Source organism: Mixophyes fleayi, chromosome 5 (genome assembly GCF_038048845.1).
Source record: "Mixophyes fleayi isolate aMixFle1 chromosome 5, aMixFle1.hap1, whole genome shotgun sequence".
Classification (NCBI taxonomy): Eukaryota; Metazoa; Chordata; class Amphibia; order Anura; family Limnodynastidae; genus Mixophyes; species Mixophyes fleayi.
The window spans coordinates 218,156,045-218,300,223 of NC_134406.1; the positions used below are offsets into that span (position 1 = coordinate 218,156,045).

General features: G+C 40.1%; 1 protein-coding gene across 1 annotated transcript; it reads right to left on the bottom strand.

The window, feature by feature from the left end:
• Positions 1-16,837: 16,837 nt before the first annotated feature.
• On the bottom strand, positions 16,838-95,656 carry KLHL14 (kelch like family member 14). The gene is made up of 9 exons (XM_075211360.1): positions 95,134-95,656; positions 91,792-92,713; positions 80,777-80,898; positions 36,071-36,160; positions 31,751-31,829; positions 30,100-30,290; positions 26,552-26,710; positions 25,471-25,628; positions 16,838-18,405 (listed from the first exon to the last, which is right to left on the bottom strand). Exons 2-9 carry the CDS (start codon positions 92,679-92,681, stop codon positions 18,265-18,267), a joined length of 1,830 nt encoding a protein of 609 aa, XP_075067461.1. The 5' UTR covers positions 92,682-92,713; positions 95,134-95,656; the 3' UTR covers positions 16,838-18,264.
• Between the last annotated feature and the right edge of the window lie 48,523 nt (positions 95,657-144,179).

Here is a 144,179-nt window from a genome sequence, read left to right on the forward strand (position 1 = left end):
TTTTTCATATTCCAGCTTTCAGCCAATGAAAAGTGCTCTGGTGATGACTCCCACAAATTGCCAGGGCACAGACTTGTGCAGTATGAATGGGGTCAACCCGGGAAATTCCCGGGTCCGAGGTGCAGTATGAATGGTGTTTCTGAGCTGGGACGCTCCGAGACCCTGCAAAAACCTGGCTTCAAAAACCCGGGATATTGCAGGGGCGGCAGTATGAAAGTGGTATTAGTGATACAGTGAATGTGAAATAATAAACTCAGTTTTTGTAATCTCAGAGCAATTAACTACTTTAGATTTTATCAGTTGTTTAACAAGCTTGAAACACAAATGTTTGCCCAGGTGGCCCTATTTGGCAACACTCCCGTTCCCAGGGAGAATATGTGTATGCTACATACCCAGGCTTCTGCAGAAAAGAGACGTTAGAACATTACTGACTAGAGTATGTTTAATATACAATATAAAAGGAGACAAGCCTTTTCCCATTTTTGGCTCCTTAATTGAAAACTCATATTACAAAGCTCCTTGAGTAACATAATCTTCTCAAGTGACATAAACATACAGACAGGCTAAATTAAATCCATCCCAATCAATAGCAATGTAAAATTGAGTTGCTTGATGAACTTAATGAATAATAATGTGTTATATAAAATTAATTATCTATTATTTGAAATGTTGTTCTTCCCCTCAGTCAAGTACAATGAAAATATCATTTTCTCAATCCCAGTAGCTCACAGCTATTCTCAGAAGAAAACCAAATACATTTAATTAAAGGTTTTCTGACAAAAAGGTTTCTATTTATACCATCCCTTTATTACCTGAAGCAGATATCATACTTCTCTGACTGATGTCGTCCCTGGCACTTATTTCTGAAAGAGGTGGGAAGGGTGAGAAAGGGGAAGGTGACATTTAATCTCTGGCTACCCCTAGAGAGGCTAGAATAGTTTCAACCGTTTCAAAATTCAATACATTTTTGCTGGTTCTAGGACCTTGAACAAGTTCACAATTTCATTCTGGATTTTTGGTTCAATTTCAGTTCGTGGCTAGAAATGTAAATTTATGGTTGGAAATTTGAGGGTGCAGTAAAAACAGAATATGTTACAGTAAACAATAAAATGTTGCCTGTTCGGTCTTAAATGGCTACATTTTATAGTGTATTTCATTTTTTGTATTCAACCAGCCAACATTTAACGAGCACAGCATTTAAGTTCACATGAAAATCCTTTAAAAATACTATATAATGTAGCCATTTAAGCTTGATCAAGCTCGAACTGGCTGGAATATGGTGAAATATATTTGCCTTTCTCGGAATTAGCTCAGTTTGTTTAATCCGTTTAAAGTTGGTGGATTTATTGCAATTTTTCGGGCTTCAGACCTAATTTGTTGAAGCAGTTCAAGAACCACTTTGGATAAATTACTTGAATGTACATTTTGGATCCATATTTCTTGCAAATATCAACCATAGTTACTTCTAGCACTAAAACAGTCTCCGAGGATACTCTTTTGCAGGACAGGTGCATCCAACGTCACGTGTGAAATATTGGATGGGTAAAGAGTATTAGATGGCATAACAACAGGAGATACATGTTTAAATATAATGTCAATGTAAACATTATAGAAAATATCAACAGATACAAACTACTGACTTCAGTGCATATCAGTAAACGATGTCTATAGGTGCAAAAAATGTTCCTTGGACAAATCTTTCTAAATCGCAAGGTAAATCACAGACAGGAGATTGCCAGGTTCAACACATTTATATACTGATTAACCATTCACCTATTTTTACCTATATTGATCATTACTTATAAGCAAATTATTTAAATTCCCACCTCTACACATTGTGATCCATGGCTGTTTGTGAAAGGAAAGAAACCCTTTTATTTTTTGGTCTCAGCCTCTTGTAAGTGTGTTCAATGCTTTGTGCAGTGGGGAATGACTAAGACAGCAATTCCAGAAGTTAGCAGAGTTCACTTTGCAATTCATGTAAGCTTTATTAAGCAAAGTATGGCATATTCATTCAACCAGGGAGGAGGGGATTAATCCTGCATAAGTAATTTTAAAACAAGTTCTTTCTCTCCCATTTCTGTAAACTATTTGAGTTTCCATTTTCAGGATTACTGAGATTTCCGTCAGTCAGATTTTAATTTTATTTTCATCTGCAATGGCTTATGCATAAGGGTCCAAAGCCGTGCATGGAAGCGCCTTGTGAAAAATGTAATTGGTGTGGAACAGTGACATACACAGAATACATCTGACAAGGTCCAAGAAATGAGTTTTGGTTCCACAGTTCAGCATCTCAGCTGGAGATTAGCAGAATCTTTATTGCAGATACAAAGTATGGAGTATTAGTAGAAGAAATATAACCTTGGCATCAATCAGGAACAATGACACTGTTAGTATCTGCAGTGTATAAGTGATTTTAGAACTCACAGCAAAACTTAAAAATTAGCTTCACTAGCAGATTTAATGACAATTTAGGATTTGAAGGACTTAAAAGGCATGATTGGGGAATACATGAAAGGATAAGTATATTTTATATATGAAATTAGGTTAATGTAATTTAAAAAATTGCAGTGTAAAGGCTGATTTGTGACTCCATGTGCCTATTCTTTAGAGATGGGTGAGCTTGATTCCCCAAGAACCAAACCCGCTCGAACTTCCGGAATCTGAGCCGGCTCGGTACTCTCCCACCTATTCGGATTCCACAACCCGGCAAAACGTCATTGTGACGTCATCGGATCTCGCTGGTTTTGGAATGTATAAATACCGCCCTCCACCGCAATCTAGCGTCAGTTCACAGAGAGACATCGAAGGGGTAGCAGGGTTCTTACCAGTCTCCAGTGCAGTTAGGCAGCGTTATTAATAAAAGTGAAAGAGAAGTGTTGGCAGTGTTCTTCCAAGTCTTCAGTCACATTGTACTGTGCCAGGGCTCACCCAGAAATAAGAGAATGAGAATGTAATAGGCTGACATTGTTGTTCACAGAGCTCACAGATAATCAGAAGGGTTAACAACAGTGTTCTTGTCACTTTTCAGTCTTAGTGTCATTGCCTACACAGAAGCAAAAGGGAAAGGAGGGATATAATAGAGACTTTGAAATATATAATTATGAAGGTTTTTTTTAACAAGGTACAGAAGAGTAACATTCTTCAAAGGAAGAAAAGTACTAGAACACAATGATATTATGTACTGAGGGAAGTAGATTCAGAGGAAATTGAAGAAAAAAATAGCTAGCTTCCTTCTCTCTTCATCCCAGCACCTGCAATCTACAGTCACCATTCTCATCCTTATCAGTGTGTACATCATTATTGTTCACACAATATTAATTATTCCATGCTGTAAGACTATATTACAGAAGTCTCTGTACTTTGATGTAATTGGCAGCAAAGGACTTTCTCATGGAATTTGTAGTACATATTAAGCCAAAGCTGTCACGGTTTTGGGGCAATTCTTTTAGACCAGAGCAGATGTTAAAATGTTGTGCCAACTCAGGTATCACGTGGATGGCCTTTCGCTGTTCCTCCATCCACTTAAGCATACAAAGGGTGGAATTCCACGTTGTTACCACCTCTTGCTTCAGTTGGTGACAGGGCAAATTGTATTATTGTGGTAGCAGCTGCAATCTCCTACATGCTGTTGGAGAATGGCGGTAATGTCCAGAAATTTTTCCAGCCACAGACAGCATCTCCTGCACGTCCCTGTCATCATCCTCATCAGCAGCAGCTAATTATATAGCGCCAGTAATTGCGCTGCGCTGTACAGAGCAGATGAGAACTAAGCAGAAACCATTATAAGTTATGTTACTTATGTAGAAAGTTATAAGATATAGTTATAAGTTATATTAGCTCATATCAGTTCCTTCCCCCATTTAACTTGCCTTGATTGCAGGTGTTTTTTAATTTACCAAGGAAATTGTGTTTCTTTACATTTTGTTTTCCCTCACTTTAAAAACACTATCTTTAACATAGGCTTTAGCAGATGACGTACAGGCATTCCTATCATCGGGACTGGTGCCAAAATGTAAATAAAAAACTTGTACCTTTTTAAAGAAAAAAAACCTCTCTAAAAAGGTGAACGTTTACTGTAGAAAAACATAAAATTGCCAACATGCCATTCTACCCAAAATATTACCAGGCATACCAGCATCAGGTAGCTCCCTTCTCTTAGCTAGATTTCAACACCTGCAATCTACAGTGTCATCATTTCCACCCTCATCATGGTGTACATCTTCCTCAAACAATACTAATTCATCCCCGCTGGAATCCACTATCACAAAAGTCTGTGTATTTTGATGTAATTGCCGATAATGACCTTCCTCATGGAATTTGTAGTTCATTTTATGGCAGAGCTGTCACAATTTTTGGGCAATTCTTTTAGAGCAGAGCAAAATGTTGTGCTGACTCATCTGCATCACCACTAGGTGCCTTGGGAAAGTTAAGTTTTTTCCGACAAGCAGTTGCCCAAGAAACTGAAGGAGTAGACGTCATTATAAGATGTTGATAGCTCTTGGATCCTGGTGAAGCGAATTAAGTACTTAATCTACAATTACAATATAGTTAGCAGATTTACTTTGTTTTATTTCATCTGTAAAATTTCTCTAGCTCTAGCTGCTTCTCAAAAAGTATAATTAAAGCAATCACTTGACTCAAGCTAACCATGTCTGCACACTCTTCACAGGTGACTACTTCGCTGGACTAAAGTACATTCCACTCAAATGCTAGTCTTCTTGCAGCTGCTGTATTCTCCTACATGCTGTTGCAGAATCCCAAAAATGACCCAAAATTTTTAGGGACACAAACTGCATCTCCTGCTTGTCATTGTCATTTTTTAAAAATTCTGTAACACCAAGTTGATTTCGTGAGCAAAACAGGAAATGTGATGGAATTCCCCCCCCCCCCCCGCTGTAATGCTCTAACAATATTGGCGTCGTCATCAGAGATCACGTATCCTCAGGAGAGTCCAAGCAGGATTAGCCATGTTGCAATGACATTCCTTACTTTTTGTAACAGATTGTCAGCTGTATGCCTCTTACTGAAGCCGCTGATACACAGAGTAGCCTACTTCAGAAAAATGTGAAGTACTTGGGTACATGCTGCTGCTGTTCCTGCTGGTGAAGGCGAATGACCAACCCAGTGGGCTGTCACAGTCATATAATCTTTAGTTTGCCCAGTTCCGCTTGTCCCCATATCAGTGGGTAGAAATGCATTTTGTAGCCCAATAATTACATTTTTATGAATCTTCTGGTAAAGGTGAGGAATAGCTTTTCTAGTAAAATAGTGTTGTGATGGAATTTGGTAATAAGGACAGAAGACCTCAATTAACTGTCTAAACCCAGCTGCATTAATAGTGGACATTGGACCCAGATCTAATACTAGCATAGTCCCCATGGTGTTTGTGATCCGCTTTGCGACTGGGTGACAGCTTTCTTACTTTCTTCCTCTAGCAAATGATTTTTTTAACAGTCAATTGTTGTAAACTACTAGTAGTCTTCATCTGGGTTGTAGATTAACCCCCAGCAGCAGCAGCGTGACTAACGCTCAATAATTCTTCAGAGGAATCATGGTTAGTGGAAGAGTCATCTAGAATTAGGAACTTGGATGCAGGACTAACTCCCATCACTTCTGAAGATATTGATGATGAAGGTGTTGGGGTGTAGCTTGCAGGTGCTGGAATCTAGATGAGAGAAGGGAGGTAAGTAATGCTGGACTGCTTGTTATTTTTTTAACATACGTTTCTGATTTTCTCAACAGCTTTCCATGAACTCGCTTCAAATGGTGTAACATGGATGCGGATCCTAGATGGTTAAGGTCCCTACCTCTACTGAATGTGGCTTTCAAAACGCTATAAATGGCTAGACAACTGTTGTCAGGATTTTTGCTCTTATGCCCAGACATGACAATGGCCTTTCTCTTATCACTGGCAAGAACTGCTGCAATCTTTGTTTGAAAGTGTATGAAAATAACACACTGTGAGGTTGTCAAAATTGAATGGAAATTAATGGAAATTAGTGTTAGTGAGGTTAATAATAATGTAGGTACAAAATAATATCTAAATGAGGTTATTTTAGGCCAAAAAATGGAATTTTTAAAAAAAATTGCAAAACAAAACCAAACAAAACCAAAACACGCAAGGGCGGTTTTGCCAAAACCAAAACACGAAGGTAATCCAGATCCAAAGCCAAAACCAAAACCAAAACACGGGGGTCAGTGAGCATCTCTACTATTTTAGCACAAATGAATCCGCTTCTAGAGGGAATCAGAGGGATTTATGGGCCAAGATGGGGACAACTGTGAGGGTGGAAAAGTTAGCATCTTGTGAAGGGAGCAGCTGGGCATAGCTCTCACAACAAGATATTGTGAGACAAGATTATTTAAATGAGATCAAGGGGTGGAGAAGATAACTTCAATAGGACATTTCCTACATACAAGGGGAGGCACAGTTTTTTTTTACCCCACAAAAGGGTTTAATTTTACAGATACCCAGGTTGCCAAGTAAGTTGGAGACATCATATATGTTCCATTGGATGTCTTATACGACTTCCAGGTGCACTTCTACTGCGATTTAATAGAACATTCAAACACTCAAAAGGGACAATTAATAAGACATTAATGAGGCTAAACTTAGCAGTATTTAATAAACTTTAATTAATGAAAATGGTGGTCCAAAAGGGACATTTTTACAGTTTTCATCTCTCATATTTCTAGTCAAACCCACAATCCTGCAAAACTAGGCACAGATTGATTTTTAGAGGAAGTTATACACATTGAGATGTGGGAGTGTAACTATAAATGCATTAAGTGGACAATTAGGTGCATTTGGGCAAATAGAAATGTTCTGTACTTTTGGACTTGGCAATGTAAGCCCTCCCTCTAGAGTGTAAACTCTCCCTCTAGAGTGTAAGCTCTCCCTCTAGAATGTAAGCTCCCTTCTACAGTGTAAGCCCCCACCTCTAGAGTGTCAGCTCTCCCTCTAGAGTGTAAGCCCCTTTCTAGTGTGTAAGATCTCCTATAGAATATAAGCTCCCTTCTAGAGTGTAATCTCTCCCTCTAGAATGTAAGCTTCCTAATAGAATGTAAGTCCTTCCTCTAGAGTGTAAGCTCTCCCTCTAGAGTGTAATCATCATTCTAGAGTATAAGCCCCCCTCTATAATGTAAGTTCCCTTCTAGAGTGTAAGCTCTCCCTCTAGAATGTAAGCTCCCTTCTAGAGTGTAAGCTCTCCCTCTAGAATGTAAGCTCCCTTCTAGAGTGTAAGCCCTCCCTCTAGAATGTAAGTCCTTCCTCTAGAGGGTAAACTCTCCCTCTAGAGTGTAATCATCCTTCTAGAGTATAAGCCCTACTTCTATAATGTAAGTTCCCTTCTAAAGTGTAAGCTCTCCCTCTAGAATGTAAGCTCCCTTCTAGAGTGTAAGCCATCCCTCTAGTGTGCAAGCTCTCCCTCTAGAGTGTAAGTTCCCTTCTAGAGTGTAAGATCTCCCTCTAGAATGTAAGCTCCCTTCTAGAGTGTAATCCCTCCCTCTAGAGTGTAAGCTTGCTTCTATAATGTAAGCCCCCCTCTAGAGTGTAAGCTCTCCCTCTAGAGTATAATCTTCCTTCTAGAGTGTAAGCCCTCCCTCTAGAATGTAAGTCCTTCCTCTAGAGTGTAAACTCTCCCTCTAGAGTGTAATCATCCTTCTAGAGTATAAGCCCTACTTCTATAATGTAAGCTCCCTTCTAAAGTGTAAGCTCTCCTTCTAGAATGTAAGCTCCCTTCTAGAGTGTAAGCCATCCCTCTAGTGTGCAAGCTCTCCCTCTAGAGTGTAAGTTTCCTTCTAGAGTGTAAGATCTCCCTCTAGAATGTAAACTCCCTTCTAGAGTGTAATCCCTCCCTCTAGAGTGTAAGGTTGCTTCTATAATGTAAGTCCCCCCCCTCTAGAGTGTAAGCCCTCCCTCTAGAGTATAATCTTTCTTCTAGAGTGTAATCCCTCCCTCTAGAGTGTAAGCTTGCTTCTATAACGTAAGCCCCCCCTCTAGAGTGTAAGCCCTCCCTCTAGAGTATAATCTTCCTTCTAGAGTGTAAGTCCTTCCTCTAGAGTGTAAGCTCTCCATCTAGAGTATAATCATCCTTCTAGAGTGTAAGCCCTCCCTCTAGAGTGTAAGCTGTCCCTCTACTGTGTAAGCCCTTCCTCTGGAATGTTAGCTCTCAAGGGAAGAGTCCTCTCAACCTTATGTCTCAGGTTCATCCACTGTCTGTCTACCTTGTATATTCCTTGTCAGGTCTTTGCTTATGTTTATTTCAGTATTATGCTATTTGTTTGTGCACACATACTAAATTTGTCTATTATTGTTCAAGTATCACTCGTACTTTTATTGTACCTGTCGTTGTGTAACTGCCTTCCTATCTTTGTTATTATGTTTAGTGTATTCATGCTTCTATTCATGCTTATTGTACTCATACATGTCATATATGTCTGATGATTATGTAGGATGATTGTCCGGCACTAATGAAACTGTGTTATCCTTTAAATACAATGATGATGATGAAACAATGATTTTGAAGCATGTGAATCTGTTATTTCAGTGCTTACACAAATGGAACTGTAGGTAAAAGTCAACTTATATCTCCTTAAAGCAATGCACAATAATGAAAGATTAATTTCAGAATTTCACACAGTTTGGTATCAGTCTAGACGTCAGATCCAAAAGGTTTGAAATCTTCTGCCTAAACAAATACTGTAAAATTAAAGTTATGCAGTGAAGTGGATAAATGAAAATAGTTGCGCAGAATAAAGGTGCTGCAACCCATGACAGCCAGATGTTTGCTTTCATTTTTTAAATTGTAATATAAATTATGACAGAATAGCATTGGCTGCTATGAGTTACTGCACTTCTATTTGCACTCCACTAAATTTCATTAACGTCCCAAAATAAAATTAGTATATGTGCATCCAAGAAAAGGTTGTGGTGAATTAGAAACATATCAATTATTGATGTTTATCGTCAATAATACTTTTATTTAATCAATATTTTATTTTGCAAGACAGTGTAATACAAGTGATTAATCAGTTTGATTACAATAATAAAAACAAAGTTATAACAAAATTATATAGCATAAATTATGTATGTATAACATAAATTAGCTGTTATATAACTCAGGGACCTTTTTTTTTTTTTTTTTTTACTTGTCCTACTTTTTGTTACAGCATTAGAAATATAAAGACGTATGTGTTTAGTTTATATTATACACCAAGATCACTGGTGGACAACGTGGTATTTTTCAGGGAATTTATAAATGGCACTGGGTCTCACAAATGTGGCGCACATTACCTATATGGGGAGTGATGGACTAACCTGCTACATAGACTGTGTAAATGGACTATGATCAGTTGCTGACATCACAGGAAAGAGAAAAATAAAGGAAATCACTCTATTCAGGTAGGCTGCATATGACCTATTTGATAGACAGATACCTGTGCCGTTCTGTTACCCACCACATGCCAGGTGGGGTAAACAAAGCATTAGAAATTACAGGTATATAGTGTATTCTGACATCTCTGAGAGATTGTAAAATATGTGCCTTTTGCATGGTATTTAAAGCTTTCTACAACCCTTCAAAGCCTTGAATGCCTTCAGATATGTACGTCTATTTGTAAGTTAAGGTGAAAGCAAAATCTCAATTTTGTAATTCCGGTTAATAACACTGTTCAAAATTGCAAGTGCTGTGCTATTCTCTGCCCCTCCAATTATTTTGAGCAAAACGACAGCTTCTACAAAAGACACCCTCCTGCCACACAAATCGGTCCATGTTTCTCGTATCTCATCTCTTTTAAGTATGTTAAACTCCTGCAGGATTTGTCAAGGGCTTATTTTGTCCTGATTTTGCTTTTTTTTTTCCACGTTAGGAGCTATGTATCAGTATTTACCATGTGTTTTCGTTTTTCTCTACCGATTCACCCAACTTACGTTTTGCCTCTTCCATTACTTTTTACTTAAACCCGTTATATTAACTCACCTGCTCTCTATTACCTGTTTTGCCTTATTTACTCTGTTACTGCTGTGAGTAAATGATACACCTAATCCGTGCCATATGGCATCACACACGAATCTTGCAGTTTTTTTTGCATTGCTCAATCACAAATGATCCCTCAAGGTATGTATACTCTGGGTGAAAAGCCAATGAAAAACAAAAAAACCAACACCTCAAAAAAAGTCATGTCACTACTTCGTATTTGCTGTTTATTTTAAAAAGTCACTGGTTTGAGTAAAAGGAAAATTTGGTGGAGAGATTAATAAAATGATGTTGAAAATAATGAGAATGTTTAAGTTCAACAACCCTTGAGTGTACATCCCACCAGACTCTTCAGCTCATTTTATTATGTAGATGTTGCAGTGTTGTCAGCCCTGATGAGTGGGACATGAATCATTTATCCACACTACTAGAAACTATGCAAAAGTACAATAAAGTTTGGTTAAGGTGTACCATATGATGGTACATGCCCAACAGTCACTGACAGATGACATACAGGTATACTTAGCCCAGTTACTGATGTACAGTCATGTTTGAAATATCTGCATTATTGTTGTATTCAGTGCAACCCTCATTTTATACCAGGATCCAGGAGTCAAGTTTTTCTATGTTAACTTATACACTTTACAAATTTTAGTTTGTATTTCCCAGTGAACCTGTTACAAATATAATTATATACACACTATCCTTTACAATGCTCTATTACAATTATAGAACAATTCAGTCTCTAGATTTAATAAAATCATTAGCCATTTTGTTATTTTCATGGCGGGACCGGTCACTCTTGTCCTTAACCGATGGTTCCATTGATGCTTTAATTAGCTCTGTCAATAAGTCATTACTAAATAACTGTAGTACAAATGTTATGCAATAAATGACACTGTATTAATGTACCTCAGATTAGATTGTTACACCTTTCACTTTGCTCACTCTGTGGAACAAGCAGAACTGTATTCAATATTCTCCTGAATGTGGACCCTATCAGACTTTAATAATAAATCTCCTGATATATGCCTTAGATCACCAGGGTCGCTGATGCCTGTAACAGTCCCCGGCGCTCTTCTCTATGCTCTAACCCAGGGTTTCCCAAACCCAGTCCTAACAGTGCAGGTTTTCTGGAACACATGTGACATAATTAGGACCACCTGTGGATCTGTTACAATGTGTCAGTCAGTAATGAATACACCTGTGCTCCAGCAAGGAGATATGGGAAACTTGCACTGTTAGGGAGCCCTAAAACCTGCACTGTTAGGGAGCCCTGAGGACTGGGTTTGGGAAACCCTGCTTTAACCAATAATCTATTTCAACCAGGCCAAGTGGGGGTCAGTGTGCATCCCATGAATGTCCCACTTATGCAAACGTTGAATACCCAGTAAGTATAACTTTTTTTTTTTATTTGACCTCATTCAACACCACCTAGTTTTTTTTTTTACTTTTTGGTGGAGTTATCCTGAAGTTCTGCCTGCTCTATTCCAATATCCCATTGACTGAAGGTAATTCACTGTCAGTGGTTTATAATAAAAGCATTTATGTTATCTTGTGGTGTTTTCCCTGTACTCTGATAATCACTGCTTAACCGCACTTTAAACTGCTTACTTAATAAAATACATCTATTAACATGTTATGTTAGCTGTACGCCAGATCCAGCATCCAAGTCTATTGTTATAATCTCTCCACAGAAATACTGCAGGTTTACTCTGCCCCTAGGAATTATGGGTAGAGAGGAATTGTACAAAGCGCATATTTTGACAGTAAGAAGAAAAGAGAAAAACACAGAAAGATTAATTCTTACATAAAGTTTTATTTAAAGTTTTCTTCCTACAAGCAAGCTTAATTTATACATTCTGATATTGTACAAAATTTACATCCTTTTTATGATTTGTTCAATAACACCGCTTTCCTTGGTCATGCCTTCTTGAAAGATAGAAAGCTTTAAATTACCATGGTAAAAAAGGAACCGTTCAAAGGACAACAAATAGCCTTTTAAAGTTAGAATTCAGAAGATTGCACATTTCATTAGACAAGTCAGGTGACAGCTGCCGTAAATTGTTCCAAAACAAGTCTTCCAACAATTTTAATACTAAGCAGGGATGCCTCATTTTGTGCCGGAGTAAATTGCTTTCACAGTTTTATTCCAATGGAAAAAAAAAAAATAATCTATCTTGCCCAATGTCTTATTTTACAAGGAAATTGGAGTCCTTGAGATAAAAAAGTAATTTTTCCCTATCACCACTTAATACAAAAACAACATAGATTGCACTTAACATTAACTTTAAAAGGAGTATTTAAAACACACCAAATATCCAGACCTTCTTTATTAATCTTAAGGGGCTGTTATTGCTATGCAGCCTCGTTAGCAGTAATGTGGGTACATGAAAGTAATTATTTGCAAATATTATAATGTGCTCAAACCAGCTAATAACATCAATTGCTAAAATTACTTGGTCAGTGATTTTATACTTAGGCGTCATTTAGTATTAGAACACATTTTTCACCAGTTAAACAGTGGGCTTCACTCTTTATATGCACAGTGGCTAAGTGGTTAGCACTACTGCCTTACAGCATGAGTTCAATTCCCGACCATGACCTTATCTGTGAGGAGTTTGTATGTTCTCCCCGTGTTTGTGTGGGTTTCCTCCAGGTGCTCCAGTTTCCTCCCATACTCCAAAAACATACTGGTAGGTTAATTGGCTGCTAACAAATTGACCCTAGTCTGTGTGTGTGTCTGTCTGTGGTTGTGTGTTAGGGAATTTAGACTGTAAGCCCCAATGGGGCAGGGACTGATGTGAGTTCTCTGTACAGCTCTGCGGAATTAGTGGCGCTATATAAATAAATGATGATGATGATAGACTGGAGTATGTACTTCCACTAGTGCTGGTGAAGAAAATCAAGATACCATCTAGAATCCTGTAAGCCCAACAGAAATATAATGCAATTATTTGGTGCCTGTAATTTACAAGCCAGGATGAAATGTTTGTCAAATCATTGGAGCAGCTGCTAATAGACATTTGGTTTGATTCATTAAGGAAAGTAAAGCAAAAAAAAAGGAGTAACTTTGCACCTGGACAAAACCATGCTGCATTGGAAGGGAAGGGGGGTAAATTTAAAATGTGATGGCAGATTTATAGTTGGGGTAAGGCATGTCCTAGGTCAACTTTAATTTTCAGTGTAAAATTAAAGCTATGAAGTATTTGTGTGCTACATGAAAAAGCAGCCAGTATTTAGCGTATGTGCAAAATAATAAACTAATCTGCACCCCTTGCATTGTAACATGGTTTATCCAGGAAAAAACTTACTACTTATTTGCTTTTCTTGCATTACTTTCCCTAATGAATCAGGCCTATTAACTTGTATCATAAAGGCAACCATGTTATATAAAAAGCTATAACTGGAACACAAAGAACAGGAAAATATTTTCTATTTAAGTCAAAAGATTTTCTGTGGTCTTCGCTTCTCAATATTATGACTCCTTTTCTTTAGTGGATTTAGTATAGTATGAAAGATATGGGAAAATAAAGTGAGCATGTGCATGCCATCTATTAAACCATCTAATGTTACCAGTGGGTCCTGTAACACTATAATACTGACTATTGATAAATATGTTACTGTTTTATAAATTATTAATGCTAACAGTATTTATATCACCTTTTAAGCAAATAATCTGCAAAAAAGTCCACAACTACTTTTTGAGTGTAGGTCACTGTTTATATTCTCGTTGGTATTATTAACATGTTTAACATATTTCTTGTTCATTATTGGTGTAAAATAAACTCTGTAAATGTGTGTTATAATTATCCATACCCTTTGCTGTAAAAATGTATTCAACAAACTGTAAAAAAAAATTAAGTCCACCAAAAATGTAATACATAGGTAGAGTTTATTATTGTAAGATAAAACCCTGTACTATTCTTATCTCTGGTGCATTATTCACACGATCTGCCAGATCTGAGATTCCTCCAGTGGTCCCCACATTGACTTCTTGTACACACACTGACCTCTTGTACACACATTGACCTCTTGTACACACACTGACCTCTTGTACACACATTGACCTCTTGTGCACACAGAGACCTCTTGTGCACAAAGTGACCTCTTGTACACACACTGACCTCTTGTACACACACTGACCTCTTGTACACACAGTGATCTCTTGTACACACATTGACCTCTTGTACACACATTGACCTCTTGTACACACATTGACCTCTTGTGCACACAGTGACCTCTTGCACACACACTGACCTCTTGTACACACAGTGATCTCTTGTACACACATTGACCTCTTTTGCACACAGTGACCTCTTGTGCACACATTGACCTCTTGTGCACACATTGACCTCTTGTGCACACAGTGACCTCTTGTACACACACTGACCTCTTTTGCACACATTGACCTCTTGTGCACACATTAACCTCTTGTGCACACATTGACCTCTTGTGCACACAGTGACCTCTTGTACACACATTGACCTCTTGTACACACAGTGACCGCTTGTACACACACACACACACACACACACACACACACACACTGACCTCTTGTGCACACACTGACCTCTTGTGCACACATTGACCTCTTGTGCACACACTGACCTCTTGTGCACACAGTGACCTCTTGTGCACACATTGACCTCTTGTCCACACAGTGACCTCTTGTGCACACAGTACCCTCTTGCGCACACAGTGACCTCTTGCGCACACATTGACCTCTTGCACACACAGTGACCTCTTGCACACACAGTGACCTCTTGTATACACAGTGACCTCTTGTATACACAGTGACCTCTTGTACACACACTGACCTCTTGCACACAGTGACCTCTTGCACACACTGACCTCTTGCACACACTGACCTATTGCACACATTGACCTCTTGTACACACATTGACCTCTTGTACACACATTGACCTCTTGTGCACACAGTGACCTCTTGTATACACAGTGACCTCTTGTACACACACTGACCTCTTGTGCACACAGTGACCTCTTGCACACAGTGACCTCTTGCACACACTGACCTCTTGCACACACTGACCTATTGCACACATTGACCTCTTGTACACACATTGACCTCTTGTACACACATTGACCTCTTGTGCACACAGTGACCTCTTGTACACTAGTCCTCGCCTGATTCAGATAGGTAGTTGTTATCGATGCCCCTGAATATCATTCACAGGGACTGGCACATACGCAGAAGGATGGCATCCTGAACACAGCTACCTGTCTGAATTAGGTGTCTACAGGAGATCAGAGTAGGACAATTGGAGGCTTCATGGACCCAGCAGATCGGGAGAATGACACACAAAGTAAAGTACTGTATTTACAAACTGAATACAATGTAAAAACACATGGGTGTCATTCCAAAATCAACTATGTGTAAAATTGAATGTAAAGTAGATATCACAAAATATGATCAATGAGCATGTTTACTTTACTTGCACACTAAGGTTTTATATATAATAGATTGCAAATTATAATTGTATCTCAGAATAGGACTCTCTAGATTAGCATCATCAGTAAAATGAGTGTAAATGTTTTAGTGTGGAAAAATGACCAGTAACATTGTAATCTCAGGGGTATATTTACTAAACTGTGGATTTGAAAAAGTGGAGATGTTGCCTATAGCAACCAATCAGATTCCATCTTTCATTTATTTAGTGCATTCTACAAAATAATAGCTAGAATTTAATTGGTTGCTATGGGCAACATCTCCACTTTTTCAAACCCGCAGTTTAGTAAATATACCCCTAAATATTTTGAGTGGGCAATATAAAAGCAAAAATGTACTATTGAATGTACAATAATGAGACAGATGTAGACTGCTCACATCCCTTTAAAAAGAAGTTTCCACACATAAATGATTGGTTGATCTTGCATTGAACCTGTGTCCTTAAGATAATTCATGATCAGATCCTCTCAGCACACAAAGGAGTGAAATGAACATAGAGGTTGATTCAGTAGAACGCACAGCTGACATTCAGATTGCATCCTGATGTTGAACCTATTAATACTTCATGGTTGTCTGCCTATTAAATTATATTTTTACTTCAACCTGTAAAATGTGTGTGCATGTAGAACCCTGTAGGCAAAACTGATTACAGTCTATAATTGTAAAAGGAAGGACCCTTTGCACTTTTATGCACATAATAAACTGCAGTACATCAAGAACAGATGCCCATAGATCACTGTCTTAGATGAAAGTTAGAGGGAATTCAGTAAGTTAGAAAGTGAACAAGGGATTATATACAGTAAAATATGACAATAATTGGTGATAGGCACCATGGTTCCTATTTGCCAACAAGACGTGGGATTAGTATAGTAGTTACACTTTCAGTATTTTATATACCTGCATTGTGGACAACCCATGTTTTCTAGATCGCTAGCATTTCCATACATTGTACAATGTCTCTACAGGATTTGTAAAACATTTAATAACATGATATCATTTTGTTCAAAATTTTACTAAAAATACTGTAATTTCCTTATCTGTTTTTTGTCACTTAGATTGCAAGCTCCTAGAGTCAGAAACCTCTCAAGTCCTTGTTTCATTATATGTTCATTGTTTATCATGATTGTACAGCACTCTGAAATATCCAAGTAAATAATACTCATGTGGTTTTGCCATGAATATCAATGTATGCAATGTAGCTTTCCATTACTAATTTTATGTATCACAATTGCATCTGTATGACAAAGCATTTTACCAAGGCCCGGCAACTCTAATACAAGAAGAATGGTGCATATAGCACAGGACAGGGCCAACTCAGACCCGGATGCTGAGTTACCAGCAAAACAAGAAAAGGAGCAAATTTGCTCCTTCACAAAATCATGTTGCATTGGAGGGGGAGATAAATTTTAAATTGGGGGACAGATTTAAAGTTGGGATAGGGCATGGCCTACATCAACTTTAAATTTCAGTGTAAAATTAAAGCTATCAAGTACGTGTGTGCTACATAAAGCCAGTATTTTCATTGCCTGCAAAACAATAAATTAAGTTGCACCCCTTGCATTGTAACATAGTTTGTTCAGGAGCAAAATTACTACTATGTTTTGCTTTGCTCCTAACTAAGCATCAGAGGACTGTTCTTACATAGGGCACATTTTCATGTGTGAGGCCTTTAATTACATTCCTTGGTTTGTGCCTACAAATGTACCTCTGCTATTTCCCATTTCTTCATCAATGAAAACAGTAACACTTATTTTTTTGGTTTAAAAATATGAGCTGACACTCAATCATAACATATATCCCAATATTTAAAAAATAAAATTGTGACAAGACAAACCTTGCCCCCCACTAGTGCTGTCAAACCATGCCCCGAATTGTCCAAAACCACACCCCACATTCCAGTTAAGCCGCAACCCCTTTTCTGACAGGCCGTATTTTCTCCACCATCTTTCTAGACCCCTGTAACAGGCTGGTTTCAAATTCTAAACAAACAAATAATTGATAATTAAACAAATGGATAATTTCAAAGTATTTAGAATTGGCCATATTTTGTTGTAACAATGAACTACGTGACAGTGTCTTGCATTTAAAAGACCAAATAAAGATATTCAGAAAATAACTCATGTAAAAATTGATTTACATGCAAACATTTTGTTATTTCCAGTCTATAGGTGCTTATAATTGTCAAATGCCTGTATGATTATAGTCACTCTTATTGCATCGAGATGTCAGTATTCTCTCTCTGAAATTTTAGTACATATGGACAATTTTTCTTTGCTGTCTCTCCAAGCAAAATTGTAAAAAGGGAACTGATATAGGCTTGTCTGAAGAGGACAAGCCAAACACCCCCTGTAGATTTTGTTACATTGTTAATATTCTCTTTATACTTAGTAGTGTACTGATTGTTTACTAGTGGTCATCTTTCCACAACAGGACAGATACAACATTGTACTACTTAAATAAACACCTGCAGGGTAATAACATACATATAAGTATGTGGCTGAAATTGGCACACAATGGATAATTGTACCCTCCCAGGCAAGAAAGCACCAGGTGTCTTTATGTAGAATTATATTACACTAGTGCAACAAATAATTGTGCCCATTGCTCTATTATTAATCTCCCTGTTTTTTAAATTACTAGTTAATTAAGTAGGTTAATTAAGTAAGTTTGCTGGGATTATGGTAAGTTCTAGCATTGATAAATGTTTAAGATGTTTTTCATTTGTCTCCTGCTTGTACAACCTTTTAAAGCACAAAATTAATTCCCAAACCATACAGTGTCTGCAATGTTACAATGTTCTCCGCTGTGCAGCCGCTATTTGTTGTACGGCACACAGGTTGGTAGTATGACAGTGGCACAGGCTGGACCAGCAAGCGGCTCAGCAACGTCTCCCTCCAGTTCTGTCCAGCTGGCTTTATCAGGACTGTAGCAAATAGTTGATGACTTGTAAGCTCCCTAAAATATAAAATACATCATTAAAAGGTGCTATGTTCGCTCTATCACTGTTATTATGTTATCATATAAAAAAAAGTCTTTAAAGTGTATCCATACCCAACGTACAATAGAGGCATACATTTTGGTGTGTACTAAGAGGTAGTCATTTTCCTCAGGCATGAAGCAGAAATTGGGGGAATAGGGGTGCGATCGGCCGTGGGGGGGCGCGTGGACAGCAACAGGCAGCCAATCGCTAGGCTGCCTGTTCCTGTATGGGCTCCCACGGTGCTGTTCGGCAGACAGTTAGTCTGACTTCACTTCCTGTCTGCCTGATTTTAGGAGAGACACCGGCCAGAACAACTGAAGATAAGTGAGGGGAGGCTGCCAATACTATAGGATACTAAGGGGGGCTGCCAATACTATGCTATACTAAGAGGGGGCTGCCTATACTATACTATAGGAAGGTGGGGGGACTGCCTGTATACTATAGGAAGGTGGGGGGGACTGCCTATATACTATAGGAAGGTGGGGTGACTGCCTATATACTATACTATAGGAAGCTGGGGGGGGATGCTTATATACTATACTATAGGAAGGTGGGGGAGACTGCCTATATACTATACTATAGGAAGGTGTAGGGACTGCCTATATACTATACTATAGGAAGGTGTAGGGACTGCCTATATACTATACTATAGGAAGGTGTGGGGACTGCCTATATACTATACTATAGGAAGGAGTAGGGACTTCCTAAAGGAAGGTGGGGGGCTAACTAAACTATAGGAAAGTGGGGAGCTGCCTATAATAAACTATAGGGAATGTGAAGGATGGGGGGGCTACTATAATTTGTGAAGGAAAGGGGGGGGTATGTTGCTATAATGTGTGATATGAGGGAACGGAGGGACCTGTCTTAATAACACATCGGTGGAAGGTAGGCTATTAATTTAATGGTGGCGTTTAGGTGGGGGGCTAATTTTTTAATGTTTGCTATTTTATTTGTGGGGTGATGGTGGGGCAATTTTTAATTAATCTATTTGTGGGCTATTTCATTAAATAGTGGGGCCTATTAAATTAAGATGGGGTGGCTGGAACTTTAATTTAAAGCTAGTGTGATATGGGGCTATTTATTGAATGTGGGGCTGAGTTTGGGGAGGAGAATTATTTATTAAATGTGAATATGAATTATTTAATGCAGGGGATGGTTGTGGGAAATGGTAATATTAAACGTAAATGCTATAAATTTTTTTGCTGGGGTTGATTGGAGGGAAGTAGGTCTACTAATTAAATGTGTATACTATTAATTTATTGTCAGGGCTGGTTGGAGGAAAACAGATCTATTTATCAAATGTGAGTACTATTATTTTAATATCGGGGCTGGAGGGAGGCCTCATTATTTAATGTGGGTGCTATTGATTTAATGTGCTGGGGCTGGTTGGCATTTTCTAAATTTCATGTACCAATTATTTGTTCCAAATATGGCCTCCAGCATTCCAGGATCCAGACAAGTATTTATTATTATTATTAATTTTTTTTATTTATAAGGCGCCACTAGGTGTCCGTAGCGCCGTACAGGGACAAACGAAATTACAATACAAGGAGAGACAGCACAGTACAGTAAACAATAAGCACAGTAACTCAGTGAGCTCAAAGCACAGCAAGGGCGGGGGAGGGGAGAGAGGAAGGTCTTCGTACGACGGAGCCCAAGAGGGAGGGCACGGATAATAGGGAGACCCCCGGGGGGGAGAGGAGGGAGGGGACAGGGGGAAGAGGGTCCTCGAGGAGGACGACCAGGTAGCTGGAGAGCAGAGTTAACAGTGGTGAGACAGGAGGAGGGGTGACCCTGCTCAAAGGAGCGTACAATCTAAGGGGTAAGGTAGACAGACAGAGAGACATGGGGGAGAGAGGGAGGAATGGAGGATAGGGGAAGGGGAATGAGGGGAAGAGGCAGAAGAAAAGGAAGGTAATTAGGTGGGAGACTGGAAGGCTTTACGAAAAAGGTGGGTTTTTAAAGCCCGTTTGAAACTGGACAGATTGGGGGAAGTTCTGATGGAGGGAGGGAGCTTGTTCCAGTGGAGGGGGGCAGCGCGGGCGAAGTCTTGGATACGCGCATGGGAGGAGGTGATCAGGGGAGAAGAGAGGCGACGGTCATTGGCAGATCGGAGAGGGCGGGAAGGAGCATGAATAGAGAGGAGGGAGGAGATGTAGGGTGCAGTGGAGTTGGCGAGGGCCTTGTATGTAAGAGTGAGGAGCTTGAAGAGGATTCTGAAGGGGAAGGGGAGCCAGTGAAGGGATTGGTAGAGGGGGGAGACCGACGAGGAGCGGCGAGAAAGGAAGATGAGCCTAGCGGCTGTGTTAAGAACAGATCGAAGGGGAGCAAGATGAGATTGGGGGAGGCCAGTGAGGAGGAGGTTACAGTAGTCCAAGCGGGAAATGATCAGAGAGTGAATAAGACATTTGGTGGCATCTTGGGAGAGAAAGGGCCGGATGCGAGCGATGTTACGCAGCTGGAAGCGGCAGGATTTAGCAAGAGAGAGAATGTGGGGTCCAAAGGAGAGAGAGGAGTCGAGGGTGACACCAAGGCAGCGAAGTTGGGGGACAGGGGAGATAGAGGTGTTGTCGACAGTGATGGAGAGATCAGAAGGGGGCGGGGTGTGAGACGGAGGAAAGACTATGAGTTCAGTTTTGGCGAGGTTAAGTTTGAGGAATCGAGAGGACATCCAGGAGGAGATGGCAGAGAGGCAGGCGGACACCCTAGAGAGGAGGGAGGGAGAGAGATCAGGAGAGGAGAGGTAAAGTTGAGTGTCGTCGGCGTAGAGGTGGTAGCTAAGGCCGTAGGAGCTGATGAGTTCACCCAGGGAAGAGGTGTATAAAGAGAAGAGCAAGGGTCCCAGAACAGAGCCCTGAGGGACCCCGACTGGAAGGGTGGATGGGGGGGAGAGAGACCCAGAGGTGGTGACGGAGAAGGAACGGTCAGCAAGGTAAGAGGTGAACCAGGACAAGACTGAGCCGGAGAGGCCAAAGGACTGGAGGGTGTGGAGGAGGAGGGGGCGGTCGACAGTGTCGAAGGCTGCAGAGAGATCGAGGAGGATGAGAACGGAGAAGTGGCCCCTGGCTTTAGCAGAGAGGAGATCATTGGTGACTTTAGCCAGGGCAGTTTCAGTGGAGTGAAGGGGGCGGAAGCCAGACTGGAGAGGATCAAGGAGGGAATGCTCGGAAAGGTAGGAGGAGAGACGGCTGCAGACAAGCCTTTCAAAAATTTTGGAGGCAAAGGGGTGGGAGAGATATGGGGCGATAGTTGGAGGGAGAAGTGGGGTCAAGATTGGGTTTCTTAAGAATGGGGGATACGAGAGCATGTTTGAATGAGAAGGGGAAGATGCCGGTGGAGAGGGAAAGATTAAAGAGGTGGGCGAGGTGGGAGCAGGTGGTGGGGGACAGGGAGCGAAGAAGGTGGGAGGGAATGGGATCCAGGGGACAGGTAGAGGGGGGAGAGGATGAGATGAGAGAATGGACTTCCTCGCCCGTGGTGGGGCAGAAGGAGTAGAGGGGAAGGTGGTTAGGGGGGGAGGGCGGAGGAGAGGGGGGGGGGGCGAGAGAGAGGAGGAGGAGATTTCAAGTCGGATGGCCTCAATTATAGAGGAGAAAAAGGAGGCGAAGTCGGAGGCAGTCAGGGAGGAGGGGGTTGGATGAGGGGGTGGGGCCAGGAGAGTGCTGAAAGTGGCGAAGAGGCGGCGGGGGTTAGAGGAGTGGGACGAGATGAGGGATTTAAAGAAAGATTGTTTAGCGAGTGAGAGGGCAGAGCAGTAGGATGAAAGGATGAATTTAAAGTGAAGGAAGTCAGCCAGGGAGCGGGATTTTCTCCAGTGGCGTTCAGCGGTACGGGAGCATTTTTGGAGGAAGCGGGTGAATTTGGAGTGCCAGGGTTGGGGTTTGGAGCAGCGAGGGTGGACGGAGTGGGCTGGGGCGACCGCATCCAGAGCAGAGGTGAGGGTGAGATTGTAGAGGGAGACCGCCTTATTGGGGCAGGCCAGGGAGGAAAGGGGAGAAAGGAGGGTATCGAGAGAGGAGGACAGAGTGGACGGGTTAAGAGCGTCGAGGTTGCGTATGGACAGCGTAGGTTTGGGTAGGGGGAGGGGAGCAGGAGAAGAGGAGAGAGAGAAGGAGAGGAGATGGTGATCGGATAGAGGAAAGGGAGAGATGGAGAAGTCAGAGAGACTACATAGGTAGGAGAAGACAAGATCAAGGGAGTGACCAAGGCAGTGGGTGGGGGAGGAGGTCCATTGGGTAAGGCCTAGGGAGGAAGAGAGGGTGAGCAGTTTGCTGGAAGCAGGGTCGGTGGGGTTGTCCATGGGGAAGTTAAAGTCGCCGAGGATGATGGAGGGGAGGTCGGAGGAGAGGTGGTGAGGAAGCCAGGCAGCAAAGTTATCAAGGAAGAGGGAGGTGGGGTCAGGGGGGCGGTAGATGACAGTGACACGGAGATGGATGGGGTAGAAGAGGCGGATGGAGTGGGCTTCAAATGAGGAGAAGGAGAGGGAGGGTTCAGGGGGAATGACACGATAAGTACAGGTGGAGGATAGGAGGAAGTAGCAACTGATTTAAAGAAACCAGCAGCCACAGATGATGAATGTGACAAGAACAGACAGAAGAGAGGAGGACAGACTGCCAACTGTCCTGAATCTGATGGGGCAGTCCCGAATTTGGGTGACTGTCTCGCTTAGTCAGGATTTGGTCAGACAGCAAGGACAGTTGGGAGGTATGTCCTGCTTCACAGTGTACTGCTCGTGAAGGCAAAGCTGTGTGTATCTAACAGTATAGCACACAGTTTTGCCTGTATTTTTGTCTAAATAAGCAGGGTTGGATTGGCCATAGACCTTACCAGGAAGTTTCCCGGTAGGTACAGCAACAGGCAGCCCCCCCAGAGCCTTATTCTAGTTCTGGTGATACTTTAGTGGTTCTTACATTGATTCCATTGCCTCCTTCTACCTTGCACTGGTTCCATTCTCAGATCACTTTGTTGAACATATGACCAGCCCCCATTGCACTGACAATATCATTAATCCTGCCTCCTTCGCACTTTGTATATCACCAGCAAACACTTGTAATAGGTTTCCCCTTTACTTATGCCATTGTCTGTCAAACCTCCCTGCACTGTTATTCAAACCAATCCCCCAATCACTGGGCACATTTAGGGCTCATACACATTTGTTAAAAAAGAAGTGTTTTCTTGCAGATTCTATTTCACCTTTGTGATGATCGTACCTGGACAGCCATTTATTATAAAGATTATTATTAATGCATTTTCTAAACACACAGTACACATATTTATATATTGTATATAGAGAGAGATTTAACTGGTAGTTTGCATCTCTCAATGTCAGGGAAACAACAGTGCGTGAGGTGCTCATATGCTGTTCTGGCAGACTGATCAAATATTATTGTGCCAACATGTTTCTTAATAGTTAAACTTATTAAACATAGTCAGGTATGTTTCTATGAGGGAATTTCGGAAGGATGTGTTAGTAGTCAACTAAACAAGTTGGAACACAGAGGCATAAACCAGTCGCAGATAATGTAAAAGGATTCATATAATTTTATGACACAGAACTGGCAGCATTTTCCCTGCATTGCTTTAGAGATGATCCACTGTGTGTAAAGTCATCACATCTAGGTTTTCCTAAAAGTTACTACAACCAAATTCCAGTAGTTCTAAATTCTGCCTACTTTTGTGTTGGCCCCACCTACAGTTATTTTGGTCCCACCCACATGAGGCCACTTCAATAAATTTTTCCAGGGCCATTTTAAGTTCCCAATCTGCCCCTGGCAATAAGCATTTTGTCTTCCTGGTACATGCATATATTTCTGTGCCTCCAGCATATTCATCAAATCGTGAATGCTGAAAATATACATTTACATGCAAACCAATGTATTTCTTCAGAAGGAAAATATATAAATTAAGCTAGTGTGAAAATACATTTTCTAAATGTCATGATCATTGAATGAATTAAGGCTTCTACAGTTAATAAAGTGTACCTGTCATCTGCACACAAGGGGGCAGCCATGTTTAGTGACTGAACCAGTATCACCGAGAATGCAGCTAACCAGTTCTCTAGAAGCCTGTGACATCACAGAGCGCACATGTTTTCATGCCAGGGAAGTTGGGTGATTTTTTCATGTTAAAACGTTCTTACTGCAGAAGTTTTGCACACTTTGTGATAATGTGCTCACTGCATGAACTTGGTATTCTAGATAAAATGTTACCGAATCACATTATGTACTTATATTCTGCTTTCTACACAGAATGTGTGACATTTATACAATCACCTATGTAAATATTTACATAACTATGCTTGTGAATCGATATTCTCTAGATATTTTTTTTTAAAGTGGTTCCACAGAGAATGGCCTCCATACATACTGCTCCTCCATGCACATACTAGTTCACTTCAGGTAACATCATACTTGCCAACTTTTCCTCATTGGCTTCAGGGAGATTCCGGGAGAGGTGGGCGCCCCCTAAATGATTGTCACATTTTTGGCTAAGATGACACAATATTTGTTTCATTAATAACTAATCTATTGCGGGGGCGAGAACCAGGAGGTTGCCCTGCTCTCCCGGGAGCCCGGCAGGTCTCCCAGAAATGTGGGAGTCTCCTGGACATTCTGGGAGAGTAGGCAACTATGCGTTAAAGAAAAGCAGCTAATGAATCCCTAGAGAGTGAAATGTCTTTTACATTTCTGTCTCCATTACTGAAGTCATGTTGTCTTACCTGTCAGTCTTTGATTAAATCTTGGTCTCCATGAAAATGGCCACCTCCAAACACATCAATACATGGACACAGGACACAATTTCTGACCTGTGTCATTATGCCACAGATGGCGAAGCCAACCACGTCTTGTACTGTCTCAGCATCAGGGAGAATGCCAGACTCTTCAGTGAGTGAGGGAGATCACCCCTATTTCAGGGAGTCTCCCTGACATTCAGGGAGAGTTGGCAAGTATGGGTAACATATATTACCAATAAGGAAGTCACTGCAGCAGATGTTATCTACATTCTAATGCTAGGGATTCTCGCTCAGCTCAGATGCTTACCATGCTCCAGCTGTAGCCCCCAACCAAATAGAACCGATCATCTAGTACAGCGCATCCTGGGCCACTCCGTCCTTCCAGGATTGGTGTCTGTAGGATATTCCACTGGTCTCCTTTTGGGTCATAACACTCCACCAGCATGACATCCAGATGGGAGAAACCTAAACATTAACAGACCCTGATTGAAAGGTTCTTATGACAGATTAAGAAATTAGTATTTATTGCTGATGGATTTATTTTTGAGTCAATGTTGACGCAGTTTAGAACACTATGGAGTTTATTTATTGATATTAGGCGATACTGGCTGGCAGTGGTAAGAGGTGTCTTGCTCTAAGGGTCAGTCTATGCATGGGTGCCAGCTTGCCTTCTCATGCATGCACACTGAGGGCTAGATTTACTAAGCTGCGGGTTTGAAAAAGTGGGGATGTTGCCTATAGCAACCAATCAGATTCTAGCTGTCATTTTGTAGAAAGTACTAAACAAATGAAAGCTTGAGTCTGATTGGTTGCTATAGGCAACATCCCCACTTTTTCAAACCCGCAGTTTAGTAAATGTAGCCCTGGAACTGAAAGCCTAGACTTGGGAATCCAGCTTCAGAATCAGATACAATTAAAAAAAAAAAGTTCTTAAACAAAAATTGCAAATAATGGAAGAGAAAGAAAAAATTCTCCCATTTTTGCTGGAGCTAGGGCTTTTCACCTATTAACAAATAGACCACTTTGTTTGCTTGGTCATTAAATATGAAAGCAATGCACAATGCTTATATGCTTTCGTAACAAGTTCATGCATTTTGTTAACATATGAACTGAAAAGTAAAAATATTTTTTTTTCCACTTTACAGTTCCTAAATATTTCTTAAGACCTTCAACAATTTCAAACAGAGAAAACTCATTTAAAATCCCCCCATAACATTAAGAAGTAGCTTAAAATACTTCAACATGATAGTAGTGAAAATTGAGTGTAAAAGACACAGTAATATTCAAAACAAAAAGCAGCCAGGAGTTCTCCTGAGTGGTAGAATATACTGCTTCTTCATCCACAGTAAAACAGACACGCTATTATATATAAAATATGTTAAACTGACCTTTTAAATGGTTTCCGCCAATTGCATATAGACGATCATTCATTACCGCTAAGGCATGGATTGCTCTCTTAGTGTTCATATCTTGCTTCCGAGCCCAAACATCCATGACTGGATCATAGCAATACAACCACTGAACGTACTCGCCATTATGAACACCACCTGCGGATTGAATATTTCACCAATAATGATTTTACATCAATTTAATTGTCATACTATTATTAGACATCACAAATACTAGAACTTTTTTAAAACAGACTGCAAACACAAAAAAAAATCTATACTTTTTGCAAAACTGTAGATGTATAAGTTTCCAATGTATCTCAGTTCATAGATGAACGGGGCAAAATTGTGATTATTGTTAAATAGGCCAATATGAGTGTGATTCAATGACTAGTGATGTGTTGCAGAGCGCCTCGGGGATTGTGGTGTAGGGGCTCCATGGCTAAGCTACATCTCAGGTATTTCCTCACACCAAGGCTGCGATGTTGTAGTGATGTTCGGCGGTACAATGCTAGTAATTCAATTGCCCCTATATGTTTATTTGAATATTATGTGTTAAGGACATAAAAAGCCAGATTCATGCCATTATGCAGTTGTGGTTTTCCACATTCATTTCTGGATCTTGCCACTGAAAACATGTACTTGACAATGATTATTGTTGTAAAATTCTAACAGGAGTCTTATTTAGAAACAACTGAATCCACGTTGGCCATATGAAGAGATCTGTATTCGATGTAATGTGATTGAGTTGGGCCGTGGAGCTCCGCAGTATTAAGAGGAGGAGTACAGCAAATGTGACTGAGGGAAAAATGTAAATCTAGGCCTACTTATGACCACTGAACAATGGGGAATGGATTCTGACACTCCTTTCATTATTCCATGTGATTAAATAATAACTGCAGCACAACTAGATGTGGACACATCCACCTATATGTCTTTCATGAGCCATATTATTATTATTATCCTTTATTTATATGGTGCCACAAGGTTTCCGCAGCGCTGTACAAAATACAAACAGTAGACCATAGGGGTACAACAGTACAGAACACAATAAGTAAAACCAAGACTTCACCAGCTCCAAGCTTAGCTAGTACAGTGATGTTGGAGCAGAAATGATCTAGAGACAGAAGGGAAGAGGGCCCTGCTCGTAAGAGCTTACATACTAAAGGGAGGGGAAATAGCAGGCACAAGAGGAGTCAGTGGAGGGGATCAAGTACAAGAGAAGCGCGTACAGGAAAGAAGGAGGTGAGGAGAACAAGCAAGGAGAAGGTTAGCTGGATAGCTGCTAGGCTTTAAGGAACAGATGAGTTTTATGTGCACGTCTGAAGATGTTCAAATTAGGGGACAGACGGATGGAGTGAGGGAAGTCGTTCCAGTGGAGGGGAGCAGCACAAGGAGAAATGGCGTGGGATGAGGTGAACAGTGTGGAGGAAAACCTGACATACCCTCACTAGACGCAGAACTACCACACCGCAGGTGGTGGTGCTGATATGTAACCAGGAAGTGAGGAGGGCCCGACAATGCATGTTCCACTTCCTGAGGCACCCGCTCTGCTCTTCTGAGAGGGCCTCTTCTGAGCATGCATCAGTCTGGCGCAGTAAAGCCCTGTTTGGGGCTACACTGTCAATGTGCTAGAACTGTGCGTGATCAGAAGAGCAGAGTAGCCGCCTCACCTGAGTATGTGCTGGTCTGGTGTGTACGCAGTGAAGCCCCAGAGTTTTACTGTGCATGTGCCAGATATTGAGCTTAGATGAGGTCCAGGAGGTTGGAGAGTAGCTATAGGGCCCAGTGACATGCTGTTCCGCCCCTAATCCCCACTCTAAATAGAAGCTTTGAGACTCAATTATGGTGAGCAGATAGAGAGCAGCCACATTATTACACCAAATATAGACGCATAGCCTGCCAAGGCATGTTACCACCTGTCAAAATGGAGATGAAAGTAGTAATGGAGACCATATATATATATATAGATAGTTATGTAGAAGAGAAGCTTATTAGATGTAGAGAATGAAGACCCTTGCTCCCAATGGTCTTAATGATATGATGGAACTCAATAATGTTTGATTAATAGTCATAGGTCATGGAGTTCATATGATGACGCTTTGAATCTCTGTAGTTTTTGTATAGTACATACGTAATGTTTGTCATTTAAAATGCATATAGTCTTGTGTCATGCAAGAATATTTAGGCCTTTTAAGCTATACCTACAAATATTTTTGCTATATGATAATTATGTAAACGTATCTTTCCCATATTGTGACATACAGAATATATCCAGTTGTTATATGAGCAATTAACTCTGCCTTTGAACACATTTTGTTTTAAACATATATTAGTGTTAATGAGCGATACTTTCTCCCTCTTTATCGGAGATAGTCCTTTACATGATAAAAAATATAAATCGGTTATAAAATATAAAAAACAATAAAAAAAAATTAACCGCCGAGCTAAGGAGGTGGAGAAATGCGTCAGGGGGTACACATATGTTTTTACTGCCGTCATGAAAAAATTTGGAGCATCCATATTACGGTTCATAGCACGGACATTTGGCTACTCAGAAATTAACTGGATCCACTGGTGTTAATACTGCTGATAAAACGTGGGCTGCTTAATGAACACTGCAGCCGGGAAATATCCCTCCATGTCTAGGAGACGTTTATTCAGCTAAGTATATGTGGACTTCCAAGCAATATCTGCTAATCGGCACTTGAATATCATTACACCTGTATCTGTATGTATGTGCAATAACATCAAATATTTATTGAATAACTAACAGCATACATACTTAATTGCAACAAACATGTCAAGAATAGAAGTTTAAAGAGTTCTTTCAGTTACAAAAATCCTCAGGATCTTCAAAGACTAAATGAATATTGTGTTCCTTAAAGATTGAATTTTAAAAACTAACTCGTAATTATCTCTATTCAGGCGGAATCGTTTACATACAATATAAGAAGTATGAGATTTATATATGAATATAAGTTTTAACGATTGTATAATTATTATTATTATATTTGTTTTTAATAAATTGTTATATTTTGCATATCAGCGCTTTGATCGTTAATATATTATTTTTATGGTACATTGGTTTAGAGGGATTTCATTAGCACTATTAGATTAATTAGCATTATCTAAGTTTATTTGATAGTGTCTGATTGAATATATTCTTTTGCTACATTATCACACCTGTTTACGCATCAAATATAGAGCTTACAAAGATTTGAACCAACTGATACATTTGACAGTACACTCTGATGGTATCGCTAGATAATTGTGCTTTAAATTTCGACCCTGATTGTAATAAACTTTTCACATGTTTTTCGATTGGTCATTTAATCTTCATTAAGGTGCTAAATGACCTTATGGTAGTAATGGGAATCCTGGATGTCATTATTGTATGTAGTTGTGGCGGTCTAGGCCAATTTATCAATAAATTGATCATAACATTTTAATGTTTTATAAATCTATTCAAAATAATTGTAAAACAGTTCTCACAAGATCACTAGTAACTATATAAAAGAGGCAGAAACCCCTGGTACATTTCATACCTGATATGTATATCTTCCCATTGTGCACTGCTCCTGCGTGAGCTGCCAGCGGCTGTGGTAATGAGGACACATAGCACCACTCATTTGTCTCAAGGTTGTAGCATTCCACGCTTGACAAGTAACCGGTTTCATTTCTTCCCCCAATTACATACAGATGCTTTTCCAGTCGACAGGCATAAAAACTGGCCCTCCTGGAGAACATACATGAAACATACCAATAATCCTTGTATCTCACAGTAGAACCAAACATTTTGTATTTGTCCTTGCTGAACTGTAGAGTGAGTGAGCCCAGCTCACTAAATGCAACTTACTAGAGTCCTGAATTGGTTTTGCTGGCTTAGGGATAATTTGCTCTTTGGAAAGGATTAGCCAATGTGTAAAGCAAAAGATAAAGAGGGTATCTTAACAATTATAAATTATCTTGACATTCACTATCCTTATGGTCCTTCAAGGGTCATTGTTTCCAATTTACTAAAAGAAGCAGATCATCAAATTTTTTCTTCAATTACCTTTTTTCCTAGTTAAGTAGCAACGAACATAACTATAATATTTATCTTTGCATTTAATATCTATCAATTCATTAAATATCTATCTATCTATTCTATCTATGTATCCCAATCTAATATCTATCTATCTATCTATCTATCTACATATCATATCATATCAATCTATCTATCTATCTATCTATCTATCTATCTATCTATCTTATATATATGCATCTCATGTCTATCTATCTATTTATCTATCTACCTTTCTCATATAAAGCTATCTAATATCTATCATAATCTCATACCTATTAATCTCATATCTATCTGTCTGTCTGTCTATCTATCTTATATCAAGCTATCTAATATCTATCTATCTATCTATCTATCTTTTATATATGCATCTCATGTCTATCTATCTATCTATCTATCTATCTATCTATCTTTTATGTATGCATCTCATGTCTATCTATCTATCTATCTATCTATCTATCTATCTATCTATCTATCTATCTTTTATGTATGCATCTCATGTCTGTTTATCTATCTATCTATCTATCTATCTATCTATCTATCAGCCACAATGTGAATAATGTCATACCAATGTATATGAACGCTGTGACTTTATGCCATACCAATGTATATGAACGCTGTGCTTTATGCCATACCAATGTATATGAACGCTGTGACTTTATGCCATACCAATGTATATGAATGCTATGACTTTATGCCATACCAATGTATATGAACGCTGTGACTTTATGCCATACCAATGTATATGAATGCTATGACTTTATGCCATACCAATATATATGAACGCTGTGACTTTATGCCATACCAATGTATATGAACGCTGTGACTTTATGCCATACCAATGTATATGAATGCTATGACTTTATGCCATACCAATGTATATGAACGCTGTGACTTTATGTCATACCAATGTATATGAACACTGTGACTTTATGACATACCAATGTATATGAACACTGTGACTTTATGACATACCAATGTATATGAACGCTATGACTTTATGCTATACCAATGTATATGAATGCTATGACTTTATGCCATACCAATGTATATGAACGCTGTATGAAAAAAACCTTAAGGTTAATATAGTGAATTGCGTGTAAAACAGTAATAAATGTGAAGCAGACTTTTACCTTTCCTGCATCGGTGGGAGTTGTATCCAGCTGTTAAATCGCGGGTCATAGCGACTGACAAAATTTGTACTATGCTTTCCTGAAATAAGAGAAGAACATTATATGTAAATATTGATTATTTCATATCCACCCCATAGACATACAATATGGCAGACAAACTAAATATGTATCTCAGGAACAAATTAGGACCATTTATTTTCAATGTGGAGACAAATTGAAGTCTAGACATTTTCTTGTTAGAACCCACTAACCCTGTTTCTTAGAGTCCATTACATAGGATCTTGCTAACAGCACACCTTCATGTGTCAGTCACATGACATCACAGGGAATTACACATAGATGTATTTAAATACCTATTACCATGGGTGGAACAGTGCATCGCTGGGCCCCATAGCAAAACTTGACTAGGGGCCCGACAATGCCGATGTAGCCTCCTGGGCCACCTGCTCTTATCTGAAAAGGACAGAGAGAGCCTTCTGAGCATGTGTGGTCTAGTTGTTCAGATGACTACTCTACTCTGCTCTTTGTCCAGTAGAGAGGCGACCTCGGGTAGTGGTGTGGGGTCTAGGCCACCCTCACATCCAGGCCCCATAGAGGCTGCACCACCTGCACCCACAATAAGTTCCAACACAGGCTTTTACTATATTATATAATGTTTATGTGTCAATTTTTTTTTAGTTTTATTAGTACATTTCTATTTAAACCCTCTTTTGTCCCAGCAGAACCAATAGAATGTCACAATACTATCGGTATACATGGAAACTACAGATTCCTATGAACAATTAGCCAGTACAATGAGCAGGACAACCAACAATGCAGTTAATGGCAGACATTGGCAAATGTCCCTACTGCCGTGCTCTGAAACTACCTCTGATCTTTGTAGAAAATAGCAGAACTAAGCGTTTATCCACCTTCAGATTACTATGATTTATTGATTTGTACTGTTCTTGTCCATATGTAGCTTTTATGAAATATATCACTTTATCTTTTCTAGAAAATTATAAACAAATAAACCATAGCAAAACATTTGAGTTTTTAAGCAGCATACCCCATATATTTGTCATGTGTTTAATGTTTTCTATAAATATACTGAATCTTAGCATTCATGAACTGAAACCATTCATTTGAAAGAACATTGGGGTAAATTTATCAAGCTGCAAGATACCGGTGGGTTTGAAAAGTGTAGATGCTGCCTATAGCAACCAATCTGATTCTAGTTATCATTTATTTAGTACATTCTATAAAATGACAACTAGAATCTGATTGGTTGCTATAGGCAACATCTCCACTTTTCAAGGTCGTATCTTGATAAATTTACACAATTGAGTTAATGATATCAGTCATGCAGTCCCTTTGTTTAGTGATATGGAGATTAGAATGTTATGATCTTTATTCTCTATTACTTGTAGTTTGTAATAAGAAAGCAAAATTTACAATACATTTTCTAAAGACACACACGTATGTGATAGGCAACATGTATACTTTAATGTTGTAGCGGAGAGCATTGTGACAACGTACAATGATCTGTAGTAAATGTCCTACATATACATATATGACTAAAACACAAATACTCCTATGTCTGCTTTGTATGTACACTGTAATTTATTCCCATAAAGTCAGTTTATAGTGTTTTAAGTGTTCACATTTCCTTCTGCTTTTTTCTTTCTGAGTCAACACTTTTAAATATTAATGTATTTTGCACTTTGAGAATTACTCAGCCCAGCATTAGATGCACAGCAATTTAACATGGTCTGATAACTTTTTCATGTCTTTGGACGGATTTCATTTATTAAAGTAAGATTATTTAAATGTAATATCTTGGGCTGAGGTTTCCCTGTATTGCCATCATTTCAGATTATCCAAGAAGAATAGATGAATAAAATATAAGGTTTAACACTGATGCAACAATACATTAACCCTGAATAATGAGCATGAAGGATGAACATACTACATATGGAGCAAGATGAAATGGAAGGAGTGGCAAGAGGAAGCTCAGCTCAGCACCTGTCCAACCGATCTCTAACCCTACTGCACCAAGCTTACAGTATCCCTAAGGAAAGGGTGCACAGTTTACATGGGAGGTGAGGTTGGGGCACTGAGAGACAGGTATACCACAATACAAGAAACCCTAGGCCAAGTACGCTAGGGGCATGTTTGTGTAATTGCCAACAGATACAGACCTCCACATAGACCCATATATGACTGTCAAAGCCATATTAATTGTGTGTGTCTTTGTGTAATTTCCAACAGATACAGACTGACACATATACATCTGTTGGAAGACGTATCTATTGTGGATGCCTGTGGGGTGGACCCAGGCTGGTGCAAATGCACCCTGATTATGATGACAGTCGCTAGAACTAGCTAGCAGCTTCTGCTTGGCTGGCTGTCCATACACTTCTTTTTTCTTTGCTCGTGCTTATATTGCAGGACTGTCTATTTGTTTGTACACGTGAAGGAGAGTCATACCTGCTGTATTCGGGTGATGTAAAAAATAATGTATTCCAACCTAATAGCAAATGAACATTTCTCTATCAAAACAAATGTATAAAAAATTGGATGTGAAGTGTATGTGATGTATGCCTGGTGCATATGCTACTGGTGTAGACCTGCACTCATTGCCCAACTTTTCATAGGTACACAATCATTTTTTTAGTGAACGTATTTTACACCTGCGAATTTGGATGCAAATGTGTTCAAACTCAGCATGAGCCCCATAATGTTTAATATCAATGCTAACCTTCCTACTTGTGTGCTGGACATTTCAACCCACCTATATCAATTAAGACCCCTTCATTGTAATCAATTTTAACAGCCATGACTAAGAGGACATATCCTTAAAGACTTACTAAGGCAGTGTTGTCTAAGTATTACCATGAAGAGTGACGCATTTCTCTTGTAATTATATTTTTGGTGCTTGAATACTATTTTCAAAAATTATGTAACCCAACCGAGTCTATGGAGTTTTAAGGAAAGGGTCCCACAAGAAAGCTAAGGAGGGCTCCATCTTCTAACCTGTGGCTGCCACTTTCACAGCCCAGTACTAAGGTATTATTGTGGGCAATTATTTAAAATCTCTCTTCTGCTGTTATTTGTGTGTAAGCAAAGGTGAAAATAATCTATCTTCTGTTTTGGAAAGTGTTGTGCTTACAATTGTTTGTGCCCTATGTTGCTATAATTGTAGATTTTTACATTTTAACACAATAAACCTTCTCTGGTAGCTTACACCTACAAAATGTTTTGTTCTTAACGGATTTGACTTGGTGTTTGTCTTCTTGCAAAGGTGAAAATAATCTATCTTCTGTTTTGGAAAGTGTTGTGCTTACAATTGTTTGTGCCCTATGTTGCTATAATTGTAGATTTTTACATTTTAACACAATAAACCTTCTCTGGTAGCTTACACCTACAAAATGTTTTGTTCTTAACGGATTTGACTTGGTGTTTGTCTTCTTGCACCATCTTGTGACAATACCCTGTATCTGTGTGACTTACATCAGTCCATTGTGTGTCCACTAGTAGTGGTGAGATGAACTTGGGTATAGGACAGAAATGCCTTCACCTGCAGCCCAGCTTCTTCCTTGTTTATTGTGGATTTCTTTGTTATAGCTTGTAACACTTGTTGATATGTTATTACAGATAGGTGTATCTTGCTTTGATTAAATGTAATGTTTTAACTTATTACTAAGATTAAGGATAACGAGCGGCCCTTTTGAATATTACCATGTGGCCCCGAAGTATTTCAGATTGCCCATCACTTGCTTAGACACTATTTTTGGGGAATAATTATTTTACTTTTTATTTATGGTGACCAGCCAGTGATAAACTCTGCTTGATCAATACAGTGAAGTGCATTTATATACCACATCTCTCCTTTTGGTCCTGGCCACTATTATGCAATGTGGATAGCTGCCAATAATAGTTTATAGAGTCCTTTGTTATTTGTAGAGTGATTTTTATCCATGTGAAATACCATAAAGTTGAGTTTCGGTATTGGGAACTTGGAAGAATATGCTACAGTCAGTTTTATTTGACTTGAGACTGTGTGAAGTCACAAACCATAGTCAAAACTAATATAATAATACAAAATAATAATTAGGAGTTAGAATTACCATAACATATAGTTGGACTAAAAAACATATTTAAAGTAGTTTTATATTTTGCAAATCTATAACAATTATATTTGATTGACATTGTAATTGTCGATTGATACAATGGTCGATACAATTGTCTGATTATATATAAATATATATATATATATATATATATATATATATATATATATAAACATATATGTACAGCTTGATAAATTGACATTCTTACCATTAGGATTCCATTGGTCTTCTCCTCCCAACACAAACAAGAAGTTTTCTACTTCAACCACACAATGATGGGCGCTGTTGTATGGCATGACTGAAAAACAATAATACAGTTAAGCATACTAATAAAACCATTACACAAAATTACACAACATTGTCACATAAACTGCAGATGACAGACAGATCATTTTACTTCTTTTAATAAGCACAATAGCAAGGTGCCCCTGCTTACATCTATATTGGTTTTGCAGTCAAACAAAACACACACACACACACACACACACACACACATATATATATATATATATATATATATATATATATATATATATAATGACAAGTTAACCCGTGCATGATATTCATGCATTCTAGTCAAATCAAGCTACTTAAGGTCTTAAAAAGGTTCTTGTCATGCATTTGGGCCTAGCCCAGGCCTCCTCAGGGGAAGAGCGTTACTTCCCGATGCAAGCGCCCTTTTTAATGTGTGTTCATGAGGTAAAATTACCTCACGAAAATAAATTTGACCCCTCAACTCGTAAATTTAGCCTTTACTACCCCTCCCACGGGGGAAGGGGGGATGATGGAAGTTAACTGACTTCACTATTCTCATTTTTTTGTCAAATAGTGTCAGTATACCAAATTTCAGGTCAATTGGATGAGCCCTTTCTGAGAAAATAGTTTTTTCCACACACACAAACACTAACACACGCCGCTACACATGTGTGTTCATGAGGTAAAATTACCTCACGAAAATGAGTTTGAGCCCTCAACTAGTAAATTTAGCCTTTACTACCCCTCCCACGGGGGGAAGGGTGGATGATGGAAGTTAACTGACTTCACTATTCTAATTTTTTTGTCAAGTAATGTCAAGATACCAAATTTCAGGTCAATTGGATGAGCCCTTTCTGAGAAAATAGTTTTTTCCACACACACACACACTAACACACGCCGCTAAGCTTTTACTTTTATATATTAGATAATGCTAAGAATTTAGTAGGTCAGTGTATAATTCCGCCCAGCAGGTGGTGCTGCAGCTTTTTTTTTTTTTTTTCACACACAGACTAACACACGCCGCTAGGCTTTTATATTATAGATGTTGCTGTACTTCAATTAACATTATAATTTAAATACATTTGTACAGTCCAAATGTCAGGGTCTGAACACCACAACACAATATTTTTGCTGTCTGAAATGCACATGTTGTTTTTTTTTTTTTACCATATCAAAAGGCACGGAAAGGGACATTCATGAAAGGGGAGAAAAGAAGAGCTGGGGGTAAGTGTATTAAACTGCGGTTTTGTCAAATTGCTGGACATATTTAAAATGGCAATTTTATTAGAGGCGAAACTCACCTTGTTAGTAAAAAGGAGAGTAAACATGTGTGTGGTGTTCAAATATAACTACACTTTTCACTCCATTTTTCTTTACTCCACTTTGATAAATACCCCACAATGTATTTTATAGAACATCTTGTCTATTGAGGAACACTTTCTGACCATTATTTCTAATGGAACAGTAAGTATGTCCATTTAAAGGTAACAGTGTCACATTATTGTGGTGTTTGTATGTCCTCAATCAGTTGCACCTTAGTATTATAGTAAATGCAGCAAACAACAAAGACAAATATATACATTTATGTCTCCTTCACTTAGGCTGGGTACAAACTATGGGTTTTCAGCCGATTATCTGGCCAATCATACGATAAAGGAGCGTTCAGCCTAATATAGCATTAGTGTGTACACTGCAACGATGCGCGATTTATGTTCCAAACTTCCAAAATATCATTTCATTTTATTTTTAAACTGAACTAAAAATCTCGTTCAACAATGGAATGATGTCGTTCCAATACTGCAGTGTGTATGCACTCACGACCTGCAGTGTACAACGATCTCTATGGAGTGTGCAGAGTCATGATCTTTTCAGCCGATGGTTATGTCAGATGAAGAGCACGGATCTGAGGTAAAACGTGTTTAATGTGTACACATGAATCGGAATTTGCCAAAACCAAAACCAAAGCACAAATTTAATTCAGATCCAAAACCAAAACCGGGGGGGAGTCAGTGAACATCTCTAGTTATTAGATGTTTAAAATGTGTACTATATATATTCATCATTAATTTCTGTGACTAAGCCAGCCATATTTGTCATCAGTTTTATCACCAGGTAATCTAAGCTGTAGAGTATATGAAAAATGTTTAAAATAAAAAAACTAATATGAAGTACTTCACATATGAAATTATGGTTTAATAATATGACTTATGCATTTGGGATATACATGAAGTTATAGCCTAATTACATAACGCATGCTGTTCCATTAAATATTGTTCTCCTGTTACTAATTATTTAATATATAAATGTAAAATATTTTTATATTTATTATCAAGGTGATTGATATCACAATGACAGAATGTACATATTTTGTTTACACCTCAGTATTCCAAGCTCATTTTATATCCAGATTAATCATATGTGTTTGGTGCCCCACAACTAAAAGTTTAAGTACAATGATGATTTAGAATGAATGTGGAAGTAATCCTAAGGGGTGTTATGGCAATGTAGAGATTCAGTTTGCGGAGACAAAACTACAAGTGCATTCGGCAAATATAGTTATTAGAGATGCTTGAAAATTTCAAACCAGTTTAAAATTCAATTGAATTTCCACAGTTCAGCGATCGCGGCCGTGTTTGCGGTACAATCCGCTATGGACACCGTTTGTCGTCTGAAATTTGTGGCTCTCTTTGCTGTTTGCATTCAAGGTTTGCTCACATGTTCGTGTTTGAGGTTTACTGTTCGAGGCTAGTATTTTCCCTTTGTGTTTCTGCTAAAATTTGTTTCATTTTTAGTATTGTTTTATAAAATTGTTTAACACAATCAAAATATTATTTGTAGTTATTATGACGTATTTTAAATGTAAAAAAGAAATCAAAATTGCGAACACTACTTTGTTCGCAGTTGCCATTTGAGGTTAGCCCTGTGGGTTTGAGTTTCGCCGTTTACAATAAAAAACTTCAAATTTATTCAAATTTAACTCGATTATGTTTGAGCCAGTTCGACTTTCTTGATTTTTTTTAACTGGTTCTAAAATTCAAGAAGTTTACGAATTAATGAATTTTAGAACTGATTATCCAAACCAGTTTGAGAATCGAAACTAGACTGGTTAGAGCATCTCTAATAGTCCTGGTATTCCTTGGTGACTTTTAATATCCTTATTGGTATATTATTATTATTATTACTATTATTATTATTATTATTATTATTATTATTATTATTATTATTATTATTATCACTACTACTATTAGTACTATTATAACAATTTCACTATTTTAACAATTCCTCTGATCTGTGACACCATATATATAAACAATGATGACGATCTAAGTAGGTGATTAAATGATATCTCATTTCCCTATTCAGATGTTTTTCTTTACTAGTTTAAGGAACACAAAATTAAGTGAAAGTCTATTTTTCTAAACAAAGATAAGTAACTATACAGAGAGAAAGCTCAGTCCGTTGCTACAGTAAGTGTTCTTGTACGATCACACTTCCCTGAAACAAAGCCTATTCCCTCCCAGTTCTAGTTGTCATGGGAATCTTGTACATACTGATTTCATTTCAATTCTGCAAACTAATATATGCTTCAATTTATTTGGATTAGTTTAACCATCCTAGAAGAGTCACGTCCTGGGCTGTACGTCATACCTGTCTATAAATGTCATGTCCCATCCTCCGGAAAACATACAAATGTACTGCTATGGTATCATGTAAAGTGGTTGGAGCATTAGTCAGAAAATGATGTCCTTGCTCATCTCATCAAATGGACACCTTACATCTAGGTGAGGACAAAGAAGGAAACGATGTGCATGTTGAGGCTGGGAATTTATTGCTGGACACGGATCAACAGAGCACTTAGAAAACCAGTGCAGTGGGAAATCAATATGACACAGGGCCAGCTCTTTCTCTATAAACTTCTGCCAAAGAGGAAAAAAAGCCAGCAGAACTCACATGTGAATTTTTTCAGTTATACATCTCTCATTTCACGTGATTTACTATCTCCTTCTTGCAAAATGCAGCAGTGCAATATGGAATGTTTAATGATAATTTTTATCATTTTGATGCTACAGGCTTTCCAAACTTGGCTCGGGCTTTGGGGAGATTTGTCAAACTTTAACTCCCACACAGATCTTCTATTGTATATTATAGTTTTTATCATTTTGAACACAAGGGTCTTATCAATATAACATGAGGTTGTGTCTCATTAACTGACAATGCCTGATAAATATCCCTATTATTTCAGGGAGAGAATATCTACTGTATTATCTTTAAAGCTGTTATATATATTGCCTAAGGTGTTATATTCAAATCAGTTTTTGTAAGAGACTATCTATCCCACTGCTATTTTCAGATTATTATTTGGCATAATTATATACCTGTCTTGTTTGTTGTATTCTGTTACAGGGGCATATTCCTTTAGCCACGATGTTCCTTCGAACATCACAGCTGCGCACATTATCAGGTACACGGTACCTCGACATCGCAATGTTACATCGCCGCGGAGTGCCTTCACGACTGTTTGGGAGGCACTCCACACCTAATTGAAAATGCCCCATAGAGTTTAGAAAGATTAATGGGGTTTCCATCTTTAGATGAATTAATGTATTGGATAACATATGGCCTCTTGCATCTTTTACAAATACATTAATCTCTGCCTTACCTGTCGTGCCTTTTTACCATTAAGCAGAGTTATTTATTTCTGTTCCACTTGGATACAACACAGAGCTGCTCTCTAGATATTACAGGTTGCAATGCATAGAACTACAAAAATAATAAATTTTGCCTGATGCTATAAAGAATTAGCTGAAAAAAAAGTATTGTACGTAGTAAAAATTGCAGGATGTCACGTACAAGCCAACAAATTAAGGTCACTTGCAAAAAATCCATCCCCAGTCCCAGGTTATGGTCCCTCCTGTTGAGTAAAAGTGTGAGCAATCTATACTGATTGCAGCAGAAAATGGCAGGATTTATGGGAGAAGTGGTAGTGTTTTCATGGGAAGTGGGAGTGGTTGGCTGTGTTACGGAATGCCTTGAGTGAAATAGGGTGTATCTCACATGGATTGGGGAGGGGTTTATTTTATCTTGATCCTGAACGGTTAAATGGTGGGAAGTATGCAAACTGATAACCAACGCTACCACTAGTTGCCAAAAATTTCCTGTGACAATTCCAGGTTTTAAAAATGTGTCCCTGGAATTTTCTTGTCCCAGGAAATGTCCCTATTTTCCATGACTGACCAACTGCACAATACATTTTTATTCATGCTAGATGCAATTATTGCCATTTATTCTTATGATCTGACTTTATAATATTTATTGAAGTGGACTTTTTAAAATGCAAAAAATACCTTCTAAATACATTTAATACATTATGGGGATTGTAATGTTCCAAGGTCCACTGAGACTGAGAAGACGACCAAATGATATGTGTAGAGGCACCGGCGCTAGGCTGTTACTACTACTACAACTACTACTACTACTAACACTACTACTACTACTTAAACTACTATTACTACAACTATACTACTCATCTTTTCCTCCTACTCTTCTGCCTTCTACCTTGCTAAACAAACTTAATTCCCATCCCTCATCTCTTCCCTGTCCAACAAGTCCTGACACCTCTTCACTACAATTAATTCTCTATTATGTTCTCCTGCACTTCCTCCCCCCTTCGTCCATCACTACTCTTGACATTGCCACTTCAAAAATAAAATTGACTCTATCAACAATGATATCTGTTCTCGCCAGATTCACTCCTCCTGTTTCAGCTGTGCCCTCTTCCACTAAGATTGTAAGCTCTCTTATGAGCAGGGTCCTCCATACTCTTTGTTTCCATGTCTGCATTTATTTTGGCTGCCTTGTATGTCCCTGTTTTATGTATGTCCCTGTTTTCCCCACTGTACTGCGCTGCAGACACTGTGTTGCCTTACAATGTGTAATTAGTTCAATCAGGAAAGGAGGAGGAGACCAAAGAGCGTGCTTTCTCTCCTTCCTTTTTCGCAGGCTCCAGGTTATGTCTGCTGTGTATGTGCTATGTGAAAGTTAAGTAAGGGGTATTCTTATGGCAGATGTGGGGTGGTCTGATGGGCATCTGGTGAGGTCTGATGGTGTATAAAGGGCATGTGAAGTGGTCTGATGGGCATCTGGAGAGGTTTGATGACATGTGGAAGGTTTGATGCTATATAAGGCATGTAGTGAGGCTGATTGGTATGTATGGGGCATGTGGGAAGGCTGGTTGGCATGTATGGGGCATGTAGGGAGGGATGTGATACATCTGAACAATGACAATAAAACCGACACAGATGAAGATTTCCAACCCGGCTTTTACTCGGCTTCTATGAAATGTGACTAAAGAAAATGCATGTGCTTGAAATTGACGTCATTTACCATGGCGACATTGACATTTCCTGTTTATAAGCAGCAATCCCCAAACTCATTATCTACAAATCATCATCTTTCCTCCTGCCATTGTTGTTTATCCCTCCTAATAGTTCCCTCTTGTTTGACAACATAACTATCTCTCCTGTCACCCAAGCCTGCTGCCTTGGAGTCACCCTTGACTCTTTCTTCAGCTTTACCCCTCATATGCAGTCCCTCACCAAATCCTGCCACTTCCTCCTCCGTCACATCATGAAAATCCATCCCTTCCTCTCTCAGGAAGCAACCAAACCCCTGGTTCATTCAGTCATCATTTCTCATCTCGGGTATTGCAACCTCCTTCTCACTTGACTTCCTACCTCTCACTTTTCTGACCTTCTAGGCTTATCTTCCTTTCCCACCGCACCTCTTCCACTTCTCCTCTGTGTAAATCCCTTCATTGGCTCTCTATCCGTTTCAGAATTCAGTTCAAGCTCCTTACCATCACTTATAAAGCCCTTACTAACACCTTTCCCCCTTACATCTCTGACCTTGTCTCGAGGTACATGCCCACACGGCCACTCCGCTTTGCCTCTGACCTCTGTCTCAAATTACCTCTCATTGCCTCCGTCCATGCTCGCCTCCAAGACTTCTGCCATGCTTCCCCCAAACTTTGGAACACCCTACCCTGCCTCACTCATCTCATGCCCACCCTTCAATCCTTCAAACACTCAACACTCAACTTTTCAAGCATGCCTATCCAACCACCTGCTTGTCCATCACCTTCACCTGCCATTTCCATTTTCTCCCAGTTGGTCCTACTTTCTGTCACCACCCCTCCCTCTAGAATATAAACTCTCATATAAATAGATGATGATGATGATGATAATGGGCAGGGTCCTCTCTACTTATTTTACCATGTCTGTCTGCTGTCTCACTCCTTCGTACCTCCTGTCATGTATTTTGCTGTACTCTGTGTGAGTCCCCATAGCATTACTCACACTCATCTGTGCTACATATGTGTACTACTACACATATTTATTACTTGCTTCTGTATCCAGAACTGTATCCACTACTACTACAACTGCTCCTACAACTACCACTATTACTACCACAACAGCTACTACTACAGCTACTACTACAACTGCCACTACTACCACTACAACTGCTCCTACAAATACTACTACTACTACAATAACAACTACTACTACAAATGCTCCTACAACTACCACTACTACTACAACTGCCCCTACAGCTACCGCTAGTACATCTACAACAACTACTACAACTACCACTACTACTACAACAACAACAACAACAACAACTACTACTACAACAACAACTACTACAACTGCTCCTACAACTACCACTACTACTACTACAACAACAACAACAACTACTACTACTACAACTGCTCCTACAACTACCACCACTACTTAAACTGCTCCTACAACTACCACTATTACTACTACAACAACAACAACTACTACTACAACTACCATTACTACTATTACAACTGCTCCTACAACTATCACTATTACTATTACAACAAATGCTACTAACTACTACAACAACTACTACTACTACAACTGCTCCTACAACTACCACTACTACAACAGCAACTACTACTACAACTGCTCCTATAACTACCACTACTACTACATCTACAACAACTACTACTACAACTATTAATACAACTGCTCCTACAACTACCACCACCACTTAAACTGCTCCTACAACTACCACCACTACTACAACAACAACTACTACAACAATAACTACTACAACTGCTCCTACAACTACCACTACTACTATAACTGCTTCTACAAACTACTACTACTATTACTACAACTGCTCCTACAACTACTACTACTACTACTACTACTACAATAACAACTACTACCACTACTACTACTACTACAACTACTACTGTAAGTAGATTTCTTTCTTATGGATAATCAATATATCAGCATATATCATAAGTACCTCTTTTGCGGAGAACCATGTTTAAACCATGTACTAATAATTCACTGATTATTTGTTTATTAACTCTTTAGAGACCTGCATAATATTGCTTAGTATTCACTTTTTAAACAGCCATCCAGCTTTATATTTAATGGGTGTTCTTCCCTGGGGACCCAATGTAATTTGCTCATTTCAGCACAGTCCTTGAATTTACTTGAATTTACAATTAGTAGAGACCACTGTTGAGTATTCTTAGTAATGTATATAAATAGTGCTGAAGAAGGGGTGAATCTGAAGCACAATTAGAGAGCAGTAATGTTTTTGAACTGCCCATCTACAGCCTGCCTGGAAGATATTTATTGCCCCCACTAGAGGTGACTAATCTATATAGGCCTTCCCGTTAGTTGTATGGTCTCATAAATGGATGTCTACACAATTATTATGATGTGTGTGCCATGAGCAAGAAGCACACTGAGATCATTTACATCAGCCTGGATAGCCTGGATAGTGGCATACAATATACTGCATTATTCTGCTATTATCTCCCTGCTTATTCTTACCTGTTATCCGCTGTCCTTATTATCTTACTGTTCTGCAATCATTCTTACCTGTTTTCATTGTCCTTATAATCTCACTGTACTGTTGTTCCATGCCCTCCACGCCCTAATTCGTTATTATCTTCCACCTTTTCATTGTCTTCCTGCCATTGTTCTTACCTGTTTTTCACTGTCCCCACTATCTCACTGTTCTGTTACTCTCTCTCCCTACTATGCCTCCCCCGCTCTCACTCCATACTCATACTCTCCCCCCGCCCTACCTCTCCCATTCCTCCCCGCCATCCCCCACGCGCTGCTCATCTTGCTAACCTCATTCCCATTTCCCCCCTCTCCTCTCCCCCTTTCTTCTGTGCCCTCTGGTATGCCAGATCCATCCGCAACAAGCTGACTGCTATCCACGACCTCTTTCTATCCAACTCCTTTAACCTTCTTGCCGTTACTGAAACCTGGCTCTCAGATTCTGATACTACTTCCCCCGCTGCCCTCTCCTATGGTGGCCTCTCCTTCACCCACTCCGCCAGGCCTGGTGCTCGCCCAGGCGGTGGAGTTGGCCTCCTCCTCTCCTCCACCTGTACTTTTCGTGTTATTCCCCCTGAACCCTCCCTCTCCTTCTCCTCCTTTGAAGCTCACTCCATCCACCTCTTCTACCCCATCCACCTCCGCGTCACTGTCATCTACCGCCCTCCTGGCCCCACCTCCCTCTTCCTTGACAACTTTGCTAGCTGTCTTCCTCACCACCTCTCCTCCGATCTCCCCTCAATCATTCTCGGTGACTTTAACATCCTCATCGACAACCCCACCTACCCTGCTTCCACCAAACTTCTCACCCTCTCTTCCTCCCTTGGTCTCACCCAATGGACCTCCTCCTCTACCCACTGCCTTGGTCACTCCCTTGATCTTGTCTTCTCCTACCTATGTAGTCTCTCTGACTTCTCCATCTCTCCCTTTCCTCTATCCGACCACCATCACCTCTCCTTCTCTCTCTCCTCTTCTCCTGCTCCCCTCCCCCTGCTCAAACCTACTCTGTCCATACGCAACCTTGATGCTCTTGACCCTGCCTCTCTGTCCTCCTCTCTCAAAACCCTCCTTTCTCCCCTTTCCTCTCAGGCCTGCCCCAACCAGGCGGTCTCCCTCTACAATCAGACCCTCACCTCCGCTCTGGACGCGGTCGCTCCTGCCCACTCCGTCCACCCCTGCTGCTCCAAACCCCAACCATGGCACTCCAAATTTACCCGCTTCCTCCAAAAATGCTCCCGTACTGCCGAACGTCGCGGGAGAAAATCCCGCTTCCTGGCTGATTTCCTCCACTTTAAATTCATCCTTTCATCCTACAGCTCTGCCCTCTCACTTGCTAAACAATCTTTCTTTAAATCCCTTATCTCTTCCCAGTCCTCTAACCCCCGCAGCCTCTTCGCCACCTTCAGCACTCTCCTGGCCCCCTCCCCTCCCCCCCCTCCCTCCTCCCTGACTGCCTCCGATTTCGCCTCCTTCTTCTCCTCTAAAATCGAGGCCATCCGACTTGAAATCTCCTCCTCCACTCTCTCTTCCACCCCTCCCACTCTTCTGTCCTCCCCCCAACCACCTTCCCCTCCACTCCTTCCGTCCCACCACCGGCGAGGAAGTCCACTCTCTCATTTCATCCTCCCCCCCACTACCAGTCCCCTGGATCCCATCCCCTCCCACCTTCTTCGCTCCCTTTCCCCCACCACCTGCTCCCACCTCCTCCTTCAAACATGCTCTCGTATCCCCCATTCTTAAGAAACCTAATCTCGACCCCACTTCTCTCTCAAACTATCGCCCCATATCTCTTCTCCCTTTTGCCTCCAAAATTCTCGAGAGGCTCGTCTGCAGCCGTCTCACCTCCTACCTTTCTGAATACTCCCTCCTTGATCCTCTCCAGTCTGGTTTCCGCCCCCTCCACTCCACTGAAACTGCCCTGGCTAAAGTCACCAATGTCCTCCTCTCTGCTAAAGCCAGGGGCCACTTCTCCCTTCTCATCCTCCTTGACCTCTCTGCAGCCTTTGACACCGTTGACCACCCCCTCCTCCTTCACAGCCTCCAGTCTTTCGGCCTCTCCGGCCCAGTCCTTTCCTGGTTCACCTCTTACCTTACTCACCGATCCTTCTCTGTCACCACCTCTGGGTCTCTTTCCCCCCCGTCCACCCTTCCAGTCGGGGTCCCTCAGGGCTCTGTTCTGGGACCCTTACTCTTCTCTCTATACACCTCCTACCTGGGTGAACTCATCAGCTCCTTCGGCTTCAGCTACCACCTTTATGCCAACGACACTCAACTATACCTCTCCTCTCCTGATCTCTCTCCCTCCCTCCTCTCTAGGGTGTCCACCTGCCTCTCTGCCATCTCCTCCTGGATGTCCTCTCGATTCCTCAAACTTAACCTTGCCAAAACTGAGCTCATAGTTTTTCATACCTCATCCCCTTCTGACCTCTCCATCACTGTCGACAACACCTCTATCTCCCCTGTCCCCCAAATTCGCTGCCTTGGTGTCATCCTTGAATCCTCTCTCTCCTTTGGCCCCCACATCCTCTCTCTTGCTAAATCCTGCCGCTTCCAGCTGCGTAACATCGCTCGCATCCGGCCCTTCCTCTCCCAAGATGCCACCAAATGCCTTATCCACTCTCTGATCATCTCCCGCCTGGACTACTGCAACCTCCTCCTCACTGGCCTCCCCCACTCTCATCTTGATCCCCTTCGATCTGATCTTAACGCAGCCGCTAGGCTTATTTTCCTTTCTCGCCGCTCCTCTTCTGTCTCCCACCTCTACCTAGCCCTTCACTGGCTCCCATTCCCCTTTAGAATCCTCTTTAAGCTCCTCACACTCACCTACAAAGCCCTCACACTCACCTACAAAGCCCTCACCAACTCCACTGCGCCCTACATCTCCACCCTCCTCTCTATTCATGCTCCATCCCGCCCTCTCCGTTCTGCCTCTGACCGTCGCCTCTCTTCCCCCCTTATAACCTCCTCCCACGCGCGTATCCAAGACTTCGCCCGCGCTGCCCCCCTCCACTGGAACAAGCTCCCTACCTCCATCAGAACTTCCCCTAATCTGTCCAGTTTCAAACGGGCCCTAAAAAAAACCCACCTTTTTCTTAAAGCCTTTCTGTCTCCCACTTAACTTCCTACCTTATCTTCTGCCTCCGTCCCCCTACTCTCTCTCTCTCCACTGCGTCTCTCTGTCTCTCCACCCCTCCCCTTAGATATTACACTCCTCTGAGCAGGGCCATCTCTCCTCCTGTTTCCACCACTTCTAACTCTGCTCTCCAGCTACTTAGCCCTCCTCCTCGAGGCTCCACTCCACGTCCACTCTCGCTCCCTCCTCCCCCCTGGGGGTCTCCCTGTCTTCCGCGCCCTACTTCTTGGGCCCCGTCATTTGCGGATCCTACCTCCCCCTTCCCCGCCCTCTCTAGCTGTGCATTGAGCTTACTGAGTTGCTGTGCTTACTGTTTACTGTACTGTGCTGTCTCCCATTGTATTGTAATTTGTTTGTCTCTGTACGGCGCTGTGAACGCCTTGTGGCACCTTATAAATAAAAATTAATAATAATAATAATTATTCATTGTCTGTGGTAACCTCTCAGCAATATCAGTAGCTGTTGCTTTTCATTCACTATTTACTAATATCTTTTTATGCATACTTGAATCATGTTCTTTGATAATGAATTCTGCCTGGTTCTACATGTATTAGTTTGAGATCTTATTGCATATTTATTACACTATTTTAACCTATCACCTCCCATTCTCATGTGCATCAACCTTTTTCTTATGTTTTTATTGACATGATCTTGCGAATGGTGGCTCTTTCCTGTGGCCTAGCCGCCTATTGAATGTGGGTGATTAGCTGCATTTTGTAAGAATATTCAGCGGAGCACCGAGGTTTTCAGCTTTTGCCTTGGATTAAATGCAAGATTGCATTGAATGTGACGGTGTCCCCATAGTAACAAACTTAAGTCTTGTAGTGAAGCTGCGTTTTGAGCTTTAAGTTTATACTTAGGAAATCTATATGACATGCATTTTGCTTATGACATGCCTTCTTTTAGGTAAAAAAGAGAAAAGCAATTATAGTAACATATTACCATTTATTCTGTCAAGTAAGATGAGTACATAGGAAATTCCACATCATTTCCAGTAGCAAAAATGGGATGAAATCTCTACAATAACTTTTTAATAAACAGCAAAAAGATCTCTCCAAGTCAGAACAAACATAATCCCTTACCTCAAATTCACTTTACCACTTGTCAATGTCTTACCTGTATCACTGACAAAGAGAAGGCTTTGGACCTCTATTAGTCCTTATAATAATCCACCACTGCCCTTATAATAATCTGCTACTGTGGATCAGCTTTACAGCCAGTTCAACTCAGGCATGTACAGAGTCCACAGAATGATGCATGAAACACATCCTGAAAGCAAAGATCTTGGTGAAAATCAGGTTGAATAAATCCACCTACACTGAAATTATATACAAAGACCTTTCCCAGTGGCTGTCATCTGGGAGATAATGTATGATTTGGATGGTAGCACTGTTCTGTATCTCCTATTACCCATTTGTATTGCCCGATAACAAGACAGGACATAAACAACCTAGACTTGAGTAATATGTATATAATCAGTTTACATCCATGGCTCCTGCGACTGTCCAGGTGGGAAGGTGTTAAAGATAAGTTTTGTAATCTGTCCTGAAACATAGCACACTGTATGAGTTTCTAGCGTGTCAGTCAATGAGTTAGAGGGAAAGGGTAAAGAGAAGCTAATCAGGATGAAATGAGATTAAAGGCTGTCTAATTTTACAGCAACTGTGATCCATCAGGCACTGTGAAAATGACAGTGGAAATGAGTGATGGAGACAGACAGGTGGGGCTGTACATTCCACTGATTTATCCTCAAATGCACTGGGCCTTATTTTATTGAGTGAACATGACCGCATTCATCACGACTGTCATCTAGGCCCACTTCCCTCCATTTAAAAAGGTCACTTTACTAGGAACGAGTAAAAGAGTAGGGAAGAGGCGCTTTCAAATCATATTTAAAATCTGACGCCACTTCTTCCACTTAAGACTCTGCAGTGCTGTATACAAACTCACAGTGATTTAATACCTAGCAGATAAGGCCAACAAAACAGCCAGTGCCTCATGGCAATTGGTATATAATAATGTGCCATACCTAAATGCTTGCCTAAGGGAATACAATTATAAAAGGAAACTGCCATTTTAACAATATGCAGGCAGTGATGAACACTGATCATCAAGAATAAAGTATACTAAAGTAGAACACTCCTACATTTGTAACATTGGTGACTATGGGGTATATTTACTAAACTGCGGGTTTGAAAAAGTGGAGATGTTGCCTATAGCAACCAATCAGATTGTAGTTGACATTTTGTAAAATGTACTAAATAAATGACAGCTAGAATCTGATTGGTTGCTATAGGCAACATCTCCACTTTTTCAAACCTGCAGTTTAGTAAATATACCTCCATTAGTACAATACAAAGATAACCTAATACTATAACCAGTAGCACCAACAATCCACAGATTTATTAAGCCTTAAATTAAATTATCTGTGGTCAGAACATAACTAATGAAAGGAATTACTTATGTAATGAATTAGAGAATAGAATGGGCTGAACCTCTTTCCAGTTGTTTGTGTATAAGCAATGCATATGAGAAACTTATAAGGCTTAATACAAGTAACATAATGCCTTCAATGTTTTTGATTTGTTATTTGGACAATGTAATAGTTCGAATTGTATGCCACTATCCCTGGCACCCATGTAAGAGTTTGTGTAAGGCTACATAGGCCAATGCCTAGGGTGGCAGAATTGCAGGGGCAGCGGGGCTCCCCTTATTTAATCATCTTTCTTTTCTTTCTTATATATGTCTCTTTCAGCATTTTTAATTTATTGTGTAATACATAAATGATATAACATTGAGAAATTGGGGGCTTGGTTGCAATGTGGAAACGAGTTCAATTCAAATCCGGTCTTGGTAAAAATAGAATAGAATAACCGCCTTGCACACCAAATAAGGGGATTTGATTCCATTTGGACTGGCCAGAACTATCTAATGGCTAGATAGCCATTACTTTTATAGGTGTGTATATATTTGTGGAACACGGAACTTCAATTTCTCTTCAATAACTGTTCTCTGTGGAGGAATTAGGAGAATCCTTCACCTCAGCAGTCAATTAAGGGACCACTAGAGCCTAACATTGAAATTTCCAGATATGAACCATGAAAGTAAAATACATTGTTTAGTGTTAACCTGACATTCTACTACGGCCCTATTAAAAAGTAATTAGTATTACCTTCCTACTCCATTATAGACAGCCATAGACCCTCCCAAAACTATAGGACAGTCTCCTGATGGAATGTAATGCAGGTAAAACATCTAAGACTGCAGTCATTTGAGTTATCAGATCACTGGCCCTGCCCTTTGTGTATGAATCTACCAAACCACACAATGTGTTTCAGAAAAGCAAGTCTGTCAGGCTATCAGTAACCCTATGTGTGTTCTGCAGCATCTCTCTTCTACCATGGCAACTTGCTGCAGAGGGTTAAAAAACAGCACAGTGAATATACATACCTAAGTATGGCCACCAAAGTTACTTTTGCTATATATTAAAGTAGCTGAGTTACTCAGGGCCACCTTAACAACTTTATGGGCCTCCGGGCAATGCAGTGTACTGGGCCCCTAAAAAATAAAATAAAAATAAAAATATATTATATATATATATATATATATATATATATATATATATATATATATACATATATATATATATATATATATATAGTGTGTGTGTGTGTGTGTGTGTGTGTGTAAAAAAGATATATATGTATGTAAAAAAAAAACGTGATTATATATATAATCACTTTTTTTTTACATATATATATATATATATATATATATATATATATATATATATATATATATATATATAGGGGCCCCCTTAACTTACCTTAAGTCCGATCCTCTTCTTTTTTCCGCACCGCTGAGTCTCTTCTGCCCTCTTCCGTGCTGTGGTTGCAGTGAATGCTGGGCGTGACATCACACCCAGCATTCACTGCAAGCACAGCACGGAAGAGGGGACCAGGGAGGGAGCCGGATCACGGCTGATGTGACCGCAAGGTAAGTATTTAAAAAATTTTTTTTTTTTTTTTTTTAAGTATTCGGACGGGCCCCCCTTGCCTGCAGGGCCCCCGGGCACCTGCCCATCCTGCCCAATGGAAGAGACGGCCCTGGAGTTACTATACTTGCTCTTAAGTTCTAAAGTACAGAAACTCCAGCAAGAAGGAAAGGTTATTCGCATTCAGGGAGTACAGGATATAAATTTCTGGAGATTTATCCTTCCTACTTCTGTTCTTGAGTTTCTCTTTAACATAAGAAATAAGAAAGTTACACAGGATCTGTACATTCAACATAGAGCCTGCTACAAATGATCACTATCATTGCCTGAAGGAGAGTCCTGTTTTAAAAAAAATAGTGAAGTTTAATATCCTAGTTTCAAATAAATCTCTGGCACATTGTGGTCAATGTCATGTATAATATAAGTATATATATATATATATATATACATATATATATATATATATATATATATATATATATATATATATATAATATATTGTTATACATATATTCTAAAATTGTCCTCAGTCTATCCATGCAGTGCAGCAATATTGTATTCAACCACTAGATGACATACCTTACTTTCGTCTCTCAGTTCTCACAGAATGAAAAAGTGTTGCTGCAGAGTTTGTCCTATCACAATACTAGCAAACAATACAAGGAGCTGTTGTAGTTGTTAGTTGACAAAAAGCTAATTTCTTTTGTTTTGCTTCATATAACCTTTTCTTGACATGAATTTGACATGAGTTTAGTGTGATTGTTTTCTGACAACACATTAGTATGGTGTTGCTTTCAGTTTCTGAAGAACTGGCAGTGGGAAAGATATAACATGTAACAACATTGTGCATAACACAACAATTTGTGTGAATTAACCTGTGACACTTTCTTTCATATGCTGTTTCTCCACTGGCAATGATACGCATTTGCTCCTGTGGGTAGTAGCTGAGTGGAATAAACTTGTCACATGTACTAGGATAAATTGTTTGTAAAATACATTGTTCATTGTTAACCAGCCATTCCCGGGCAGTTCTGTAAATAGCTCATTTAAAGGTGGATACATTTGTGCTCAAAATGTAGGTAGCAAAAGACGCACATTAGTAGTGTGTTTACATGCTTATGTTGGGTGGGACACATAGCTCAAAAACATTAGCAGTAGGCATTTGCCTGATATAACAAGTGAGCATATTTATACCCACGGAAGCATAGAAATAGTGTACAGATAGGGCTAGACAGTGTTAGTAGTAATAAATGCTAAAGTAGCATTACTCTATTTGTACACAATGTATTGTAATGAAGTGTCATATAGTGAAGATAGTGTCTTGACAGTTATTAATAAATGTGAAAGCCTCATTTTCGGTAACAAATGTAATGCAGGATAATGCAGAGCACAGTGCTGGTAGTAATCACTGTCATCATTGCACTAACCTTCCAGTAGTACGCTGCTGTCTACACGGTACTTGTCTTATGTACACACAAAACAGACTGCAGTATATACACATGCATATATACAATAAAAGGTCTTATCAGAACGTATACAACTTCTATGTGATAATAAAATAAAATAACAAGTCTTAACGGTATAATCATTTCTGATTTTATACCTAAACCTTTTATATTATTTTTTACATTATTTACATAAAGATGCTTTCAATGCGCAATATATATCTCTGTCTTTGCTGCATACTGTTGTTCTGTGACAGCTGGTGATACACATACAAGTTCTTTTTAATTCAGACAATGCCGTGTCAGTCATCTTTATCAGTCGGCCTTTACACCTGCCCTGTAGTCGGTGCAAACGGTAAATGTGAAAACAAGTGTACTTACATCCATACTTGTCCACTCTTCCGGAATGTCCGAGGGACTCCCAAATTCCGGGTAGGTCTCCCGGACTCCCAGGAGAGCAGGTCATTCTCCCGCATCCTGCCCACGTTCTAGTGAAGTGGGCAGGATGAGAGGCTCTATGACACAATTTGCGTTAAAATGTGTCATTTTGGCTTCACCTCCGCTGTAAAATGCCACTTTGTGTTATTGCCTTGCAGGGGCTGGGCCAAAATGGTGCGATTCATCCCACCCTGTCCCCTTCGTAGTTCACCTTCCAGGTGGTGAAGAGTGAAAAGTTGGTATGTATGCTTACGACAAACACAGGACTTAAATAAGCCACATCTGCGTCCATACACTCTTTCTGTACATGGCCTACTTCAGTCCGCCCCTTCCTACCCCCATTCCCCATGTCGTAGGGAGTCGTGTCATTTGCGTTCAGACATGGATTGCATACAATTGCATTTATTGGCACAATGTGCGTTTCTGGCCATACGTACAGCTATTTCACACAGGATATGCTATGCAAATGGACGTATGTCCAAACATGAATTATGTCCTAAATGTCTAAACTGTGTGTGACAGTTAATAAAAGTCCCATTTTCAATATAAAATGTAATTAAGTACGAATACTAAATACTAATTAAATTAAATACAACTAATGTTGTTATCAGCAAACGTCTTTCCTGCAGTTCTAAATCGAAATGTCAATTAAGTAATGCAAATAGACAGCCGTGACTTGGTACAATATAGCGATTCTAATCATTTAAGCATCAGCTGGAAGGGTCAATAAGCAATCAGCCAATCAGAAGTGGCTACATAGTGCTACTAACCATAGTGCTAAGAGTCAATATTATCATAACTCAAATCACTAGTGGTGTACGTGTATTATTGTAACATAATACAACACTAGCAAAGATATGACTCCTAAAACGTATAAGTGCAGACGCGCCTATGTCTAACTGTCTCACAATTACATGAACACGTCCTTACTGTACTCAGCCTATGCATGCCCACCACTGTCCACCTTGTTCCACCTCTCCAGGCGTAAAGAGACACAATTCAAAGATACACAAAAATCTACATAGGAACGTATCTGTACACACTTGTGATGTGCATGTGTGCAGTGCAGAAGTGCGTATCTCATGCAAACAAAAAATGATGTAGGTCCAACTCTCAATGAGCTGCATGATCTCTTGTAGCTGCATAGAGAGATGGTCCACCCATCCTTCCATTACACTGGAGCACTGGAGCCAAACTGTGTTTGGAGAACATCTCCAAACTCAGTTTGTGAATATCCTTTATCACCAACAACATTCCGTGAAGAATCACTCCAATATTCATTGGTGATCAATAAATAAATTTCCTACGTATTAACACATATCAAATAGTGTATATCTCCAATCAATCAGGATATCTTTAAACTCCAAAAGCTTCTTTAATTTGCTCTGTTGCACATGATTGTGAACTCCATAAACAAAATGTTTACAAAAAACAACATAGCGTGATACCGTTATAAATATTTATTCCTACAAAAAATAAAAGTATTGCACGTACATAAAAAAAAAAATGTAATATGGATTTATCTAATCCCAAGTGTTTCTTTAGAACAGCATGAAGGCTTTGTTCAGTTCTATGATCCATATACATCTAATTCAAATAGAGTGATAGAGTTGAATGCTTGTCCCCAAAGCGTTTCGCCCCTTTACTGTATAGGACTTCCTCAGGGCGTATTTAAATATACATAAATAATTTAAGGGTAGTGGTCCTTTAAAGCAGCTGCCTGATAGATAACTGGGAGATAGCAGATACTTGTATCAACTTCATTGCATCAGGTTTCATGAATTACAGAAAATATTTAAATATATAATTGTCCAGTGATGTTATTATATTTATTTAAAATGCTATTAACCATGTTTCGTTTGCATACGTATACTTATAACAGTCTGCTTTTTACTAGTGTGTGCATGTTCTTTAAATAAGAAGCTGTGCACTCAGTTAGTGGTAAATTTGCTGAATCCTACTAGCATGGACTATGTCAATTAAATTTTGCACACTAAATGAAGCATTTTGCTTACATTCCATAATGGTGCTACGTAGTTTAAATGTCGAGAGAGGTGACATTTTATGAATAATGCTTTGTTGCATTTGACAATGGATAAACAAATTAACTATCCAATTAGAAGTTTATTTTCTTGCATCTTTTTGCTATACCGAATGGATTATTCTATTGAATAAAGAATTTTCTGATCACATCAGTATAAAGTGGGTTGAAATAAGATGAAATGTGTATCATTAAATGCATGTAAATATATAAGGAAGTTCTTATCATGTATTAGACACAGAAGGAAAACAAATTAAAGCTTCAATCTGGATAATTATGGTAACTACCCATTCACAATATTGAATAAAACTACAACATTGTACTGTAAAAGCTACAATAACCAAATCATATTATTTTTTTGTATATCCTTCAAGATGTAAATAAACCTCAAATTGTTACATTGTTGATCAATATTAAAAGTTGAAAAACAATTGTAAGCAACATATTATAAATTATCCTTGAAAAAAATAAAAGGTAATACAATCGATTCATATCTATCAATAGTAAACCCAAAAATATACCTAAAAATTGTACGAAAAACAGTTATAGTGCAAATAAATATCAATATGACAAAATGTAACGATACTGGAAATATAGCTCAATGATAAACAGAGAAATTGTGACAGCAATAGCAAAACTAATTAAAAATAAGAGACCAATAAAATATTGCACTGAGTGACCGTCACCTAAATCTGTGTGTATAGGAGCTACAGCTAAAAAAAAAAAAAAAAAGATCTACTAAAATCAAAACGATATAATAAAATTCAAAAGCCCAAATTAAGTAACATACATGGTATGGTGACAATTCGCTTGTTCACTATGTATAGTTGTTTAAAGGTAAGAAAGTCTCAATAAAATAGGACTAAACTTTTGTACATGGCGAAATGAATAGAAATCAGATTATGTTAGCTCAGCTGTGCACAAAAAAGGATGTAAACTGGAAACAATATTAGAAGTGGGATCGGATCAGTAGAGATCCAGGAAGTCACATATTAAAGCAGGTAGATGCTATTCTAGGGCCTGATTCATTAAGGATCTTAAATGTAGAGGTATCTTATTTCAGTCTCCTGGACAAAACCATGTTACAATGCAAGGGGTGCAAACTAGTTTTCTGTTTTGCATATAAGATAAATACTGACTGTTTTTTCATGTAGCACACAAATATCAACTTTAAATTTCAGTGTACAAATAAGCTATCAAGTATTTGTGTGCTACATGAAAAAACAGTCAGTATTTAACTTATGTGCAAAACAGAAAACTAGTTTGCACCCCTTGCATTGTACCATGGTTTTGTCCAGGAGACTGAAATAAGATACCTCTTCATTTAAGATCCTTAATGAATCAGGTGCTTAGACTGTAGATTATGCAGCATCATTCAGATATGTACCACTAAATTCAAGCTTGGGGACAGTCTGTATATTACCTGTATAGCAGGGTCAGTTTATATATTTTTTATTTGCTAACTGACTGATATTTTCATTTGTAAATCTGCAGTTATTTTGCCCATAAATCAAATAATTATACATAAAAGCTAAGTTTAAACAGACTACTGTACAAACAGAAAGCTAAATCTTTACCTCGTATAGCTATACTTAATTGGCTATGTACAAGAAAGAAAGATCTGACCAAACCCACACAGGGTACAGTACCACAAGCAATATAAAACACACACTATGTACAGTAGGTGAAGCACATCTATTTCTAGTCTGGCGAGTTCAGACCATAAAACTGCTGATTGACCATGAAGCTCTGTGTCCAGGCCATGGATGCTTAATACTGAAAAACTGTCTCATGGTTATGCGCAATTCAGGAGAGGGCAATCAAATGTAAGTAATATCAAGACTGATGGCTGTATAAGTAAACGGAGATCATACATTGTGAACATCCTCCATAGATGATAGGGGCAGCGGCTTACTAACAATAGGAGGTTGAGGGTGAAGACTAGATGAATAACTCAAGAAAAGTGACATTGTGTAACATGTGTAGCATGTCACTCCCACCTCATGACAGCCATCGAAACATTACTATAGAACTCAAGAATAAAGTCTGACTTGATCAGTTACTAGTCTGACTAGTGCTGTAGCGTTTTTACCATATGTTATTGATCTAAGAACAGTATTTATGTGGCAGTGGCCACCACTTCAATTGCAGGCCTCTAATAACACGATCCCAATAGTGACAAGACTGAACAGAGTTGTCTCATTTATACTGAACGTAATATAGTTGTGTGATGATCTTTAGTTATGTGTTCCTTGGAGACTCTCCTTTCAAAGCCAGTTGGAGACCGCAAGACATAATGATCCTGAAACTTTTCTCATACTCCTACAGAATAAAGTATATAGTGGGCAGATGGGGACAAGATGTTACTTCTCTGTAATCTCTTTACAGGACAACAACCCCTCTTAGTTAACTGTAGTAAACAAGCTGTATCTGCTAAACACATTTAGACCGGGGGAAAATCAAATTGCCGCCCCAAAAATATAAAATCAGAATACATGTGAGATCAATATTTTCAACTGATGGTTCTGGAAAGATGAGACTTACTCATAGTCAGGATCCAAAACAGACAGAGAAAGTCAAAGGGTTCACACTGATCATTTTCTAAATATGGCTATAAAAGCACACGTGTTCCACCATATGTGCATACCTCCCAACCATCCTGATTTAGGAGGGACAGTCCCGATTGGTGGGAAAGTTGGGAAGTATTCTGTCCCCTGCTGTTCTGCATGAACGGGTGGCATGGCAAGGAAGAGGTTTGGAGGGAAGGGCAGGAGAAAGTGGGGCAGCCTACTGCTTCCACCATGCCCCCCTGTAGAAGTGACACGTCCCGATCATACCTTGGCATTGGTGTACTCTACAAAGATGGTGGAGTATGTGGGGTAGCCTAAGTTGACTCCTTCTGATAGGAAGGGAATAGGGCCATTGGTTGCTGGCTGAGGATCACTGCACCACCCCTTCATACATCTCAAATCTCTACCTCTTACATCTGAGATCTCCCTCTGACCTGCACCTCACCTCGTCTCTGGTAACCACCTCTCACTTCCGCCTACCAGATGTCTCCCATGCTGCTACTCACTTATGGAATTTCATAAATCGCCCAATCAGACTCTCCCACAGCCTTCAACTCTTTAAACTCTCTCTGAAAATCCAACTCTTCATTAGTGCATACCCTTCTCTCATTTATACTACCCACACTAATGCACACTCACAACTGTCCCAATCCCTATTCTGAGCCACACTCGCTCCTCTTGTTTAAGCTCTGCCCTCTTCCTATTAGAATGTAAGCTCTCTTATAAGCAGGGCCTCCATATCCTTTGTCTTCATGCCTGCATTTATTTAGTCCATCCTTTATGTCTCTGAAAATTCAATGTACAGCACCACTGTGGTGCATTACGAATCCATAATAATAACAATAATAATAATAAGAAGAAGAAGAAGTAGAAGAAGAAGAAGATGTAGAAGAAGAAGAAATGGTCTGGTTCTGCACCCTAAAATGAGGACAAAGTGTTCTAATGAACTTCACAAGGAGTAGGATGTGAATTTGGAAGGGTGTTCCTGCTTAGAAGGCACCTGCAGACCTTTTTTTAGCCCCCAAAACAACTTAATTTTTGTACATCCTCAGAAGTGGCAGAGATCATCTTCTGCCGTTACTTTTTCAACATTCTGGTGCACCCATGAAGTATCCACTAATTCTCAGAATTTAATGTAAGTGAGACTGTAAAAACAGTAAAAACATGTTGAAGTGATACTTTTACGTTTGCCAGCATGTTCATCTCTATGACAAACCACTGTTCCACATAGTGTCCTATAAGCCTCCTTCATCAGCCAACTTCAAAACATGGATGGGCTTGAATAGTAACATGCAGTATAATAATAGCAAGCAAATAGAGGAATATGCACAAAAAATATGGACTGAAAGTGCAGATTTTGTGGTTCCTATGTGATCCGTAATTTGTAGATGGTTTATACTAGTCCAGTGTTATAAGTATAACATTATATTCGTATACTTATATATTAAGGACACAATATGCCTGTATTGTGACTACACACCAAAACCATTGCCCAAAAAAAAAATACAGAAGTTGGACACTTTTGAATCAATGCCATATATTCCAGACAAACACATATTCAAACATTTGTTTTTGTCTCCAAACCTGCAGTCTGGTCAATACTTGTATTATATATTTAATCTTACATGCACACATTACATTAAAAACGAGTAATTACCCATGGGTGGAAGGCATTTTGCTGTTATGCAAGAGTAGAAAGCGTATCGCCAATTCTAAAAGAGAACTATTGGAACCATTAATCACTGAGTAGGAATATAGCAGTTCTGTATGATCATCCTTTGAATGCACAGTACAGCTAAATTAGGTCTTCTCAAGTGATGTACAAGAGTCTAAAAAATTGAGTTCTTTTCTTTCTGTAATAAAAATATGCATAAATAATCCTCAAAGCCGAACCTCAAGAAAGATGGGAAAATGAATTATATAAAATAAAATAAAAAAACCCACAAGACCAATGTAGATCAATCTAATATGGCTATTCTGTGTAAATAAAAATATGGAACTCTTAGTGTAACTATCTCAGAGCTTAAAGTTAATCCCAAAGCAAACTATCTATATAGTCTACATTGTTTTTTTTACTCTTGACCAACTGCACAGTACTATACCTTATTTTCTGTATACTGGATGCATTTTAGTATATAGTTGAATGGTTCACAATCATATTCTTTTGTCGTGTCATGTTGGGGGAATAGTGTTAAAATAAAAAAGGAATAACGGTATAGAAAATATAGATAAATTGTGGTCTGGCTATTTAAAGCATTTACTGTGTTTGACAACAATATAACATATGACTATTAATTAACATATTTTAAAGAAACAAAACGATGTTTCAAAATCAGACTGCAAATTTTGCAACTAAACTTAGCAAAACTCTTTCATGGCCGCAGGTGGTTTCCACTTTAAATAAACAATTTTAGTTTTTTTATGCTACAGTGACTTTGCCAGGAATAGCTTTTTCATTTCAAAGTAAGCACAGTGGTGGTTTAGTAAATCCGGTGGTTATAAAACGCCTGTAAAAACCGCCGAAAAGAACCAGTCTCCTCAAATCACCATTTAGTAAATCTGGTCCCACTTTGAACATTATGGGCCTCATTCATTCATTCAGAGAGGCATACTGAGCGCAATGTGTGTTCGTATTAATACAGACACGTAAATTGGGTATACGTACCAACAAATTCAACAAAAAAGAAGATCTGAAGATACGGGTGGTAATGAATACTATGCTCTACTAGACAAGACACTACAGGATACATACAATACCTATGTGGAATATAAACTCACAAAAGAAGGCACAGAAAAAATAATTAAATTAATGTCACATTAAAAAATAAAAGTGTCAGAGCTTGAATTGGACGCTGCTGCCTGTGCTTGAGATTGACACGCTCTTACTGTACATTGACTGCACACATACGCCCTTTCCCTGCCATGTTCCCTCAATGAAGTCATAGGCTGTAGTAAGTGTCCTTTGCGCTTGAAGATGACTTGGACGTAGCTGAGTTCTGTGGCGTATGAGCCGTTTCTGGGCACACACAGAATGATTTGGCGGATTATACACACAAAATCCCCATTTACGTTTCTTGGTGTATCAGGCCCCATGTCTAATGATCATGGGGCTGTAAGGAGCCGCTCGCTCCTTCTGGTGCCCTCGCGTACCGGGACGTCACTTCCGCCTTGTCCTGGCCGTTGCCAAGGCAACGGTCGGGACGCTCTTTGGTTGCTAGCGCCACGTCCCGGCACCTAGGGCAGCCGGGCGCGCGTGCAAAGTAAATTAGTAATTGCCCAGCTGGGTTTCTTGCACTCCCCCTGCTCCTAGGGCAGTTTTTCCATTGGGCCACACTGGTATATAAGGCAGGAAGGGGCGAACCCTCCCTGTCGGTTATAGTTCCTGCTTAGCTGAGTTCTAGCCTGCTGTATTCTTTGCTATTTGCCATCCATTGTATTTTTGATTATTGTTGCCGACTTCTGCCTGGATACCTGACTACGTTTGATCGCCTGTGCCCCTTGATCTTTTGCCTTGACTTTTACGCTGCTGTTTTGCCTGTGCCCTCTGACCTCGGTTTGTTCATTGGATACACTGTTTGCTGCCGGCCCTCGACCCTTGCCTGAACTTCACTCCGCCTTCCTGGGTTCTCTGCAGCCAGTACCCATCTCACGACCCTCCGTTAGTCTGCAGCCAAGTCTGTCCCCACCACTAGGGGCTCCAGTGAACACCAGACTTTCGGAGTAGACTCCGGGTTTTGTGGTACTGGCTGTTGGGGTTCCTAACAGGGGCCAGGAGTTATTCCGCACGTTTCCTGGTCCCACCACAAAACCTTCCGGCTGTCATTGAACAAATTAAGTTCAAACATAACAATTTATATATGTGAAATGGAAAATAAAAAAATGCCTATATATTGTACATATTTTAGTTTCTAAGTAAACAAAATTCTGAAACTAAAATCAGAATGTCAAAATATGTAAATACAGAAACCTTTTAAATGAAAATGAGTTATAAATCCCTATTCAGCTATGCTTAGTAAGCTTTTTCAAAATGTGAATTCACAAACCTAAGATTAGGGAATGAAAAAGATTGTGTGCATATTCTAGACCTGCCATCTCAAAAGCAGCAAAATAGATTTTAGTGGGAAATCCAGTGTCTTTCTGTTTGAAAAAATGCTAAATTTCCTATTAGATTATATAACCAGGTGAGCATGATAGAGACTAGTAGACCCCAGCAATTCAGTTTCTTTAAGCAGAACACCAAGAGACAGCATCTGTCCAATTTGGTCACCACATGATTTGCCAGTGAATGGTCAGTTTTTGACCTTGGAAAGATATAAAACATTTCCAGGAATCATGTATGTATGCTTCTGTGGGACTAGTCTTAGTTAACGTACAATGGAATGAGAAAGGGTCTGATTAAAGTTCATGTCACCCTAGGCTAATATGCTTGTTGTGCCATCCTTACCTGCCATGCCAGGCTAATAAATACAAACTCATCCTTAATTTAAAATCCAGCTTCCTTCACCCGCCTACTCGTGTTCATGTTCCCTTGTTTTCGAAATTCTGCAATCTTTGTCACTCATTTCGTTTTCAGTAAAATCAGAACTGTATAGTAGAAAGGAAGCTGGAACAAGCTCTACTGGGGGTGAAGATGTGAAGGTGGAGGGGCTATCATGCCTGCTCCTGTCGCCATCCCTCAAGCGCCCGCCCAAGGATGGCTCAATGTCTAAGGTCTTTACCATGGGAATATATAAAGATCAAAACCTTACTACATTTTTCTTTCATATTTTATTTTTACTTTGGAGAACACCTATTGTCTTATGTATTAAAATTAATTTCTGTGTCACAATATTGCTACCCCTAAAATGTTGTGCTCTACAAAAGCCTTGTGCCCAAGGCTGCAGCCTAGTACGTCTACTGGATAGTAAGGTCCTGTATAAAGAATGGATGAATCAATATTATTGGGTTTGTCCAACCATGCTGTCCGAAATATATTAATTATGTTGTCTACCATTGATTAACTATTAGGCAAGTACATTTTTATTGCAGTTTTCCATATTTACGCTTTTTGCATATTGCAATGATCTCCCCCATGAAAATCCCCATAGCAACCTCAATCTGCTGTTTCCACATATCTCCCTTGGCTAAATAGATATGGTGGGAGGAGCACTGGCAAATCCAGGAGGGGGGGCGCGATCGCCCCCCAAGCAGGTTTTAAACACAATCAGAGAGGTCGGGCAGCAGACTCTGCCTGGTCTCTTCCGATAGGCTTATGAACACATTGTGCTGTTGTCAAAAAAGGGGTCAGGACACTAAATTGCCCCCTCCTAGCAAAACAATCTAGGTTCGCCCCTGAAGAGGAGTGGGGTGGAGGGAGGGCATTCCCTGCCCAGTACAGTAGCTCCAATGCATCTTTTTTTGTGGATCAGTGAAAAAATGGGATTTCAATTTGCAGAGCAAGATTATTGAATTTATATAAATGGCTATATCTTGCTGTACAGAAGAGCACACCCATTTCCACTATGCAAAAGACTTGACTTTTGCACCAGCTCTCTCTTGGTGGAGATTGGGTCTCCTCTTTACTTTTAGTGGGATATAATTTGCACCATCCATTTGCTCTTTGGCAGAGAAGTACATTTCTATGAGCACTTTGCCCAATAACCCTTCCTCACTCTCATGATTACTTTATGCCATAAATGAGGCTAAATTGAACAGAAATTTTGGAGAAAAACTGACTTTTTTTTAACAAAAGGGTTAGTCCTGATGTGGTTGTAGGTGGAAGTCTGATGTGGCATTTACACTTTTGCATAAAGCGCATGTTCAGTTTCTTCCGCATCTCCACAAACCTGGAGAGTAGGCAGATACATTGGTAAGTGCTGGATGGACCTGCCTGGCAAACAATGTAAAACGAAGACGTAAATCAGGACCAGAGCTGGGAAAATATAAATGGCACAACACAACATTCTCTTGAAGTACAAACATCAGCCGCTGCCATGTTTTAGGGAGGTTAGAAGCAAATCTGTCCCTCTTCTTACTGAAGTCTTCTTACTGAAGTTGCTCAGTTATGGGACATAGGCAGGGGCATAACAAAAAGGTGTGTATTGGCTATGGAGCCTAGAGATGTAGGGGTACTGGAAATACTGGGTAGCTCCCCCTCCAAAGCCCCCACCCCTGATGCCGCACTTAAAAGAGGACACCAGAGACCTCTTCACATGCACTTTGGGCACATGCTCACCTCTTTCTCTGCTCTATAGAAACAGAGCAATGGGCCCTGAAGGCAAGAATGGCATCATCGGCCCCTTAACCAATTTTGCTATGAAGCCTGGTGATGCACTGTACCTGGACAAAGGGTTCTACGTATGAAAGGGCAAAGAGCCCTATTGTCGGGGAAAAAAAAGCTCCTTATTTCATCACCCTATAGATCAAAGGGTTTACAGAGATGTTAACCTTTGTATGGGGAAGGTATTGACATTGCCATCACCCTTCACTGGAAATAGCCATCACAAAAAAAACCTACCCAAGTGACGTAAGAACCTCCCTACCATCAACCACTCATGTCTCCTATTCACACATGGGTGTCCGAGCAGCAGGGATCACACACACATTACTTCAGTTTTTCAGTTTTTACATATGACTTTTACAGGGAAACAACCAGTCCCCTCTGCCATAGCAGCTACGAGCCCTATAGCAGCTGTACCCCCTCCTACAACATGATCCCTCCTTTGGTTAAGGTTGTGACTTACATTACACTCATTGCAAACACAAAATGTCAATGGGATTTATAACATTTCCATTTGGGATAGCCCATAGTCATTTCAGCCTAGTTGTATAGGAGTAGAGATTTCATGGAATATATACAAGAAATGGTGCACAAAACATGTTTCCAAATTTATATCTCGCCATTTATTGCATTTATATTTATTAAAATAATAAGAACTATTTATGAAAACCACTACAACTACAAGGGTAGTCCATTCTCTTTTAAAGAAAGCAGAAGTACTTGCACTGGCTCCTATATGCAAGTCAGTGTGATTTGTAGATTTTTGCAGAGTGGGATCGCTACACATACTATATTATAGAGTTTGCTTGTTATATTATCCCTTTGAAAATCACCCCAGAAACCTATATTTGAAGTTCCCTAATTGTCATATATGCAAAATATTCTATTGGGAACTACTATTTCTAGGTTCCCATAACAATGGCACATTGACACATGAGATCCCAAAACAATGGCACACTGACACATGGGGTTCTAGAACAATGGCACACTGACACATAAGGTCTCAGAACAATGGCCCACTGACACATGGGGCTCCATAACAATGGCACACTGACACTTGGGGTCAGAGAACAATGGCACACTGACACATGGAATCCTAGAACAATGGCACACTAAAACATGAGGTCCCAGAACAGTGGAACACTGAAACATGGGGTCCCAGAACAATGGCACACTGACACATGCGGTCCCAGAACAATGGCATAATGACACATGGGATCCCAGAACAATGGAACGCTGACACATGGGGTCCCAGAACAATGATACACTGATACATGGGATCTTAGAACAATGGCACACTGACACATTGGGTCCTAAAAAAATGGCACTGACACATGGGGCCCTAGAACAATGGCACACTGACACATGGGGTTCCAGAACAATGGCACACTGACATATGGGATCCTAGAACAATGGCACACTGAGATATGGGATCCTAGAAAAATGGCACACTGACACATGTTGTCCAGGAACAATGGTGCATAGACACATGGGGCTAGATTTACTAAGCTGCAGGTTTGAAAAAGTGGGGATGTTGCCTATAGCAACCAATCAGATTCTAGCTGTCATTTTGTAGAAAGTACTAAATAAATGAAAGCTAGAATCTGATTGGTTGCTATAGGCAACATCCCCACTATTTCAAACCCGCAGCTTAGTAAATCTAGCCCATGGTGTCCCAGGACAATGGCGTACTGACACATGGGGTCCCAGAACAATGGCACACTGACACATGGGGTCCCAGAACAATGGCAGACTGACACATGGGGTCCTAGAACAAATGCACACTGACACATGGGGTCCTAGAACAATGGCACACTTACACTTGCGGTCCCAGTTAAAAAATAAGTTGAGCACCACTATGATACATACAGTATCAATGTTAAATTCATAAGTGTAAACTGTCAGAGATCATGAAAAGCACAAGTGTGAACATACCAGGCATTCAAACCAATGGAGAAAGTAAAAGCAAATGATAGAGAGGAAGGTGGAATATATATCCTGAGCATGGAAATGTCCTCAAATATAGCCCTGTTTATCAGTTGTTGAAATTGTTACAAAAGATGTTAGAAGTTAGACAGTGATTGCTACCTGGAATTCATTTTACTTTTGGTGGTGTGGTGGCTGTTTGAATATCATGTACAATACATAAAAAAACAAATAAACAGACTTTTGTTTAACTGATGATTTCCTATTAGTGTTTAGCCATTTCCATTTGTTTTAAAATTCAGACATTAGCAAATGAAACCATGTGTAAATATTGGTACTATAAGCGTTCAATCAGATGGCAAGAATGCACACATCTACGTCCTATTTTACTGTCATTTTAACCACAACAAGACAAACGCATTAAAGAAGAATTAATCATGTCAGAAGATTTTAGCAAAAAAAGTGAGACCAAGCGTAAAGCATCACTTAGTCTAGTGTGAATTCACGCTCTGATTAAAGACGTATAATGAAAGTGAAAGAGATACATCATTGACTTAGCAATAGGGGTTTTACAAGTGATATGCAATTTGAATTAATTCAGAAACAAGACTTAAAGGGGTAAGAAGCCCCTGGCCTCATCACAACACTTATCTTGATGCATCCGGAGCGACAGGGCAGCGGTGTAATGTACCAGATGTGAGCATCACATAGTTCTGCCCTGGGACCTCTTTGGCCAGGTATTCCCCACGGCTGTCCAGTCTCCTGGCTGCATCACGATAAACAGTGGTTGGAGGTTTCCAATCCCTTACAGTCTACATGTTAGATCTGTACATAATATTAATACTTATATCTATATGAACACAGATATGAGTCTTAGCTGAGTCTGCATAATAAATTCATGAACTGACGACACAGTAGAAGGGTAGGGAGAGGGAAACACAAAAAGACTGCTCCCTTTCCTGACTCGCTTTTTGTTCAACCAATAGTGCTGAATTTAAAGAGAACTTGTCCTATTTGATATTTTATTGTTTTTGTTTCTTTGTACACTTACGTAATATACCAGGCACTATGTAAAAATGAAATCTATACAAAAGTGAAAAGTTATCCTTAACATTTATATTACAGCTATATTGAACATTAGAGCATGGCACACTGGGATTCTGTAATGTATATTTTGATTATAGTTTTTCATAAATTTGCAGGGACAAAACACCACATTATGTCACAAAGGCAATTTGATGCCATCGATAAAAAGCAAACATCCCAATACCCAAAATAGCAACTATCGCTCATCTGAAATGGCAGCAACAGTTTGCATAGGTTAACACAGAGGTGGGCAAACCAGTCCTCAAGGGCCATCAACAGTTCATGTTTTTAGGATTTCTTTAATCATGCACAGCTGAGTTAATCTATTTGGCTGGGTCAGTAATTATCCCACCTGTTTCTACAGACAGAAATCCTAAAAACATGAACTGTTGATGGCCCTTGAGGACTGGTTTGCCCACCTCTGGGTTAACACAATGACGGATTTGGGGGGCAGTGAAAGAAGTAGCTGTGAGCAGCGTACACCATTAATACACCCTACTAATATTAGCAGTGTAGCAGGGAAATCTGAAAAAAAAAATGTTTTTATAATTTGTTGAGGAGACTCGTGTCTTGGTCTATAGAGAGGTCCAGGTCGGAAGCTGTCCTGAACTCTTAGGCAATAATAAAGAGTTTTATGTTTACTTAGGTTCTATACTTTTTGTCACTTTTTTTTAGTGAATATTGTGCCTTAAGCATTTGGGATGCACAGTGTTCAATCTAAAGCACTACAGTTGCATCATTAAAACAGACATGCACTCCAACATATTCTGAGTGATTTCATATACAGGAGAACTTCCCCATGTTATGCCCGTTCATCATACACCATGCCATACTTTCACAATGCTATGCTCACACCTCCCACCTCTCACCATTTCAGCTTGACAGTTCTGATTCATGGACCTTAAAAGGGACAGGAGTTAAGGGGACTTGAGTGGGGTTTCCCCTGAAAGTGGACATGGCTGGTAAGAAAATAGACATGATTGGGCGGATTAGGACAGGATTTGCCTAGATCCGGGGTGGATTATGCTGTCTTGTGGATTATGCCTGGCTAAAGGTTGGATGATGATGATGATGTAGGTATGCCAATGTCACCCAAGGAGATGGCAATTATGGTACAATATAACATTGTAACAGTACTAGAAGAGAAAACACAGTGTCCATATTTACACAAAACAAAACAGATACAAAGAATTACACTTCCATTATACCATCACATTGTAAGCCACATATCACAGACCCCAATGCAATGTTTTATTATTTTGTCCTTTAATTCTGCTCCATAATTCACTCTATCCTTTTTCCTAATGTGATGTTGACCCCTCTTCTCCAACTTATCTTGTCTGCACCCTGCTGTTCACCTCTATTCTCACCTCTGTAACTGGGACAAATGGTGATTCAGGGGACTTGTGCAGGTTTCTTGTCTGGACATTTTTATTACAAAAGTTTTAAATGTGATCTAGGCTGTGAACATGACTTTACAATAGACAGGGCCTTGGAAAAGAATTCAGCCAGCAAAACATTTTTCCCATTTTGTCGCCGCAGATTCTGAATTTGAAATGAAGCAGTATATTGTCCACTTATCTACAAAGTATTGAGTATCGTGCTAAGCCAAAATAAATAATTTATTTCCATAAGTTACTAAAAATGAAAAAAACAAACGTAATAAATATTATTATTTATTTACTAAAGAGGAATGGGCAAACATTACTTCATCCATTTATTCATCCATAATATTTATTCTTTAAGTTAAGAATACAGGTTTAGATAGACGGGAAAGGTGGTTGAACTAAGTGTTGACCAAGGGAGATGAATACTTAAATGATGATATTTTAGTTATTTCTCTTATTTTTGGTTTACTATGAACTTTCTTTTCCTGTGTGTTGATGAACGTGTGATTCACAAATAAAACCTCCCATTCTAAAAACGAAACATTCTCGGCAGTATGTGAAAAAAAACGTATATGGCTGAATATTTTTTCAATGCACTGTAACCCTCCCCATTAAATCTTCAACATGTTCGCCAACAAAGATATTAAAGAAAATGAGGGGAATGTGTTCTAACACACCCCTGGCTCTGTAAACATTATGATGTGTTTTCCTGATATTCTGTATCCAGAGCAGCTCCCACAGTAGTGTATTAGTTATTTTGTGCAGCCAGCCACAGCTGAGAGGGAAGTAACCGCTGTCAGAGGATGTAATGATGTAATATTATGAGACTTTTCTGCCTGATGCGGTGGTTTTGGAAATAATTCTGTTGACCTGTACAATATCTTAAGATTGCTTGCTAAAAACTTTCATATATTTAATGATTCAAAAGTGAAATTTGAAGCATCGTTTGAATCTATCAATGCTGCAAAGTTCAAGGTTATTTATCTCTTTGTTTACAAATGCCAGTTTTTCAATACTGTAGTAGATGAGGCTTGCTATAACTAGCATGCCTTTGAAATATACCTAGGGAACCCATATACCTTCAACAACTTCACATTAGTGAATTACTCCTACTTTATTTTATTACACGCAAAAAATATACTTGGCCAAGTGACTTTTAATGCTGTTTGAATGGAATACCTAGAGCACCACAAATGAGTAAATGAGTGAATGAATGAATGAAAAATTAGACCATGTGACAAAAAAATCCTGCTCTGGACAGCACTGGGGCTCTTCCCAACCCCGTTATGGGGGCTGGGTTTATCACCAAGATTGAAACAACTGGAGTGGAACGTTTTCCACCCCAGTGATTCCAGTATAATGGACCAAGGTTTCTTCAGCTGGGTACACACTACACTGTTTTCGTCCAATAATCGGCTCAAACAGCCGACATACGACCATTAAAAATGATGCAACCACTCACTAGGAGCACCAATCTCTAAATGACTGTGCATCAAGTGTCCAGAGCTACCAATGACCACAGACCTGTCACAAGTGTTTTGTCAAATTTGAATGCTTTTGATTGGCTGAGTGGTGAGAGTTATTCCTGGTTACTATAGGACACAGTGTATACTTTTTTATGGTGATAATATATGTTATTTCCCACTGGATACCGGTGCATCAAGAACACAGAAAGAAGAAAATAATTTTATTTCTCATATGACTACAACAGATCAAACAAAACATTCTATATTTAATAAAGGGGTGAACAAAAGGTTTGGGGAATGTTTTTTTCACTTTATGTGTAAATTGTTTCTGTGTGTTTATTTATTTATTATTTTGATACAATGGGATAGGTCTTAGGTATCCAGTCCATTATACTGGCACCACTGAGATCATTATTTGACCAGTATCAACCCAGAATTACATTTCCAATGTATGAGACCAGGGCTGCCGAGAGGGGGGGGCGGGTACTAATTACCCGAGCCCGGGCATGTCAGGGGGCCCGGCCCGGGCCCTTGCACTGCCGTTTTTTTTTTTTTATTATTATTTCTTTTCAAAATGATTTTTTTTTGCGGCGGGGGGGGAGGAGGGGGGGCTCGGTCATTGGTGGGGGGAGCAGGCTAGTTTAAAAAAATAAAATCATACTCATCTGATCGCAGAGCCGGCGTCCCTCCTCTCTGCTGCTCTGTGCTCCATTCAAACTGTCTGAAAGCCGGGTGTGATGTCATCATGTCACGACCAGCATTCAGTCAGTCTGGAGCAATGGAGCACAGAGCAGCAGAGAAGACCAAGGAAGGAGAAAAGGTAAGTGAAGGGAGGAAAACGAGGGGGGCCACATAGAGGGTTTAAAAAATGGGGGGGGGGCAGCATGACAGAGGGGTTAAAAAATGAGGGGGGGCACAGAGGGGTTAAAAAACGGGGAGGCAGCATGACAGAGGGGTTAAAAAACAAGGGGGGCACAGAGGGGTTAAAAACGGGGGGCAGCATGACAGAGGGGTTAAAAAATGAGGGTGGCACGGAGGGGTTAAAAAACAGGGGGGTGGCAGCATGACAGAGGGGTTAAAAAATGAGGGGGGCACATAGGGATTAAAAACTGGGGGGGCAGCATGACAGAGGGGTTAAAAAATGGGGGGCACAGAGGGGTTAAAAAACGGGGGGGGGGCAGCATGACTGAGGGATTAAAAAACGAGAGGGGGCACATAGGGATTAAAAACGGGGGGAGGGGGGGCAGCATGACAGAGGGGTTAAAAAATGAGAGGGGGCACAGAGGGGTTAAAAAATGGGGCAGCATGGCACAGTGGGGTTAAAAAACAGGGGTCAGCATAGCACAGTGGGGTTAAAAAATGGTGGGCAGCATGGCACAGTGGGGTTAAAAAGGGGGGAGGCATGGCACAGTGGGATTGAAAAAGGGGGGGAGCAGCATAGTATAGTGTGATGAAGGGGAGCCAGATGAAGGGGGCAAAAGCAGCAGGGTGCAGTGTGATCATAAGGCATGGCGATGATGAAGGGGCACATTATTATAATATTGGAGCTGGAGGAAGGCTTAATTATTAATCGTGGATGGTATTGATTTAACGCCAGGGTTGTTTGGAATTATCTAAATGTAGCTATTTTTTTCCAAACAGGGCCCCCAGCATTCCAGGATCCAGACAAGCCGCAACTAAAGAAACATGCAGCCACAGGTGGTGAAAGTGAGAAGAACAGGTAGGAGAGAGCAGGACAGTATGTGAAATGTTGTGATTCTAGTAGGGACAATGTCAATTATTGGTGAGTGTTGTGCCCAATGTAAGGTGCAGGCCAAGACTGTACTCTTTGTGTACACACTGCATTTTTTTCTATACTACACTGTGGTGCTAGACGTCCTGAAAGTCAGGAGTGCTTGGACATATGTGACGCTCGGGCAAATTGACAGCCTATTGATTTTGATGTGTTAGCCACGACCCAATGGTTCATTTGCCATGCCCCCAAATGCATGACCACACCCCCAGAAAAAATTGCGCCCAAATTTTGTTACCATACTCAACTATAAGGGGGGGCCCCATGAATTTGTTGTACCGGGGCCCTGAATTCCTCTTGGCAGCCCTGTATGAGAGAAAAATATACAGACGCACCAGATAATCATATACCCAGTCTATTACTGCTAATATTTGTTATCATATGACTGGATTGGTGCACCCTACACACGTAAAACTGGTATTTACAAAGATGAGTAGAGAGTAGAAAACGTGTATATTAGGGGCACTCAATGATTGTTTATTGGTATAAAACATACATTTTATTGATTAATTTAAAATAATATTAGGGTCCCAAATTAGTACCTTAGTACCACTAGTAGCGAAATAAGAACCAAAAAATAACCAAAATATTTTTTTTTTAAAAAGGCAGAACCAACTGCTTGTCCTCGCTGTGTAGTTAATTTATTAGATTTCCCTAATTATATCATATATGGGTAATTTCGATCATCATGCTGCTCAGATGTCTGTCATAATAAGCAGATTATTATTTTTATTAAATGTATGTGGTTTTAAAGATGGTGTTGTGGTTTTGTAAACAGTTTGTTTTGTCGAACTACAGGTCTCAGCCAGCCATGGGTGTCAGGGCATGTTGGCACTTGTGGTTCTCCAAATGCCAGCATGCCCTGGCTGCCATGGGTATGCTGGTACTTGTAGTCATACAAGCATCAGCATGTCCACACTCTTTATGGCAGCCCGGGCTGACTGGGACTTGAAATTCTACAAAACAAAATGGAATCTGTTTTGTTTTTTTTACATTCTATCGCCGTTTTTACCCTACACCCACTGCCTAGAGGTGTAGGAAGAGCCCTAGTGCTTTCAGCACTGGGCTGGGTGTCCCTAGAGGGGGGGCCTGCTCATTTTATTTGGTGGACCCCACTCCCTAGTCTGAACAGCCTGGGCTTGGTTTGTCATTATGGCAGGGGGACCCCTGCTGCGTGTCCCCCTGCTATAGTGCCACACAACCCAGGCTGGTTTGCCTAGTGCTGGTTATGTGAAAATTTGGGGGACCCCACGCAAATTTTTTCCCCGATTTTCACATAAGCAGCAGTAGGCTGGCAGCACTAGGGTTAATAGTGCTCTGGCGAGGGACCCCATGCTTTTTTTTTTTTATAAAAAACTTTAATCTATTTTTACACTTTTAACGCCGCTGGGCCTCCGGCTATATAGACAGGGACAGTGTAACCATGATGTGTTTACTAATCACCCTGCTAGATGAGGACAACACAGGAGAGTTTACTAAACACAGGAGTGTTTGACATCGCAGCAAATCACCAGAGATGACCAGCGATCAGGGTGAAAATCGCAGTTTAATACATCTGGTGACATGGGGACTAAAATTGCGGGTTATCATCCGCGATTTGCCGCTATTTTAAAACACTGAAAAAATCGGACCTTCATACATTTACCTCCAGATGTTAAAATGTGTGCCGAGTCATCTGCATCATCCCTGGTACTCTTGGGAAAACAAAGTTTTTTCCTAGCAGCAGTTGCCTGAGAAACTGAAGGAGGAGAAGCCGTTGTCCCACGTACCATTTGAGCTGTCATTGCATCTCTTGAGATATAGGTCAGTTGAAAGCAAAGAGAAGATATAACTCTTAAACCGAGGATCAAGCACAGTCGCCAAAATGTAGTGATCCGATTTCAATTTTTTTTTTAATCTTGCATCCTGGCAAAGCGAATAAAGTACTTGATCTGCAAGTCCAACATACTTAGCATAATTGCTTTGTTTCATCACCTCCTTCAGTTTCTCAAGCTGCTTTTCAAAAAGTCTAATTAAGGGAATCACTTGGCTCCAGCTAGCAGTGTCTGAACTCACTTCACAGGTTACTAATTCGAAAGGTTTCAGCACCTTGCACAACAAGTATTCTCCACTGCGCTACACTAAAATGCATACCCCTCCTTTCCCAATGTCATGGCTTGTGGAGTAAGCATGGATGGTTTTTAGCTGTTCCTCCATCCTCAGATGCATACAAAAGATGGAATTCCACCTTGTTACCACCTCTTGCTTCAGAGGTGGCAGGGCAAATTAAATTGTTCTTGTAGCTGCTGCAATCTCCTACACGCTGTTCTAGAATGTCGGAAATGTCCCAAAATTTTAGGGGCCACAGACAGCATCTCCTGCACGTCCCTGTCATTTTTCAAAAAGCTCTGCTTCACCAAGTTGATTGTGTGAGCAAAACAGGGAATGTGATGGAATTCACCCAGCTGTAATGCTCTTACAATAATGGTGGCGTTATCAGAAATGACATATCCTGAGGAGAGTCCAAGCGGGATAAGCCATGTTGCAATGACATACCTTAGTTTTTGTAACAGATTGTCAATTGTATGTCTCTTAGTGAAGTCGGTGATACACAGAGTAGCCTGCCTCGGAAAAATCTGACATAGTTGGGTACATGCTGCTTGTGAACCCAGTGGGCTGTCACAGTTATATAATCTTTAGTTTGCCCAGTTACACTTGTCCACATATCTGTGGTTAAGTGTACAGTGGATAGAATTGCATTTTATAGCCCAATAATTACATTTTTACGAGCCTTCTGGTAGAGGTGAGGAATAGCTTTTCTAGTAAAATGGTGTCATGATGGAATTTGGTAACGGGGATACAAGACCTCAATTAACTGTCTAAAACCAGCTGCATTAATAGTGAATATTAGACGCAGATCTAATACTGGCATAGTCACCATGGCGTCTGTGATTCACTTTGTGATTGGGTGACAGCTTTCATTCTTGCTTCCTCTTGCAAAGGATTGTTTTACAGTCAATTGTTGGAAACTACTAGTAGTCTTCTTCTTGGTCTTTTTCTGGGATGAAGATCCACCCCCAGCAGCAGTAGCAGCAGCATGGGCACTAACCAATTCTTCTGAGAATTCCTGGATAGTGTAGAAGTCCTCTAGCCTTATCAATTTGGATGCAGGACTAACTTAGATCACTAGTGAGGATATTGATAAGGATGGTGTTGTGGGTGTAGATTGCAGGTGCCGGGATCTAGGTGAGAGAAGGGACCTAGCTGATGCTGGACTGCTTGTTGTTATATTTTTAGCATTCATTTCAGATTTTCCCAAAGGCTTCCCATGACCTCTCTTCAAATGGCATGACATGGATGAGGGTCCTAGATGGTTAAGATCTCTACCTCTACTGACTGTGGCTTTACAAATGCTACAAATGGCTAGATAACTGTTATCAGGATTTGAGGAAAAATAATTCCACACATAAGAGGTGGATTATTTGGCACGACAATGGTCTTCTTCTTATCACTGGCAGGAACTGCTTCCACTGGTGCAAGACTTACACAAACAACATCATCGTCATCAACATCCTCATTAATGCCGTGCCAGCTACACAAATATCCCTCTCATCCTGTTGCAAATCCAAAGTGGCATCCTCAATTTGTGTATCACCGGCTAGACTTGGGCTGCTCGTCCACACATGTGCAGAAATGCTGAAACGGCTTCTTTATGAGTACAGTATCAGAAAGGTCATGCTTACACATACGACTTACTCTCCTTAGTTATTTGTGTCATTTCTGAAGCTGAACATAAGGTTTCTTCTGCCTTACTTTTTTTTCCAGCTCGGCTTTCACACTTAAAAGTATTTTGGCAAGATCTTGCATCGTCATGACTGACCTTACAATAAGATGCCTCACTGACAGTTGCAGAACTAGCACTCATACAGAAAGGCGAAGGCCTGATTCTTTCTTTGCCACTGCATGTAAAGAATGGCATATTGGCAATTTTATGTTTTTCTGCAGTTAACGTTGCCTTGATTACATGTGTTTTATTCTTTACCAAGGTAAAAGGTGTTTTTTTTACATTTTTGTTTCCCTGATTTAAAAACACTATGCACTTTAACATCGGCTTTAGCAGATGACGTAGAGGGATTACTATCATCCGCAAAATCCAACGACGCAACAATGACGCTTGTCCTTGTTTTCAATTCTGAGGGCGTGCAAAAGTACCGAGCCAAGCCGGATCTCCGATGTTCAGGTGTTTTCGGAAAACCGAGCCCAAGCATCTCTAATAATATTAGTCATAATCTTATTTTTTTATCCTGTCAAGATACCTGGAATATATGCACTGTTGCCAGGGACTTTACAGAACACTGATTACTGTATGAAGTGGCTAAACACGGATGTATCAGAGTTTGTGTTTCCCTATGCATTGTACGTAGGTGAGCATTAAACTAGTAATTGTGCACTTTGCATGGTAATTCCTTTCCACCCATGGTACATTGTATGGTAGTGCCTTTCCTCTGCTGTGTTTTGACTCAATAAATACTGGCCACCAAAAGTCAAATAGCAAAAACAAAACAAAAATATTTTTTTTTAAGTATCCAATCCCTTCAATGTTACCCCCCAGGCTTTTATATTGAAAAGAAGTCCTAAACAATGTGACTATATAATTAAGCTTGTTCTTACTTACTTACTAGGCAGAAGGATGCTGTGCTAAGATATATCAGAGAATGTTTTACTTTAAGAGTAATGTGATGAGAATCCTTATATAGTAGAAAAGTGTCTCTTAATATTTTCTTTCCATCGGTCCCCTGAGGTCTCTTATTATGATAAGTGAAGATCTGGATATTCCTTGGCCGGTAACAAGTGGCGTTGTTTCATAAGAAATCCCAATGGTAGTTCATTACCTTATCACTCTGCTCATGACTATTACATGTACCCCTTGGGAACTGGAAGGTCTTGTGAGCATAGTATGTAGAAGATAAATACTTTCTATGGCTGGGTTTATGAATACTGCAGTTATCTGTCTGACTATGCATTTTATCATACAGCCATGCACAATATTCCTCTTCTGCCATGTTCACTATACAGTCATGCACAATGCACAGTCCTGTGGTGTTCATCATACAGCCATGCACAATGTACATTCCTGTGGTGTTTATCATACAGCCATGCACAAAGTACAGTCCTGGGGTGTTCATCATACAGCCATGCACAATGTACATTTCTGTGGTGTTTATCATACAGCCATGCACAATATATGGTACTGTGGCATTCATTATACAGCCATATACAATAGTCCTGTCCTGCCATATTCATTATACAGCCATGCACATTGTACAGTCCTGTTGTGTTCATTATACAGCCATGCACATTGTAAAGTCATGTGGTGTTCAGTATACAGCCATTCACACTGTACAGTCCCGTGGTGTTCATCATTTAGCCATGCACATTGTACAGTTCTGTTGTCTTCATTATACAGCCATGCACATTGTACAGTTCTGTTGTCTTCATTATACAGCCATGCACATTGTACAGTCCTGTTGTGTTCATTATACAGCCATGCACATTGTAAAGTCATGTGGTGTTCAGTATACAGCCATTCACACTGTACAGTTCCGTGGTGTTCATCATTTAGCCATGCACATTGTACAGTTCTGTTGTCTTCATTATACAGCCATGCACATTGTACAGTTCTGTTGTCTTCATTATACAGCCATTCACACTGTACAGTTCTGTTGTGTTCATTATACAGCTATGTGCTAGAAACAATCCTGTCGTATGGAAGAACAAAGAACATTTAAAGCAAATCTGAGGAAAGGCACTAATCATAGATGTTTAATATCCTCCAAAGCGCTAACAAGATTATCATAAAGAAATTGATAGAATTTTGTATATCAATGTTCTGGACTAAAACCCAAGACCTCAAACTCATGAACAATCTATGGAAAGTTTTGATAATAGCTGTTCATCAATGGTCCCGAGCCAACCCTATAGAGCTTAAGCATTACTGCAAATAAGAATGGGCCAAAATCGAAGTGTCCAGATGTAAAAAGCATATTTATATGAGATATAATAACAATTTATCTGGGAAATAGGTGCAGTAGGGATGGGATGGAAGTAAAGGAAAGTGTTAAATTTTAAGTAATGTATAGTGTTTATTTCATTATTTCATTGGAACATGAAGGCACCACAGTATTGGCAGTTCCTATGTGATGAAGTGGCTGATCTATACTACAGGAACACCTACCTACTACAATGTCACCTAGTATAGGCCACTAGTGTTTGATACATGAAATCCTCTTGAAGTAACCAAGGGCTTTTTTGTTGTTGTTGTTCTTGACCAGACCATATAAACAATCCCCACTGAATAACAACAATCACTGTGAACATAAAGTGTCCACTTGTTCCGGGATATATATTAAGGAACGGTGATGTAAAACAGTAGTCATGGGAGAGAGGAGGAGGGAACCAGGGGAGGTGAGGGACACAGGGCGGATAGACTATCATCATGTAATAGGTCCCTAACACTTTTGGGACATATCTGTTCACATTTATATACCAGCACTTCTAAAGAACCACTTCAACCACTGGTTTGTATTATGATCCCCGCAACATACAGCTCTGTGAAATATGTTGGTGCTTGATAAATAAAATATAATAATCACATTGCTGGGCATATGCCTATCAATGCTAAAAATACATGGCAAAAGCACAAAGAGACAAAACCTTATACTTAATATAAATAGATGTCGCCTTTCTTAAAACCCCAGTAGTTAGGTAAGCTAACTGCCCTGGAAACATATACACACTGATTGGTGTGATACAAAATACATTGTTCTGCTGCATCCATAACTTTACAGATATCCAAAACACATTGGGAACATTTAGGAAAATGGAATAAATAAAATTGGAAGTAAAAAGTAGCATTGGTTGAGAATTCCATAATATTATTATGTAGTTCTCAAATAATTATCATAACACTTTTCACTCAAGTTTGAATGACTTCAGTTTCATAAATGTCCCCAGTGTCCCAAACTGATACAGTATATGCACAAATTAACCTGGGCATTCCTAATATTGGTGCAAAGGAAAATTGTGAATATAGTTATTTGCTTATTTTCTAACTAGAAAAACTATAGTTAGAAACTGATTGGTTGCTATGGACCCGTGCACATTGTTTGCTCCAGTTTTCATATCAGCCATTGTTGTAATATATATTTACATTGATTGTGATCAGATGATGAACTGTAACACATTGGTCTGATATATTAGTACATCACGTTCACGTTGATTAACAATCAAATACATTTAGCTACATGCAAAGTTGCAAACATTAGCTGGAGTCTAATGAAGAATATAAGACATTGATCTGATATACTGTATGCAGACATTATCTGGAATCTGATCAAGAATGTCATTTGTTCTATAAAGGACAAAGGTGCCTCCTAGTGCAAAAAGGACACTACGTACTCGGTATCACCCATGTATAAAAATGCGAACCATATAATGATTGTACCAAATGAAGGCATGTTTGTATGCGGGTGTGATAGAGCATGTATTGCCGCTATTGCACTAGAAGGTGCCTTTTTCTTCTTTTCTCTTATAGATTCCATATCTTCCTGTACGAATAAAACAGAACAAACTAAGGACTGCAGCCAATCAAATCTAAGGGGGTGCGTTCTAATGACAAATACTTTTTCTTGATTCAAGTAAACACTGTTTATAAAGGACTCAATTGATACAAAGAAATTGGTTCCTTTTCAGGAAATTCTAGATATTGCTGAATGGATTAAAGCGACAGATATTTCATGTTTAAAACAACATTTGTTCATTTGATATATACAGTAAACAGATTAACTGAAATCTGATAAAAAAAAAAAGAACACTAGCCATGATCTATGATCTATGCAAACACTACATGGAATCTACTGAAAGATACAACACATTCATCTGATCTATGCACTCATTACCTGGCATATAGAGAGGAATAAAACTGACTGATCTGACAGATTACCTGGAATCTGGTAAGAAATATAACACATTGATCGGATCAATGCAGAATAAATGGAATCTGTTCAATAATATAACACATATATCTGATGTTTGCACATATAGCAGGAATCTGACCAAGGTTATAATGCATTAATATGATGCATAAACACACAACAACTGGGATATGAAGAAAGGGAAGGGAAGGAAAATATATTGATATATTTTACACAGATATAGCTGGAATTGGTTTGAATACTGTTTTACTTACTTGTGAGTATTTTCCACGTCTTCTTTTCGTCATCATAGTACTGAACCAAGTTGCTGGGCAGTCTGTCTGGACCAGGAGGCAGTCCTCCGACTAATAACAACATCCTCTTGTTGGATCGAATTCTTTACCCGAAACACAAAAGAAGAAAAATGAACCTTGTCATATCTCACCATGCTGGTGCCCAGCTGTAATCTGTTTTAATGGGTCTCGCATCTGCCAACAATCACGTTACAATTAGTTTCAGGTAAGAGGTGGGCAGGAATGTACTCATAAAACACTGCAAATCCCTTTCTAGTAAAAAGAAAAATAAGCTCCTCTTATACCATTTGTTTAAGGTTTCTTTCAGAATTGCATTTTATTCTTGTTTTATCCCTATAAATCATCGCTCTTTACAGCTGAGCACTCATGAAATGCCTCGCAGTTGTGATAAGGTTAGGCATTAAAGTTACACATCAAAAATCATATTAGTCAGATCGTTATTATAAGTCATTTTACACCTACAGAACCTTGAGAAATGATAAAGGTTATATTCGGAGACAGCAGACAAACCTCTGATGACACTCAGATCATACATGTGATTCTAGAGTAATTACCTGCTGGGACAGAATATACTTGTCTGCACATTTCTCATTAGACATTATAGCCTGTGTCTTGGCTTCCTGGTACTTGCTCCCCCCTGTGCACTAGTGGCTAGAACACTGACTGGTGAATGTGTGATGTAGCTGAGAGCCTCCCTAGAGTGGGGCCCTGCCAGTGTTTTCCACTGATCCAGCGGCAGAAACCTGCTCATCTGTGCTAAAGTCACTCTAATTCCATCCTTCTGCTTCCTTTTTTTCTTCCACCTTCCCTAAGGGGCCACTACATAACAGTGTGACTGCCCACCCACTGAGTGCAGGAATTTCTCTGCTTTTAACCATTTTGTGATCCTCAGTATGCCTTCAAGCGCCAAGGTTCAAGGCTCTGTGGTAATTTAGTGAATATATTTGCACTGCTAGAGTCCACACTTTTATTATCACTTTACAACAAATAGTTTGTGGATGGAATTAAAAGCGCCACTTTGAAAACCATCCCCTTAGCTTATTCAAGAGACTGTATTTCAATACACATTGTGATATCTTGCAACTACTCTTCTGTTGGGGACATTGCTATGCAGAATACCTAGGTGTATTTACATATATTTATGTACATAATTTTAATTAATACAAAGTAATGTTTTTATATACTTAAGATGATTTTTAACTATTAGACACCAGTACATTAACCAGAAATGTCCCCCTTCTTATATGTTATGATATGTTATTACTTTACACTATGGCGCTCATGCTGAGTTGGGCGTACACCCGTTTGCTTAACATAAAATAGTAAAAACTTGTACTGCGCACCTAGGTTAGAATCTGAAAAGGGCAAATACTCGCTGATGATGACAATGGCTATATAGCTTGATGCATCTTGAGATGTGTACAACTCAGCTTATGGGCGTAAATATGCTATTTTTATGTGCAGCTTTTTAGGGCATTTTTTGGACACATAAGTACATCTCTGCTTGAGCCCCTTCCTGCACATGCTCATGTTGTGAGCTAGTCTAGTGAGCTTGGTTGAGTGACCGTTCCTCTTCAGAATTTCTTGTTATTCACTCACTTGCTAAACAGTTTGATGCCTACAAAGTTGACTAGTAAAGTAAACCTAAATCAGGATTATACAATGTATTTCTGAAGGGACATGATACTGCTGTAATTAAATTAACAGATACTCAATGTGTTAAAAGTCATTCTTTGAAGATTCAGTATATTGATGAAGGGAAACAAAATCTGACCTGCCATTGTAGGAGGTGGGCTAAGTCATGGCGTGCCCATTGAAGTATGGAAGAGGCCCATCGGTGTGCCTTGTTTTACGAAGCAGTACAAAAAAAGAATTAATTTTGCAAAACAAGATTACTGTATTAAGATAAAGGGATGGAGAGGGGTCATTGTCAGCAACATACTTTGCTGTATACCATTCCCTCTCCGTAAACAGACATGATTTCCACACTAGTTCAAAACTCAGTGGAGATGGGGACTCATCCTATATGTTTAGTGAGACAAAATACTTCCCATGCACACTGAACTGTGTTATAAAAATAAATAAAGTAAGAATTTAAAAATGTCAGCATGCTCCTCCTCCAGATCCTCAACCAACCTGGGCTGGCCTGGATTTGACTATGTTCAACAGGTCCTCCTGTTATATTATGAAAATCAGCCCCAGGGCATGATGGACAGGGTGGTTTTCACTATAACAGGATGACCATGAGCCTGAGGCCACCAGCACTGTGATAAAAAACACAGGAGCTTTACGACCCTCTGGACCTAAGGGGTCCAGGCAATAAACAAGATTGGGACCCATGAAGTTGCAAGTCTGCCACCTCAGTGTGCCCAGTATAATCATCAGAGATCTCTAAGAGGAACACAATAATAAGCTCATATGCACAATTCCCAAATAAACTTTAATCAAATAAATATTTCTAACAATATATTTTTTTAGTTTGTGATTATATGGAGTTTAAATGGGAAATACAGTTTTCTTTCTTGATCTATCATAGCCCCAATGGAAAAAAAAATGAAAAACATAACAATAAGCTTTTAAATAAAAATAGAAAAGAACTCAACCACACCCTACGATTGATAGATGCACAGTCATCAAAGTCCCGGGACTCCACTTCATTGCTGGCCAGTCAGAAGCATTTTATCACACTTGGTGCTTATGATTGACTGGCAGGGAAGGGGAATACAGGTAGCTTCCTATTAATTATTGCACATTTGTCTTAGCAAGTGGGTTAGTTGTTTTTTGATGGGAAATTTAAGTTTGTGTTTGTTTTTTTCAAATTGGGCTATGGTGGAATAAGAGTGGAGTAATTAAGAATTTACTTACCATTTAAACTATAACCGATCAAGAAAGAAAGAAGAAAATACAATATCATTTTATTATAATAATCTGATATATTTTATTCAATAAAGTGGGGAATTTTTTTATTTTTTTTTTTGAGCGGGGGGGGGGGAGCTTATTCGATTAAATTTTATTTGAAAATGGTGGATGTGTGTTTGTTTTTTCATGCCTTTTTTTGTAAAATAGTCAGTGGTCTTAAAGACTCCTGTCCATCATACTGAGACCACTGGGGTAGTCCATGGTTCCTAATCTTGTTAATTGCACCAGCCCCCACAGCCCCGTGGTCTGCATATTATAGTGGAAACCTCCACAGGTTGTCTAGTGCTGGAGCTGGTTGAGGATTTGCTGTCTGATTTTCATTTATTTATTTTACACGGGGTACAGTACATGGGGACTGTTTACACAGGTAAAGAATGTACCTACAAATTCTCTTCTCCGCTAAATGGATACTATTAAAAGTATAAGACTTTGGTGGAGAAAGCTTCATGCACACTAAAGTAACACATATAATGAAAACAGTACCGATGTCCCCTCACTTTCGTGATTTACTAAGGCTAAACTGAGCAGTATTTTAGGTGAAAATGGAAACTTTTATTTAATTATAAGGTCTGCTACTAAAGTAGTTGGAGTTTGGATTTTCATGTGACGTTTAAAGAGCATCTACTAAACATTTATCCACCTCTCTGCACATCCATATGACCAATCACTGAGCATATAGATACAGCCAATCCGTGAACACTTAGATTCATTTAATCTCTGAACACATAGATAAAGTCAATAGGTAAACATGTAGATACTGTACAGTAAGTCAGAGTATTACAGACAATCAGTGAGCTCATCTATACATCTGTCATGAAACAGGGTGCTACTGGACTGAGAACTTTTTATTCATCACCCATTTATCACAGATTAATGCACATTTTAATCCTTGGCCCAGTCTAAGTATATTCAATAGAACATCGGTGTGTTATGTGTATTATTATGCCATGTTATTAGGTAGATTTTGCTCTTGCTATTACCTGCAATATTGTATGTATTAGAAATAGAAAGAATATTGCCATATTGGCTAAGAATAACAGGACAGCAGAATTAATTTTGCTTGTGTTAGCTAAGGTAATTACCATTTGTCTCAAACGTACATTGTTATTAGATGTGGTGTAAACCTGGTTTGTAATCAGAACAATGTCTGAGTAACTTGACATAGCTAGCTAGCAGTCCATGTTAATTAGCTAGGTCAACAGGTAATCTGAGAGGTAATTAGGTTAGAACTTCTAGATGACATGCAATGCGCTTCCACAGTAATATACTGGCTGAAATGGCATGGGAAATGTATTAATATGTATCAATATAAATGTTTCTGTATCAAAATGTATCAGACTCAGATTGTGTAATGTTGCAGATACAATGTGTCAGATGTCTTGTTGTTTCACGCAAACGTGAAATGTCATTCCCTGATGTTATATTGTAACCCTTTGCTTAGTGTATCCAGCCAAATAGCTAATTCTGTCAAGCCATTCCATTGTATAATCAAGGTAACTGAGACAGTATGTCTAACAGTTAAAGTGTCCACTGATAGACCCCTGCTGTAAGGGGGAGGATTGAGACATTTGACCCTACTCCCTGTGTATACAGCCAAGAATATAAGGAGAGCAGAATGCCAAGAGAGTGATTCTAGCTTGGAGGATCCTGGTGTACAAGACATCAGAAAAAAGGACTCTGGGCAATCATTGTAGTTTGGTAAGAGATGATCTGTGTTTGGCCGAGAGATTTCAGAATAGAATAGCTTTTAGATTGTGCAAAATCCTTGTGGTATGATAAACAATACTATACTTTAGAAGGTCATATAGTCTTCATTCTTTGGATATTGGAAATAATGACACACTCTAGAAGTTACTCTAAATATATTGCCACACAGTGTAGTTTGATGGACGGATCTGCGATATAAAGAGATTATAAGATATGTACAAGCATTGTTTGTAGAAAATGTGTCTCAGTAAAATGAACTTGTCTGTGCTGCCATAACATCAAATGTAATATTCATCATATCTAATAAGAAGAATGTGAGTGTATCGCCTGAGGCTAATAAAATAATATGCTATCATAAACTGTTATTAAATGACTCTTAGATATTTTTAAGTGAATAATTAATTTAATTGTATGCAGTTGTAAGGCATAGGTGACAGTAGTACTCAACCAGTTGTCCAGTTGTCTAGAGTTTTTGAAGGTAGTTGGGGTGGTAGTTCCCAGGTGTATAACTGTTAGTTACGTATTCGAAAAAAATTGGGGAAAAAACTTTTGAGTCCTTAAGTGGTACTTAGTAGCTCTCACAGCTGTGCTCTTTGAGAGTCACTGAATATGAGTCACAGAGTTTGCTAAAACACACATGACTAACTGTATACTAGACTGACTTTCCCTGTCTTCCTGTTTAGAAAATCATCTGTATGATAACGGATGTCAGGGCCATCTTTTCCATTAGGCACGATGGGCAGCTGCCCGGGGGCCCCAAGGGCAAGGGGGCCCCATAGGCACGGCTCTTAATGAGAATAAATAATCCTGCAAAAGAAAAAAACCTGCAAAAAAAAACCTTCAAGGGTCACTGAGCAAGTACATCTATCTATCTCTATCTCTATATATCTATAGCTATATCTGTATCTGTATAAATCTATATATCTATATCTATATCTAGAGGCCCCGGTGCACTGCTTTGCCCGGGGGCCCATAATGTTGTTAAGATGGCCCTGACGGATGTTAAAAGGAAGCGGCAACATCAAACTGATTATATATAAATGTTACCTATATTTCTGCGGACAACCTAGTATTTGGGTTTATGATAGACATCAACTGTGAGCTGGACTTGATATATAGTATACTTGTTGTTCAGGATTGCTTTATACTTTCATGATCACTTTTTGAGGTTGTGCTATATAATAGTCTCTCTGACCTAGATAAGCTATTTTAGCTTTTACAGTATTGATATACCTACTGAAATAAGCTACTTTTGGTCAATCTTATTGTCACTGGTGGAATGTTATCTTTCTTATAATTCTTGTCGGCTTCAGTATATACTGTACAAGCTAATTAATTGCAATATATTTGGGATGTGCTTTTAGCGTGTATATTATGCATTACAAAATGCATGTAAGTATTTCTTATTGCTATTCTGTACTAGAGACCTGTGCCCCTGCCTTATTGTTTCTTATTGAATGCTGGACAACTCTGATTATATACTGATGATACATACAATACTGCAAAAAATGTGATTCTCTTAACACATCACCCCAAATTATTGCAACTCTCTTATTAATGGTACTCAACTTCATATACTGTTCAGATATATAGGGATCAAAAGGAACATAGCCTGTTGGGAAAGGGCATGAGGTGATCAGGCAAGCTTTGGGCAGATCTGGGTACAGCCTAATTTGTTCCAATTTTCAAAATGTTGCAAATATGGGAGGTATGCATTATAAATGTTGCTGCTGCCAGTCTCATTTGTCTTATAAATGCACATCCTCTGCTATCCCTCCTTGCTCGTCCTTCATCTGCCACCATTTACCACTAAGGATAACATTTTAAATACTATCCTTATCTTAAAAAGCATCCACAATTGTACCCCATTTCACCTTATTTGTCAGCATTTAAGACACTTTACAGGGCAACCTGCTTTAATACATTTTAGCTGTCTGCCTTGTATGCCACTAAATGCGTTTCCCACCAGCATACTTTCAGCCAGCCTACCCTCACACCGCCAACACAAGTGTGTCTTTTGTTTCTTATAATCCCTTTTATTGGAAGCTCTTATGGGTATGACCTCTGTAACCTTTGTTTCGATTTGTACTTATACTAATGTATATTCAACTTATTGTACGGTAGTATGCAGATGTTTAGAAGTGGTGGTATGAAAAAGTAATGGGAATGTAAGTGAATGGAATTTGATAGTTTTACAATGAAGGCAGTAGAAGTGGCGGTAGGACATACCATCGTATACACCCTTAATTGGACCAAGTAATTGGAAAGAAGTAGCCAGAGACCTGAGTTAGCATATACTATAAACAGGGCCTAATTAAGGGTTTAGGCCACCCCAGGCTAATATGCTGGAAGCAACACCTCACCTTCCACAATAGAAACATAGAAACAAAGTCATCCTTAATATCCTTAAAGTTCGGCTTCCTTCATCACCAACAATGTTTATGTAAGCTTGCGAGCAGGGCCTTCTCACCTCTTTGTCCGTTTTACCCAGTTTGTTTATTAGTTTACTATGTTTGTCCCCAATTTTACAGCGCTACGGAATATGTTGGCGCTATATAAATAAATGATGATGATGATGTTTGTTTGTTTGTTTTGAAACTCAGCTCCACTTGGCTTTTTATACGGGTCCTGACGATCTTTGTCACTCATTTAGTTTTCATTAAACACAGAACTGTATTTTGGAATGGATGAGTGAAAAAGCACTAGTGTCAGTGAAGGCGTGAGGGTAGAGGGATAGGGGGAGCTTTCACACCTGCACCTGTTGCTTTCCTTGCCTTCTCATCTCGCTTATCATCAAGCGCACATCTTACTATATATTTCTTTCATGTTTTTTTTCTTAATCTCAGTTTATGCCTCTTCCTGTCACAATTTTGCACCCCCAAAATATTGCACTCCCCAAAAAGCCTAACGCCCTAGGCTGCAACCTAGGCAGCTTATTGGATAATCAGGCCCTGACTATACAGTATCACTAGCATAACAATAGTTCATACCAGGCAACCTTGTGTGAACGCCAATTACATTGTCTATGGTGGTATAATATTAATCGCACCAAGACTGCATGGAAAATACCTCTGACTTTAGACAAGCTTCATATGCCTTTCTTGCACAATTCTTATCACATGGAAAGTCAAAGAAATGCACCCGTGTCAACAAGACTTACAATGAAACTGTAAAATGTTGTGATTCCCATTATTCCCTAGATATGGACCCTGACTGTTCTAAAGACCTCGCTTTACAGTTGGGTCCATGTTGTTAAATTCATCCAATCATGAGATAGACTCAAACCAATGCATGCCCTTAAGGAATTTAATATCTGAGGTCTGCGTGTCATTAAAAGTGAGCAAAATTATTTAAAATAAGGTGATAGATTTCCCTTTACTCTTTGGATGATTCCATCATACATGTAACTGTGTACAGTAAAATGATATGGAAGGTAATTTGCTCCATTTTCTGGGAAGTACATTAACAACATGGCACACTCACGTATTCATATATACATACAGGTTCAGTATCTTCCTTTGCTGTAATACTGCATATGCCTGAAATATGGAGGCCGATCTAGTCAGATGTTCACATTAGCATCTGATTTCCCAGAAATGTGTCACAATGTGAAATAGCAACTGTATCTTACCACAGAACATATGGACTGGATGACTCTGTGACTCACAGCTTCAAAACCAGCAGATTTCTTTTTTTTTGTGTAAATTAACCAGATCACTATATGGGTTCTGTCAAGTGCTAAATTGCTACTGAATTGTAACAAAAATGTTTATCTACTTACAAACGTAAAAACAATTTGCCAGTATAACTAAATATCAGTTTTTAGAATTGTAAATTAACTATAGTGTTCAGGTCAAATAATATACAGACCCTGATTTATATGACATTATTAATTAACAATTGGACTAATTTTAGCTGAAAACGTGTTTGTATATAAATGCGCCTACTTTAGAGGCCTGTTGTAGTACACTATTAGCATGATATTTACAGTAATTATACAGTGACTAAAATGTACACGGGCAGCAAAAGTAAAAAGGTCATCTCAAACAGTTTTAATTAATTTGAACTTTTATTTTAGTGTCCTTATATAATGTGATATTTTAACTTTTTAAATGCTATGGGGCATATTTATTAATAAACGCATTTTGAACACAATCCATTTCGATCCTTATCGCAAAGATAAGGATTGAAACGTTGTGAGCATTTATTAAAATTGTTCACTAGGAAAGCAGTCACAAAAATCTGCTGTTCCTGTGAAGACCTGTGCCCTATGTCCTCTATGGTCACTATCGCAAAGTGGCCACCTTAGCGCTAGTGACCGGAGGGGAGAGCATTAAGATGCGGTGAGGGATCCGAAGATCCCTCTACCACAATGCTCTCCCCATTGGCTTCAACGCCAGCACAAGTTCCGGAAATCTTTGATTTTCGAAAACTTGTTAAGTGATGCAAAATAGAAACCTATGGTGACTGCTTTTGCATTCAGAGTGACAGAGAAAGCAGCAGATATCTCCAATATCTTCTGCGCTGCCCTAGTCATAAATTAAGAGAATACATTAATATGCCGTTATCCCCTGAAAACTGCTGTTTTCGGGGGATTTCAATGAAAAATGTGTTTGCTAAATAGGCCCCTCTATATATTACAGAAAATACTGAATACCAGAGTTCATACAAGAGCTTTAAGTGTCATAGTATTACATGTTCACTTTTTTCATTACACTGTTTATCTGTTTTGGAAAAGCATACTATTTAAAGTAATGGGTAAGTATGTATTACAGTGGCTAAAACATATTTCTGATCCTCTTATAAATTATCAGCATCTTCAAATATGTACCTCCAAACATAGTGGCAAAGTACACATAAAGATTTGTGGATTCTCTTAAACATAAGCAATGTTTTCAAATATAGGCCCCCAACTTGTTTCATCATCAGCTGCAGCTATTTATAAAGCGCCACTAATTCCGCAGCGCTGTACAGAGAACTCACTAACATCAGTCCCTGCCCCATTGGAGCTTACAGTCTAAACTCCCTAACACACACACAGACAAAGAGAGAGAGAGAGAGGCTAAGGTAAATTTAATAGCAGCCAATTGACCTACTAGATATGTTTTTAAATGTTGCTGTTAAATATTTATGACTGCATAGTTTGTGCCATTCATAGTTGGGGCACCTATACTATAACACATGAAACATTATACAACATTTAAAAAAAAACCAAAAAAAAACCATTGCATCTACATATTTCCATTAATTGGCAGATATGTGGAAATACATATAAAGAAATAGAAAACATTAATTGCCTCGGCTGCTCTTTTGTGTATAATGGTATTACGGTGGTATCAGAAGTGAGAAATGGTGCATTTAGAAGTATGCTAATAAAAGTTATACTGTGATTGCCTTGTTATGTTAATTGTTTTAACCTTTTATGGCTGGAGAGCCAATGCTTTTTGGGGTGAAGGGTCGCGATTAACAAATTTTGAGAATTATCTGTTCATATCTCAGTAGACATAATCTCTGTTTGCCATATGTCTAATGCATTGCATATTAAGATGTATATTAAAAAGTTAATATTACATAAAGGTAATGTAATGTGTGTACATGCAAATAATCAGTGTCATTCTATGTGCTATGACAAGTGTACTAAGGATACTTAAATGAATGGAATATAAAATCTAAGAGGGAAGGAAGTACTGTAAGGAATGGAAAACTTTCCCTAATGTGGTTCCATTGTAATCAATTTACACTCATATTTTGGCCGTAGAAATAAGTATTTGATTATACTTAATTTTATGGGTTTTAAAAGTACAGAGAAACAAAAGTATACAGCATTGTACAGTACATTGAAGCTATGATAACAGAAGAAGAAACTATCTGCTATTCAGTACTGCTGGATGTGGTTATCACTCAGTTGACATACATTACACTGTCTCAATTGATTATCAGCTACAACTCATGGATACCTATGGACATGGGTTCATCCTAATCAGTGTAACAGAGCAACTTGTATATGTCAGAGATTTTGTAAGAGGGTGAAAAAGTGCTATGGTTATCAAGAATAAATTGCATTTCATCAAAAATATAAACTCTTGGTATAAACTTTTGTACAATGATATGTTTTAGAGCCATTTTCTTTACAGAACTTACATTTTGCACATGATCACATAATTACAGGGATGTAAGATTAGTAATGATCACTAAGATACTTCAAAATAGGTTATTTTTAAATGAATCATAAAAGGGAACCAATTGTAACTCCCCCCCCCCTTCCCCCATATGTGATTGTGGTTAAATTGAGAGAATACATTGCCATGGCTGGTATTGGGTGCAAAATAAGAACTAAGAAAAGACCTCACCTGCTGGCCATGCTCTGTCTGCAGTGCTGTCTGAAAGGCATCAGGTGGTAGTTCATAGCGTCCAGCAGTAACTTTTGGCATACTGGGTCAGACCTCATAAAGTCCACTGACTGTACCCTCTCTACCAACTCTGGAGCTGGGATGAGAGCAAAACGAAGCCTCTTCATTAAATCTGGCGCATACTGCATACGGGTTTCCCTGTCGTGCTCCAGCCAAAGTACAGACATCTGAAATAGGGCAAGCTCAGACTCCACTGGGGGTGGTAAAGAGTCCAGCATGGAACGCATCTCTTCAAAGTTCAGCAACAACACGTCCTCCACCAAATATTTATTGGCCAGCTTCTTGGTCTCCTCTAGGCCATGCAGAGCTGCAATTTTGCATACCTGCTTGTAGTTCTGCACTGAGATCTGATCATTGAGAAACTGTACACAAAGCTTTGTCACCTGAGGAATGTGCAATATCTTGCTGACTGATAATACCTCCTCAACTGTATCTAAAGACAAGGTTACATTAGCCGTGTAAAGGTACTCCAAGACCAAACGTAGCCCTATTGAGGAACACCCTTGCAAAACCAAGTTGTTGATGGCCCTAGGACTGACCAATAACTTATCGTCTGGGGAAGAGGAGGGCGTCCCAGGCTCCTCTGACTGCTGCTGATGGTCCTTTTGGACAGATGACAGACCATCCTGCCCAGGATGACTGGAGAAGAGAGATCTAAAGTACTGAGAGCAGGATGCAAGTACAGCTTTATGACAGTGGAACTGCTGCCCTTGGGCAGTCAAGGTCACGTCGCAGAAGAGCTGCTTTCGCCACAGGAGGTTCAGGCCGTTCAGCAGATTGTCACTATGGCTCGGGTCAAAGGTGGAAGTCCTGTCCCCCGATCTGGACATGGCGGGCCTCACGTGCAGCCTGTTGCTTGGACCTAATGAAAAAATTAACATAAAACCCACTTAATAATGGATTTTGAGAAGAGGGAACTGTCATTTTAAACCAGGAGAATATTTGGATGTTGCTAGTTTTTCTGAAGAATTTTAATACAAAGGACATGAGTAAAGCTATGACTTTGCTTTGTAACAAAGCATTAAAGTATCTATCACAGTACATGAAACCATAGAACTCTACACCTGGGAAACATTTCAAGTTACATTTCTCTGTTTCTATCACCCTGGTGTTATTTCTACAAGATACCATATGCTCAGTATGACACCCACATTCTATCATGACATCAAAGAGGCAGCAGCAGCTAATCGGAAATCAGGAAGCAGACAACACAAAGGTTTGGACATGCAGCAAAGAGACAGGCATGGGGCGATATGATGCGTGTATGTATGTGTATATATATGTATACAAACACACACATATATATCTATATCTATCTATCTATATATATATATATATATATATATATATATATATATATATATATATATATATATATTCCATTGTACGGGATGCATAGGACAAGGGGTTTTCTGGATAAGTGCTTTTCTATAATTTGGAGCATAATGACTACAATATATTAAAATACATAGATGCCTTTCTTGTTTTCAGAACTTGTAGAATAATAAATGATAACAGATTTCATACTTGCATATATGCATGTGTCAATGTGCATGTTTTTAGAAGGAAACAACGACACTAAGGGTATAAATAGCCTCATGCAGCTTGAGAAACTTCACCTGCTGCACCACTCAAAGTGAACCTAACTTCTTGGATAAACAAACTGTGCTTACTGTACGTGAGCTGGTAGCACATTTCTACATATATCACTTATAAAATGTGCCATAACAAAGATTAAATGGCATGAACATCTATTCTGTAAAATATTAATTTAAAGTTTGCTTTATTGCTTCACTATCTACATCCTTGTAAACAGTGAGTGGCTCTAATGAGTTATTTTTGCAAATGATATGCAAAATAAATGTATGCAGGTGTTGTGTAGGTTCTGCCCTCGTGATTCAGTAGCATATCAGTCTAAGTCATTAAAGAGGTCTGTAATAAAATGTATTGCCAAATTTGCTAAAAGTTCCGCTCTGGGTAATGTATGTATATATATATATATATATATATATATATATATATATATATATATATACTCTATTAATTTTATATTAAGTGGGATCCTCTGTAAGATATCTACAGCTGCCAAAATACCAGAGTGTCTCAGGTACATCCTCTGATAAGTTCAGGAGGCATCAGCCAGGTGGTCCCTCCCATCCCTCTCTACGCCTAGTAACGATTTTGAGCTGCCCATAGACACATCTGACACTATAGGGAGCCTCATCTGTCTGGTGATACCTATGAAACCCCAGCGGTGCATGCCCATCAAAACACACACACATCGCCAGCAAAAGTGGTCCAGCAACTAGGACAAATACGCAGTTACACTCATCCAAAAATAATCTGTCAGTAATATTTAATTTTCAGCTGGTGTATGGGGAAATTCAAGATATATGTGTGAATAAACAGTCATAAAAATATAACGATTGCATCTTTCAGTTTATAAGTTGTCAGCCTAATTAGCGCAGTATTTACTAATGCAAGTACAAGAATAATAGCGGTATTTGTGGATAATGTCAGAATTATGAAAGACGCTGGGTGCTTGACTTACTACTTCTAGATTCATGTGCAAGGAATGGGCACCGCACTCAAGCCAGCTGTCCCAAGTTTTTTTTTAATCTTTTATAACGAATGGATATGAAAGCAATCCCACATCACTGACAGAATTGCATTACATATGGAGAAAGCTTAATGATATCACACACCCCTTCTCAGTGTTCACTTAATACATACCAAAAAGTACAAGGGTAAATTCCTAGTGGAGCGGAATTGCTCTTATAGCTGCTGTCTGCAAGGTAAGTAGGGTCAGCACCAGCCAGGAGGATCTGCTCATCCCCTCTCCTGGATATTAGAGACCCTACCAATAAAATGCCTCTTAGTCCCGCTGCAGATCAGTCCCTGCTGTACACTGCAGCTTTGCTTCGGGTACCATTGTTTTAACATTTTCACCCTTCCAAAGGACTGCAACACATTCTCCTAATACATGTGATACCTGGTAGACGAGGGGTTAACTGTACTTGTAGTATCCCATGTTACTTTCACCCCCTCTCCACCAGCATGTGCCAGATAAACAGTGTATTTGCAAGAGGATCTCCCTTCAGCTGGACCCGGTCACTTTTCCCCCCTCCCCTCTTTCTATTCTTTCCCCCCGTATTCTGTTTCTAATTTAGAGTTTACTGTCAACAATTAAATCCTCCCTCTCTACAGTGTCTCTACAGAAAGGAGAAACAAATAGCACTAGCAAAGCATGGAGACATAATACATAGGAGCTCAGAAACTTACCTGCTTTCAACCAGATGCCAAAGTATAGGATCACTTTAGCCTCCCACCCCAAATAGGATTAAACTCCTTCCTTTTTAAAGGTCTGCAGCTTGATCCAGGTGGGGGAAAAACACACAACCTTCTTGTTCCCAAACTCCAGGCAGTCACTCTACACAATTTATTTTGTCGTACATCATTTGATCATCGTGAATTAGAAAAGAGCATGAGAAATAATGTCAGAGGGAGAGGAAGAGAGGGAGAAAAGAAGGAGAGAGGGAGAGTGAGCAGAGCTTTCTGCAAGAGAAGAAGAAGAAGGGAAAAAAAATGTACGTGTGACAAATTATGCTACCAAGAAACAACACATCATTATCCTTGGGCCTGGGGCTCAGTGAGTCGTAACGAGAGTAATAGGAAATCCACGGTTGGGGAGAGAAACGGTCGTGCATGGCCAGTGGAGAGAGACCATGCAAGGGGGATGGATGCTGAGGAGCCTCGCAAAATTATGGCTCAAGGCTATTGTAAAAATTGTCGAGCGTAAATGACTGCGATTTCAAACATCTTTGGAAGAAAGAAAGGGGGGAAACCAAGTCCTCCCCCCTCCCCTTGTCCTCCTCCTCCCTTTCCTCATCCCTCTCTCATCTCTCTCTCTATAAAGAACCGTCAAGTTTTAGTGCGCATTGCTAATTAGTCAATTTCTCTCTGCCTTCACAGGCTGGCGACTTTGCTGCTGAGCCGAAACTGCTAATTTCTGCGACCAGTTTTTTTTTTTTATTTTTTTTTTTAGCTGTGATCTGGATGAATGAGTAGCTGTCTCGCGAAGATGACAAAAAATAAACTCTTATCCCATCCCTCCCCGCCCGCTCCTGCCAGCACACACACATACAAAAAGAGAAATTGCCACCACATCCTTCTTATGCATAGATTTATGATATGGAAACACCACATGCAATGTGCAAACTTTCTATGTGTGTGTGTGTGTGTGTGTGTGTGTAGTTCTGTGGGGAGATGGCTGTGACCACCCTCCCTCTCTCAGCATGTCATCTTGGAAGTCTGTTATAAAGATCCACTGATATGTGGCCACTTGTTTTTTTTTTTTTGCTTGTCTCTGGTTTAATGCATAAAAGGTTCTCAGTGTCCCAGTGATCAAGTACATGACACTTGTTGGAGCAAGGGCTGTAAAACTGATTGAATTATTATTACTGTAACTCTGCACTTCCTGATCACCTTGAATTTATAAACTTTATTCTTTAATGTCTATGCATATATACCGTTATGTGTCAGTCAAATTGACAATTTGCCTCTGTATGAAAAAAAATAAAATTGGAATATTTTGTCGATTAATATGGAATAGTTTTTATGGCTGTATTTGCTCCAGTTTCACCTTGATACACAAACCCTTGTTAAATATTTGTGAGCTGCAAATATTTATTCCCAGATTTTTTTATTTTTTTTTGTAAATATTTATATATATATATGTTTTTGTTTTTGCAGCTTTGTTTTATTTTGCTTTGGTATTATGTAATTACCCTCTTTTCTAACTGGCATAACACATTTTATCTTGTTTTATATATTTAAGAGTTAAGATTGTAAACTGGCGCACAATCAGGTACTTGTACATTTTAATGAAATGAGCCAGTGTACTAGGATATATATGGTTGTTCTAACACTTGTGAGCTTTTGGAGCTGCTTGAAAAGTGCTTTGCTGTATGCATAAGTTATGGCAATATACTAGAAATTTAGTCAAGCAGGTATTTTATGAAAGTTAAATCAAAATTGGCATGATGGATGGCAGCATGCTGAATCTACAGGTTACACTGGTACAGATAGGACAAAACATGTCAACAATTGTTATAATCTATGGGGCATATTGAATTAGGATTCGGGTTCGCGATTACGCGCGGCTGCACGTATAAAGTGTCATTACGGTACCGCGATTTTGCATTATCGGGACCCATGCAGCTATGCATAATAAGGGGCGCGAATCCTAATTGATTATGCCCCTATGGGGCATATTCAGTTAGCTTTCCGGTCCGCGGGATCGCGCCGGAACAGCCGCAAAATGTAATCCACGTTACCGCAATAACGTTGATTTTGCGTTATTGCGGTACCATAATACCGGCAATAATGCGCACTTTCCGCGGTAACGCGCGTTACCGCGGACCGGAACCCTAATTGAATATGCCCCTATAAGTCACATAAAACTTTTTTCTTATGAATGTATACTTTCATTTCATTGTCTTTAACATTGAACAGAGTTTTAGTATAGTATTTATTATTATTATTAATTTTTATTTATAAGGTGCCACAAGGTGTCCGTAGCGCCGTACAGAGACAAAAAAAAAAACGCATTTCCCTTTTCTCTTACTCTTCCTCTCTCTGGTATTAACTTCCATGTGATAACTATTTAAATTAGCATAGATTAACCCATTTAATAATCATGCTTCCCCTCCATACATCTGTAACCCCATCATAAGATACTCCCCAGTTCGACCGCGCTGTTTCAAATCTTCCCCTTTCATAACCTCTTCCCACTCCCTTCTCCATGACTTTTCCTGCGCTGCTCCCCACAGATAGAATCTCATTGACTAGCTCTTCCAAACTCTTCCTGAATCTATAATCCTTCAAACACGCCCCCCCTCCAAAAAAAAACCCTCCACTATTCATGCTTGCCTGCCCTAAACCCTCATGTCCACTCCATTTACTTCCTCTATCCCCACATCCACTTGTGTCCTCTTTGCACCTACTGTCTCACATTACCCCTCCCTCTAGAATATAAGCTCTCGTAGAAACGGTCCTCTCTGATATATGTCTCATGTCAGTCACCTTGTATGAATCTGATATCATTGTCTTAAGCTGAATCTTCTGCAGTTTATTCACTCACACACCTAGAATATGTACTTTGCTAGCTGTATTTACTAGCTCATGACTATCAATGAATGTGTTATTATGCTTAATTGTATTTGTGTACCTGTTATTTTGCTTTATTAAATTCATATATTTCATATATGTAAGGTGATTGTCTGTTTTGCCCTTTAAATAAACCATGGTGGTAATGATGACATGTTCCAACTACTCATTGCCACATGTCAAAGACCATTAGATATGGGCTACTAAAGAGGCAAACTAGGCATGTGCTTATGGCAGCAGTATTCTGAGGGCACAGATTGTAAGCTTGCGAGCAGGGGCTTCTTACCTCTTTCTCTGTCTGTATGTATTACCCAGTATTGTTTTATTACTGTGTTTGTTCCCAATTGTAAAGCACTACGGAATTTGCTGGCGCTATATAAATAAAAGTTGATGATGATGACAATGAGGACAGCATAGAAATGTATTCATGCTTTTATTTTTTTATTGCTTCCTTTTAATTTTAATTTTTTACTATGTTATCCTTTTCTTAGAAAACATAATGGAGATGTGCAGTAAAATGAGCGGAGATTTCCTACCATAATAATCGGTAATCGTGGTGATGTATCGATCTGAATTGAATTCCACCCTAAAACAGTAACTGTGCTGTACCTACACTCTGCAACTTTCTTAATTTGACTGTCCCATAGTCTTCAAAGTTCAAAGTGGTCACTGAAAGCATATCTCATCAGGAAAACACAACAACGCCCCCCAATATATATTTGTATATTCTATAGCCGAGAGACAGGTCCATTCAAGACTACATGGAATTTGAAAACCTCTCAAAAGGTATATATGCATGGAACATTTGTAGTTTTTCTATTAACCCTTTCCTTCCAGTTAGAGTGTAAGCTAGGCCCTTCTATGTTAGTATATAATCCAGTATTGCTATCATTGTTTATCATATTATTATTATTATTATTATTAATTTTTATTTATAGGGCGCCACAAAGTATCCGTAGCGCAGTACAAGGACAAACAATGGCACAGTACAAGGTGAAACAGCACAGTACAAGTAACAGTAAGCACTGTCTATTAGACTGCTTCATAGAATCTGTTGCCACTTTATAAAGAGAAAATGATTCTAATGTAACATTTTTATTATTAAATGCCATAATATTATTGTACAAGTGTAAGTCTCTCTTCAAACAAGTCACAAGATAATTATTTCCTTAGGCAAGGAGTGAACCGATTCAAGGTCATAAGAAAATTTACTCATGTTAGATCTACTTTATTTGCATCACATTTTTACACAACAAAAGCTAATTGCCAAACTGTCATTACCACCCTGTTATTTGACCAACTATGTTGCAGGATTTTGCAAAGCTATAAAAAAAAAAAAAAATAGTAAATGGTTTGAGCGGTTTCTTGGTTTCCGTCCCCTGCACTATACACGATTTATGATCTTGTTTGAAAGCAGATTTTCTCCATCGTTTTGTCTGGTTAGACAGGCGGCTGGTAGCTTCGTGTGTCAGCTTTTCTGCGGCCCAGAGTGGTTTAGAAGAAGACACTCTTTTATGGGAGAGATTAGCATTTTGTCAGATTTGCTTTTCACTTTCCTAGCTTTGCGTTGCCGAAGTTTGAATCTAATTGTTTGAAACGTCTGTGCATTTCCGTCAGCGTAACCTTTAAACTTTCTATCACATTTGATATTTAAACCTCGTTTACGCAAAACATTGGTGGACAGCTGACACATGATTAATAGCTTCAGTAGCCTTTTAAAAAAAATATTTCTACACATTCATTTTACTAGAATAGCGTTGAAGATTATTACTGAACTATACATTTGAATTTTATTGTCTACTGTGGTTTTTTCTTTACAGAATAACAATTTAGGGGAGATTTGATTATATGTGCATTTGGTGGTAGGATTAAATACTTTAAGCTGTGTAGCTGATAACCGATCATTAATTTGGTATTGATTGCTAGGTTTTATATAAAATTTAATTTTCTGTTTTTTTTGTGCCATTTGTTTCAAATATTAGTTTGTGGAATATTACCTGAAACCCCACAACTACATATTAGCATTTAACAAATAATTTTGGTTTATCACAAGGGAGCCCTAAATATACCCCATTCCATGTCATTATACATAGTTATGGATCCCCCGTTATTGGTGTTAATGGTAATATCTTTCATTGTGTATTCAAAGTAGTGTTTATCTGAAACACAGAGGCACCCAGTATAAGGCTGGTCATATGTATAGTTTCATAAGTCATGTATTTATACTACTGTACTGTGTATGCGTAATTGGCCCTTACAGGGTCTTTTTTAAAGCCTTCCTGTTGCACAACTGATACCAATTTCTGCTGTGCCAATGTCTGGACCATCAAGAAACTTCTTCTTGCAAAATAAAAGCATCAACTGATCTCACAGGAAGTCAAACTGAAAATAATTCAGGTCTGCCCGTCTCTTGTAACGTTTTAAAACAACGTTAAATATAAAATATTTTTAGGTACCTTTCATCATTTTTCTATACATGTTTAGTACTGCATTAATATTGTCCTTTGTTTATATAGCACCAGTCAATATATTAGAAAGCCAGTGAACCTACAGTATGTCTCTTGGAATGTTGAAGGAAACCAGGGCACATTAAGGAATCTACCCAAACATGGGAGAACTACAGGCAGATATCACCCTGGTCAGAAATGAACCCAAGGCCTAAGGACTATGAGTCAGTAATGCTGGCCCTTGTATACAGTGCTGTGCACAGCAAACATATTTCTTTGTGGAAAAAAATGGTATTTATTGATGCATTTTATAACTAATACATGCTGGCAAATACTTATTTATTTTAGTTTTTTTTTTTGGAACATAACATTTTTTATCAAGAGCTAGGATAATATACATAGGAGGACATAGGATAGGTTGTACCATCACAATATAACCATTAATGGTAAGCTAGGAGAGCATGGTGGAGACCAGAGAAGGAACATAGGGACTTGGTCAAATAGCTCTGCAGGTGTCAGTCAGCCCTGCAGCCTCCAGTCATCACAATCACAATCATCAATGGAAAGTCAGAAAATTCAGGAAAGACTACTATATTTATTCTGATTTCCAAAAAGGGGGCAGAATTGGTTTGGGGCTGGTTACCTCATCCTGACCCACTTGTCCATTTTATCATAAACCGCAATAAATCATCAATTGAATTGAATATACAGTAACTAGTGTTACCTGTACTTTATCAACTCAATTTAAGTTATCTTGGCATTTCACTGCAATGATGTCTCATCGACTTTTTTGGGGGGGTTCAAAATTCCATCAATTTCCACCTATTTGTTGGCCAGGAACATGTACCCATATAATCGCCATTTGACCCTGATTGGTGGTTAAACCATTTTGACTCTTTTAAATGTACCTCAATTTTTTAATCAAAAAATATATATTTTTTATTTTAAATTATATTACAGATTCAGAACCGATACACGATTCCAGTGTCTCTATTTTTGAAGGACATGCACCAAATTCTGCTTAGTTAATATAAGACTCAAGTATTAGTTAAACAGCTGTTAAAGTTAAAGCTGTTCTAGGCCAGCTTGAGTACTCACCAAGCAATGCAATTTGGATACAGTCAGGGGCGGACCCAGACATTTGCCCTACCCGGGGCGATTTTAGGGGGGGGGGATTTAGGCCCCGCCCCCTTTCTGTGTTCTAAGGCTGCCGGCGGCTGCACAGTATGTGCAGGTCCGTTCAGCAATGAAAGTGTGCTGTCCCACTGCTCTGATTGTGTTTAAAACACAATCAGAGCAGCCGGGCAGCATACTGTCACTGCTGAACGGACCTGCACAGTGTGCAGCTGTCGGCAACAAGCCCCTGGATCCGCCACTGGATACAGTGGACCTGATTCATCAAGGAATGCAAATGCTGATACGTGTCATATCTTGCATAAAATCCCTCTACACATGTCCAGAACTGGACTATATGCCAATGAATACAGCAACACCCAATTCATCTTCAAGAGCATAAGACACTTACGACAGCCTACGATTTCATAGGTGGAATGGAGAGGGGAATGGGCGTAAGCACATAGTCAATGTACAGTAAGGGTGTGCCAAGTATGAGCACACACAGCAGCACCAGATTCAAGGTTTGGGCATGTCAAAGGTATGTGTTGTTCTGTCGTATCACTTGCACCAGCTACAGCCAGAGGAGAGCTGGCAAATGTTAGCCCGGGGAACAAGACTTGACTCAGCAGCCTATTTTAAAATAAAAAAAAAATGCAGGTGGCAGTAGACATTAATAATATCCTGATAAATGTATTTTATCTGGGATTTTTTTTTATATCATTATTTCGTATATTATTACCAGACAGCAATAATTTAGTTTTTTTCTGTGTTCTGTATTTTATTTTTATTTTCTACATATGTATTGGACGTATCTTTCAGTGTATTTTCTCTGTTAGAGCAGAATGTACCTAGACCCATATTCAACAAAAGATGTTCCTTCAGATACGCTTGAATATGGAGGTGCGTATGCCCGATTTACATGCGTTTTAAAAATAAACACATTTTACATTTGTTTTGTGTGCCTTACTGAATCAGGCCCAGTACCTCTATCACATAGGGAGACGAGACATCCAAGAATATCACCTTTAGTGTTACTTAAATTATGTACAGGTGTTCTCTCATTGTAAAACATCTATGGCATAATAGGATATTAGATATCATAGATGTAGTAGATGTTGCTCCACCCCTATTGTCTTCCTTTGCTTTCATGCCTCACTTGAATGTTAACGCTACATCCAGGGATTTACAGGCCATTGCGTATATGGTAAATGTTAAAGTACATGACTTTACCATCAGATAAAGGCTGATCCATTTCTGAAAAAACTAAAACAAAAATATTGTTGTGTGACTTAGGTTTGCAAAGTTTAATCAGAACAAAACACAAGACTGGAACAATCTCCTCTAGACGGATGGCAAAAAAGTGGTTCAGTCTTAAAACACCATATTGTGCTTGACACACACCAAACACAGCACCTCAAGAACCTCATATCAACTTAGACACAGTGGTGGAGAGGTGAGGATTTTGGGGTTGCTTACATGAACTTCTCTTTAAACCAGCGTATTCTAGAGGAAAATGTGAGGCCATCTGTCAGACAGCTGTAGTTTGGTCAGATTGGATCGTGTAACAGGACAATGGTCCTAATTACACTAGTAGATCTGTAATGTAATGGCTGAAAAAGTGAAGAATCAATGTTCTGAAATGGACAAGTCAAAGTCCAAACCGCTATCACATTGTAATGCTGTGACGGGAGCTTAAGAGAACTGAGCAAAAACAAATGCCGCTAAATATCAATGAATTGAAGCGGTATTTCAAGGTGGGCAAAAATTCCTCAAATACAATGTGACATTTCCAAAAGAAAACAATTGATTCAAATTACTACTGCTAAACGTTGTTCTACAAGTTACTTAATCATGAGGTGTACATCCTTTTTCACACATGGCTTCCTCATGTTGGCTTTCTGTTTGTAGAATAAATAATGACTGTAAAATCTGTTATGTATATATTTGCCACATGGAATTAGATTTTAGGACTTAGTGATGAAACGATGATTGTTAATTATGTCTTGAGATATATATATATAATTAGATCATCAGGAAGTGCTTTAACCTATGTAGAAAAGCAGAACCTTTGGCAGTATATGTATCTGTTATTTATTGTGATATTCACACTTGACGGATGACAGACACAAACCACTTCTTGTTTCAATAAACAGTGCTTTTATTGTTCACATCACCAATAAGACATCACACTTCCATTAGGATGACACCAGGAGACCCTAAATCTGACTACACACAGACCTTCTGCCCAGTCCTGGCCTACTAGCTTGCATCGGTCACACTGCACAAATCAACATTACAAGTTTAAATACAAAAAAAACCTTCCTTAAGTCTAATTAGGAGTCATAGTCCATAAGAACTTAACCCTGTGTACAGCCTATACCTGCAGACTCCCTGGGTCCTCACTTGTCCCTATGTTACCCTCTTTGTCGCTGTATATATATATATATATATATATATATATATATATACACATATATAAATGTACACACATATATAACTAATGCCACTTTCTACTGCTTTCATTTTAAAACTATCATATTCCATTCACATTTTCCATACTGCAACTTTAAATTTCCACTTCGTCCACTATATTTATGCCAGCATTCGGTCTTGCCTATATTTTTTAAGGGACTTGCTGCATGACAATATAAACGCACTATACTAATACATAAATAACAGTAGAGATCACTTGTACTTACCAGTAAAAATCTGAATAAATCTTATCTGAATGTATCTAATATGAATCATTAAGGGTCCTCATGTTTTGCAAGTTCCCCAGCTCACTCACCTCACCAAACTGAAAAATCTGGTTTAATTTAAATGTAAAATATGATGCCAGAATGTCGGCCTCCCCTTCCCCCTCCAATGCAGCTATCACCAACGGTGAGATTTTGGTTACTTATATGGGACCATTGTGCATGTACATACATGCTTATTCCCAACCCAAGCAAAATGATGCCGCTCTGGGACAACACAGTTTTCCTGCCCGGCCTAGATCACAAAGCCATTGAGCCATGGACTACATGGAACATTAAATTTTTATCAGTCATTGCTCCACGGCGCATTTTACCAGAGTTCAGGTAAATGCAGCAATGCTTTCATCTCATTACTAACTCCTATTTCCAGTATCTGCAGCTCAGATACCTTGTCAATTTAAACGTAGCAATGTGAACCATTGGTCAATCGTCCTAGTAGAATCTTTTTTGTTTACTCCAGAGGCTCAGTATTGACATTTTGCTGACTATTGTTGTCATACAGCCAATCTGAGACAGAGCTACATAAACTGAGGTAGGAGGAGGTTATTGAGGGAGACCTTCAAGGCTGAAGAGTGATCACAGATTAGGGAAATGCAATATATTCCATCTGTTTCAAGATAAAGGAAAAAATGTTGTGAGACTGCGTCCTAGAGGATAATCTGTCTCACTTGTGGTGGTACTGTACCAAACTAACAAGGCTCTTGTGCGGAGTGCCCAGTCTCATTCAGTTGATGACCGGAATAAACCTCCGATGTGCCTAAACATACTGGTAAGCTCATCAGACATTTCTTAACTGTGGGAAAGGGTCTTATAGTTTCTACATGGTAAAGAACTGACCTCCCCTCACTTTTAACAGTGACTAATAGAATCTGCCATAAACACCATTTTGAACATATAACAAGTATTCTTCACAGTAACCCAAATTAAATGAATTTTATAGCAGATGGTCAGCATGGCTTCCTTATCATGCATGAGGCCTCTACCTCATCAACATCATGGAATAATATGAGATGTTTGCCTACCATTGTCTAAGTTTGTTCTTCTCCAAACTCATAAGCCCCCTCATTTCCTTCTACTTATACATCCTCTTTTCCTGCTCCCCCCCATGACCTACATTAGGACATACTAGACTTGTTTCACATGCTAATGTGGATTATAAATTAATTGTCATACTCGACCCTGAAAATATTATGCATCTATTATGAAATATTATTGTACCCTTCCTATTCCTTTGTTTTTTTTCTGTACCCCTTCCAAATATAAATAACACAAATGTTTAGGGCCATATCTTGATGGGATCTCATACAGCATGGGGGATAGGGCAATGGTTGAAACCAGACCCACTACACCAACGCTGTTAGGCAGCAATACTGACCACTGTGCCATCATAACAATGGTTTGAGGACAGTTACTGTTTAGCTATTCAAACTATATTTTATATTACTATTTGGCTGTAACACATTGACAGCATATGAAAAACTAATATTAATAACAAACATGTAAAGCAAGAATTGTGTTTTGAAATGCCAACATCGTTTCAGACAGTGTTTAGACATAGATTAATCCTGAACAGATACATTTTAATTGTGTATCTCACCAAAGGTCCTAATTCTACCACACAGATATTTTCTCTTGGAAAAAAAAAGTAGTCACATCTCATTTTATTTATTAGCTGTAGGAAAATCAATGTATTTATTATACATAGGAAACTTCACATTTCTATTGAAGCTGTAGCTATTGAACTGTGGAAATCACTGCAGTGTTGAGGCTGATTGTATAATGGCAGCCCTGCCTATTCTGTCTTCTGCTGAAGATTAGTGTATTTCAACTAGAAAATTAGAAACTTTTTTTTAACTTTTATTTTTCTGTGTTTGACCAGGTTTATGGGTTTATTCTTTTTCTATTAAACAAATTTAAATGAAAATATTTTGATGTCAATAACGGTGTGAACAAGATATTAAAACAAAATAAAGAATGTATCCAAACGTCAGCTACTAAACCACGGCATATACGGCGTGTGATTGTATGTTCTGGCCACAGGATTCCTTCCAGCCACATGTCATGACACAACAAGTTAACCTGTGCATGATACTCATGCATTCTAGTCAAATCAAGCTACTTAAGGTGTTAAAAAGGTTCTTGTCATGCATTTGGGCCTAGCCCAGGCCTCCTCAGGGGAAGAGCGTTACTTCCCGACGCAAGCGCCCTTTTTTAACGTGGTTTTGTCCACATGTCACCACCTCATCATTTTTCTCCATCACCTCATCCTTCATCTTCATCGCCACATCCTTCATCAAGCTACTTAAGGTGTTAAAAACTCCCCACTGTCACCCCCGGCAACCACCAACCACTCCCAACTGTCACTTCTCCTTCAAGAAATATATAGGTCAGTGTATAACTCTGCCCAGCAGGTGGCGCTTGCAGCTTGTTTTTTTTTCCCACACACGCCACTAGGCATTTATAGAGTAGATTGTGGTCCAGCAGACATATACCGAATCAGAACTATTTTAGTGAATGGACAAATAGGAAGCTACTAGTCCACAAAGTCAGTTTCTGCCGCCCACAGTAAGGCTCAGCCGTGGAGGTGGAGTCTCACGTGGGGTGGCGTTCAGCCATAGCAGATACTTTAGCCAACTTCCTGGATTCAGTGGCTCTCTCACAAGCTGCCATGCAAACACCCAGGCTTGAAAGATTTTATAAGAGTACTTTTTTGTTCAAGTCATCCATTTTAACACCTTTCAAAGCTCTGTCTTCAAATCACTGTAATGTGCCTGAGTAAATTCATAAGTTAATGCCATGAGTTAATTCATAAATACCACATTTTCTTCTCCTTCACAACTCTTAACATCCACCTCCGAAACAAGAATTAATTAAATGTCCCCCAAAACTATATTTTGTCGTAGCACCTTTAAAACTCTATTATCTATACTGGACCATAGCATCTGAAACTGAAACTTTCTTTCTCCAAATGTCATTCATTTTACCTCACGACCACTCTTCTTGAGAATGTGCACTGTACCATAAATTCAAATAAGCATTTGAAATCCTGCACCAATCCAAGTGGATATTTGAGCAGGGATGACAATCTGGCAGAGGGGGTAGGCTGCACGGAGTCAACCAATCTGGACTTGATTTGACTTGGTCATTGGGATGAAGCTTTATGAGCATGTCCAGTTCAATTCTCCTCTGCAGTTCAGAGAGGACAGATCTCTTATCCTGCAGAATGTTCACCACAGGGATATTGCATACTACTGTTGACCATCAGGGGGTTTGCTCTGAGAGTAGGGCACAAGGTGCTCTCTGATTTTCCAAATTACTTGCTGCTTCTTCATTTAACAGTTTCCCTATTCTCTCTAATACGCGGTCATACAGGAAACACAGGGACCTGATAGTCTGCATTTAAACAAAGGATTTTGGTGGTCATGCTAACACTGGCCCTCTGCCTGGCCTCAGACCAAATGTTTAATAACCATTATTAGCGTTACAGGCCAGGTTAAAAATAAAAATACCTACAAACAGTTATTGCATTACAATACAATAACAAGGATGATGTACTAATAATAGGAATAACTTTAGGGACCTGAGTTGTTAAGAAGAGCAAAGCATAGACAAGGAGTAAGTTTACACTTTGGCAAAACATGTTGCAATGGAGGGGGTGGTACGTTTAACATGTGGGGACAGATTTATAGTTGGGGTAGGGCATGTCCTAGATCAACTTTAAATTTCAGTGTAAAAATAAAATAATAATATAGTATTTCTGTGCTACATGACATAAAAGCCAATGTTTTCCTTATGTGAAAAATAATAAGCTAATTTGCACCCCTTACATTGTAACATGGTTTGTCTTTACACCTTTTTTTCCCCTGCTCTCCTTAATGACTCAGGCCCTATACCTGTGAAACTACCAGGCCACATTAAAGAACACGTAAAACACCAAACTTCAAAATGCATGTAACACAATTCATTAATATATGCAATTACTACTTTACTGGAGGAAGTGGGTGTCATGCTAGATTAACCTTTATTTACAAATGCCTGCACCTTGATCTCATTACAGATATTTTGACTTTTTCACTTCCAAAATTGAGGTTATCAGGCTTAAAATCTTTTCCCATTACTCTTCTGCCACCCCTTCCACTCCACCCTCCTCTCCATCCAGTCACCACCTCTTGTGCTCCTTTTGCCCCACTACGGGTGACATTCCCTTATATTATCCTCTCCACCCTTAACCTGTCCCCAGGATCCCATCCCCTCTCACTTTCTTCACTCCCTCTCCCCACTGCCTGCTCCCACCTTGCTCACTTCTTCAATCTTTTCCTCTCCACTGGATTCTTCCCCTCATTCTTTAAATGTGCTCTTGTTTCACCCATTCTTAAAGACCCAATCTGGAAACCATCTCACTCTCTAACTACCACCCCTATTTCTCGTCTCCATTTTGCCTCCAAAATACTTGAGCGGCTTGTCTACAACTGTCTCAACAGCTCCATCTCTGACAACTCTCTTCTTGATCATCTCCAATCTGGCTTCCACCCCCTCCACTCCACAGAAACTATCTTGACCAAACTCACCAATGATCTTCTCTAACCCAAACCCAGAGGTCATTTCTCACTGCTTATCCTTCTGGACCTATTTGCAGCCTTTGACACCTTGAATCACCCTTTCCTACTCCACACCCTTCACACCCTTTGCTTTTCTGTCACTGTTCTTTTGTGGTTCAACTCCTACCTCGCCAACCGCTCCTTCTCTGTTTCTACCTCTGCCCTTCCCATCCATACTTCCCGTAGGAGTCCCATAGGGACTATTACAGGTAGGGTGATTGGGTGAACTCATCAGTTCCTTCAGCCTCCCTTAATATGACACTCAACTCTACCTTTCATCTCCTGATCTTTCCCTTTCTCTCCTCTCTCGAGTGTCTGGTTGCCTCTCCGCCATCTCCTCCTGGATGTTCTTATGCTACCTCAAACTTAATATGGCCAAAACTGAACTGAATGTCTCCCCCTCTTCAAGAGTCTCCTACCCTCCCGACCTCTCTATTACTGTTGACAACACCACTATCTCTTTTGGTCACCAAACCCGCTGCCTGGGTGTCATTCTTGACTCCTCCCTCTCCTTCACCCCTCACATTCAATCTCTTGCCCAATGCTGTCGCTTCCAGCATCGACAACAGCGCCCGTATCAGACCCTTCCTCTCCCAGGGTGCCACTAAAACTCTTATCGACACACATATCATTTCTCATCTTGACTACTGAAACTTTCACCTTACTGGCCTCCCTTGCTCCCGTCTCACGCCTCTTTCATCTATACTTAATGCTGCACCTAGACTTATCTTCCTCTCTCGCCGCTCCACATCTATCTCCCCTCTCTGCCAAACCTTACACTGACTACCGTTCCACTGCAGAATCCTCCTCAAACTCCTCACCCTTGTACAAGGCCCTCTTAAAATCCACTTCTCCCTAAATCTCCAATCTCATATCCATACATACTGACTCCCGCCCTCTCCGGTCAGACAATGATCATTGCCTTCCCTACACTCTGTTAACCACATCTCACTCCCTTATCCAAGATTTCTCCTGTGCTGTTCCCCATCATCTTCTTATAAGTACAACTTCAAATGGTCATTGCAAACGCACCTGTTTAGAAAAGCCTACACCCTGTTGTATACCTCATCCTCTTTCATCTGCATCTCTCCCACTCTTGCCTCTTGCCCTCAGATCCCCTTAAATTTACTCACCCCATGGGTCAACTGTTTTTCTGCCCCTTTCTCTTTAGATGGTAAGCTCTATTGAGCAGAGCACTCTCCCTCCTGTTCTCATTGTCTATAATGTTTGCTCACCAGCTACACTGCGCACCTCCTGCTTGGGCTCTCTGATCATTTATTCCACTCCTTCATTCTCTGTGCACATTTTTCAGTGGCTATAAACCTCTTAGTAGTGCCCACGCTAATAGGTACAGGTTTCAGCCTGCCCTGAATATACCCATTGCACCCCAGTAGCTGTGCTGAAAGTTGTAGTGCTATTTGTCTACTGCATTGTACTGTTATACCATGTACTGTCTTGTTGTTTTCCCTCTGTATGGTGCTGCGGACCTCATGTGGTGCCCTATAAATTAAGGTTAATAATAATAATAATAATAATAATAATAATAATAATTATAATGATAATATTAACAATTACAGACTGCTATCATTGTATTGCAGTCCAATGTTAACCAGTGTGTGTAAGTATTAAGTGTTACAGTGTCACAGTGTGATGCAACAATGTGTGTATCATGATGCAAGGTGCCATAAATAACGAAGTGTACTAGCATCCTTTCTTTAACATCAGTGTTATGTTTTCTGTACACTGTGCCTAATTATAGTTCTGCACTGTGTGGGTGATATCTGTCTGGAGCACAGATGGAATAGAAGTGGTTTGGATGAGCAACTCCCACAACCTTGTACTTAGTGCTAAACTCCACCTCACTACTCTTCAAATAGAGTATTGCAGTACATTCTGGCAAGCCCATAACTGTTTGGGTGTTATTGAATAGCGCCATTAGTCTAAATCAAACAGTACTCACACTGTAGTTCTCATTTAGAGTTGCACGTAAACACGCATCTGATAAATGGTCAAAAAATCAAGACATATTGTGTGTGGTCAAGAGGCCCCATTATGATATGGCCATGTCACAATGGGATCAAGGGGGTGTAGCTAGAGTTTCCTAAGCACTAAACTTCACTTACCCACTATAAAAAACTCCCATTCATTGCCATGCACCCAAGTGGCAGGCGTGCACGGCATCTGTTCAGTGTTCTTCTGCTTAGTAGCAGTCACTTAGACATAGCTCTCAACATTCCAACCATCAGGACAAAGTTTATATAACTATGGGCAGTGGGAGTTTAACATTTGCTACTAATACTGTAATCCCAGATCTCTATGCTTTCTCTATGCTACCATAAGGCATAAATATACACAATTGTATGCCTGACATATGCCTGGAGCAAATGCTGTTGTGTTTGAGCTGGGCACATCTTGAGATGCATCAGACAGGACATATGCATGTACATATGCTTTTTCTTGCACGCTTCTTTTCCTAAGTAAATTTGGGGCACAAATGCATCTCTAAGGACAATGTGCAGTAACTCACACACCTGTTCAGGACAACCAGGGCCGGACTGGGACTAAAAATCAGCCCTGGCATTTATAGTCCACAGGCCCACCTCAGTTCCAGCAGGAAAGAAACCAAGGTGGGCCTGCGCGGCGGCACCGAAAAAGGCGTGACCACATTGTGTTATGGGTGTGGCCAACATGGGGCAATGATACATTCATTAAAATAAAACATTACATTTATCATGCCACCCCGAGGCACATTATGACACCCCCAGCCCACTGTACTTATCTATGCTTCTGGTGCTGCTGACATCCATCAGGGTGGGAACTTCCTGTAGAGTGAGCAGGGAAGCTCTTAGTCTCACAAGATTACCAAATCTTGTGGTACTTAGAGCTCCTCGGCTTGCTCTGCAGGCTGTGTCCTATCCAGAGACTTGGAGCAGCTATCCGCTCCCTCTTGCTAACCAGAGCTAGATTAACGCTTGGGGGGCCTGGGGTATTTAAGACAGGGAGCCCCTTTTATGTAACATGGCTATCATTTTAGACAAATGTTAGACAAATACACAGGCAATACTGTGTGCAATACTGTTAGTTGCACGCAGCTTTGCCTTCACAAGCAGTACAGTGTGAAGTGGGACATACCTCCCAACTGTCCTTGTAGTCGGCCCAAATCTCACTAAACGAGACAGTCACCAAAATTCGGGACTTCCCCACCAGATTCAGGACAGTTGGCAGACTGTCCTGCTCTCTTCTACCTGTCTTGTTAGTTTCCCCACCTCTGGCTCCTGGTGACTTTAGTTCAGTTAATGCTTGTCTGGATACTGGAATGCTGGAGGCCCTATTTGGAAAAAAAATGGGTACATGCAATTTAGAAAACGCCAACCAGCCCTGGTGTTTAATCAATACAACCCATGTTTTATAATTAGGCCTCCCTCCAGCCCCAACATTAAAATACTAGTATTCACATTTAATATAAATAGTTGCTGCTGCTGATAAATAACCCTATTTCCCTCCCTCCAAACAACCCAAGCAATAAATGAAATAGCATTTACGTTTAATAAATATACCTATTTCCCGCAACCATCACTGCCATTAAATAATTCATATTCACATTTTTTTTCACAAACAGCCCCACTTTCAATTAATAGCCCCCAAACCACCCCATCATTAAATTAAAGGTCCAATCACCCTATCTTAAATTGCTAGGTACTAATATAAAATTAACCCACATCACCCCACAAATAAAATAGGACTAATTAAATAATTAGCCCCCACCTAAACTTCACCATTAAAATTAACAGCCTACCTCCCACATTATATTAACATTCTCCTCCTTCCTTCATGCCTGAGTACATGTCCCCAATTGATATTATGCCACACAGTAGTGCCCCAAAATCATATTATGCCACACAGTAGTGCCCCAAAATCATATTTTACCCCACAGTAGTACCCCAAAATCATATTTTACCACACATTAGTCCCCCAAAATCATATTTTACCACACAGTAGTGCCCCAAAATCATATTTTACCCCACAGTAGTGCCCCAAAATCATATTTTACCACACAGTAGTGCCCCAAAATCATATTATGCCACACAGTAGTGCCCCAAAATCATATTATGCCACACAGTAGTGCCCCAAAATCATATTATGCCACACAGTAGTGCCCCAAAATCATATTATGCCACACAGTAGTGCCCCAAAATCATATTTTACCCCACAGTAATACCCCAAAATCATATTTTACCACACATTAGTCCCCCAAAATCATATTTTACCACACAGTAGTGCCCCAAAATCATATTTACCCCACAGTAGTCCCCCAAAATCATATTTTGCCACACAGTAGTGCCCCAAAATCATATTATGCCACACAGTAGTGCCCCAAAATCATATTATGCCACACAATAGTGCCCCCAGTTGATATTATGCCACAATAGTGCCCCCAGTTGATATTATGCCACAATAGTGCCCCCAGTTGAAATTATGGCACACAATAGTGGCCCAAATCATATTATTCCTCGTTTTTTGTGTGGCACCTTCTCTCTCCACCCCCCCACCTGCCCGTTATTGTCTGGCACCTTTTGTGTTCTCCCCCCCCCCTGTTATTGTCTGGCACCTTTTATGTCCCCCCCCCCTGTTAGTGTGTGGCACCTTTTATGTTCTCCTCTCCCCTGTTATTGTCCGGCATCTTTCCTCTCCCCCCCCCCTGTTATTGTCTGGCACCTTTCATGTTCTCCCCCCCCCCCCTGTTATTGTCTGGCAACTTTAATGTTCTCTCCCCCCTCACCCCGGTTTACTTACCTTCTTCTCAGCGCTCTCCTGTCCGCTCTTCAGCTGCCTTCCAGGACCTGTACTGATCACATGTGCCGCGCGCAGCGCTGCACGCGGCACATGTGACCAGGAAGTGTCAGTGCACTGACCGTCCAGTGCACTGACTGATCGAACCGGCCCTACTGACCATCGGCCCTTCTGGCATTTGCCAGAAGGGCCAGATGGCCAGTCCGGCCCTGAGGACAACAGACTTCTGGGAAATGCCATGCTCTAATGCTAAAAAACTAAACCATTGAATCTCCTAAACTGTAGCACTGCATGTTAGCATATCACAGTTTTAACTTCATATTTCTATTCCTGCATAGATGAATTAGCATATATCATAATGCATACATAACTACATTAATTACAGAATATAATGTGTTTATATAAACATATCTATTAAACATAATGCTTACAGCTTTTGTCAATAGTTGAAAGTTTGACCCCAAATTGTTTTTGCTGAATTCTGTACTTTCAAGGACAGATTGTAAATCTTATGGATTTTTTCGAAGAAAAATATCTAGGGATTACTCCATGATGAAATCTTAGGAATTAAGGAGCGAGTGACTGGATAACGTTGGCAGAATAAATTGTGCATCTGTGAAAGAATATATGTTTTCAATTAATTAATTATATATGTCCCTTTGCGTACAACCTCGTGTTTCTCACTGAGACAATCTATTCAGTGTAATTTAAAACTGGAATATGACGGTAATTGAAAGGACTTCAGCATTTGTTTAAAGTAAATAAAAATATTAATATTAATGTATGCATTCCATAAATAGTAGTCAACGGGGCAGATTCAATTTGGTGCGAGAAGACGTGATTTGTCTCCGGAACAGTCCACAAAGACACACCGCTTCAGAGCTTTTGCAAAAATTTCTGCAAATTTTCCCCCGCATCCTATAGAGCCGCGCAGAAAAATGGGCGAGGTGATGTTCAGCGCTGAATTGAATCTGCCCCAAGGTGTATTTAATGTATGTATTAGCAACTTTTGCATAAAAAGCTGATGTATTAAGCCATTTGTTTTAATATTTTCTAATAATACATGCTTCTGTTTGAAGCAGAGAAATGTCATTATGGTTATGGTTTGCTAGACAATTACTTTGTCAAACCTCAACAAACTGCATAATAAATGGTAGAGATGCATCAAACATGAACAGAAAGAAAAGATATAACAAGTTATGTATTTCCATCTGACTTGTTCTTTTCATTTAAACAGTGCAGTAGCTAGTGCTTTTAGCCGTCATTCTATATTTGTCCTAAGGCTGCCAAATAACCAGGGTACACATTTATCTATCAAACTAAAGAGGAATAATTGAAACACTTAATATACGCAGTGACAAGTAATCCATGAATTGCCTCACTACTTATGTTTATTGATTATTTATATTTAGACACATGAGGTAGTATCATATTTTAGTAGGGTGTGTGCATATTTATTTGTGATTTTACTGACATGTTTATAACTAGTTTGTAAATAACTGATATTCTACAGGTTTCTAGTAGAGCAGAGATGTCCAAACCCAGTCCTCAAAAGCTACCAACAGGTCATGTTTTCAGGATGTCTGTCTGTAGAAACAGGTGGGATAATTACTGACCCAGACACATAGATTAACTGACCTGTGCATGATTATGGAAATCCTGAAAACATGAACTGTTGGTAGCTCTTGAGGACTAGGTTTGGACACCTTTTTTGGAGGCTGAAAACCTTGATTAAGAGGAATTATACGGTGCAGTTGATTAGTGACGTTTCTAGGGACAAAAATGTCTAGGAACAAAATTATTAAAACTTAGACATTAGGGACAGTTGGCCCTTGTGGCTGGTTAATTACAGCAGATGTTTGAGAGAAAGCATCAAGGCAATGTGTCTCCACGAACTGTTCCAGAGACACATTGCGGCACCTTGTGGCTAATTTAACTCCACGCTTATAATGGGACACATTCATACCTTCTCATGAGTAATATAAGCCATAAATTAGGCTTCTCTGCATTTTGGCTAAGATCAAGTGAGTACCTGTTCGAGTAAGGGAACTGGAGCCTCCCTGAAAGGACTGTGGGAAAGCTTGGTCTGATGCTAGAAGGCCGATGATGACTTGGCGGCTTGAGGTGTCTGTGCCTCCGGGGACAGGGCCTGGAGGTGACCTGAAAAAGAATGGGTGGTGGCGACCCATTATCACATTGCACATAGTAAGGCACATAGCACAATACACTTGAGTGAACCCTGCAATGTTTTTATTTCTTGGTCCCGGCCTTTTGGCTGTGCCAGAATAATTTTTACACCTTCCGGCCATGAGGCCTATGGGCACTATTTTATCTTTTATTTTTTGAGCATATAGCACTTATGCACGGATTTCACTTAGTTTGATTTTCGTTTGCACGTTTTGGGTTTGGGCACAATCCATATGGGCTGCTCTCTTCCCATGTTGTCTGAGGCTCCCTCCTTGTGGGTGTTGGTGAAGATCCAGTTCCCCGGGGGAAGCTTCAGCCAACCTTGGGGTAAAAGGGACTCCACAAGACTTGCGGTGGGGATAGTCTCGAAGACCCTTGCCCCCTTACAGGCCTTTTGGCTTCAGGAGTCAGAGATGTAAAAAGGCCACCCCTAGCTTTGGCGAAGGGGGTCCGAAGACCTTTATCTCCCTAAGGGGCCCTTTGGCTATGAGGGATGGGGAGGAATGGGGCCCTTTCCCTTTTGGAGAGGGTCCAAAGGCCCAAGCCCCCAGCACTGTTTTTCACGGCACTGGGAGATTTGGAGCACTGCACCATGGGCTTCAATAAAAATAAAAAAAAAGCTATAAATTGGGTTAAATTGAGAAGTATTTCAGGAGAAAAATGGACGGGCAGTGGTATAAAGAACATAAAAAACCTTTCAATACATTACTCAAAGTAAAAAAGTAGTGAAATAAAATTGAAAGAAGGGAGCTGTAGGGTATACTGACCCAGAGCCGTAACTTAGAATTCTAGTGCCCTGGGCGAGAAAGACAAATGCCGCCCCCCTAGCCCTCAATTTTAACCAAATTAACCTAAAATATTCCTAAATTGCGCCCCCCTTCAGCATTGCGCCCTGGGCGGTCGCCCCTGTCGCACAGCCCTAGTTACGGCCCTGTACTGACCAGTATTTTTTTAGTAAAGAGTGAAGGAGGGAAAAAGTGGAGATAGGAAATAAAAGAGGGGGAGTGGCTTGGCTGACCACTAGAGAGGGGATTGCAAGCGAGGGGTGAGGGGAAGAGTCTTGGTGGACAACAATATGTGCTTACAGACTCAAAAGAGATTTTCTTGGAGGATAAGTAGGTTGAATGGTAGGTGTACTCTGAAATACAAACCCCATGGCTCACAAACCTTACTTAAGGACTTTGAGGAAATGTGAAGTATTAGTCATAAATTCCATACAGTAGGTGTGTCACCTTCTGTTAAGAAGTATAGCATAAAAGGAACAGAAGGTTGTTTCCAGTCTGCTGCAATCTGACAAGTGGCTGCTACCACAATTTGTCAGAATATTTTATCTTAATGTATTCTGGCCATTGGAACACCAAGCAGCAGTGGAAGAATCAGAAACAGGGAGGTTGAGGTGCAAAACTGTGGAAATAGGTTTTTAATCTCTAGCCAAAATGCTGCTAATTTAGGGCACTGCCACCAAATGTGAATGAATGAGCATTTTGCAGGGCAGCCTCTAAAGCATCTGCCAGATACTCCCACAGTATAAAAGCTTGTCAGCGTTCTCTTTTATCCTCACACAAATGCTATATTTTCTTCTCAATCTTTATTAAACATGGTCCAACCACTGAGAAGGTCCTGAACCATGTCCACTCTCCGATGATATGCAATCCATGGATTCCCAATCCTACCAAATGTATCTGAGCATCAATACAAGGTCACGTCCATCCTGTTAAGCCTGCAGATAAGATGTGCCATGGGAACAAATGGGGATGTCTTAAACTCGGAATATATAAATATCCCCCATTGGCAGTCACCAGCAGTATATTTATTTATGACATAGTACTTTGTGCACCATGAAAGGAATTGGTTGGTTTGAAAGCATTGATTGCCAAGTATGAATTATGTACACGAGCGCACCTAGCCTTCCTCTGAAGTGCAAAAGTGAGATTTAATTTTGTATGGCATGTTTGTTTAAATAAGATTATAAAAGAAGAGGGATGTTGCAGAAAATCCCCTGCTTTGTAGGAAGGCACATCAGAGGTGATGGAGAATAGGTCTTGTCCCTATACTTATACTTTTGCACCTTCATATTGTCCCTTCACACACATGATTCGTGAAGCCATAAATGAGTACAAACCACTTAAATGTCTAAATTAATGCTGGGAGTGGTATTAAAGTGGTGGCAGGTTTGGATGTGAATTTTTCCACTGTACACAATTTCTGGAGTATCTGTCAATTCATAAATGTAGACACAGTTGATATTACTGGGATCTTTCCAAAGACTGAAGTGGGAATGCACCAGGGGCAGGCTGGGCTGGGGGGCATCTGCCCCCAGGACCAGCCCCATAGTGGATTACCTTAGGCTGGGTGATTGGGCCACCTGCATTTTTTTCCTTTAGAATGTTCCTAAAAGGCTGCTGAGTCGAGTCTTGCCCCACAGTTAAAATTTGCGATCCCTCCCCTGGAATGAACCCTTAAATGTGGTAGGCTGAGACGTAGGTGTTCTTGGGCACAGAAAGAAGCATTGTGAGCCTGGAGATATCTCTTACATAGCTTGTACGATGAAAGGTAAATAAGGGCTTCTTTCATTTCAAGTGTCACAACTTCACTTTTTCTTTCTTCATATTGTGCATACATATTACGGCTTTGGAAAAATAATGTGCTATTTAACTAACTCTGTCAATAAACCTCAGTTACAAAGAATGTTCATCTTAATTCCTCATTTGTTCTTGCCACCTTCACTAATAACTCAAATAGACAGACATGCCATCTTTTATTCCAGACGCTATAAATAATAATAATAAATGCACACAGATATATATGTTATTCCTTGTCTATATTCTTTAGATATCATCACAATTTTTGTCTCATTTTTCATAGATAAATTAGGCATCCTGGTATGATTGCTGAGGTTATTTATGCCACTGAGAGGTTGTTGTGTCAAGGTAATTGACTTTTATAACTAACACTGTTTTCAATTTATGAAACCAGCATAATGATTTGCACTTCGGCTTTTAGTAATAAGTTACCTGTGATTTACTCAGCAGCCCTGTAGTCTGTGAGTAGATAGTGGTGTAAACCACAAGATCCTTTGTGCTTTCAGTTGTATAGTTCATATGTACTATCTATACTAGGGTCAAGTAAAATCAGTATTTCCAATTATTAAATATAAAATGCTGTGCATTACTGAGCTGAATAACCTATATATAATATTTGCAATGTTTTTAGTTGACTAAAGCCTTCAACCATGCTCTCTTTTACCTCTTTGTGGCAGGTATCTGGGTTAGGAGGGAGGATGCTCTCTTTTAGGGCAGACAGCGAGAAACTGACATGCGTAAAAACTTATTCAACAGAAATGGGGATTGGTGGATTAATACACAGGGACAGAGCAGTGATAGTGTAGTCACAGTGGTTCAAATGACTGCAATCTAAGCATTTTGACATGTGTCAGAACTAGGGATGTGCACCGGCGACTTTTGAGGTCTCGTGTTTTGTGTTTTGGATCCGGATTTTCGTTATTTTTGAGGTTCGGATTTGTCTCGCAAAACACTTGACGAAAGGTCTCGGTTCGGATTTAAGGTATTGGATTCGGATTTTTTTTGAAAAAAACATTAAAAGTTTAAAAATCAAGTTTTTGGGCTTATTTTCACTCCTAGGCTATTATTAACCTCAATAACATTCAATAACAAGCATTTCCACTAATTTACAGTGTATTCTGAACACCTCACAATATAGTTATTAGTCCAAAACGTTGCAAAAAGGTATCTTTCTGGACTGCGTAGAGGAGTGGGTCACCACAATATATATTAAAAACCCTGAACTTTTATGATTCGCACCAATAATTGTACCTGGACTGCGTAGAGGAGTGGGTCACCACAATATCTTAAAAACCCTGAACTTTTATGATTCGCACCAATAATTGTACCTGGACTGCGTAGAGGAGTGGGTCACCACAATATATTAAAAACCCTGAACTTTTATGATTCGCACCAATAATTGTACCTGGACTGCGTAGAGGAGTGGGTCACCACAATATATTAAAAACCCTGAACTTTTATGATTCGCACCAATAATTGTACCTGGACTGCGTAGAGGAGTGGGTCACCACAATATATTAAAAACCCTGAACTTTTATGATTCGCACCAATAATTGTACCTGGACTGCGTAGAGGAGTGGGTCACCACAATATCTTAAAAACCCTGAACTTTTATGATTCGCACCAATAATTGTACCTGGACTGCGTAGAGGAGTGGGTCACCACAATATCTTAAAAACCCTGAACTTTTATGATTCGCACCAATAATTGTACCTGGACTGCGTAGAGGAGTGGGTCACCACAATATCTTAAAAACCCTGAACTTTTATGATTCGCACCAATAATTGTACCTGGACTGCGTAGAGGAGTGGGTCACCACAATATCTTAAAAACCCTGAACTTTTATGATTCGCACCAATAATTGTACCTGGACTGCGTAGAGGAGTGGGTCACCACAATATCTTAAAAACCCTGAACTTTTATGATTCGCACCAATAATTGTACCTGGACTGCGTAGAGGAGTGGGTCACCACAATATATTAAAAACCCTGAACTTTTATGAATCGCACCAATAAATGTACCTGGACTGCGTAGAGGAGTGGGTCACCACAATATATATAATAAGAAAACCACCAACTTGTTTGATTCGCACCAATAAATGTACCTGGACTGCGTAGAGGAGTGGGTCACCACAATATATTAAAAACCCTGAACTTTTATGAATCGCACCAATAAATGTACCTGGACTGCGTAGAGGAGTGGGTCACCACAATATATATTAAAAACCCCTCCATGTGTCGGAATTCCACCAAACAAGTATCTGGACTGCATAGTGGGGTGGCCCCGGTACCCAATTTGATATCGGGGCCACAATACCTCCTCCAAACATGCTCCAGACAATTCGTCATTGACAGACCCCAGACAGACAGGGTCGTAGTGTTATTGTTTGACTTTGTAAACCCAAAAAAATGTCCCTGTTGCACTTGCACATAGTCGTGCAATGAAGACTGACTTTTTCATTTAAAGGCACGATCTTTAAAGTGTCAGAAAGAGAGAGAAGACACAGGAGAGGAGAGTTGTAGCTGGGGACCTGGGGTGGAAGCTCCCAGGCTCCCCCAGCATTGCCTGGAAGTCTGAGCGTGGTGACTGAGCCAGGGCAAGGAATGTGTGCCCTGGATGAGGGGGAGAACTCCATGCCACTATAGTGAACCCAAGAGAGAGGGGGACACTGCACATGGAAGAGGCCCTGGAGTGAGGGCTGCTACAAGAGGCATGGTAGCTGTAGTGTCAGATCCTGAGGCTGAGAGTACACAGAGTGACGTGTCAGAGCACAGGAGACATTATCCCCGCAGAGGAGGGATGAGCTGCAGTTGAGAGGTCTGTTGTTGAAATAGGACATGCACACTTTAACAAACCAATCATTTCAGCGACAGGGCCTACCAAACAACTTTGACTGAAATGATTGGTTTGTTTGGGCCCCCACACCAAAAAAGCTATTCATCTCTCCCTGTACAGACTAAACAGGCTCTACTGAGGCAAGATGTCGTCCTCATCCTCAACCTCTGATTCCTCTCCCCCTACAGTGTGTACTTCCTCCTCATCACACATTATCAATTCGTCCCCGCTGGACTCCACAACCACAGGTCCCTCTGTAGTATCTGGAGGGCAGTGCTGTACTTCATTGAGGAATTGATTATTCATTTTTATAAACATCATTTTTTCAACGTTGTGAGGAAGCAACCTCCTTCGCCGCTGCACTAAAAACTCTTTCCGAGTACACACTGGAGGGGGGACAACTCAGGTAAAATAGAGCCAGTTTGTACAGGGGCTTCCAAACTGCCTTTTTTTCCTGCCAGTAACAATATGGACTGTCTGACATGTCTACTTGGATGGTGTCAGCAAAGTAATCCTCCACAATTTTTTCAATTGTGACAGCATCCAATGCAGCGAGAGTAGACATGTCTGCAATGGTTGGCAGGTCCTTCAGTCCGGACCAGATGTTATCAGCATCCCCGCCAGTGCCTCTTTTGGGAAAACTGAGCTTTTTCCTCGCAGCCATAGATGTGGAAGAAAATGAGGGTGGAGCTGTTGGCATGTCACGGTCCTCTTCAGAGGACAATCTCCTGACCAGCAGGTCTTTGCACCGCTGTAGATTTGTGTCCGCCGGAAACAGAGACACAACATACGCTTTAAACCGAGGATCGAGCACGGTGGCCAGAATGTATTCCTCTGACTTTAAAAGAGTGACCACCCTCGGATCCTGGCAAAGCGTACGAAGGGCTACATCCACAAGAGCTACATGCTTGCTGTAATCGCAATGGCTTACCAGCTCCTCCCTCACTTTCTCCAGCTGCTTCTGCAACAGCCTGATCAGGGGAATGACCTGACTCAAGCTGGCAGTGTCGGAACTGACTTCTCGTGTGGCAAGTTCAAATGGCTGCAGAACCTTGCACAACACGGAAATCAGTCTCCACTGCGCTTGACTCAGGCGCATCCCCACTCCTTTGCCTATGTTGTAGGTGGCTGTGTAGGCCTGAATGGCCTTTTGCTGCTCCTCCATCCTCTGCAGCATATAGAGGGTGGAGTTCCAGCGCGTCACAACCTCTTGTTTGAGGTGATGGCAGGGCAGGTTCAAGCTTTTTTGATGTGCCTCTAGTCTGCGGTAGGCACTGGCTGAATGCCGAAAGTGTCCAGCAATTTTGCGGGCCACCGCAAGCATCTCCTGCACACCCCTGTCACTCTTGAGGTAATGCTGCACCACCAAATTAATGGTGTGGGCAAAACATGGGACGTGCTGGAAATTGCCCATATTTAATGCCCGCACAATGTTACTGGCATTGTCTGACACCACAAATCCCCATGAGAGTCTAAGTGGGGTAAGCCACTGGGAGATAATTTCCCTCATTTTCTCTAATATGTTGTCAGCGTTGTGCCTCTTATTAAAGCCTGTAATGCACAATGTTGCCTGCCTTTGCATGAGCAGCCATTTTGTAGATGCTGCTACTGATGCAGCTGTTGCTGTTGCTGCGGAAGGGGATGCATCTACCCAGTGGGCTGTCACAGTCATATAGTCCTTCGTTTGCCCAGAACCACTTGTCCACATGTCCATGGTTAAGTGGACAGTGGGTACAACCGCATTTTTAAGAGCACTGAGGACACTTGATCGTACTTCTCTGTACATTTTTGGTATCGCCTGCCTAGTGAAGTGGAATCTCGAGGGGATTTGGTACCGGGGACACAATACCTCCATCAACCCTCTAAATCCCACTCCACTGATGGCGGACACCGGGCGCACGTCTAACACCAACATTGCAGTTACAGCCGCAGTTATACGCTTTGCAATAGGGTGACTACTATCGTATTTGGTGGTCATGGCAAACGACTGTTGGACGGTCAATTGTTTTGTGAAAGACTTAGCGGTCTTACGACTTCCCCTCTGGGAAGATGACCGACTAACAGCAGCAACAGCAGCAGTGGCAGTAGTAGGCGTACCGCTGCAGGATTCCTCGGATGAATCCCGTATTGAGGAGGACTCAGTCTGGCTGGTGACTTGGGCTGCAGGACTGAATCTGATGGAGATTGTGGAGGAAGTTGACGAGGAGGGTGTTGCTGGTGTGTATCCAACTGGACCACGGGATTTAGGTGTCCCTGTACCGATGAGGGTCCTAGCCCCAGTTCCTGAACTAACCACTGAACTATGAAGGTTATTCAGGTGACGTATAAGGGAGGATGTTCCTAGGTGGGCAAGATCCTTACCCCTGCTTATTTCAGCTTTACATAAGCTACATATTGCCATACATTGGTTGTCTGGATTTGGATAAAAATAACTCCAGACCGAAGAGGTGCATTTTTTGGTCTTCTGACCAGGCATGACGATGGGCTTTTTCATCCCATGGACATCAGCTGTTTCCCCCCCTGGTGCCTCATTTACAATAACCACATCACCATCCTCATCATCAAGTTCCTCCACAGCGCCAGCTACATCATCAATAGCCTCCTCCCGAGCCACCTCTTCCCGTACAGTGATGGGAAGGTCAGGCTTGACAACCACCAACACCCTTGGACTCGCCTTGGGGATTTGTGATAATTTCTCTTTAGAAGGCAGAGTTGTTTGCTGTTTTGTTGCTGACAGCATAACTCTCTTCAATTTTTTGTAGGGGGGGGGAGGAGGAGGAGGGCTAAGATCCGTGGGTGAAGCTGAACCACTAGTCATGAACACGGGCCAGGGCCTAAGCCGTTCCTTGCCACTCCGTGTCGTAAATGGCATATTGGCAACTTTACGTTTCTCCTCAGATGATTTTAAGTTTCTCTTTTTGCTACTTTTTCTTAACTTGGGCTTTTTGGATTTTACATGCCCGGTACTACGAGATTGGGCATTGGGCTTGGAAGACGACGTTGATGGCATTTCATCGTCTATGTCATGACTAGTGGCAGCAGCTTCAGCATTAGGAGGAAGTGGGTCTTGATCTTTCCCTACTTTATCCTCCAAATTTTTGGTCTCCATTATATGTAGCACAAGATACTGCAGAATGTGTGAACTTGGTAATATTGCAGTACCAATGGACTTATACTGCTGGATTGGTTTTGCAAATTTGGTTATAATTATTATATATTTTTTTTTTACTTTTTTTTTATTTTTAAAAAACTTGGGAATAGTGGGGAAATAACTATGCCCTTAGAAGCACAGAGCACAGGACACAGCACCACTGGACTGAACAGGACACGGCACAGGACCCAGCAGCACTACGGAACTCAGCAGGACAGAGCACAGGACACAGCACCACTGGACTGATACTGCAGAATGTGTGAACTTGGTAATATTGCAGTACCAATGGACTTATACTGCTGGATTGGTTTTGCAAATTTGGTTATAATTATTATATATTTTATTTTTTTTAAATTTTTTATTATTTTTTACTTTTTTTTTATTTTTAAAAAACTTGGGAATAGTGGGGAAATAACTATGCCCTTAGAAGCACAGAGCACAGGACACAGCACCACTGGACTGAACAGGACACGGCACAGGACCCAGCAGCACTACGGAACTCAGCAGGACAGAGCACAGGACACAGCACCACTGGACTGATACTGCAGAATGTGTGAACTTGGTAATATTGCAGTACCAATGGACTTATAATGCTGGATTGGTTTTGCAAATTTGGTTATAATTATTATATATTTTTTTTTTTTTAAATTTTTTATTATTTTTTACTTTTTTTTTATTTTTTAAAAACTTGGGAATAGTGGGGAAATAACTATGCCCTTAGAAGCACAGAGCACAGGACACAGCACCACTGGACTGAACAGGACACAGCACAGGACCCAGCAGCACCACTGACCTCAGAAGGACAGAGCACAGCACACAGCACCACTGGACTGATACTGCAGAACACAGCACAGCACAGCACAGCACAGCACAGCACAGCACAGCACAGCACAGCACTAAACAGCACAGCACAGCACAGAACTAAACAGCACAGAACTAAACAGCACAGAACTAAACAGCACAGAACTAAACAGCACAGAGGACCACCTAACACACCCTCCCTCTACCCTGATCAATGCCCGAGTGAAGATGGCGGCGACTAGCGGGGAATTTATAGGATCCGAGTATCGCGAGATCCGACAACGGGATTATGAGTCAGAGCCTCAGTTTCACTTTTGAATTTGGCGCCAATACCCGGATCTGTCTCGGATCCGACTCGGATCCGCAACGTTCGGGTGGGCTCGGATTTCAGAAATCCGAGCGCGCTCATCCCTAGTCAGAACCCATTAGAAGGGCATACTAAAGAGCCGGGGGGGGGGGGGGGGGGCTTGACTGTTGGCAATGGATTGGGGATATATTACTTCACATTTTAACAACACTACAGTGGATGTTAGGTCAACACTGAGCAATTAATATTTCCTTCAATATGTGAATATTTTAAAATTGGGTTTAGTGATGCTTCATGATATGAGCAGGCACGGCGCTCCCATTAGGCAAGGTTAGGCAATTGCCTAGGGCGCCGGGCTCTGCAGGGCGCCTCAAAATTAAAAAAACATTGACTATTGTCGGTTAAAACTGTGCACAACTTCCGAGAAATCCACGGGGAGGGGAGGGGGGAAGGGGCTATGAATCTTACCTGCATTAAGCTGCTCCCCTCCGCTCACTGACAGTCGGGCGTGACATTATCATCACGGCCCGACAGTGTCACAGTGGAGGGGAGAAGACAGAGCAGAGAGGAGCAGCTTACTGCAGGTAAGATAAGGAAAGAAGTGGGGAGGAGAGGGAAGCGCCGATTTTGACAGGGTCCCTGCGGCGGGGGGCGCCGATATTTAAATTGTGCCTGCGCGCGGGCGGAGGGGGGGGGGGGGCGCCGATTTTCACAGTGTGCCCTGTATTGTATACTTTTGTATACATGCATTGATATGGTCATTTATGGCCATGCAAAAGTGCAGTTGACATGATGGCACATGCCTATTTTTGTGTAAATTAATTTGTGTTTACGGAGAAGCACAAGGTCTTACAGGTCAATATAGTGACGTCTGGGTGTGTGCAAAAATTTGCACCATCTTCTGATGGGGGTTGTTTCTTGATAAATTTGGGTAGGAGGAAAGAGGGAAAACAATATTTCATTTTGGTGACAGAATTATTTATATAGGATAAAGGGGTAGAGAGGGTGTGTTTTTAGGGACAGCTTGATACTCGAAGGGTACGGATATACTAATTTGCTTAACTATAGCAGGCAGTGGTGTGGGTGTGTGTTACAACATGTATACTCCACCTAGGCAGACTAGAAAACAATACCTAGCTGTTCTTCGTCATGGAGTGCTGAGTGCAGAGCCTAGATATCCTGTAGATGGATTTCTGTGATGATGTAGAGCCTTTTAATTTATGAGGGTGTTTATAAAGATCATGAAGTGCGCGTACTCCTTGAAATGCCCTATGAGGACAAGTAGGCACACTTTTGCAAATGCAGAAGAATTGCATTCCACAATTTTGGCAGTTCATAAATAAGACTCACTCTCCCATACTCTATGGGGGGTATTCAATTGTCGGCGGGATTGCCGAAAATCCCAAGGTCCGCGCACGATTACCGATATTATGGTAATCGTTAGCTAACAGAAGAGAGATTTGGACATGAATAATGGTGTCCTCAATGCTGATAAATACTGGCAGGTACTTACCCATCATGCAATACCATCAGGCAGGCATCTTACTGGCTCCAAATTTATTCTGCAGTAGAACAATGACCCAAAACATACAACCAATGTCATAAGAACTATCTTCATTGTAAAAAAAAACCAAGCAGTGTTGAAAGTGATGATAAGGCCCTTACAGAGCCCTGATCTCAACATCAGTGAGTCTGTCTGAGATTACATGAAGAGACAGAAGAATTTTAGCAAGCCTACATCCACAGTGGTTAGTTCTCCAAGATGTTTAGGACAACCTCCCTACCGAGTTCTTTCAAAAACTGTGTGCAAGTGTACCTAAAAGAATTGATGCATCAATGCTGTTTTGAAGGCAAAGGGTGGTCACACCAAATAATGATTTGATTTAGATTTCTCTTCTGTATATTCACTTTGCTTTTTGTAAATTGATAAAAAAAACAACTATTAACACTTCTATTTTGAAAGCATTCTTTCTTTACAGCATTTTTTCCACACATGCCTAAAACTTTTGCACAGTATTGTATGTACCAGGCTGTCTGCCTTATACACCTTTAAAACCCAGGGAGATTGCTGGTCATTGGGAAAAGCGTCCCTTAGAAAAACCAGTAGGAGGCCCTGGGGTATAAGTGGAGAGAGAAGGGTGGGCTCAGTCCAGGTCTTCTGTTTTGTCTTCTTGGAAGGCTATCCACAAAATGTTGGAGAGTTTCTGGGGGAATTTGTGCCCATTCATTCTGTAGAGCATTTATGGGGTCAGGCACTGATGTTGGACGTGAAAGCCTGGCTCACAATCTCCATTACAATTCATCCCATAGGTGTTCGATGGGGTTGAGGTCCGGGTTCTGTGTGGGCCAGTCAAGTTCTTCTACACCAAACTCTTCAAACCATGTCTTTGTAGTCCTTGTTTTGTGTACTGGGACCCAGCCATGTTGGAATAGAAAACAGCCTTTCCCAAACTGTTGCTACAAAGTTGGAAGCATAGCATTGTCCAATATGACTTGGTATGCTGAAGCATTAAGATTGCCCTTCACTGGATACAAGGGGCCTAGCCCAAACCCTAAAACACAGCTCCATACAATTTTCCCTCCTCCACCAAACTTCACAGTTGGCATTATGCAATTAGTCAGGTAAAGTTCTCCCAGCATCAGCCAAACCCAGACTCGACCATCTGATTGCTAAACAGAGAAGTGGGATTCCGCACTCCACAGAACACGTTTCCACTGCTCCACAGTCCAGTGTCAGTGTGCTTTACATCACTAAATCCGACGTTTGGCATTGGTCTTGGTGATGTGAAGCTTGCATGCAGCTGATCGGCTATGGAAAACCATTCCATTAAGCTCCTGACACACAGCTTTTGTGCTTACATTAATGTCAGTAGAGGTTCAGAACACCTCAGCTATGAAATCAGCAGAGCGTTGGCGACTTTTACGCACCATGCGCCTTAGCAGTTGTTGATCCTGCTCTGTGATTTTACGTGGTCTTCCACTTTGTGGCTAAGTTGCTGTTGTTCCTAAACACTTCCACTTTCTATTAATATCACTTACAGTTGACCGTGGAATACCCAGCAGGGATGACATTTCACCAACCATCTTATTGCAAAGGTGGCGTCCTATCACAGTACCACGCTTGAAGTCACTGAGGTCTTCAGAATGATTCATTTTGTATCACAAATGTTTGCAAATGGAGACTGCATGGCTAGGTGCTTGATTTTATACACCTCTGGCAACGGGTCTGATTGAAACCCCTTAATTCAATAATTAACAGGTGTGGCCAAATACTTTTGTCCATATACATATATATATATATATATATATATATATATATATATATATATATATATATTGCAAAATGAGAGAACTATATAGGACCTTCTTGACATTATTATTGCAATATATATATATATATATATATATATATATATATATATATATATATATATATATATATATAAGATATATATATATATATATCGAAAATAACATATTATTTAGTAAAATTATCTGAAGTTGTAAAACTTTGTCACCATTATACAGTCCTGGCAAAAAAAGTAAGAGGGTTTGAAATTGAAAGTAAGATACAAAAATAGTATGTTTGAAGATGACATTTGGACAGTCAATGAGGCATGGAAATACAGGTAAGCTGTTGCAGATGGTTGGGTATTCAAAGGCAACTTTATAGGGACAGAAAATGAGACATGGAGAGACAGTTGCTAGATGAGATGATTGATTTGACAAAAGAAAAATATATACAACACTATTCAACATATTCTGAGGGAAATTGTAGCTATTGCAATTTTTCATCATGTACTCAGTGATACAAACAAGACAGTCAAAATCCTTTTCAATCTTCCTATACTGTATGAGAGTCTCTTTCGTAGTGGATACATGCGTTTGGTGCATTGCCAAGTAAATCAATTCATTATTGATACCATATGATGAAGATTCATAGTCCGGAGACAACGATACACCAATGTATTAAAGAATTATTAGAGGGTAAGATTTAATTTTTATTAACAATTGTGCATGGACACAGCTAGAATTAGGTAAATTATAACAAACATTTTCTTAATAAATGTACATTTACATTAAAGCTGTTGTAAACTGCAACAATACACATTACTCATTTGTAAATTATGCTAAATTTAAAAAAAAATACAACTTGGCCCCTGAATTAACAACTGAAACAGAAGCAAAAAATTCACTATTTTATAAACTGTTTCTCATTATGTTCCTCCTTTTGGGTGGTTGGTCTCCATACAATATTTACACCTACACACACTAGAGTGTTGTAAAGGAGATCTGCCTCCCCTCCCTATGGACACACATAGATTGTATGCAGTGTCTGATGTGCCAGTTGCTGTTATTATTATTTTTATTATTATCATAATCATCATTATCATTTATTTGTTAGGCGCCACAAGGTATCTGCAGCGCCGTACACAGTACAAACAGTAGACTATACAGGGTGAAACAGTACAGAACAATAAACAAAAATACCAATACTTCAGAAACTCCAGGCAGGCTAATACAATAAGCATGGAGTAGAAGAACAGGTGAGGAGACAGGAGGGAAGACGGCCCTGCTCATGTGAGCTTACATCCTTAGGGAGGGTAGACAGAACAGGCACAAGGGGAGCCAGAAGAGGCAAGGGGAGAGAAGGGAGAGCGAGTGGAGGAGGTGAGGTGGTTAAGATCAAAGTTACACTGAATTACCAAAGCTGGCAAATGGGGAGACCTGAGACCATAAAAAGTAACCTCCTTACCTACTACATCGGAAGCCATAGAGGTGGGTCTTCAGCGGGACACGCTACTCACCCTTTAGTCAGAATACAAATTCCACTGGTGCTCCTCATCTCTTAAATACCATCATCACTCCACAACCTTCTCTGGCCCTTCTCCAAATATACCCCCCTGATTTCCCAGCTAATCACAGGTATGTTGTTGACCATATCTTAACTGCCACTGGAGCGGCTATTGCTCAGCACTGGAAGAACCAGACTCCTGCACCTCTCTCCAAAATTATAGCAAAGACTCAGCATAGCTATGTAATGGAAACTATTGGTTTCAAGTATTCATCTTTGGTAACATCCCCTCTGATAAAGGGGTTTACCTGGTCTGACTATTACGCTTCTCACCTGGGTCCGACCTGACCCTCTAGGTCTACTTAGGGCTCACAGAGATGATCATGCCGTGGTTCCCATTATACTCTGTTGAACTCCCTCCCATTATACTCTATTTAATTATCCCAAAGATATTTCATCCCCTCCCCCCTAACTCACCCCTTCTTACCCCTTAGGTTGTAGTTCTTCCATGTCTTTTGTCTTCTTTGGATTCTTTGTCTTTTTTTTAATGTATCTTTGTTTATTATAAACAACTGGTATTTCTACTATTTGAGCTGTGAATGTTTTTGTATACTATTTTGTTTGGGAACTTTAATAAAAAAAAAATGTGTAAAAATTAAAAAGTGAAATATAAAGTTGCCATTTGTTCCTAGACTCTATAGCGTAATTACACTTTACATAGAGTTACACATGTCTCGTGTCCATATTTTGGAAAAGTATCCGATGCATTTTCAGCATAACTTTCTAGGTTTTCACTAACTGTATCAACACAATATTAAGAATAATTATAGAAAAGTGTATGATTTAAATTTTGTCTGCATTATAACTATAATTTATAAACACCAATATCCAAGCTAGCATAACTTCAAAGGTTCTAAGTTCAAAGACATGAAGGCAAAGTGGATGTTAGGACAGGTTCAGTAAGATATAGCATCAAATCAAAATCCAAAATCATGGTCAGGATCAAACCAGGGTCAGTGCCAAAACAACATTCCAAGAGTAGTCAAAATCCAAAGTAAAGATGCGGGCAATTTTATAACCACCGGGTTCAGAACTCTGGTAGGTTCAAACACCAGTGCAACTATAAGAATCAGTGCACCCTGGCATTTACCTATCATAAGCACAGCAGAGCATTTGTCCTGGACTTATACAGGCAGCTATGCATTGTTCACAAGGACGACCATGTTGGTAAGTCAGGGTGCCCTGCCATAAGCAAGACTGGCAATCACTCAAGGCTTGACAATTGTCTTAACTGAAGAAAGCCCTATCTATCCTAATAATGGGGTACAAAGTTGTTCAAAAAATATTCTCAGTTTGAGTGAAACATAGTATAACTGTGAAATGTATTTTGCCCACAAAGGTATAAATTACTCCAGTCGTGAAGGGGTTAACAGATGATACAATAAAGTTATCCATCCACAATTCTGGGTTGAAAAGCAAAAAACTGAACTGTTGAAACAGGCAAAGATGTAAGAAGTTAAAAGCAAAGTTGTTCATAGCTCTGTGAACAAACTTCTTCTAATGTACGTATCAGAATGAGGATAACGAATGACCCTTTCAGACTGCATTCTTGTCTTAATGTTTATCCTTGTTCTATGGATACACCTCTACTAATCTGTCTGTATGTCCCACCTACACAGTAACATTTACAATTCACAGTGAGGACAACAAAAGAAAATGATTGATAGAGCTTGACATATGTCTACATTGCCTGAAAAATTAATAGCTCACACTATTTCTATGAGGACATTAAAGCTCAAATTAAACCCCCACTCAGAAAAAGTCTGCCAAGTAGCACAGCGATTACAGGAGTAAAACTTTCCACAGAATTATCCAGCTTATAAGAGTGGCCCATTGATCAAATCTTGCCGATGCAAATAATGTATATTTTGGCAAAAAAACAATTTTCAGAATCTATTGTGCTAAATTAAACTGACATTTTTGTGCTTTTAATACATAAATACATATATTTTACACAATTGGTTTATATAAAGAACACATAGTTATCAATCTAATAAGTGTAACATTCTAACAATATGATCTGTACATAGTAGGCAGGTCTGAGTCTGGGAAAGGCAACATAGCTTCAAACCTGCGGTTGCTGAACTGCAGGGACAGCAGGATTTCCCGTTTGCTACTTATTTCTTGTGTCCATTTCTGCTTGCGAGTATGGAGCAATGGTGTGGGGCACAGAAGGGAGGCACAAAAAAAAATCATGATAATGTTTAGTTATTATAAGAATATATTTGTTTATTTTACACAAATTGGACGTGGTGGCGGTTGAAGCTTCGCCGCTGTGTGGCCATGGTAGCACAACTACGAAATTGGTCTAGAGCAGGCTTGTCCAACCTGCGGCCCTCCAGGTGTTGCGAAACTACAAGCCCCAGCATGCTTTACCAGTAGACAACCTGTTGATAGCTGGAAGGGCATGCTGGGACTTGTAGTTTCGCAACATCTGGAGGGCCGCAGGTTGGACAGGCCTGGTCTAGAGAAAACAAAATCTGAATCTAGGGTTGGCTCCATAAAACACTGCCATACCTGTCATCATAATCTAGTTTACCTGGGACACAGTGCTCTGCTCACTTCCCATTCTTCACACTTATTTCCAAACTGATATCTGATAAATTAATTAATGTTAAACAAGTTTTTGATCATGATTATTTAATTCCGACCAGATCACTTCACTTGGTAACTGTAGGGGAGAAATTTATAGCAGTGTACTCTGTCTCCTGGGGAAAATGGATTATATTGGCTGGTATTGTATGCACTGCCAGAAGTAGAGACCCTACTCCTATTGCCAACACCTCGATTTTAATCTGTGCCTCGGCACAGGGTACAGATTTTCGAGACAGGGATGCATGCCGCTTGAATATCTTACTAGGTAGTCACTGTCTTTCCTTGATGATCATCTGTGACTCCCAGAATTGGCATCTAGGAAAAGGGGTGACACACAACAGCCCACCCACAGAGCTGTCTAGCAAGCTAGTATTTACCACCCACTTTAGTACGAACTACAACAGCAGCACCCTGGTCATATAAAGACACTCCATGACCAGTATACCACGCAACTTTAACTTTTAGTGCAAGATGTAGTGTACTACCCTTTCTATAAACCCAACAATTCCAAACAGCCAATCCACAGAACAACAGACTAAACATGACAATATTAGATGCCAAAAGCCTACCTTTAATGGAGGCCTGACTCTTGGATCCTATAACAGGAAAGCACCTCAAAAGCCTATCTTTAATGGAGGCCTCACTCTTGGATCCTATAACAGGAAAGCAACTCAAAAGCCTACCTTTAATGGGGGCCTGATATTTGAGGGCACAATGAAGTTGTTCTCACAGCTGTGTAAATACTGATGGCAAAATGGCCACCAGGGGTTAAAGGGCAATAGAGGAACAGATCGGCCACAGTCTCCCAGTACTATGATGAATCTCCTACTGGTGCCAGGCCTAGTGCCAACGTTTGCCTCCACAGGCCTAGTGTCTGAATTACATATGGCCCCCGGCTAATCCTGAATAATGTGTCCCAGAAGTGTGCCCAAACAAAATGTGCCCCACAGGCTTCTAAGCCTGTTTGTTACTGCGCCCAAGGAGGGAAAGGAGAGCCCTTCAATGACCCATGGGCCTTGTGTCCACTATTGCTGCACGGGCCTAGTGCCCAAAATGTGCCACGGGCTTTGTGCAGACCACAGGTGACAGTGGATATGGGAGCAGAGTACGGAAACCATACATGCTCTGCGCAGGGAACAGACCTTCAATGTTATTGATTTCTTCAGTTACTCTAGCTGATGGCGTCTTTTCCCCTATTCGACACGGTGCTCTGTCTTCTTCAAGCTCCGACATCTGTTATCTTTATTCTTCATGCTCCTGCGCCTTTTTGTTTTGTTCTTGATGGCGCAATTTCTCATATCCTCTTCTCTCTGCGTCCTGTACTGGTCTGATCAAACCAATGCAGGAGGTGGGGTTTAATGACGCAGCAAGGCACGATTGGCTCGGGCAGGGCCTAATTCAAACGTCTGGAGGTGAGCCCTGATTGACTCACCACCCTGGCCACTGATTGACTGACAGAGAATCTATACATATTCACTGTCACCAATGCCAGGGAACACTGAAGGGAGGTAGAACCGGCATTCCGATGTCAGCGATTAGGTTAGTAGAGTCTTCCTTTCTTCTTATCTTGGTCGGCGCCAGCGCTGTCCTCTGGGTGGCTCCTCTTCACCCTCTTAGTGGGCGCTGCTCCGTGGGACCACAACGTCACACGTGTGCGAGAAAACACCTCTCATAACTCCCCCATCATCCCCCACCTCCCTGAACCTCCACTACCACCACCTCCTTGGACATTTCCTCCCCCATTTCTTCAATCTCCTTGAAATACCATTTTTCATGCTTTTCAGTTTCTTCAACTCTTCAATATTTTACCTTGCCAGTGTTTTAAAATAATTAGGTTAGTGGTTCTGAAGGGGTCATGTAATACAAAAATGCAACATGGAGTGGACAATGATAACACTGACAATTCAGAGCTGTTAATGGTGCATGAAAATAATTTTACTGTATTTTAGAACATTTTCAGTACATTTTCATGCAAACCAGATATATAAATATGGGACATCTGACTTATCAATTGGTCAAGGCTGTTGTTTAGTGGGCCACAGTTATATCTTCCCCCCTAAACAAAATTTAGTTTCCCCCTGCATACAAAGCCAATAGTTCATGCCACTTTCATATGCAGGTCTATTCTAATTCTTATAATCAGTGAGGTACAAGAAACCCAAAGACAAGAGTTAGTTTGTGAACGAGTTAAATAATATTACACTAATTTCACTCTGCACTGATTTCTAAGCAGGGGGCAAAGCATGAGATCCCAAAGCCTCTGCCATCCTCTGAATCACTTAGTGCTCCTCTCCGTATGCAAAATGTCATTTAAATGCTCCTATTCTCCATTTTCAAATTAGACCACACATGAGGGACTGTGCAAAGAAAACATTACCCTGGGTAGAAGCATCAAAACATTCCAATGATACATACAGTTAGTTTTCTTTTTCAGTTGTATATAGATATACTGAATCTTTTACACATTGTTGATATGTATAGAATGTTTTCTATTCTACACTAAAACATATTGCTTATTATGTCCATTTGTCATCTGTGAACATAAACATGAATTGTAAAATATTTTAAGGGTACTTTTGCCCCCTAGTGAGGTTTATATGCTGTTTTCAAGTGTTTGAATTTGTATTTTATATCTAAAGTACAATGAAGCACAATGCATGAGATTGAATGGTTACTTTTGGCTGCAAATTACATCTCTGCTCCAACACTCAAGGGCTTTTTGCTCACTCAGGGCCTCATTTAAGCATTTTGACATACATCTTTTTTTTGCATACTGTGCATCTGCACCAAAAATGCATATACACACATCAGTATATAGTTTTTTTTGCATATCATTGATTCGACTTGTGTATCTTTACACCTGGAAGGTAGGACGGGGTAGACAGGGACAGGGAAGCATAGGATGAGTACAGTAAGGTCATTGTCGTGAACATAGGGTACTTACAGTTATTTATAAGGGATGAATCATAACTTCAGTGTAAATATGTTATATCAAATGAATCCATTGATAAGTTCAGCTACGAAAGTGTAAAATGTGAAGGCAGAAAGTCTGATGTAAATGTATTTGATGGCTTTGCACATTCCAGTGTGAGAAGATAGGAGTGTCACTTGTGGAGTCCAAAAACAAGTTAGTTTTTGGACTCCTGAATAGACTTTGTGGGGCCGGTTACAGCTGGACATCCTTGCAGCCCAAGGCAGCATTTTGAGGCCTATACAGGTATATAGAAATATGTGCTTCAAAGGAAAATGTCTTCATAGTTCATATTTTGGGGAATCCGGGTGCCACTGAATACTGTGGAGCAGAAATCACACCAGGATTGTGAATGACAGTAACGGGTGGTATCTGGAAACAGCTAAAATCACATATCTTTGGAAAAGGCATATCACATTGTCAAAAATTCATCATGTTTGGTATCAAAAGATGGACAAAGTCATAGGGGATTTATTATTGATAAAATTGGCTCTGTGCGACGCTCCAGAGACAAGTTAGATCACATAGTAGAATTGGTTAGTAAATCAGGCAACATGCAAATGGTGATTGAAAAAAGTGTCAGAGGCCACAACTCCCTGGGGGTAGAAAGGGGTGTGGAAGTGTCTTTAAAAGGCTGAGACCAGGTATAGCAAATTGTCAGACTTTTTGGGAAATCAATTCACATTGATAAGCTGTCCATCTTCCAAGCCAATTTCCCTTGGCCAGAATGCAATTCATGTAAGTGCTAATCTGAATGCAACCCCATTTATTTGAAACTGTTTGCTTCTGTATGTTTTCTATCAGTTGTTTATTAATTATTTTTCTTTATATCTGAATGCCCTGTACTTTTGTATATTAAATCTATAATGGAATATGTTGCGTCCTTGATACTCTAACAAATTAATTAGCCTGTTAAGAAGTACTAGCTCGACCAAGTTAACCCAGTGTGTGATTTGCTGATACATTTGATTAACAAGCTGTGTGTGTTTGCATTTACATTTGTGTAACAGTCTGGAGGTGTGAAGAGTTAACCCTGTGCTTGCTGGTGTGGGTGTTGCTAGTCTGTGGATAGCTAGAAGCCTTGTGTGCCAGTGTGGGATAGTATATTTGGGTCCTATTGCCCGTATTCAATAGGTGGTGGCAAACATGAAGTGTCTGGGGGTGTGAGCGCTGTTTGGGGGCTATTCAGTAGGTCTATAACCTGTTTGATAGGTGGAGAGAGACTGCGGGCTGGAATCGTGTGCAACCTCATATAGCAACCACCCCTGTCACAGCAGCTGGGAGCGTGTTCGTGACAGTCATGCTCATGCAATTTTCATACAATTAGACGTGGATGCATCTGCAGACATGGCTATCTGTTGCTGGTGCTGGAAGGTTGGTGCAACAATACGTCATGATTATAATGATTATCAGCAACACTATGTAATCATTTCATCATAGCTGATTGCATATATGCCCCTCTAGTTGATAGTATTTTTCGAATGCAGTACTTCCTACTGCAGGAAAGATAGCCATTAGATTTTTAAAGATGATGTCAACAGATATTTAATTTGTATTTTGTTTTTGTATTTAAATGCATTTTATATTGAAAATGCAATCTACGTATTTATTAATAGCATTGTCAAGACAATATTTTCTCTTGTATATATGACACTTCGTTACATTGTTATATTATGTACAAACAGGGAAATGTGACTTTAGCATCTACTAACTACCAAACTACATTGTTATGCTCTCTTTACACTATTGTGGGGCATCAGTATAAACACAAATAACTAGTTTAAAATTTAAATGGACTTTTGAAAACATTCCCAGAAGTGACAGTGGTAGAGCTTATGCTGCACTAATAATCAACACAAACTTTGTCTCGTTCATGCAAGCTACAGACAATTAGAGGAAACATTGTAGGACATTTCTTTACTAGTGGATATTGTGAGTTACAAGGGATTGTTAATAATTACACTGCTATAATTGTGTTTCTTCTAGTCAATAAGAGTTCGCTACAGAACAGTAGCATCCATAACCAATAAAAGTACACAGTCTTCCCTCCATTAGTTACCTTTAGACCCGACATCTAAAGTATTTATTTTCGTGACAATTTCCTTTCCTTTTGATTTCCTCCTGATAAGCCAGCATCAAAGAATTATTAGTAGCTTCAACACACTCCTGGGGATATCAAGGATATACTTTAATTCTAAAACAGAAACAATAACATTGCAATGCAACCATAAAATTACATAGCGGTGTCACTAAAGAAGTTCAGAAACAGGAAACAGGAAACAGAAGTAAGCGATTTGGCTGTATGAACTTCATATTGAAGCATTTTACACTGATATCCACGACTGTTCCAGAAATTGTAAAAGGGGCCATGCTGCTGTTTGTTTGTTTTAATTAAGGTTTAAATCAGGGTTGTCCAACCCGCGGCCTGCGGGCCGCATGCGGCCCAGCCCGCCTGCAAATGTGGCCCACTGGTTGTGGCAAGGGGGCAGCGCTGTTAATGAAAAAAAAATCCTGCAAAAAAAAGAAAAGAAAATACTTACCTTGCGGTCACGTCAGCTGGCGCTCCGGCTCCATCCCTGGTCTCCTCCTCCGTGCGGTGCTCGCAGTGAATGTCGGGGGTGACGTCATCACACCCGACATCCATTGCGTAGCGCAGCACAGAGGAGTCACCCGCGCGAACTATCAGCAGCAGTGAAAGATTATCCAGTATCTTATTGTTGTTACTCTGAATTTGGACTTTCTGCACCGTGCAATTATGAACTAGCTGTGTTCTCTGTATGTATCTAATATAAATATTAAGAGATGATTGTATTTTTAATATTTTAAACCATTTTAAATGTGCAGTGCTGAGTAGGGTGAAATTATCACCCACTGTTACCCTCATCGGAGGCTGCTCCATTTTTCCCGCCACCCTATCTCTGTAGATTTCTATTAGTCCTCCTGATGCTACCTATATCGGTGACCCTTTCAAACTGGTCAATAAAAAAAATGATTCATGTTTGCAGAAAGAGAGGAAAAAAAAGTTTGGCATTTAATTCCCTGAACCCCACTAAGGGGCAGATGCAGGTAAGTTAAATTGCAGCTGGTAAAGGGACTACTGCTTTAATCATGATTCTGCAACAGGTTTCCTAACTCTTACTAACTTCATTTCCAAGTAAGTTTAATATGTTAACTATGTTTTCTATGTTTTTTTGGATGATCAGCTATCGTTAGTGTTAGTGTATTTTATGTGCGGCCCAAACCAACTCGTCATCTTCCAATGTGGCCCAGGGAAGCTAAAAGGTTGGACACCCCTGGTTTAAATGCAGAGAAGTATTGTCCCTTGTTATGTCAGTTGCAAACCTCTAGAACCTGGTTAGTCATGTTCTTCACCTTTAACAACCCTCTTTTACCTTTAGAGTGAAAGGTTGTCCCCATGTTTTAGACATGCAGTAATAGAGGCTTATTTTTTCGAAGCTGAACCTGACACTGGATATATAGGAGACACCAGTCAAATTACATTGGCAGTGTGCAAGAAATGCAGGTGCCCACATAGGCCAGCAATAGGAATGGTTGTATGTCAGATGGCTTCCAGGGTGCAACCAGCCCGGTTCAGGGATTTGGGTGGACAGCGTCCAGTGAGTACAATGAGGAGGTCAGGGCAGGCAGAGACCCAGAGAGGGTAAACAGAGTCCAAAGCTGATTTCAGAGCCAGACTCAAAGACAAGATAAACCATAGCAGGAATTTTACAGTCTCATCATGACTGCACTTTCAGTATAATTGACAAAGCAGCTTAGAACAGCTTAGAGCTTCCTGGACTATAAAGTGAAAGGAGCCAGTTAAGAGGTCTTCAGTGAGCCAGGACAGCCAAGGCATCTATAGTAACCAAGCAATCGTGGAAAGAAAAGGGAGGAGGTTTATGCTGGAGCATGTCTACACTCACCAATCCGCACACACTGAACATTTTATAGCTAGCCAGCTTGGGCTGGTGTAAATTACAGCAACACATAACAAGCCCCTTCTAACCATGGTCATAGTTTCTGGGGTAGATGCATTCAGTAGACAGGATAAAAAAGCTTGGCCTCTCAATAAAACCCAACCAGCTCCAGTGCTGGAAAGCTTAAAGGATTTCCTTAACCACGCTGGTGTCTAAGAAATAATTTAGTACCCTCAGAGATAGCCAGATTGTCACCCAATATAATCTCTGTATAATAGGCATGGGATATCTGTGTAATAGGCATGGGATAAGAAAAGAGTATATTATTTGTATTATTATTATTATTATTATTATTATTATTATTATCATTGATTTGTAAGGCACCACAGTGCTTCGACAGCTGTGAACAGTGGGGAAAACAGGGCACACATAAATCAGGAATAAGTCAGGTACACAAAATAAATGCCATCATGAAAACAAAGTAATAAGAAAAGCAGAACTATGAGGAGATGGTGTGGCTCTGAGTGGAGAGTGGAACTGTTGTGAGGGTGTACCAGTGGGAGTAGGGATAGCTGTTTAGAGATGTACTTTGTAGATGTATTTTCAGAGAGCGTTTAAAGATTTGAAGGCTATTGTGGAGTCTGATCGGGTGTGGTAGGTAAGTGGTAGGTCAGTGGGTAATGAAACTGGAGAAGTCTTGTAGGCGAGTGTTTGTTGTTACCATAGACTTTACCAGAGACTAGATACAGGTCAGTGATATATCTAAGAGGGCAGAAGTGAGACTTTTCTGAGTTAAGATTTGAAATCTATGAAGGGATTGTGTTATTGAGGGCTTTTAGGTGAGTTGAATTGGATTTGTCCCATAGATTGTAAGTTTGTGAGCAGAGCCCTCTTACCTCTCTGTCTGTCTGTATTACCCAGTATTGTTTTATTATTGTTTGTTCCCAATTGTAAAGAGCTACGGACTTTGCTGCTGCTATATAAATAAATTTTGTTGATGTTGATGATGATGATGAGTCCCGGGATGTGGCAGGTGTCAAGAGTGGAAGATTTAAGATGGATTAGAGCAGGACTAAATGGATGCGATGAATGACAGATAGGTAGAGGTTGCAGTAGTCAAAGCAGGAGATAATGAGAGAATAGATAAGAGTTTTGGTTGCATCATGGGTAAATAAAGTATATTTTCTGGCAATATTTTGAAGGTAGAGGTGACAGGACTGGGAAAGAGACTGGATGTGAGGAATAAAGCAGAGGGCAGAGTCAAGAGGGACACCAAGGCAGCAACCTTGGGATGCTGATGAAATTGTGATAATACTGACAGTTTGGGAGAATTGGCCTCAACAACTTAGGGGAATAGAGGGGAGGATGTGGCACAAGTGGAGTGTTACGGACTTACCTTATCCCCGCCGCTCCGTCCAGCCGCACTTCCGCATTCAGGACCATGTGACCGCACCCGGAGGCGGTCACATGACCACAACCTAGAGGCGGGGATTTTGAATCCCCTTCTGTATAAAAACCTCACTCTGACACTCGCTGAGTGTCAGAGCAACACTTACCTGTTCCTGGCTCCTGCTCTTCGTGGATTGCAGTGTCTTCCTGTTTCCTGTGTCTCCTGTGTGCTGATCTCTGCCTGTTTGACTTCCCTGGCTCTCTATTCCCTGTGTACCGACCCGGCTTGCTGACCATTCTCCTATTCTTGTGACCCGTGTACCGAACCTGGCTTGTTGACTCCGAGTTGCCTTCTGATTCTGCCTGACTCCATTCCTGTGTACCGAACCGGCTTGTTGACTCCGCTACCACCGCTTCACTCCGCTGTACTACATCTTGAGGCGAACCTGGGGACCGCGACCTGCGACTCCTGGCAGCGAAGCCCACCCCGCCTTGCGGCGGTTCTTGGTGAACACCGGGGAGATCGTTAGACTCCGCACCTCAGGTAAGCCAGCGCTAATCAAGATTAGTAATATAGTATCCAGAATCTGTTACATGGAGACACTGAAGAAACATAGAAACATAGAATTTGATGGCAGATAAGAACCACTTGGCCCATCTAGTCTGCCCAATTTTTAACCTATGGCAACTTCAAACCCTAATTGATCCTTTATTCTTTGTAAGGAAATCCTTATGTCTATCCCAAGCATGTTTAAACTGCTCTACTGTATTAGCCTCTACCACCTCTGATGGGAGGCTAATCCACATATCCGCTACCCTTACTGTGAAGTAGTTTTTCCCTCAAATTTCCTTTGAACCTACATCCCTCTAATGTTTCCTTCCGGTACCTTGTTCAAACCCTAAGATATACTTTGAAGGAGTGGTTTGATAGGTAAGAAACAAACCAGCAAAGAAATGGGTCATGAAGTCCAATGGAGTGAAGAGTGTGCAGGATAAGATGGTGATCAACAGTACTGAAAGCAACAAAGAGGGCCAGGAGGATATGGAAAAGTGACCCTTAGACTTTGCTGTAAGTAGATCATAAACCATTTGTGTGAGGGCAGTTTCAGTGGAATGTTGGGGGTAGAAGCCAGATTGTTGCATTGGGAAGGTAGTGAGAGGAGAAAATTTGAGAAAGGCAGTAGTATACAAGTTGTTCAAGTAGTTTGGAGGAAAACGGCAGGAGAGAAATAGGGCACTAGTTTAAAAGAGAGGCTGGATCAAGATATATTTTTAAACTAAACAGAATGCAAAGCTAAAAGAGCAAGTAAGTTCAGTTCATACACCAAAATAAGGTAAGCCTCCACTAATAAATAATATATTTTTTTTACAGCACATATAATGCACATACACTTTTTTCACTAGTAACTGTCAGGGCCTACATTATGGGGTCAGACACATAATAACTGCAGAACCTATCTACTTATTGTTAGGGCTGACAGCAAATATCATAAACGTGTAGAACAGGCAGGAGAGGTCTTCACCTATAGCAGCCGCCTTTCCCATAGAGCTGTACGCGCTTACAGGTACTCGGATGCCCCCAGGTCTTAACTCAGAGTAGTACAAGTTTATAATATTACTGCAGCGCACGGGAGGGCCTGATGGTAGAAGGTAGCAGAGTCCAGAAACAGGCCGAAGTCGAGGGGCAACAGCAGGCAGCAGAGTGAAGTCCAGGCAAGGGTCAGGGCTGGCAGAAAGCAACGTATCCTGAAAACAGGCAGAGGTCAGGGTCACAGGCAATCCAACATAGTCCAGTAAGCAAGCCAGGGGTCATACACAAAGAATCAATCCAAAATAGCACAGGTGCAGTTGAAAGGAGGTCAGCAACCAGAGACAGAAAGCTATAACCGTCAGTGAGGCTTAGCCCTCACTGCCTTAAATAGTGATGTGGGCCAATGAAAATGCAGAGTGCCCAGCAGTAACTAATCAGCCCAGGTGGCTAATGCAACACCTCCCAAGCAACCATAGGAGGCTGAGCTATACAGACCTGTGACGTGGCGGCAGGGAGAAACAAGCGTCCCAGTTGTTGCCAAGGCCACCGGGGTGAGGGCGGCGGAAGTGACACCCTGGTCGTCATGGTGACGGCCGGGGCGCCCGAAGCAGAGAGAAGCGAGCCTCGCGGCCAGCAGTGGAGCCGCGTCTTTTGACACTTATCACAAGCAACTAGCAGCACTGTATGAGCCTTGATACTCATCATTGAGATTGTGAGGATTGTATCCAGGCCCAGGGTTGCCAGATGTCGCCAGCAGCCATGAAGAAGAACAGGGTGAGAAAAATCGCATGCAGGTATCATTTGTGAGTTATATAGGCTGGTGAGTTTGTTGGGTTCAGGAAGCAAAACGGGTTAAGAATGCAGACTAGGGAGGAAGGAATTAGCGAAGGGAAAATAATAAAAAAGAGGATAGAGATATAGGATGCTAGAGACAGAAAAGATGTTTGGTGGTATTATTGAGTATGAGAAATATAGAAGGTAAGTTTAGTAGGTTTATGTTGGAGTGATGTGAGAGATGTGGATGAATGTAGATTTGCTAGGGTTTGCATTGAAAGAGTGGAAAGGAACAATTGATCCGAACTATGTAGGGAATGGAAGAGGTGGCGGCACCTTCGCTGCCCACTGACTGGGGTAAAGTAGTAGGCAGTCTCTTCAGTTGTAAAACGTGGTTCTGGACACTAATAGTGCGTCCAGCAGCCAAACAGAGATGTGAACAACAATCACAGTTGAGCTCAACGAGTCCAACAACCAAACAGATATGATGACAGTAAAGACAGTTGAGCTCAGAGGGTCCAGCAGCTGAATAAACATGGTAGTCGACTAGATCCTTG

What these genes read in the sequence shown, in the direction of transcription:
- KLHL14 (XM_075211360.1), bottom strand. Translation starts at nt 92,681, where the DNA reads ATGTCCAGATCGGGGGACAGGACTTCCACCTTTGACCCGAGCCATAGT. An exon ending in AGACAGAGCATGGCCAGCAG is followed by an intron (nt 80,899 to 91,791) that starts GTGAGGTCTTTT and finishes TTTCGGGTAAAG; the next exon opens with AATTCGATCCAACAAGAGGA. An exon ending in GGGGCTACAGCTGGAGCATG is followed by an intron (nt 18,406 to 25,470) that starts GTAAGCATCTGA and finishes TTTATATTTTAG; the next exon opens with GGAGCTTACAAGTCATCAAC.